Source organism: Rosa chinensis, chromosome 3, assembly GCF_002994745.2.
Source record: "Rosa chinensis cultivar Old Blush chromosome 3, RchiOBHm-V2, whole genome shotgun sequence".
Classification (NCBI taxonomy): domain Eukaryota; kingdom Viridiplantae; phylum Streptophyta; class Magnoliopsida; order Rosales; family Rosaceae; genus Rosa; species Rosa chinensis.
The window spans coordinates 38524813-38668991 of NC_037090.1; the positions used below are offsets into that span (position 1 = coordinate 38524813).

Below are 144179 nucleotides of genomic sequence, written 5' to 3' on the forward strand. Positions count from 1 at the left end.
ACCAAGTGGATCTTTCTTTGTTTATTTCATTCGCAAGATGAAAGTTGGTGTCTTCCTTATTTGCTTCGTTTGGAAGATGAAATTGAGGAAGGGGAAAGGGCGAGTACAAAACCAAGGCCAAAACCTGCAAACAAGAAGAGAACCAATTCGAATTCATCTAAGGGGAGTGAAGTTGGCACCCGTTTTTAGAAACCGCACTTCATCTCCATGCACATATTCATTGAAAAATTACTAATGGAGGGCTGTGGTTTGTGAAAAGTTGGATGTTTATTTGGACTTTCACTACTGATTTCCTACTACGAGAAGCATAATTCGAGTCTGCAATTTGTAAACAACCTGATTTTTTATTTTATTTTTATTTTTTATCTTTGAGAAAACATAAATACTTAGAGAAAGGGGCTGCAAAATCCAAGAAATCGAAAATTAAAGCAGAAGCACACTTGCCGGCTAACAAACTGACTTGAACATGAGTTCTGGATATAAATAACAGTAGCATTTTTCTTAGGGTTTAAGGTAGTTCCACTAAAACTCTTGTGCTCCATACTATGAAATTACTTCAGAGATGACAGTGCTTGTGCCACATTGCGAGATATTCGATCCTCCAATCCAAATGAGCTGAGACATTATAGACCATTAGGAAGCGTTAGCAATATTTCGTGCAACTGAAACTTGAAGTACAAGAAATAAAATAAAATGCAAAATGCCAGTTATCATCCTCGGAAACACCTTAATACGCAATCATTCCTCACTCCGGTTAATGTACAGGATCAACCACCAATTTGGAGAGTCAAAGAGTGCTTAAGGTCAAGAAATTTGTATTGACAGAGAGTTTGAAACAGACCATAGAAATTATAAGGCATAGATGATGGTCTATATTTCTACACAGCTCAAGTTTACCATAAAATAGCTACACCCTGTAGTTAATTAATTACAGAATTTTTTTTACTTATATCAACAATAATGCATGCATCAATTACTCATCTGGAATGAGAAATCATCCCCGGTATTTGTAATGTCTATCAGATCAATACCCTTTCCTTGCATGAATGTAAAATTCATTTAAATAAAACTATAGATATAAATACATCATACCTGCCCATTTGCTTGTTGATCCAACTAAGCAGCCGGTCAGCTGTATGCCCATTATCAATGACTTGTATATCACTCTTCTCTTGTTTAGGCTCCCAACCAGCAGATACAAATTTAGATGGAGGGCCCCAAAAGAGCATAGGATAATGACTTACAGAGAAGTTATCACAGAGTTTGGTATTTATCTGTGCTGCCAAACAAGTTTAAGGATAGGGTCTAACAACCAAGCCATGTTTTTTGATAAAAACTTAATCAAACATAAAGGAAGCAGTAAGTGAATATGCTAATTCAGAAGACACTACTGACTACTGTCAAACTCAGCACGATGACAGAATAATGGTCTAGAAAATTAACACGATAAAGCTCAAGAATGCAGATACAGGTTTAACATCAACCATCTTTTTTAATGAATTCAATATTCATATTACTAGATGCTCCACTAGAATCTATTTACTTTTCTCTTAACCTGGAATTCTAACAGCCGTTACAAACAGAACAGTATCAATTATCAATCATGTCTGCCACAACCCATCCTACAAAAAGGGTACCGCAGCCTTCACAAGTGATCATAAATAGGTAGAAAACTTAGTATTAAAAACAACTTATGGACAGCTCAAGACATACCAAGAGATAATGACTCCATAATACAAAAATCCTAGTTTGAACAGTTTACCACTGTGAAGTAGCAAATGAAACACTTAACTGGGGGCAAGGTTAACTATAACATTCTATCAGTGAGTCAACAGTAGATTAGGCTCACTTATAAAGAAAAATGTGTTTGGCTAGAATCTATGCAGGAATGATGACTTGATGAGTGGTATGTCAAGATTAACAAAGATACACACTAACAGACGCTTCAGATCCTTGCCAGGTGTACAACATCTAAAATTTTATGCATGACATTGTAGCAAAAAAAAAAATGGAGACTTTTTCAACGAGAAGAAAAACTCATCTCAGACAATAGGTTATCCTCACAGCAAGGAAACGAAACAGACACACACAAAACAGATTCATACCTTTGATGCACAGTCAACCCTTGTCATCAATAACATCCCCGGATACACAGCATCAGGCCCATTGAACAGCCTCGCAACCTTTTCATAATGCGGCTGCAAATTTAAACTTAACAATAAGACAACAATCACACTACATATTGTTAAACACAAAACTCTGATGCGATGTAACATTTTACCTTAAAATTTCGGCATGCCGGACACCTGCAAGGTCAACATTAACAAAAAATCAGTCAAACTTGTATATAAACTCTAAATGCCTTGAACAATTGCAATACCAAAACGAAAAAAACAGGATTAAGTAGTCAAATTAAGTAGAAAGACTCAAAATTTAAGATCATCCAACCAACAGAATACTTTGTCTACTGAGCCAGAGTCCAAATTAGCTCTCAGAAATTTTCACGAGAGCTGAAAACGGAAAAGAATCAATATTGAAGAGACGAAAACGAAAATGAGTGGTGGTGAGAATTGGGAATAGCTGACCAGTGAGCGAAGAATTCAACTAGTGCGTAGGTGGCCGGAGTTTCACGGAGCACCGCATCGAAATTGGTGACGTTCAAATCGACGGTGCCGTTGTTGACGGCGCGGAGGATCAACGGCGATCCCGGCGACGAGATTGTGACGGTGAGCAGGCTCAGAATCAGAAGAAGGCAGAGCGTAGAAGACGTGAAATTGGATTTTGAGGTAACTTGGAAAAAAGGTGGGGCTTTGTTTTTTTTATGGAAACCGGGAATTGCCGTAACGACTTTCAGGTCGACGGGAAAGGGCTTTTGTTCGTTGAAGGGTTTGTTTTGGGGATCCGGCTTCTCTACTAGAAAAAGTATTGCTAGGATCTGCTTGGAAAACCATGTGAGCCCGCCACGTCAGCCCAATGCAATCTAATGGCTGTCAAACTGACAGCAAATGTGGGATAAGAAAAAAGCAAACGGCCCACTAACGTTAGTGTTTTTTTCAAGTTCCCCCCCTAACAATTTTCACTCTTCCCTCCACGTAGGCTTCCTCTTCCTCACGGCTGAAACGTTTCTCACTCTTCCTCACGGCTGAAACGTTTCTCACTCCACGTCAGCCCAATGCAATCTAATACCTAATTGATCTTAGCCCATTTAGATTTTTAGTTCTGGGTTTTGGTTCTTTGAAATCTCAGCTTTGTAGTCTTGAGTAAGATAAGTTTACTTTGCGTTAGGGATTTAAGTTGATGAGGGATTAATAAGTTTAATGAGATTCTGGGTAATTTTGATTTAAGGTAAGTTCGTACCCAACTGTTAGAGGATTCACTGCGATTGGAAGCGGAGGGGATGATTTTGTGCAGGCTATGGTTGTTGCTGTTGAATCCGTAATTCAACAACCCGTCCTTGAGGTATACGTTTTCCTATTTCCGGCTGCCAATAATTTTCGATCTTTCGATAGAATATTGATGGACTGTTATGATGCATGTGTGTTTGCAAGCTTCTGGTTGAAATTTTTGTACATAATAAGGATTGCATTGAATATATTGATCTCCGTGGGTTGCACAGTAGAGTAGTTTGATTGAGACTAGACATGAATTGGCCATCAACAATTTGTTTTAGGGTTCAATTCTCAAGTATGTGAATGCACGGACGGATATAAGTGAATCGGGGTAGCCGTTTAGAGATGCTTCTTGTCACTTGTACCTAGAGAAAGAGTATTACAATGCTAATCTAATGCCGGATAATAAGTGAATGTGTTGCAATGAGGAGTATCTTCTTGCAAGGTTAAAGTTGAAAAATGGCAACATGAAGGTGTATAACAGCATGACTCGTGTTAGAAATGATGTTGAACTTATGCTATGCTGGGTTTTAAGTTGCGTTAGAACTGCAAGGAATGGGGTAGGCTGCATGTGTTTTGCAAGGAACTGACTAGCCCTGTTACTCCTTTGTCCAATCATTCATTAAGTAAGGTGGATAGCCCTGTTGGCCATAATGCAGTATGGAGGCTTTTCCCTGAGCTCATAACCCTAGTCGGCTCTCTTGATGTGAACTGAACAATGTTAACCAATAGTTCAGGGTATAAGGAACAAGACAGCCAAGTGGGTATACTCTCTCTAGGCTATAGCCAAATTGAGAATGCATTAAGAAGTTTAGTCACTGGAACTTAATATGATGGTGAAAAAAAACAGACTAGTTTCCTGCCGAAATTATTATCTTTGCTTCCATGCTCTCTCATACAGCCAACTATATTTTCGATTGACATGATTTTCGATGGGATTATTATCTTGAAGTTCATGAAATCTTCGTCCTCTTGGCTCAGTCATCATTCTCGGAATCATAGGTTGATATTTATCTGTAAACAGATAATATTATGATATACTTTATAAAAGCCAATGCCTGCTTTAGAAAGTAGCAAGATGATGCAACATCTTACTGCAATCTGTGGGGTTTTAACACTTTTGTTGCCTATTTTGAATCAACAACAGGTTTGAATTTCTGATTATGTTTTCATAGATTTGTTTGTCAAGTGGATAAGTTGAATTCCCAGCAAATGATGCATGCAAATGTGTTATGACAGGGTCGTGTCAAGCAGAAGCTATCATCAGGAGGCAAATATGTGTCTGTAAACATTGGTCCTGTTCAAGTCATTTCTAGTGAACATGTCTTCCCCTCCCTCGCTCCCTGCCTCACACTTTTAATTGTCAATATTATTGCCATGTATCTATGATGGATGGAATATATCTTCATAGATTTGTGTTTGAATCGATTGACATCTGACCAACATAACTGTGTTGCCATTTTATTGTTATGTCCAGGTCCAAGCTGTATACAATGCAATGAGAAGAGATGACCGGATGAAATACTTTTTGTAGATCGATACTCCTCTTCATGGGTACAGAGCACCAATTTTCTAGGGCATCCCTTGTCTCGTCGCTGTTGCCCTCCGACTAGTCTGCTTTGTGCTCTTTTGGATTTTGGTGTATTTGTCAGTTAGAGAGCCGAGTACCAGTGGTTCAAATTCAATCCATCTGCTTGCTCATGATGTATTTAAATTGAAGTTTAATCAGAAAGTAGGCAGTAATGAATCTGTATGTATTAACTATTTTCCTTTTCCTTTAATATACTAGAAAATATTTCCGCGCTTTGCCGCGGAATTTATAGTTATGCATGAAATCATGTTTTTATTGGCATTATATTGTATAAGTTGAATTCAAGTATGTTGCTGAGATAGTTATTGGGTTGAATAATTATTAGAAGCTAGAAGTTATCTTCATGATAATACAAACTGAAATCAAATAGAGTTTTACTCATGAAGCTAGAAGTTATCTTCATGTGCTTTAAAGAAGAGTGAAAGGATAATCAATGATCAATGAGAAATCACAATAACCATAAACATCTATAATCAATGATCAGTGAGTAATGACAATAATTATAAAGAATAAGAACAGAGAGCAGAGTATATAATCCGAGATTATAATTTGATATGATTAGATATTACATATTACTAACAGAAGATAATGTTTTAACTTTTTACATTCTGGTTGCACACTACTCATCAGTGGAGCAAAACTTAATTGCAGTACACCGCCAAAAAAAAAACTTAATTGCAGTAGTGTTTCAAAAAATTAATTGCTCCAATTGCTTGGCTGTCAAATCAACTATAAGTAACTAATCAAAAATGCAGCAGAATTTCTTCAAAAAAAAAAAAATTAATTGTTCCAGCTGCTTTCCAGTTGATTCGCTGACTACAATTGTACACAAAAAAGTAGTCTAAATAACTTGATGTACTATATATCTTACCCAAGACTACAAAGCTGAGATTTCAAAGAACCAAAACCCAGAACTAAAAATCTAAATGGGCTAAGATCAATATAAAGGAAATTAACATAAATAAAATTAAAAATAAAAATGTGAAGGCATAGAGCTAGATACACATACCTAAATGATGAAAGTTCAAAGCACCAGCACCCAAAGATGAATGAAGTTAGGGATTGAGACCAAAGGGTAAATAGGAAGAGTGAGAAACGTTTCAGCCGTGAGGAAGAGGAAGCCTAAGTGGAGGGAAGAGTGAAAATTGTTAGGGGGGAACTTGAAAAAAACACCAACGTTAGTGGGCCGTTTGCTTTTTTCTTATCCCACATTTGCTGTCAGTTTGATAGCCATTAGATTGCATTGGGCTGACGTGGCGGGCTCACATGGTTTTCCAAGCAAATCCTAGCAATATTTTTTCTAGTAGAGAAGCCGGATCCTTGTTTTGGTTGCATTGCAAAAGTGAAGGATGGTTATTGCCAATGACTAAAATATCGAAATTATCGCCGAATTATGTTTTGGTTTGGTTTATGGGTCAGGCCTGTTGCTTTCCAGTTCCCTTTCTTCTCGGTTTTTAAAGAGTTGTTTTTTTTTCTTTCTTTTTTGTTATTAAAAACAAAAAAGGTCGTTTTTGTTAAAAAGCCGGAAGAAGATGAAGAGAGAATAGTTTGGAGAAAGTAGAAGTGTTCTTATTCAGTCTCATTAGCTTCCTTTATATAGAGGTAGGGTTTACATCAAAGTACATAACTAATGAGTATTTACGTGGACATCCACATAGATAATAATATTTACAACACTCCCCCTTGGATGTCCACCAATGAATGATGGTATTGGACGCGCTTATTGTTGCCTCGTTAAAAACTTTGCCATGTAACAAAAACCCAGTGGGACAAAAATAACTCTGGTCGAAGGACAAAAGAGCACAACGCTCATATGTCCTAGGTAGCATACTTCCGGATGCTCTTCCTGATGAGAGTCCCCCCCCCCCCCCCCGATTGTTGCAAGCCTCGATTATGTATGTGATAAGCTATATGTACCATGTATAGTGGTTTAATGTGTCTATCACTGAAGTGAGACCATGTGTGCTTTGCATATAGGGGCTCATCACAAAATTTCATACCTGCAAAGTTAAAGCAATACTAACAAAGCTAGACGATTTTCAATAAGCCTTACCTCATATGATAAGGTTAGAAAACAATCTCATATGCTCAAAATCATACACAAAGTAATAGTTAAACAATATAAAGAAATTGACACATTTAACTTTGTATAGTTTAAAACATTGAAAAATCATCATGGCATACCTAGCCATACACATCAATATCTTTGTGTATTGATATATCTCATATAAGCTCTTCAAGAGCTCTAAGTAATTCAATACTTTGCAAAAGTTAGATTAGACTATGTTGCAACATTATAATCATAATTCGAATTCGATTTTGTAGTCTTGTCATAGTACTCATTGAGGCAATTTATGTCATGTTAACTATATCGGAATGCATATATATGAGCTAGCTTTAGACTCTTTGATTCCATGAGTGAGCTTCAGGCTCTTTCAATCATTTATGGACTTGCATTTGAATCCCTCAAGGGTTTGATAAGCAATACGCTTATAATGACACTTTACTTTTGAGATTTTGCTTTTAGCATGTCTCTTTAAGATCTTCATAATATACGGTGACAACATGCCATAAATCTCTCATCAATATAACAGCTATATGTAACACTGTACTTATAAAAAATTGTCATTCATATAAGGGAAGATACTCATAATCTCGTGTCTCTATAAATAGACATTGTGTAATAGTGATTTATCTTCACTTTAATAAATACCCTTTTGTAACTTGTAGGGTTAAAGGTCTAAGTATTTGATCACGTTTCAAATATTCAATTTCATTGGATTGCCTCTTTCCAATTTGGCCAGTAATATACTTTGTCGACATTCATAATGAAATGTGGTATATATCTATACAACCCTTAAAGATTTTTAGTAGCTACCAAATGTAAATTATCATCGATGATCAGCAATCATAGATCCCACACATTCTTATATGCATGCATTAGTGTTGATGTCTAAAAGTTCAGTGGTAGCTGAACCTTGGTTAACGCTGATCCGATGGACGAACCGCTACTTGTGATATTCAGAGCTTCCGTTACCTGTCAAGTAAAACACAGAGGGCGTTAGAGGGAGACCGCGTTGGGCGGTCTTCTCTTCTCCGATACCTAAGTTAGTCAATGTATTTATGTTGACAAATTAACAGTAGGTAAGTAGTAAATGCGTAATTAATGAGGAGAGAGGAGATAACGTTTTATGCGTGAGGAGGGAGCTTATCTTCTCTATGTTTTCGATGTGGGACTGACATGCTTCAGTTCCCAGCTTCTGGAGCTTCTGATGCTATCTTGGTGCGGCGTGTGATCTGGGGGTACACTGGGGCCCAGGCGGTAGCCTGCTTGGCTGTGTTCCCATAGGTCACCCCTTTGGTGGGTTTTGGTACCGCTGGTGGTAGCATGAGCATGGCTCATTATAGCTAATTATGCTTGCAAATGCCTATGTAAGTACAATTAGCTATAATAAGCTTATTGATATTGGGCACCCATGCCACTTCTGAGGCATACATTGTCGCTTCTAAGACAATCATTTCTCATAGATGAGTCATGTAGCGAATGTGGATCTTTTTACTTATAATCTTGTGTATGAGCATTTATAGAGATTGTATAATTTTCCCTATTTTGGGAGCTTAAAACTTTAGACTTGGTGGATATAATCCACACAAACTCACGCTGTTATTCAAATGACAGTAGTCTTTCCTCCCCCTAATGGCTGGAAGACTGTCTTATTTTGACCATGCTCAAAAGATGCATTCAAAAATCTATCACTTTCTTTGGAGTGAAGATGTTTATTGGCTGGTGGCGAACCCAAACCAAGTTTTAGGTAAAAAATGTTTTGCTCATTAGCATCAACCATATTGATTTATTATTGTATCACTAAGACATCATTTCATAATGGCATACTTACACCCTTTGTATGTGTAGCCATATTAGGAGTTGTGATATTGTTTAATGACATTCTCTTCAGGAGAACTATGTCAATTGGATACACTTGTGATAGGTTCATAATTTCATATATTTTTATATCCTTAAATGTAGGATTCTAGGCTTAGAACTTGTCATCTTTGAGTCATTTACTTTGTTTTTGTGTTTTGTAGGTTAAATTGGGGAAAAGAAGGATTTGGAGCTTAAGTCAAACGCAGGATTGAAAGGATGCTGGCCATTCTGATCTTCCAGAATTGTCTCGGTTTTGCGTCAACTTCAAAGATTAAACTGTACCTTCTCAGAAGGAATTAGCAGGCAAGCCTTATACCATTGGAAAGATACGGATGTTAGCTTTCTGAGGAATTTTACGGAAGTGGATTCGCATTCTTGTGGAGGAAGTTATGATGATTTAAGTGAACCTAGTTCGGGAAGGCAGATTCTGACGGATTTTGCATATATTTTCGGAATCTGACTTGTGAGGCCCAAGTCCGTTGATCTTAGCACCCGAATAGATAAGACTGAACGTGTTTGACATACTTGGAGTAATTACTTGCATTGACTATAGTAACCTTGAGTTTTCTTTGGAGAGAAGAAAGCAATTCCAAGTTGGACTAGAAGACCCAAGAAGCCCAAGTCAAATAGGAATTAAAAAGAGATATACAAGGAGAAACCTAGGACGTTTTTGGAGACACAAGGTGTGGCTTGGAGAGCAGATTGAGAGGCAACAAGAGCAAGAGGAGTCACCTCCATCTTTATTCCTCCTTCACTATATTTTTCTTAGTTATTGTTATCGTTTCTTTTTGCTAAACTTCTAAGCTAGGGCTGAGATGAAGCCCCTAGTATGACTATTCTATTTGTTTAGTTGGTTTGCTATTGAATTTCTGGATTTCTATGTTAAACTCTTAATCACCGTTTCAATAGAACTTTTATTCAAAATCTTTGCTCGGGATCAATAAGACCTAGGTTTTGTTTATGAGTTATTTGGTTGGAGAACATGATGCTTGATCAAAGAGTAGATGTTTTCTAGGGTGCCTAAAGATAATTCAATCTTGTGATTAAAGAGTTGTGAATTGAGAATACAAGTGCTTGATCATAGTCGATATTCTTGTTTGCATGATTTCCTAGTTCTTTTGTGCCTAATGGAGTTGAACATGTTTGCTTGAACCTGATCATTAAGTGAAGTAAATTATAGTTTGGCTACTTGAGTTCTATATGGGATCAATAAGTTAGAATTCATAAGTTAGAAGAACTTTGGCATATGTCCGGGATCAATAAGGCTTATGTACGGGAATCATTAGCATAAAATCTAGGGAATTCAATGGTTGTCAGCTAGCAATAGAGTAGAAGTACTAGGTGGTGGATTCAAAGTCTTAGCATTCAACTCTCATATTCATCTCTTAATTCTTTTGTTTCTATTCTTAGTTGTTTAGTTATAATTTCAATCATCACAATCTTCCCAAATGTTTGTTTATTTTTGTGTTCAATTGGTTATTTGAGTTAGAATCAATTTGAGTTTCAATCCTTGTTGGAACGACCTCGTGCTTGCACTAACTATACTACAATCGATTCGTGCACTTGCGAGTAATCATTTAAAACACAACAAAGGCCCTATTTTGGGAGCTTAAAACTTTAGACTTGGTGGATATAATCCACACAAATTCACGCTGTTATTCAAATGACAGTAGTCTTTGCTCCCCCTAATGGCTGGAAGACTGTCTTATTTTGACCATGCTCAAAAGATGCATTCAAAAATATATCACTTTCTTTGGAGTGAAGATGTTTATTGGCTGGTGGCGAACCCAAACCAAGTTTTAGGTAAAAAATGTTTTGCCCATTAGCATCAACCATATTGATTTATTATTGTATCACTAAGACATCATTTCATAATGGCATACTTACACCCTTTGTATGTGTAGCCATATTAGGAGCTGTGATATTGTTTAATGACATTCTCTTCAGGAGAACTATGTCAATTGGATACACTTGCATCCCACAAATCAAATGGAGTCTACATTATTTGTATTAATATGGTCGGTCTCAAGAACTTTAACCCAAGTAGATGCCTTTGCATTTAGCATATAATTTTGTCACTTTGTTTTATCAATTCACTAGTTTTGATATTTCTTGAAGTCAAAATGATACGGTGGATAAATATCTCACACCAATTCACATCGTTCTTCTAGAACAATCTTTCTCCCCCTCATGGAAGGAGGATTGTCTTATTAAAGTGACAACTCGCAAATATGCGGTAAATAAATAATTTGCTTGTATATAAGGTTAGCAGTCATCAAAACTTGTAAGTGATTCCATGCAACATGGTAGACAAAAGATGACGTAACCAATCATGCCAAAATAGTGTATTTGGTTCAAGGAACTTCCGGTTCATGACATCATATGCCTTAGTTTACTGCAAAAAATTTGATACAGTATAAATCTGATGGCATAAAGTCTTCTCCAACCATGTAGGAGGTAATCAATGCAACATTATTTCAAATTTGATAATATGATAGTAGCTCATTCGGAACCATAGATCAAGATCTACAACTCTTGATATGGGTGTTACCTTATCTTCAGTAACCATCAATTGTGAAATATTGACATTTGGAATGGACCAAATTCCTTTTGAACTGTTGGCCAGAATGATATACTCAAAATTTCGAGTAAGACTACAATCCATAAGAACAAGGAACTTTATCATGTGGAGAACCTCAAGTTCTGTGTCACATGTAAATGTGTAGTCATAAAGAGGAGGGACTTCAAGCCGTCATATAATTGGAGATCCAAGAAACTTGAGGTTTCAATTTTTTTTCAATTTATAACAACCTCTTAAGGAACATCAGGTTCCTAGATAATTAGAATAAGAAACATTTAGTTTCAATGGGGACTCAAGAGGTTACAATAAATCTGAGGAAACATAATAGTGCTTTCAACTTTGCTTATTATAAGCAAAAGACGTCAATCATGTGAGATGAATCTCAATGTTCTTATTAATCAACGCAATTTAATTTGACCAGTGCCCTTTCGAAAGTGGCTTGATAATCCTCACATATGTGGATGTTAGGACAGTATTTACATTGACTCCTGATTTTTCTCTTGCCATGATCCACTTCTGGTAGCATTTCATGGTATAACCATGTCAATCAACTTTCTTATCAATGAGATCGATGAGAGGGAGAGGTTATATGTCTCTAGTAATATTTGAGGCACAGGATGCAAAGAGACAATAATATGTGCTCAATCAGATATGTAAGATCTGAGATGTTGTTATATTAGCCTCATAAGCATAAGTCTTAATAATGTTTTCTGAACACCATGGATAAAATTGCATTGCCTAAAAGTCACTCAAAACATAAGTTTGAAGATGACACAAATCAAATTTGTAAGAATTGAACGGTGGATCTCATAGGATATACACGAAGATTCTAGTTCGTGTTATACAGTTAAAACATGACGTTCAATTATTGTATTGTTATTTGATGTAGATTAACATCAAATGCATTTTGAACTTCTGGTTCAAAAAGTGTACACTCGAAATTTGGAGGTTTGAGATATCAGACTGCTAGTCTATATAAAAAACTAATTACTTTAATGAAAATAAGAAAATTAATAGAATGCGAGCAAATAAATAAAATTATGTGATAAAATGAACTGGGAACTTCTGGTTCCATAAATGAAGGAAATGCACAGAACTTATGGTCTGGTTAACTTCACAATATATGATAATCTTGTATCTCATCTCACAAAAGACAATAGGAGAACCAAGTTCTCTGATCTAAATGCTAGTTAGAAGCTTCTGGCTTCGATTGATTGTCCAACTTTGAACTGCAGGTTCTAAAGGTGGTTTGAATTCCAAATTCAAAAATAGTCATAAGGAGGAAGGAACCCCGACATTAAAACATAATTGGAGGAACTTCAGGCCCTCTTATAATTGGGGATTAAGAAATATTTGAGTTCATATACTTGATTACATAGCTTTAAGGATCTTCTGGCCCTCGTAATTGCATAGGTTCTGAAGAGCTTTAGGTCACAATTTTTCAATTTACATTTCATGACCCTAGAGGAACTTCAGGTCCCCATATGATTAGGGATCAAGCAACATGCGATTTTGATCATTGTATAATTCTGAGGAACGTTTGGCCCTCGTCAATTGTATAAGCTTTGAGAAACTTGATAGGAGCATAAAGTGTGACGTTTTTAATATGTATTTTCCCTCTTTTGGCTAAGTTGTTCTCTTAAAATTACTAATTATGATATAGTTTCTATTTTTAGGTACTTCAAGGTCGGAAGTGGTGAAAAGAGGTGAAAAAGAGCCGAAATGAGCGTAAATGAAGGATAAGTCATTTTAGAAATTTTCCTATTCCATTTTAGGAAATATTTCCTATTTTGTTTTAGGGAACTTTCTTCATTTGAACTTTCCTATTTATGATTTTCTTGACTTTAAGAGAGTCCATCAAATTAAGAACTCTTGAGTGATGAATTCAAGGAAAACTTTAAAGAAAAGAAGACTTACATAAATCAGGAAGAATTCAAGGAGATAAAAGGGGAGTGTTTATAGTCAATATTTATTCTTGATTATCTTATTTTCTATTGATTATAGACACCAATTAATTTCTGATTTATCTTGATTATAGGAGTTCATTGTGTGCACAATTCTTGGAAGAAGAAATTAGTGCAATTCAAAGGAGAAGAATAAGGGATGTATTTGGTCACTATTCAAGGGAAAGAGAATGAGCATTTTAAGGGGAAAAGAGATCAGAAAAATCAAGACTCTGTTAGGAGAAAATCAAGGGAATTTGGAGGAGAAATCACCTCTAAATGATTGGCCATGATTGCATCACAAGAGAGGAGGATTCCACTATAAATAGCAGCCATTCTCTACTCCAAGATCATCACTTGTTCACGCAAAATTTAGCTCATTAGCCTAACTCTCTTCTCTCCAGAACCTTCTCCAAAATTCAGAAAAAGCCTGTTCTCGTGAAGAGCTTTAGGACTTCTAGCTCCAAGGCTGTTCGTGTTCTTGAAGGCCTGGCCGTGTGTTCTCTTGACATTCTCCAAGCTTCCTTGAAGATCAAAAAGTGTAATCCATGGCTCTTATTTCTGTTTTCGTACTCTTTAGTATTGAATTTCAAATTTCGTTTATGAGCTTTATTATTGGAGTTGGATTTTTGTTAAGAATGAGTTTATGTTAATAATTTTCATATTTGTTTCTTTATGTTCTTGAGTTGTTTATGATATCTCTACAATCTGATTTTGTGCCATCCTTTTATATCTTTAAGCATATGATTTTGGTTGAATATCTATGTTAATATGTAGGTTAATAAAGCCAAATTTGTGTTCTAATTCACCTAATCGTTTAAGGGCATAAATTGAAGTGGTAATGGCTATGCACAATGGTCGAGATTATATGCACTACACCAAAAACGTTAACACACAACACTTTTTGCACAACGGAAAAAAAAAAGTGTTGTGTGATGAAGAAAAGTGAATCACACAACATGTTTAGTAAACTTACGTTGTATAAGGTGGTTAAAATTCTAAAGTTTTGTTTAGAAGGTCATTGCACAAAGGTAACAAGAATAATCTGTTGTGTGAATAAAAAAAAATTGCGGGAGATTTCCCTCCTAGATGGACTCAAATTTTGCTCCAAATTATACCCTAGATACCACTAAATTGTACAACAGTTTAGTTAATTGTGTTGTAGGAGTATGCTTGCAAATCATCATACAATGGTTTTTAACGTTCCGTTGTGCAAGTGACTGGCAAATTTGGAGAAGTCTCCAAAATGACATTCATTCTCCCCCCAAAACGAGCAAATTTGGCTTCAATGGTTTAAAAAACTATTCTTTCAAGTTCCTACAACGTAATAAACTATTTCTGTTGTGTGATTGAAAAATGCTTAACCTCAGCGCCAAAACTGAAATTTTGATTGCACAGGCGGGAAATGTCCATCTTTGTTCCCTCAGCTTTGCTACACTTCAGACAACATATAGAACTCTATATGTTGTCTGAGTAATTAAAAAAAAAAAATTAATGCGTGGTGCCTTATACGACTCGAGGGCACCATTACACACACTTAACCATATTAGCCATTTTTCAAGTCTAAGCGCAAAACCCCGGAGCCTCTCTTCACTTCGAGCAAAATCCCAATCCTTCCATCTCTCACTCCCACTTTGGCCTTAGAGAGTTTTCAGCTAAAGAACTTCCACACTTTCCCTCTCTCATTTCACTTCCCTCTCTGCGATTGTCTGAGTTGCAAACCCTAACCCTCTCTTTTCTTCCATTTCCGATTTTCGAACTTCAAGAGGCGTGTAATTCTCCTTTCTCCACTATCTCGACTTGAGATTACGGTTCCTCATACTGGAAGAAAAAAAAAGAGGTTCTTTGATGTGCTAGTTCTGGGTATTGGGAAGAAGAAGTTCATCAAGGAATGTGAAGACTGGGTCTTTGAAACCTCCAATAGATCTCACGAGTTAGTGGCGGAGGCACTGAAGAGTATCAAACACCATCGCTAAAAAAAAAAAAAAAGTCATTCGCTTCGGGAAAAGAAGCAGACCAGATCTCTCTCCCTCTCGCTTTACCATCTACCGTTCTTTTCATCTCATCGACGACTAACCAAGTATGTGAAGAATCTGTCGTCATCGATTGTTGTTTCTGTCCGATAAACACCTCTCCATCTTCATCTCTTTTCTATTTATGTGACTCGAGTGATTCTAGGACTAAGGTCGTGAAGTTACAGTTACAATAGGGAGCTTTGGATAATTGATTTATGTTGCTTTGATTCAATTATAGGGTTTAGGCTTCTGGGTAAGTGGGTATTAAGGCTTTGGAGTAGATTAATTTCTGTTTGCTTGATAGATTTATATGGTTAATTAGGTTATTTGGCTATTACCTAGTCGTGACCGTGTCTCCAAGCAGCGAAGAGAAGCGGCTTTTTGGGCTATGGAGCCTTGGGTAGGGGGACGATTCCTAGTCGGCCGGAAGAACAATAGTAGACCTTTGGAGAGATCTACTTAGGTGCGTTGCTCACTTCTTCTTTTTGCTTTGCTTGCTTTTCATTATTGCTAACTCATGTTCTGTTTTGGTATCTTGATCGATCTGTTTTATTTCAACACCTACACTAGTGAAATTTTATTTCAATAGATGATAAACACAAGCAAGCTTGCAGCCCCAAAATTTCTCACTCTCCAAATCACCATCACTATGCTAACACGCGCAATTTCCTTTACCCAACAAATTTTCAATCTTTTTCACTTTGTTACTGTATTTAGACACTTCTTGTTTTAATTCTTCCATCTGGGTTTTTGACAGGAGTGCCTAACACATGGAATGTGATCACCAATTTCCCATTCTTGGTTGTTGGGGTTCTGGGTTTTGTTCTCTGTGTCCAAGGACGCTTTTTCAATATCAGGTTCAGTAACTGTGCACTATCTGTCTCTTTATTCATGTCTTATAGTGATGTGATTGGTTGGTTGCAGATTGGTAATGGATTTGGTTTAGTTTGCCAGGTGAAGTTTGGGGTTGAGCTGGTTCAAATTTGATTCATTTTAACCATTCGCTTTATGGTTCCTGATTCATTTTAAGATCGTTACCTACTTAAACCCAGTTTATTGGTTTACTTTGTGAAGCAGAGAGCCTAAGTATGTAAATTCGATTGAGCTAGTTGAAATTCGATTCATTCTAGTTTGTGCTTTTTCAGTTCTCGGTTCAGATTTTGCTTACCAATTGGAAATAAGATGATATCTTTTACTATAGGTTTGATTGGGTTTGAAGCAAAATTGAAAGAAATTCCAGATTTATGTTCTCAGCTTCTAATTTTTTTTGTTTCTCTGACTTACTGATCAGATAGTTCTATGGTCATCGTGTTGTTGCTGTCCATGGTCATTGTGTTGTTGCTGTCCGTTTTGTGTTGATGGACTGCTTATCAATTTTACCATATTAGTTCATTTGTGAATGCATCTTAATGAGTTTCTGATGGTTTCATTTAATTTGTTTCTTCATATGAGTTTGAGCAAATTTTTGCAGGACATTTTCATATTTCACCTTTGAAGGCATTTGCACAGGTAATGCCCTAGTACATGCCTATATGAACTTGTAAAATGCTACTATATGTGCCAATATCCTCATTACTGACCTGTGTGTATATGTGCTTGTGTCCTCTTGTACACTTGGTGTGTAGCCAAACCATCATTAGGTTATGATACTCTGGTAAACATGGAAAGCTATGCATGCAATTACGTTGTTGATGGATTTCAATGCAACAAGAATACCTCGTTACAATTCTAAAAATGGCGGAAGTGGTCAATTAGGACAAACTGGTGAGTCAGGCACTCTTTCTTCTTTTCTTTGTGTTCTGATTATTCATTGATCTTATTGATTTTCATACCTTTTCTCTCTTTTATGGTGGGTTGAAAATGGTGATATGTTCTTGAAAGTAGTTTAGTAGTAGAAGTTATAAGTTTGCAAGCTTAATATTAGGCATAAGAATTATCTACAGCACTGCTGCAAATTCAAGCTTTGCAATATAATTAATTCATAGCTAAAACCAGCCAGGATTGGGAATGTAGGATTGATTAAGATGTTGAGAAATTGTTGAGAATCCCTTGCAAGGGTTCATGGATTGAATTGAACCACGTTTGATACATATGTTAGTTATATGATTTAACTCAGAACCATAATTATAATACCACATATGTTCAGCCCAGTAACATTGTTTACCCAAACTTAAATGAAGCAAGGGTTTATTGTTGAGCTTTGCCATATTGCTCGTTTGAACAAGTTATTATGGGTTTTGTTAGCCCGAGTTTGGTTATCTTATATGATTCTGTATTTGGAATAGCGTGGTTGACTGAATAGTTGGTTTCAGTGAAGAGTGAAGACTGAAGACACAGTTTAGCCTCTGTATTTTCCACTCCTGTGAGTCTAGCTTCTTTTACTAAACTAGGAAGAGAATGTAGTAGTTTCAAAGTTTACAAATCAGATAGTTTGATTGTTTTCGACAATTCAACTGGTCTGATGGCCCTATGTGTACAAACTATTCCTCTTGTCTATTTTCATTCCTTTCACACATATGATCATCTTCATCTCATAAATTCAATGACCTGTGGTTTTTCCAGGGAATACCAGCAGCAAGTAAAACATTGGATAGTTCTGATGCATGTGTGACTGTTCTTTGTATTAAACTTGTTACGTGGTGGCCATGGGTGAGTCCTTTTTGCTTGATATTCCTTTTACTGCCTTTTGTATGGAAAATGCAAGACTTACTAAATTTGTCAAATTTGCTCAGTTTGGCCATAACATATGCAGTTTCAAATAAGTGAGGTTTATTGTAGCCAAATTGTTTTCCTTTTTTTTTCCCTGATAATTAGCCGCTTGGGTGAAATCCATCATTAACTATTCCTTGCTATAATGACAGGATGAACTCTCATCAAGCAAAGTTGTTGGAGAACGTGATGCACTTTCTCGATTGCTTGAAAGGAAGCACATTTTGTGTGTCTGAAGCCAAGTCATCAGAAAATGAAATTTGAAGAATACAACTTGATTGATGTGAGATTATCAAGTAGCCCTAATCAATCAAGTTTGCAGAGTCGCAGAAAAAGAGCTGTATCATAGCCATATGAAGTAGCACACTTGTTGCTGGTACATTTTGATAAGGAAAGCATCTTTTTTGTGCTTCTCTACTGGTAGATTGTCATGCACCATATACGGCATGTTTTGGAACAATATATGTGTGTGTCAGCTTTTTGATGTCCCAAGTAGATGGGCATGCACTAGAATGCTTTTCTTATGTAAAATGTTGGTTTCAATGATTGGGAAATGCACCCTTTTTGCTTTTGAAGTTTAAAGTATTGGTTATATGAATCATTTGATGGTTTGCAATGTTTGTATTTGATAGAGTACTGTTCATTTGGTAAATGGACCAAATGAATGCACAATCTAATTAAGGAATGGGATGTTTAAATGATCACACAATAGATTAGATATAATGATCACTGCCTGTTGTCTGAATGGTTAAAAATGGGAAAAAAATACATTGTAATCAATCATATCACACATCGGTTTTTAACGAATCAGTGTCTTCTGATTTACACTCAGACAACAGAATTAATTGAACTCTATTGTCCTACAAGTTAATCGCACAATAGAAGCAATTGAACTCTGTTGTCCTAAAGTTAATCACACAACAGATATAGTCTAAGAACTGAAGTTTGAAGAGCAATTAGACAACAGACAAAACAAAAAAATGTTGTCTGATATGCTTAACATACAACGGTTGCAAACTGGCACTGTTGTCTGAAGACGCCCCTCAACTGCTGCATAGCTGTGCGCTTGGCATCTGCCGAGCCATCTACCGAGCTATCACACAACAGTTATAACACATACCTGTTGTCTGTGTGTTTATCACACAACTGTGTTCCACCGTTGTCTGATGAAAGCTCACTCTACAATGGTGGGTCTTCAAATCACACAACGGTTTTCTGCCGTTGTCTGATAACAAAATTGGTGTAGTGATGCTATATGTTTGTGCATTTGTAACTTCTTATGGATGCATACATGTTTGGATTCAGAATTTTAATTGCACTTAATGATTCATATTTAATGTTGACGGATGCTCTTCAGTAGTAACATAATGTTTTATATGAAATATTTTAAGTTATGGACTTTTCCTAACTTAGGAGATTAAAAAGAAGAATTAAAGTGGTACTCGATCTCTTCAGACTTGTACTTTGAATTCATTTATGATATTTAGTGTTGGCACGATTTAGGTTGTATAGATTGAAACAATTCATTGCATGTTGACATGGTTTGAAAATTCTGATTTGAGTGTGAAGAAGTTGATCATTGTAGGTGGTTTTATTTGTTTTGTTTTTATTTTAAGTAGATTAGGAACCAAATATCAAAACCCCAATTTTATTCTTTTATTTATTAATTGACCTTTTTGTGTAAGTGTACCCTACAATCCTCGGACTGAACGACCCTTGCTTATCCTATACTGACAACTACATTTTGCAGGGTTAAATTGTGAGGCTATTTCAGCCGCATCAAAACTTCATGTTGCAATTTTATCATTATGCAACTCTCGAGGAACTTCAGGCCCTCGGTAATTAGATTAAGAGACTTTAGGTCTCAATCAGTTTTTATTATAAAAATTCAAATTACATGTAAATATGGATTAATTATATTCAATTGTCCAATAGATGTGGGTAAGAAGAGAAAACTCCAGAACTTAAACGTAAGAAAAAAACTGAAAAACACATACCCTGATTTCATTTTACAATGAGGTATTGGGTTCTATCCATTGTGCCATGAGAGCTTCTGACAAAGGCACTTTTTCATTTAAGAGAACATCCGATCTTTTCTCCTGTGTTAGAGAAGTAGGGAACTCAACGAGGAACATTACTTTCATATTTCCTCTCTTCCCTTCCTCCTTATTGACATACCTTGGTCTGGAATGGTCTTACCGTAGTCCGAGTATATGATATATGCAGTGTTAATGTCATATTTTCTCCACCCAGAAGAGGAATTGAGATTGTGCAACCACTAAGGGCTGTGGCCATATAAAGGCTGTGATTCCTTCTATATGTAGAACTAAACTCATGCCATAATTATCCAATATGAAAGGAACAAAAAATCAGAGATTTTATTTCATATTGAATGGCCCAGTAAAATAAATAATTAGAGAACGAAATAGGCAAAAGAAAACTGTTGCATCCTTATGTAACCAATTAATATGAGTTAGAGACATTATGAAGGTCAACAAACAGAATCCTAATGGTATCAAACATCCCAAGTCCTAATCATAATCATTAACCAGTGCGAAAGAAAGAAAGATAATGATCATATGGGTAACAAAAACAAAAAATCCGTTCTACCGATTATAGCAATAGAACAATCAACATCGATCATCTGAATTAAAAATAAGCAAAAGAAACTCATAGATCAAGAACACCGGTGAAAAGCAACAAATTGCATTGTATGACTTTTAGATCATCATTGAGTTTAGAGAGAAAAAAAAAAAAAAAAAGCAAAGCGTGCTGATAACGTGTTATAAAGTAGGAAGAAGATGAAGAGAGAATAGTTTGGAGGAAGTAGAAGTGTTCTCATTCAGTCTCATTAGCCTCCCTTATATAGAGGTAGGGTTTACATCAAAGTACATAACTAATTAGTATTTACGTGGACATCCACATAGATAATAATATTTACAACATTTTTTGTGTTCATAATAGTTTTTTATTCTTTACATCTCTGTATTATAATCATCGATTGATAATGACTCGATGAAAATATAACGGTTGAATGGATTTTATGGTGAAGATTCATTTTACACTTATAGTTGTAAAAACCGTCGATAATGCATACGATCAAATAAGTTATTTTAAGGAAAATTTTTAACAACAGTACACAACAAATAGGTGACTCCGAACTTCACTACATTAGGTTTCAAAACAATCATTTCGGTACATGAACTTGAAATCTCGACCCAAAATATATACATGCCGTTACATTCTACGTTAGACAATGTGATTTCCGTCAAACTTTAAGGGGCAAATCAATCACTTCTTAATTTAGTATTAATTGATTATTATTGTTCTCTCTCTTTCGTCCCGTTCAAACCCAGCAAACTCATGTTCTCTCTCTCTCTCTCCCCCCCCACCACAAAATTCAAACCCAGCAAATCCGGCCAAGGAGTAAACTCCTTCTCCCCATTAAAAACTGTTAAAGGTCAGAAACTTTGATAGTTTGATAGATAAAAAGCTCCAAAACATAAGAACCCAGAACTTGTGGCTCAGCTCCGTCTCTTTTTGCATTTCCAGACTTCTCTCTCCAATTTTCTCCGGTCATTTTCAGTCAATGGCTTCCTGGTGGTTGAGGCCTGAGGTTTACCCGCGCTATTTTTGTCGTCGGAGCTGCAGTCCGATATTATTATTATTTTTTTTAAGAGAATGGGTATTGGTTTTAGAATGGGTTTTAGATCGGAGAGGGATCGGATCATACTCGGGTCTGGGCAAGGATATGTCGCCGTTAGGGGGAGAGGGGACGAGATTAATGGATCGATTGGTTGGTGGTTGGCGGCGATTTGGCATATGGTTTGAGTTCTGGTGTTGACCATGGTGGATTTGTGGCTGGCTGTGGGTGGAGTGCATTATGGATAAGGACCCCGGTAGGGCGGAGCAGCGGCGGTGCTGTTTGGTGCTGCCGGCCAATGGGTCGATGCTAGGTTGGGAAGATGAAAAGTGCTAGGCTGCTAGTTAGTTTGTTTCTATTTAAGATCCTCTGGTGGATGATTTGATCAATTCAAGAGGCCTTTTAGTATATTTCTTTGATTGGGTCTGCTCTCTTTTTGTTTCATCTTGAAGCTTGCACAATTAGATGAGATAAAGGTATATTCAATCATGCTTTGGGTTCTCCAAAGTTTCAAACTACTCCCCTTTTGTTGTCTTCGGCTTACATAGCAATGTCCACTATTCTCAAGTGATCCATGTTGTTGAGTAGTAAAATTTGATTCTTACCTTCATTTTTCAGGTGCTTTACAAAGATCTGGGGCTTTCGAAATGTATAGATCTTGTTGACACTTGCATATGATCTAAAATCATTGTTCTTATCAGAGAACAAAGGAAGGTGGAGAGAGAGAGAGAAGAAAATACTGAATTACCTTTGAAAAATGAATAATTACATAAGATTAACGGTGTTAGTAACACAATGTACTAAAAGTGTGTCATGTACCAAAATTATTGTTTTGAAACTTAATGTACCAAAGTTCGGAGTCACCTATTTGTCGTGTACTGTTGTTAAAAAATTCCCTTATTTTAAAATTACCACTGGGTTAAATTTTTTTAATGAGTGAAATAATGAATCGATTTAAAGAGTATAAAGGGAGCAAAAATATCATTTTGATCATCTAATTATGAGTCAGTCGACATATTAGTCACTATACTTTTAAAAATTTCACTTTAGTCATTGAACTTAGACACTGTCTATCACTTTGGTCAATGCGGTCAACTTTCCTATTAAATTCTAGTGAATAACTCATATTTTCACAGCATTTTAGTCAAACTGAGTACTAAATTTCTCTTTTTTCCTTTTTATTTTCAAGATAGTTAGGCTAAAAAAAGAAAAAACACTGAACTTTTCTTGGACATTCTTTTACTCTTCTAGTCTTCTCAAAGAGACACTAAGGCCCGGTTTGGGATTGATTTTGAAGCTGCTTTTGGGCTTACGGGATGGTGTTTGGTAAAGTTCTCTAGAAGTTCCTTTTGGGCCAAACAGCTTCTCCTAGAAGCTGATATTGAGAAGCCACAAATCCTAGGCTTTGGAGCTGCTTATGTGAAAAACACGGAGCAACAGTAAGGTCTCAACTAGAGAAAAAACCCTAGAGAGGAAAAAAATCTTGGGAGCCGCGTGGTCCTTCTTGCCTGTCCGGCTGTGCCTCGGCGCTGGCTCTGGCCTCTGGCCTTGCCGATGCACGGTGCGTGGGACCGAACGGGTGGTCTGGTTCGTTGGCATGCTTATGGCTCAGTGGCTGGGGTTGGGAAGATGCTTTTCTCGTCGTGCTCATGTGCAGGAAGCGGTTGAACGTGGATCGGGTTGGTGGCTGCTGGGTGGGATCGATGTTGTTTGGCTCTATGGTGCTGCAGTGGGATTGACGGCGACGCTACCATGGATAGGTGGGAGATCGGAGATGGGAGGCGGAAGGACAGGCTGGCTGGGACCGGTTGGGATCGAAGGTCGGTCCGGTTTGGTTCTGATATCCGGAGTGAGGCCTTGTGGGGCTGGGGTGGTGGAGTGGGTGGGTAGTCTTGGCGGGTGGTTCCACGGCGGAGATGGCTCGCAGATGGTTGAGGTCCGACATCGGTGGTGGAGCGGCGCGTATGGTGGTGTGTTGGTTCAGGTGCCTTCCTGGACTGGGCTAACGAGGTAGGGCTTGGCTGCCTTAGCTCTATGGGCCTGGGCTTGTTATTTACTTATAGTTGGTGGTTTGTGGTTAGGTTTTTTCCGTTTTGGTTTTTGTTTAGGTATAATAAATCCCTCCTCAATTGAGCGAGGTTAGTTTGTTTTGGGTTCATGGTGTGTCGTGGTCTGGATTTTTGTCGGTGCTTTTTGGTTATCAACGTGATGGTGAATCACCCTTACACGTGGTCTGGCAGTTTTGGATTGCGGTGTCCGAATGGGTGGAAACAGTTCACCGTAATGTTGGCGACTGGGTTGTATCGGTATATGTTTGGTGGTTACTCATTGTAGCTCGAGGGTATGAGTGTAAAATATGGTTAGGGGTTGAGCCTTTTTGGCTCATGGAAGTCACTCCTGTTGACGGTCCTGTAACTATGGATCTAATGTTATGTAATCTGTTTGGTTATTAATGGAATTATTTATTCTAAAAAAAAAACACGGAACAACAGTACAAGATTAATAAATTATACCAAATTTCCAATTATGTCCCCATCCTTTTCTGAAAATTACATCGAGAATGTAGGGTTAGCTTTAGCGACAGACGCATTCCCAGCCTCAGCCTCTACCAAATTCTAAAGGTAAAAACTCAATCTGTTTGGTAGATTTTGCGCAAGATTCACAAAGGGGTTTGATTGATAGAAAATTCATGCCTAATGATGGGTCTGCAATTCAATTTAGTTATGCGTTTATATTCATCTTTGATAGCATCACCGAAATCCCGGTACTAATTTGGTCAATTTGTCAAAACACTTCTAGATATCCCAGTGTCCCTAGTTCTTTCTTCTTTCTTTCTTGTTTATGTTTTCACTCTCCTCGCATCTTTGCAGTCTTTGTGTGCTTCTGCATCTTGGCTCTGATATTTACCACTTTTTAATATTGCATGTTGATTTGCCTTGCAGGGTATAATGCTCCAAACTTGAGGTATGAAGAAAATGTATGTTTCAAATGCTAATTTGTTTTCTTTGATCTGGTTCATTACGAGTACTAATGGTGCTCTTGTGCTTCATCAGGGTTCACCGTAACAGTTAAGTGGCAGAGAAGTGGATAGAAGTGAAATTATTGAAGCAGAGGACAATCTCACATTGCAGATACCATCGACTCTGTCGATTGTTTCAATTGCTATCAATGGCAAAAGAAAAAGAAAATACACTGTGAAGTAGGCATTGGAGAAATTGATTCCTGAAGGAAACATCTTTTTCAAGTTGATACATGTCCAAGCAAGAATAGCTGAAATTTCAATCCCCAAGTAAGCTTATGCTTCTACAACTATGTTGGAGCCAAGCTGCGTGTATCTTATGGAACTTTTTTTTTTCTTTTAAAAATGTATACTGTATAAAAAATTGAGCTCGACTGACTGATACCTTCTTCATTTTGAGATTATAGTAGGGAATCTGATTCCTAATTCAGAAGTACAAGAAGATGTAGTAGCTGCATATAGAAAGGACATGGAGTGGCAGACAAGTGAGCTGCTTCTTTCGCACAAGAAAATTTGTGCTTTTGAGAAGGTATGACTTTCTTGATTGTTGAAATTTGATATAAAGAAGTCTAGGGAACAAGAGCGTAATTGGCTTTATTTTGAATGTAGGTGCAAGTTGATGTTGTAGACATTGAGTCAGATAATGTGGCAAATGCAATAGCAAGGAGTTTCTAAGTCTGCTATAAGCAATCTTGTAATAGGTGCCCCATCTCGTGGCTTGTTTACAAGGTATCTATCCAACTTGGGTTATGTTTGCAATTCTTTTCACTGTGATTGGTTAGTATGCAAAGACATATATCAGGTTACTCTTCTTATAGTTCACGTTTCACTACTAGAATTATGCCATCAGACATCACCACTATTAAATCGGTCGGAATTGCACGCGATGTAAAAAATACATCCTAACATCAGTTTGTGAAAAATCGATTTCTATTGTGATTATAAACATCGGTCGTTAAATTAACTGATGTGTAAAGTCTTGTTCAAAAATTTTGAAAAAACGCGGAGGGACTAACTTAAAACATTTGAGAGGCGCGGGGACTAAATTTTCATTCCCCCCAACACTTAGTATTTTCAGACAAAAAACTCTCCAACCCTAGCTAAAGCGACTCCCACTTTCACTTCGCGCAGTTCCTTCACCTTGGCCGACCTCGTTCTCCCCGACCTCGTTCTACGACCTGAGCTCGTTCTCCAACCAGACCTCGTCCTTCAACGACCCGAGCCACCTTCATCTCCTTCACCGACCCAGAACTGCCTCGATCGACCACGACCACGATCTCCTTCAGCGAGCTCCTCCGACCTCTTTCTACGACCTGAGCTCGTTCTTCGACCCGACCTCATCCTTCAACGATCCGAGCCACCTTCAGCTCCTTCATCGACCCAGAACAGCCTCGATCGACCACGACCACTAACTCCTTCAGCGAGCTCCTTCAATGACCTGACCACGAACTCATTCTCCCACCTGAGCTCGTCATTGTCCGACTTGAGCCGACTCGAGGTAGTTCTCCGATCGCCACCATCGTAGGTCCGCTCTCTCTCTCTTCTCTTCACCACCAGTGCTGGTTTTCTGGCCGGTTTTGATCTAAAGTTTGGGTCTTTTTTGTTTAATTCTTATGTATTTCAATTGGGTTTGTTTTTGAATGGCTTAAAGCTCTAAATGCTTTGAATGTTTTTGTTTTTGATCTTTTGAGTTGTTCATGTCGATTATATTTTATTTTTGAAACTTTTAGTTCTTAGTTTGGTCTCATGAATTGAAGAGTTTTGCTGTTGAAACTATGGTGCTTAGATTGCTTGGTTTGGTCTCATGAATTTGGCTTATCTGTTGAAACTATGGTGCTTAGATTGCTTGGTTTGGTCTCATGAATTTGGGTTTTCTGTTGAAACTATGGTGCTTAGATTCGTTAATTTGGTCTCATGAATTTGGGTTCTGTTGGAACTATGGTGCTTAGATTAATCTCAGTTAATCAGTTTAATAAAGGGCTTTGCTTTTGCCAGATCGACATCATGAAATGTCTTTGATTGTTCAAGTTTTGTGGTTTCTTTGTATTTGTTTCATTATCCAAGCTACTGTCCTTATCTGTGTTATATATTCTGCTAGCTGACTTGAGATGTAAATGGTTTATAAGGTTTGATTAACTTTGTTTTCGTCCTTTGTTTTTGTTGTTAGTGGAGAGTTTGAAGGCTAGGACCTATTAATTTGGAATCAAAAAAGTAAAATCAAAATGCCGTGAAACAGGAACTATGTTGTTTGGTGGTGTTGCTCCGCGCCATACCGTAATTGTATTCACTCGGTGAGACTACACCTTCTCTGTTGTATAGTATGTTTAATGAGTTGGCCATGCCTTTGTCAATTCAGATTATAAGGTGTAGAAATTGATGTAAATATTGAAACTGGGATACCCATTTAGCTCCTGCATCTCATTTTCCATTTATATGCTCTGCAATATTGTTAACAGCACTGTAACTATATTTTTTTTCTTTTGGTGTTTATGAAAAGTTTCTTTTGTTACGAATCAAACAAAAACTTCTCTTAAGTGAAATGGTTCCTTTTAAATAAATAACCTGTTAAGTATCTTTTTTCCCCACAGTTGAGCTATTAATAAACAACACTCTATCTTCACAGAGACAGCACTCTATGAACATTGTGTAACATTAATAGACAGCAATAATTTGAGGGGAAAAAAGACGGCACTCGATAAACTTTGATTAATAGACAGCACTCTATCTTCACTGAGACAGCACTCTATGAACCTTCTTACAATAATTTGCTAATGCTTGATTTTATTGTGTAACATTAATAGATAGCACTGTAACTATATTTTTTTTCTTTTGGTGTTTATGAAAAGTTTTTCCCCACAGCTGAGCTATTAATGATTTTATTGCTGACTCTATATTATGTGGAACTACTTTGATTTTCGGTTCTCAAGCATGAATTCCATTGTTTACATTGTGTAATGGAATTATGGATGGACACAGTGGCTTACGATGAGTCAAGTGAGTTGAAAGTACATGATATGATTTAAGTGGTAGATGGTCTGTCTTTACTTCTAAAGTTTGCATTTGGAAAATTGTATTTGTTTTCTGCTACACTGCTGTAGTATAGTTGTCTGGTTATGATTGTAGTGATTGGTGTGTGTGTGTGTGTGTATCATATGGTATCATCATCTATTATTTCCTGGGCTAACCTGTGGTCATTGCTTGAGGAGATAATGATTTCTACGGCCTCAAAAGTAATGCTACGTGGTAGGCTGCTGTGTATCTCTCTGATTGATAGTATATGTATTTGCTTCATGGGGTTTGCTTCTGCCTTTACTTTGGTACCCAGTTAGGATTTTCATGCCAAGTTCACCTCTCTTTTTTTTGGTTGGTTTGCACTAAATTTCTGCTGCTCTCGCAATGGATTGTGTTTACTAGAAAAGATTGAATCTTTCTTATGAGGAAGGAAATGGGTTCTTCCTTTTTCCTTTGTAATTGTGAATCTCTGTTCCTTTTGTCTTCTAAAATTAATGAGGTGTCCTATAACCAAGTTGAGGAAAATTACATGAATTTCTATATGAATGTGAATCTCAATTTTAGAATGGAAGTTGGTTTGGTATATATTTTTACATTGTTTGCTGTTAGAATTATAATTCAATCTTATAGGTCTATAGAAAAAGTAAGAAACTTGATTTGTAGTCTAGAGCTTCATTTTACAGTGGGGTTGGCTTAGTTATCTTCTTAAGTTGATCATTTACCGTTCCTATTATGGGTGAGATTCTCACACTTGAATGTATATAGGGAGAAGTCATGCAGGATTTGGGTATGGTACTGGTAGGGGAAGTAGGACATCAAAAAAGAATTCGCCAAGTTGTAAAGCTTTGTTGCTTGATTGTTTTGGAGTGGATAGGTTGTCTCTAACTTATTTATTTTGATTGTTTTCTCAAAACCAAAAACCCCAAAATCATTTTGTTGTTTATTTCTTTAGTTTCTGTTTTTGCAGGTTTCTGCCCTCTGTTTTCTTTTAATTAAATACCATAGCAAATGATCTCCAAAATCCCTAAAAATTTACGAGTATCTAGTTTAGTATGTTAGCTTAATGCGTATAAAATTTCATTGATATCTGAGCAGTTTAGGTTAGGTTTTATTTTCGTTTCAGTTTCTGGTCAGAGTAGTTAATCTGTTTAATTTGTGTTCATTAGTTTAGTTGTTATTCAATCTTCTGTGGTAATGACCCCTACTTCCCTGTCTACAAGCAACTGATTCATTGTTAGCAGGGTAAGTTTGTGTGAGCTTTAAGTTTCACGAAAGAATGTACCTAATGGTTTGAAACTATATATTTATATGAGCAGGCGGACGGGCTGAATGGTTTGGTTTATGAACTTCTTGTGCAGTGCAAGAGAAAGCCACACTTGAAGAATGTGAAGCATTGCTGGCTTCAGTAGTCAGCTATGCAGGTATAATAATGTGGCCATTTGATGCTTATCTTGCTTTAGATAATGGTGTTTGTCATTCAGCACTCTGTTACTCGTAAATTTCATATAATTCCACCCTAAAAGGATTGGTTACTGTTTTTGGCTTGTTGGGTGGATGTAACTGTGATTTTTAAATTAGTGATCAAGCTTTTTGACCAAATGTGTATTCCCTCATAACCGAATTGTTTATGCAGAGGGGAAAAGAGGCATTAAAGTTTTTTTACTGACGTTTACTAAGATGTTATCATAGGTACGGATTACAACTTACAGCTTCTTTTCAATAGGTCCTGTTGCTGAGGATATGTTCCATTAGCAAGCAACAATTATGGGTCCAGCCGACAGCCCATTTATTGGAGGTGTTTTCCTTGTATCCATTCACTTCCCACTCAATTACCATTTCAAGCCATTTAAGGTACATATAGCCTTGCCATGAAAAATTTCATTTCTTGGTACCATTTAGAAGAATAGAATAGAATAGAATCATTTTGATGACCTATGGTTCGATGATCCAAGATTAGCAAATAATAAGCAGAATTCAGCCGGGTCATCCAATTAGGAGTGTATATAAGAGATACACCCTAGTCCTTGTCTGGCATCCTTGAAATCTGGAAATTAAAAATTAAGCTTTGTTAGATCTAGCTATTCTACCATAGAAGAGAGGTCTGGAACTGAATCCATCTTTAATTACTAGGATTACTTATTGTTTTCTATGCAGGGAAGTCATGAATTGGGTTGAACTGGATGAGGAGACTTAAAGTAGCCCTTGGCGCAGCAAGAGGACATCTTCGAAGAGCTAATATAGCTCTTGATTTACAATGCTGCAATAGTAATTGCTGGGCTAGCCTTGTAATAGGTTGATTGGGGTTTTATTTTGCTTATTTTGTGAACTGTCAGAGATAATGATTTTGAATAGAAATTTGAAGAATACCCAATATTCAAATTACTCTTGTCAAATGTGGATTGCATTTTATAGTAGCAACTACATATTTTGTGGACATCATCCTTATCTAAAGACCATGATGTATATACATTAAGTTAAAATCAGTATATAACTATAAAAATGAAGTCCATTATGAGAGAATACATCAGTTTTAAAACAAAACTCGATGTCTCATCAACAAATGGAAATCAAATTATTATATTAGAATCGATGTGTCACAAACTGGTGCAGATCGAATTTTAGATAGAGATCGATGTCTAGTTTAAGTATGGTAATCGATGCAGACTAAAAAACTGATGTTTCATAGTGGCATGGACATCGCTCTTTTTTAGAAATCGATGTTTAACAAGATAATGAACATCGTTCTTTTCTGAGAATTGATGTGTGAAACAGTATCAGTCATCGTTTTTAAATGAATAACGATGTTAAAATGCATAGTTGTGCTGTAGGTTCTATATTTCTTTAAGCACTAAAGGCAATAATATGAGGGTTTAATAATAGTTAAACATACAAGTTTGTTATCATTTAAACGTATTTACATCGATTTATAATGAGGAACCGATGTGTATAATAATACTAGATATCGGCTAAAAACCGATGTCTGGATTTTCCGGACTTTTCTCATCACCCACTAAGACATCGGTCGAGATTCTTTTCTCATCGGTTTTTGGCCGATGTCTAAGGGCATTTTTCTAGTAGTGTTTTCTCACATTATTGCTTGTTCTGGGGGATATTGTTCCTGCTATTAGAGACTAGAGGAGCCTCACGTTAACTTCCTTGTTCTAATTAATGTTTTGGGAGTGGATAATTATGTATGCTGTTGTCATCAATCAAATAAAATGCCTATGATTAAATGGTTGTCTATGTCTTCATTGATGCTAGTTAAACACCAGAATATTTACAAACAAAATTTCAATATGCACAATGCACCCTTGGAAATGTTCTGGAATGCAACTGCTTTAGTTACATTGCGTGGGCAAGGGTCTTTATGACACAATCAACAATTCGATTCATTTTCAATTAGGCCTTGCTGTAGCCTCTTTGGGGGTTATTACGTCCTTGGTCGCTCAACACATGTACTCTTTACCTGCTTATGCGTTCATAGCGCAAGACTTTACTACTCAAGTTACGTTATATACTCATCACCAATACATCACAGGATTCATTATGACAGGGGCTTTTGCTCACGGAGCTATATTTTTTATTAGAGATTACAACCCGGAACAAAATGAAGATAATGTAATGGCAAGAATGTTAGACCACAAAGAAGCTATCATATCCCATTTAAGTTGGGCCAGTCTCTTTTTAGGGTTCCATACTTTGGGCCTTTATGTTCATAATGATGTCATGCTTGCTTTTGGTACTCCGGAGAAACAAATCTTGATCGAACCTATATTTGCTCAATGGATACAATCTGCTCATGGTAAAACTGCATATGGGTTCGATGTACTTTTATCTTCAACAAATGGTCCAGCGTTCAATGCTGGTCAAAGCATATGGTTACCTGGTTGGTTAAATGCTGTTAATGAGAATAGTAATTCACTATTCTTAACAATAGGACCGGGAGACTTCTTGGTTCATCATGCTATTGCTCTAGGTTTACATATCAATGTAGTTGATCTTAGTAAAGGGTGCTTTAGATGCACGTGGTTCCAAGTTAATGCCAGATAAAAAATATTTTGGTTATAGTTTTCCCTGCGATGGTCTGGGACGGGGCGGTACTTGTGATATTTCGGCTTGGGACGCATTTTATTTGGCAGTTTTCTGGATGTTAAATACCATTGGATGGGTTACTTTTTATTGGCATTGGAAGCACATCACATTATGCAGGGTAACGTTTCACAGTTTAATGAGTCTTCCACTTATTTGATGGGATGATTAAGAGATTATCTATGGTTAAACTCTTCCCAACTTATTAATGGATATAACCCTTTTGGAATGAATAGTTTATCGGTCTGGGCGTGGATGTTCTTATTTGGACATCTTGTTTGGGCTATTGGATTTATGTTCTTAATTTCCTGGCGGGGGTATTGGCAAGAATTGATTGAAACTTTAGCCTGGGCTCATGAACGCACACCTTTAGCTAATTTGATTCAATGGAGAGATAAACCGGTCACTCTTTCTATTGTACAAGCGAGATTAGTTGGATTAGCCCACCTTTCTGTCGGTTATATATTTACTTATGCAGCTTTCTTGATTGCCTCTACATCGGGCAAGTTTGGTTAATTCTTTATTTTAGGGGGTGTATCCGAGAGAATATCATTTCTTTCAATAGAGAAGGGATCTACCTTCTTATATTTCTACATCTAGGATCTAACTTGTATTATTGATACTAATAGGAATTGAACCATTATGGCAAGAAAAAGTTTGATTCAGAGGGAGAAGAAGAGACAAAAATTGGAAAAAAAATATCATTTGATTCGTCGATCCTCAAAAAAAGAAATAAGCAAAGTTCCGTCGTTGAGCGAGAAATGGGAAATTCATGGAAAGTTACGATCTCCACCACGTAATAGTGCACCTACACGCCTTCATCGACGTTGTTTTTCGACCGGAAGACCGAGAGCTAATTATCGAGACTTTGGGTTATCCGGACACGTACTTCGCGAAATGGTTCATGCATGTTTGTTGCCCGGGGCAACAAGATCAAGTTGGTAAGGATAAAAATGTCCTTTCATTTTTCTATTAATTTCTATGATCATCGATCATAGAGGGTCCTCTTTACCATTCTGTATAAATGGACTATTCTATTTGTACAGATATGGTAGAGGGGCGCATTCAATCCCTGTTTGTCTATTAATTCTCAGTTCGTCTCTTTGTCGCGGGGTAGAGCAGCGTGGTAGCTCGCAAGGCTCATAACCTTGAGGTCACGGGTTCAAATCCCATCTCCGCAATATTTTTTTCGACAAAAAAACCGAATAATTAATTACCCTTTTTTTTTGTTGGGGGGGGGGGGAAGAAAGGGAAGAGTAGAACCACTAGACTACTGCGGTCAACTATACTTATATACTTAACTATACTTAAACTTAATTAATGCTTCATCTATTAAATATAAATAAAATAGATTGAATTTAATATATTTACCCATTATCCTGGGCGGATAGCGGGAATCGAACTCGCATCTTCTCCTTGGCAAAGAGAAATTTTACCATTCGACCATATCCGCATTATATATAATTATATATATATATATATTTATAAATTATATATATATTTATATTATTTATTTATATAATTTCGAGTTTATATAATATTTAGATAATTCTTATTTCAAAACGTCTTATAATAAATACTTAATAACTAAATATGTATTTAGTATATTTTTTATTTCAATTTTATTATTTTCCGTTTTTACATATTTTTACAATACAAATACACAAAAGTTTGTCCCCTCCCTCTATTTTTAATTTTTCTAATTTTTTCTTTTTCGTTATTTGCATTTTTGGGACTTATATTGAATTTTAATGTGTCTCACATCCTGAAGGAATTCGGAGGGAGGGGTCATTTCATTTTTGGATCTAGAACGAATAGGTTCAAGAGATGAGAGAATTAAGGATACCCACCAGAAAGACTAATCCAATCCACAATGATGTACCGGAAAATACAACATTTTTGTTACCCGACCAACCCTCAGGAGAAGCAAATACAACAGGTACACTAATTAGTAAGATTAATGAAGTAGCAATTAATGCAAAAACAGCCAACTGGAAAGCAATAGTCATGTTTCTAATCCTCCAATCTACCAACAAAAGAATTATACGATTTGATATCTTTATCATTATCAGCCAAAAAAAAAAAAGCATCATGGAGAGATTTTACCATGAATCCATTATTGATTCTATATGACTTATTACCACCCCTTGTCACTTTATTTGGGCACGGAACTGAGGGTCATTTTTTTTTATTTTACAAAACAGGGGCATGCTTGCTGGATCATGCATCTGTATTATATATATACAGATAGATAGACCTATAGATTTACACCCGATATCTTTCTATAGATAGTAATAGTATCAACTCATATGTCCATGTTTGGGTTCTATTGGGTGGAATAATAATCAAATACGGGATAAAAAGAAAATAGAAATTTTCTTTCGGAGAGATGGCCGAGTGGTTGATAGCCCCGGTCTTGAAAACCGATATAGTTCGAAACAAAGAACTATCGAGGGTTCGAATCCCTCTCTCTCCTTTTCTCGGCGAATAGATTTGTTGCGTTTCTTTTTTTTATTGGTTTTGCCCGGCTGAGTAGCATAAAAGGAAATGGCTCGGCTAAATGGGATAGCCGAGCCAGAAAAGAAATAGATTAGAAGAGAGAAATGGGTTGAAAAGAAAGGAAGAAGGAATCCTTTTTAAATAGGACTTGATCCACCTTACATATTAGGTTTGGTGGAATCAAATTGATTCCTACTTCAAGCATTGGATCTCTATCTCAGTTAAGAGGAGTCATGGAAAGAACAGGTTCAAAATCACGATCAATTCCTTTTTCAAATCCGGCAGCAGCTGCACAAGCCCTTCCTGCATGCCATAAATGACCTACGAATAGGAAGAATCCTAGAACAAAATGAGAAGTAGATAACCAACTTCTAGGAGAGACATAATTGATTGCATTGATCTCGGTAGCTATGCCACCCACGAAATTTAAAGAACCTAAAGGAGCATGAGTCATATATTCCGCAGAACGCCGCTCTTGCCAAGACTGTATGTCTTTTTTCAGCCTACTCAAGTCCAAACCATTAGGACCCCTTAGAGGTTCTAACCAGGGGGCACGCAGATCCCAGAAACGCATAGTTTCTCCTCCAAAAATAACTTCCCCAGTTGGAGAGCGCATTAGATATTTACCTAAACCGGTAGGTCCTTGAGCAGATCCTACGTTAGCCCCAAGACGTTGGTCTCTAACCAAAAAAGTAAATGCTTGAGCTAATCCAAGGAAGTGAGCTGCTTGTCATAGGGGAAAAACCCCCCATGTAGTGAAGGCTTTCCCTAAAAAGGACCCATCTAAGCCCTGCAAGCTGACTGTTTCCCATATATGAAACTATTGTTACATTTATACAAGTCCAAATGTTGTTCATTATAGTTGGAAGACAATGAACATGAAGGAGATGGTCCGAGAAGACAAGAAATTGAGGTGTTAAGAAATACAATTGCACAAAGTCTAATGAATGCATCTACTTAGCATTTAGTTGCAAAATTCAAGTAACTTTAATATATTTTGTGTAACGGTTCCTGTTGAACTATGGTCGGGAAATTAATCTAAATATTTTAGACTTATTTTGTGTAATAGTAGAACACAATATGCATATTTAAGAGTATAAAGTAAATCTTTTATTCAGTCCAAGCAAGAGTACAAGGATAATACATGAGCAATTCTTTGATTTGATATGGTTACATAATCAAAAAACAATATTATCTATCTTAATAACATATCTTAGCATGTATGACCATTTCGGTAATTATACTCAGTTAAAGCACTTTTGCATTCCAACTTACCAAACACTCAGAAATTGCTTTTCGTTCTCACAGCACTTTCAAAATCAGTTTACCAAATACTCAGCTACTTCTCACAGCAAGTTCAAAAGTGTTTCCTCTCACAGCAAGTTCGGAAGTGCTTCTTCTCACAGCACAGCAATCCCAAACTAAGGCTAAGTTTGATCCTTCTAGCTTATTCAATAAAAGTTGCGAATTTTAACAGTGTATTTTTTTTATAAATCATTCCTAATTATAATATTTTTAGTAATTGGACCAAAATGTCCTTAGTTTTAATAGTGTGTAATGGGGTATTTAACGGCAATTATTAAAGTGAAAAATAAATCTAAATTTGAGTGAGTGAAGTGATATTTTAAAAATAAAGTGATTAAAGTGTCGATTAAGTCATAGTTGAATGACTAAAGCCATAATTTTTCCTAGTATAAATGGAAAACTTCGCTTCGAAATGAATTTTTGTTAAAGCGGTTAGAAATAAACACCCACCAAACACTCTAGTCATCTAGTGTTTGTATTTTGTAGGCTTTCATGTCTATGTACTAGTTGGAGTTAAACAGTTATGCGAATTACATTTACTATTAGCAATCAAACTACTTCTGCTATTATTCTCAAAAAAAAAAAAAAAAAAAAAACTATTTTGCTGTTTGTTCCCATTTGTTAGATATAAATCAGTGCATAATGATTCTCATGACAACTTTTCATAGGACTAACCCAAAGTTTTTAGATTTGTATCTATTTGCTTATTTGGGCAATGAAAACGAAAGGCAAATTTCAATTAGATTTCTCAAAAGTATTTGTAAGCTATTGCCCTTGCAAATCCAAACAGGTTGATTCAAAATAAGCCAAGTGCATGTTTCTTGAAAACTCGAACTGCCAAGTGGATGTTTGTTGGATTATAATTCATATACATATTTGTGGCATAAAACATGGAAATTACTTGTTCTAAAGTCTAATTTAATGTTGACTAATCCAATTCCATTATTCTCCTAATTTTGTACTTTTGCTTAACTTTTGTGTTTATTTATATAAATTTATTATATTTTCCTTATCATGCTAGGAAATGATGGAGAAACATGGAAATACACTAAAAAGTCAACCTCAGCACATTTTCCTACTCCGGCTAGAAGAAAGCAAGCTAGACAAGGAAGGAGGGACTTCAAACTGACCAAATGAACTCCAAATGAGTTGAAACTTTCCAGATCCGTTCTAGACGTCCTAAGGATCATTTCTTATGAAGAGTACAAGAGCTATTTCGGAGTAGAAAACCTTCAAAAGATTGGTCCAAGTTTCTGACTAAAAGACGAAAACGGCACAACCTGACCGGTATGGATTCCGGCAGCATTTTCGGCCAAAATAGGGTGAACTAAGCTCTGAAATTTTACCATGATGATCTACACTTATCAAGGAACATTTGGTATGAAGAAGTTGAAGACCAATTCCGAAGTCTCGATGGAGATTCAATTGAATGAAGCTTCAAAAGCAGAAAACAAAGTCAAAACATGGCAGTTTGGCCTAGGACCTTCTTTGGACGAATTTCTTGTGCATTTTTGGAAGGTCTATGATACTGAAATTATCAAGGAGATCCCTAGAAGAATCCTACAAGACTATGGCAAGATTAATTCATCATATTATCTTGTGGATAATAGGCATCCCTTGCACACTTTCTCTCCCATGCTTGTCACCTTGACTTTGGTGAGCCAAAACCATTCCAACACTCTTCATTTTCATGGTTCTCATGGACAACAAAGAGAGCAGCTGCTCATCTCTTCTCCCTTAGCCATATTTCTCTACTTTACTCTCTTTAATAGCTCATCATTACTTCCCTCTTCTTACTCCATCTCTTCCATACCTTTTTCCCTTATTTTTAGGATCTATTACCACTCTCATACTCCACCTCCATGCTTCTTACAGTGCTTGAGCTGATCTCTTTTGCTTCCATTCATCATTTTACTCCTCTCTCTCTTCTCTATATAAGTATCCCTTCATCACACTCTTAAGACATCACCCATTCCACCCCATTACATCTTATTTGTCTCTTCATCTCTTTCATAAAACCTCCATCTCACCTCCCAAAATCCAAACTCATAATATCCATACTCCCCTTACTACTCCATCTACTCCATCACCACCACCATAAACTCTATCACCACCACTCAAAATTAGCCAAAGAAGCATCATATCTTCATCACCATTCCATTCATCATCAACATCAACAAGTTCATAATCCATTCATTCCACCATCAAGGAGGATCTAAGAGCATTGAAGGAGAAAAACCATGGAGGAGCTAGTCATCAATTTGTCAAGCTCCAACTTGTTCACTCTTTCTTTAAACTCCTTAATTTTCCTTGATGTATTTTAGATTTGGTGTTAATTTGTATGAAAATGAGTGAGTAGTTACTTTGTTGGAACTAGGGTTGAAAGCCCTAGCCAATCTTGTATGGATTGATGCTATAATTTGATGTTATGCAATTTTCTTTAACATGCCTACATGCTAGTTCAAGAGTTGAATGCATATGCTTAGACTTTACCACTTTGAGTATGTGTGTTTGCTATGTTATGATATAATGTTTAGAGATTGGTAACCTTTGAATGTTAAAGTATGAAATGTAGGGGTTGTGAATTACAATCACTTAGAGATAAGCTTGGTTGGTTTGCATGATTTCTTCATCTCCAAACTTTATGCACTTAGGGTAATGCACTAGATACCTAACCAGATTGAAATGCATGACTTAAGTAGTTAAGTACTACACCCGATAGGGGTTGCTTGATATCACAAAAGGAGCATGTCCCTTGTCATACCCGAGAGGGATGCAAGGAGAGAAATTGGTTAATTAATTCTCATATTGAAATGCATCAATACTTGCAAGGGAGGTTAGTGGTAGATAATCTAAATCCTAACTTTCATCTATTTGATCACTAGTTTAGTTTAGAGTAATTTAGTTTACATTTGAGCATCTAGTTATTTTCAATTCAAAAATATCTTCAAAAACCAAAATCAAATCACTACTCCATCTTGCACATACTCACCATGAACCTAGATTTCCTTGTGAATTTAGGTTTGTGATTGTACATTTGCATATTCTAGCTCTCCTTAGGTTAACACCCTAGCTAGTGAAACGAATCCAATCCTCGTGGGTTCAACAACTTTTTTTAAATCCCTATACTATTACTTGTACACCCCTTATACTTGGGGGTGGCTATTTGACTAACAATCTTTCTTTGTTTATTTCATGCGCAAGATGAAAGTTGGTGTCTTCCTTGTTTGCTTCATTTGGAAGATGAAATTGAGCAAGGGAAAAGGGCAAGTACAAAACCAAGGCCAAAACAGGGGATACCTGCAAACAAGAAGAGAAAACCGATTTTAGAGATTGGAATACCCCAATTCGAATTCATCTAAGGGGGTGAAATTGGCACCCGTTTTTAGAAACCGCACTTCATCTTCGTGCATATATTCGTTTAAAACTTACTCACGGAGGGCTGTGGTTTGTAAAAAGTTGGACTTCACTACTGATTTCCTACTAAATGCTTCTTGGCTCTGTTCTTTTGATGGCACTGTAAAAGTATAATTCGAGTCTGCAATTTGTAAACAACCTGAAAATTTTTTTCTTTGAAAAAGCATAAATACTTATAGAAGCCTCTAGGGCTGCAAAATCCAAGAAATGGAAATTAAAAGCAGGAGCACACTTGCCGATCAACAAACTGACTTGAACTTGAGTTCTGGATATAAATAACGGTATTATTTTTCTTAGGGTTTAAGGTAGTTTCACTAAAACTCTTGTGCTCTATACTATGAAATTACTTCAGAGATGACAGTGCTTGTGCCACATTGCGAGATATTCGATCGTGTATTTGCTCCTGAATGGACGAAGCTCGGATTATGTCAGTATTATTTGTATACAAAAAATAGAATGTCAATCAAAACAAGGTCTTTACCTCTGTTGAAGGCATCTTGAATTTCGATTATTTGATTGTCTCGTACAAGAAAATATATCTGCCATTGTAAACGAAAAAACAGCAAATTACACGAGTAACTAAAACCTATACCGGTTGATACAAAATATTGAAACTTGCACACACTTTTATGGTGTTGATCAGACCAATAGCTCAATTACACATCAGAAGAGAAGAGGAAGAGGGGATAACAAAAAACGAGGCTTAATGAGCATTTTATCAAGTTTAAATGGACTTCCTATGGACAATCAGAATCATGATAATCAACCTTTACCAAAAAATATGACTAGTATTGTAATGGCAGACATGCAGAACCAGTGAAAGAGACTATTGATATGCCCGTGAAACTTTCTTAAGGCCACAATGTTGGCAGATGAATGGAAAAATAAAATAAACAACATATCCCGCAGTGGTACCTCAGTATCCCGTACTATGATTTATTCAAAAAGGATGGCCTAACAAACACCTCATCACACGAGACGGGGAGAACTGTGTGGATGGGCATTATATCTTACAATTCAGTTGGTTTGCCATTAAAAATGGATTATCAAGTACAGCTTCTTGCAAGTCAATTAGAAGTTTTCTATCAACTAAGGAAGAGTTTTGAAACTAATCACCTGTGACACATGCATTGTCACTTCGTACCTGATTATAGATAATCAACATATATCCGACACAGGCGTACACTACACTACCCAACACATAATCAACATATTGCTGCAACTGTGGATGAAATCTCAGCAATACTATTTAGTTGTTTGGCATGATCTTGTTGAAAGAAGCATTGACAAAAAGCTTTGGTTATTGTTAACAAAAAGGAAAAAAAAATATTTATTTTATATAATAGAACCAAAATCTGCACTATGCTTAAATGGACCTCTAAGACCAAAACCTATAAAATTTAGTACATATACTTTGATGAGCAAATCATTTTCTATGCTTACTGCTGACCTACCTAGCTACATGTAAACGTCCACAGAGCAACCACAAGTGCAATCATAATTAGATCAGAGTTAGTTTAAGGAAAAGCAATATATCATCCAAACCCAACCTCAATAAAGCATGTAGAAGAAATTATTACACGGTTTAAATAGTGGCAAAGCACAACAGACAATTGACATACCGCCAAAATAGTTCATGAACGAGTTCTTCAGAGGCTTCAGGGATGACCTAAATTTGTGTATAATCGAAGTGAGATTTGATTTTTTACATTCTCAAACAGATCGACAAAGATGTCAGTTACCTCATCTTCATATGGATTGCAATGATCTTTAAACCACAAGATCAAGAACTCCTAAGAATCAATGCTCAAATATCAGCAATAAGCTGATAAAATGTAATAATCTCACAAGTGCAAAAAAACACGTCATACATGATAGTATGAAATACAGTACACACCTTACCAACATTTTCAGGTTCAAGACCATTTTGAAAATGTTCCTCATAAGTATGTGCAATCCAATATCTGCTTGAATCGGGTGTATGCACCTAGGATAGGAATGAAACACAAAAATCACCTCCAATGTCATTATTTAAACTGAAATGTGTATCATGAGTGAGGAAGCATGATAAATACTTTACAAGACAACATAATACCTCATCAATCAAATTTATGGAACCATCGTGTCCCTTTCCAAATTCATACTTTGTGTCTACCAATATCAACCCATGCTCCAAAGCCACACACTGCACCAATAGAGAAATGATAAAATTAGTTACCTTGGCTGCGTTTATTATTCATAGAAGCTGATAGATCAATATAAATTCAACTATGATAGCTGCCTACATGTGTGTATGATTAATTCAGCTAGTATTATTATTCGAATTTGATCATATATGAACTATAACAAAACTATACCACAAAGCCAAAACAGTTTAGTCCACATGTCTAGGTATAAATGAAGCAGTGCATTTGACACCACAATGCATGTAATTTTTACAGTCCAACATCAAATCATATGACATACTTCTGAGAAAAAATAAACACACAAAAAAAGAACAAAAAGCTGTAGAACTACTCAAAAGATGTTTTGTTCATGCTTCATCTTCTGACTATTCCTCTTTGTAGCCTTTATTCTACTCCATGTTTTCTGCTACATACCAAGTCTATACGATTCCATCTAGATCCGGTTTGGTTTTATTGAGCTAGTTTTATTGTGTTTTCAGATAACTTCATTTTCAGAGGCCCATAACTCAAGAAGATATCAAGAAAAGAAAATTACCTGTCATACTCAAACAAGCTTAATGCTTTCCTACTTACTTCACCATAGTCCGCTTGATTCATCAGTCCACGTTCAATTATCTGCAAGAAAATTGCACCACACATATTAAGTAATCTGAATGTATAGAGGAGAGAAAAACATGGCACATGTCATACTTCCCAATTGGATAGAAAATCTACCACTCCATGCTAACTTGGTTTCATCTCTAGCATGAACTTCTCTCCCTTTTTCAATTCACTTAACATCTTCATTAACAAGCTTGTCAGCCTAATGGCCCTAACTAACATGCGTCTCTCTTCTTCTTCCCTTTCCCCTTAAAGTGACAAAAAATTATTAAAGAGACCAACCTCATCTGGAGTAATAGGAATGTCATGATCTGCAGCCTTAGTTGTTATTAGCAGGAAGTTTTTGGCTCTTTACCAAGCCTATAACATCAATAGACCATCAAACAAAAACTTTAGGAGTAGAAAGATAACAAGAGATTATTTACAAAGCGCACCGTCTGGAAGTACATCGCCATAGTAATTTCGACTGCCACTTCTATAGACTGTCCATAATGATGCATCAATACTTCCAGTCACAAAACCTCTGACTACAAATTAAAAGCAAAATTATTTTAAAGACTTATGTAGTAATGAATTTACAAAGACTGCAAGTACCCTCATCTTCGAATAAGCCAAAACGGCAAAACCTCTTACATGGATATCATTTTTTTTTTTTTTTTGACATTAAAAGTAATATTACAAAGAAACAGAAAAAACAGAAAGGCAAAACCCATGAAACAGGCTCTCATGGGGGAGCAGAAAATGCATCAGATTGTAAGATGCAACAGAAACTGCATCTGACATGGATATCATTGACTATGCAAAATGTGGATTCAATAACAATTAATATCCACTGACATTATATATGCAATAAGCTTATAATGGGAATTCCATGGCTATTTGAAATATGTGGTTTATTATAAGATCTCTTCACGATTTGTTTTCAAGTACCTTAAACTACCGCTATAATAATCTCTTTACTATTGTTTCCTGTCAAAACTCGCACTTTCATTCTTATATGGTAATTTATGAAAAATTGAAACAATGTATTTATGAAAACTATTGATTTTACTACGAGTTAGCGTCTTACTGTACTCACAATTTTATTTTCAACATATTATGATAATAATATCGTACCCACAACCTCCACCGGAAAAACAGAACATTTCTTTGCACAGTTACATTTTCGTCTAGGACTGATACAACTGCATTTGATGTTATATGTCGAGTTTTGTCAAACCCCCATAAACTTGTTTTATTAAGGACCTAAAAAGATAGAACCAAAGAAATTCAAATGTCGATACTAATTATCTAAAACCAATGTAGTGAGTATATTAATAAGACAAGCTTTGTGACCATTCCTTTTTCTTTTTTCATAACAAATCAAACTAAATCCAATAATGAAAACTAACATTTATTCATTTCTTTGAGATCGTAACTGAGAACTGACCTGGCCTTTAAAGGGAATGGAAGCAAGAATTCTATCAAATGAACTTTGCCTGTCTGTGGTGACCATAACTGTAACGTCCCGAACCTAAATTTACCAGTTTACGAGTCTTTCGATGGGTAAATGACATTTACATTTACTTTTTGGCTCCGTTTCAATATTTTAGTGGGGGCCCTAAAAGTTGACTTTTTGTTTGGGTCAAAATTTGAGAAAATTTCCTTCATGAAAGTAGTAGAGGACGTTAAACCGAGAGCGTACATATATGGTACGTAAAAATCGAAATTCGTATGCGAAAATTATAAGCGAAAAGGTAAAGTTACTGTTCATGGTAGAAATTTGTATAAATAATGAAAATTTACTGTGGTAGGTTTCCAAATCCGGAAACCCACCTTTCTCTCTCCTCTCCCCCGATCTCTCCCCTTTCCTTTTCGTGCGATTCCTTCTCCCCTTCAATTCGCCGCCGTTCGGCCATTAACTAGTGGGCAACCGGGCGCCACGTGATCGCCTCTTCCTCCTCTTGACGCTAGTGCCCTTGAGTTTCGGCGACTTAGCCGGAAAACCCCGAATCGAAGCAAGGAACCTCACGAGGGCAGTTTGAGCTTTTCCGGCGATTCAGCCATTTCCAGCCATTTCTGACCTCCAAATTGGGACCATAGGGGCACCTCAAGCCGGTGATCATTTCCCCTAAGGCCATTCACTTCAATTTGCAGTGTGGAGGTCGAATCAACGATTTCAATTCTAGAGTTCAGAGGTTTTTTCTGGGTTTTCTTCGCCGGTCAATTTCGAGTGCTTTAAGGTAAAATTGGAATGTGTTGTTGTTGAGGAAATTGTTGGGTCTGTTGTGTTGTTGTTGCTGCCAAAATTTGGTGGCCATAGGTGGTGGTGACCGCCGACGCGTGGGCCCCACGTGCCGCCACTGTAGGTTGCGTGTGGAGGCGCATAGGGCAACTTTCTAATTTCGATTTTTAGCCTATTAAATCCTATAATTGTTGTAGAGGTTGAATATGTGATTTTTGGTGAATTTTGGAGGAGTTTGACATTGATTATGAATTTTCGAAGTTTGGAGTTTCAGATGTCGATTTGTGGGAATCCGACCTTCGGATTTCCCTTATTCCGCTATGGAATGCTTTAATCGACGGATTGATATTAGTGTTGAAGTTGGGTTGAATTCAAGAAGTATTAGAGATGATTTATGAGGATTTGATTTTGGGAGTCATATTTAATTGTTGAATAGTTTATTCACGGAATATAATTGTTTACAGGGTGACGTGCCGAGCTATTGCTCAACGTAGGAAACTGGTAGCGTGGTAGCCTAAATAGTACAGTGAGTGGACATTTATTTTAAATTAAATGTGCATGCAGTATATTATTATTTTCTAATTGAGGTTTAATTTATTATTTGAATTATTGAGTGTTATGATTTTCTGGGCTTGATTTCTTGAGATTTATTATGCTCTATGAGTTACGGGATTTTTAGTGGATTTCCTTCCCGAGGGCTTTCAATAGATTTTTAAGCTATTTATTTATGAGTTATTGAGTTGGGAAATGATTTTCGGGAAGTGACTGATTAAGAAAATATTCTGAGAATTATTGATTTCGAATAGCGGTTTATATGAGGATTTACGAGTACGAATGTTTCATCGAAAAATTGAGTATGATTGAATTATTGAGATTTCTTGAGTTTTGAGCTCCGCACCTATCAGCTTTGAAGTTAGGGTGAGATTTCTTTCCGGAAGCATTTATTGATTTACTGAGTATTTGAATTATGTTTTCGAGGATTTATTGAGATATTGAGGTTTGAGTCAGCAAGATAATCTTGAGCAATGCTTTTGGTGAATTATTAATGATTAAGTATATGAGGGATTGGAGATTTTAAGAGATTGCAAAATGTTCTATTTTACGTGATTAAGATTGCAGTAAAGATGATGATTAAGAGTAGGATTAATTTCAGTTTAGTACCTTGTGGTTTGGGGGTAACATCATGTCAGTCCCTGCTCTTTCAATTTGATCAGCAACACCCCTGTGCTTTCAATTTCAATCAGCCGTGCCCAAATTTTATTGTTCCGTCCAAATTTTACTTTGTCAATCCAGTCAAAGTTAACGTTCAAATTAGACGGAACAGTAAAATTTGGGCACGGTTGATTGAAATTAAAAGCACAGGGGTGTTGCTGATCAAATTGAAAGAGCAGGGACTGACATGATGTTACCCTTAAACCACAGGGTACTAAACTGAAATTCATCCTTAAGAGTATTTCCAAGATTGTTATTGCATGTGAGTTTTTAGAGAATAACTTGGGAAGCATTACGTTTTACTTATACATTCGAAATTACTTATTTTCGTCCACTCACTCTAACGGTTTTTAAATGTTTTCCCCTAGGCCCTTCGGTTTCAAATGCCCAGTTTGCAAGTCAGTTTAGCTTGAGGTCGAGCGTACATGGGGTTGAGGCATAGCTGTCATAGCTTCCGCATGATAAAAATATCGCTCCTTTATCTTGTATTCTATTCTCTTCTACGCCTGTACATTAGATTTCTCTGAAAACCTATGAGATTAATTTTTTTAAGTTCAGAATTGTTTTGTGATGTGGGAGATGTTATGTTTTAGGGAGCAGGGTGGCTCCAGAAGATTAAGGGAGGATTATTTTAGAAGTGTAAATGTTTTTCTACATGTTTTGGGTAGTCCACTTTTAGATGAAGTTCCCCCAAATTTTTTGATAGAATTTCTTCTAAGGTGGACCCCTCAGGGCCACTTTGGATTTCAAGGTGAAATCCGGGGCGGGTTCTGTCAATAACTAGATAATCACCACAGTCATAAACATCCCTAACCTGGAAAGCAGAAAATTAAGAGCCTTTCTCTAATTAAATAAATGCATTACAAATTCATAACAACCAAAGATTGTAGTGTGATCAAGGAAAGCAACATCTATAACCTGGAAAACATAGAAGTAAGAGTCTCACTAAATAAAGAGAATTACAAACCCATAAATGGATTGCCCGAATGAGAACTCTTGACAGGACCCGCCCAGGATTTCACCCTGAAATCCGAGATGGCCATGTGGGGCCCACCTTAGAGATAACTCTACCGAGAACCGAGTCACCCCTAAAGTGGACTACCCAAAACATTAACCCACAATAGATAAGAGCCAAATGAAGAAGTGTGGAAGTTATTCGTCAACTATGCATCGAACCATGTACGCCCGACCTAACTAATAACGCCTGCAAACTGGGCATTAGAAATCGAAAGGCCCAGAGGAAAGTAGACAAAAAACGTTAGCGTGAGTGGACAAAAATAAACAATTTAAAAGAAAAAGGATTTCATACCTTTCCACATTTATTATCTTAAAAATCTGATGCATGCACAATAAGAAAACACATTTAGCTTTAAATCCAAGGATTTCAAAACGATAGACTGACTAGCCTCGCTAGTCACAACATTCGAAAAATATATCGTAAAACCGAAAGCTGGTTTCTGAAGAAGATAAGATCAGCCCCGCTGGCTACAGTGAAAATCGGACTAGCCCCGCTAGTCAAGCAATGATAAGATATGGGGAAGAAGTATCACCATACGAAAGAAGGGAGCCTCCCAGGCTCGGGTCGGAGTGTCCCACACTCTGGAGCATCCCATGCTCTGCTCTACTCACCCAGAACACATAGTAAGCAGGGAGGAGTACTAATAGGCTAGCTAGCAATAAAATATAGCGACCCAGGTATGGTGGCTAAAAACCATTCAAATCCAGTAAATCTATAAGGCTTCCCCATAAGTCCCGAGAAAAAAGAAAACATGTGTACAATTCCCAACCATACTCGGAAATTCTCGTAGTAAGTCACAAAAATCAACAGCGTGTCCCTCACGCTAAAAGAATAATTAAATCAATCGTTTCCTCGACAAAAATTCCATTTAAAATCTGAAAACAATTCGTTCCCGAAATCACTTTATAATATTTCATAAATCTCAAAACCCAATCAAATCCAAAATCACTTTATAATCCGAAAACCAAAATCACTATCGATAGCAAATCATCATATGCTCAAAATATAAAAGATTATAATTAAATAATGCATTACTTTAGAGAAATAAATGCATGCATCAATATTCAAAATCAAACGTCCACTCACAGTACTGGTTGGTGACCACGGAAACAAGTTCCTTCGTCAAGCGGTAGCTCGATATATCGTCCTGTACACAAGTACACTTCCATAAACGACAATTTGAATAAATAATTACGAACCTAAACGAAACCTAAAAATCCCTATCTCCATTACTTCTCAAATTCAACCCAAATCACACCCACAACACCAATTCCTTGATTTACATATTATACAATGAAAATAAGGGAAATCCGACGGCCGGATTTCCCACAATTCAATCACAAAACTTCAGAACTTCAGAAAATCACAAACAATTCCAAACTCCTCCAAAATTCACCAAACTTCACATACAAGCTCTACAACATTTATAGGATTTAATGGGCTAAAAACTAGAATCAAAACACTGCCCTACACGCTGCAGCCGCCGCCCATAGTGGCGGCGGCGCCGCCACCGCAGCCAGCTCCGATGGCCACAAAACTTTGGTAGCAGCACCTACTCAATAGACCCAACAACTTTCTCAACTGAGACAAAGTTAGAAAATGAGTAGAAGTACCTCAACAATTAAGGATAAGTGAATAGTAACCCAGAAATTCATCTATTCGATTCTTCCTCCACGCTGCAAATCGTGGCTCAAGGCTAGGGGCAAAATGATCCTTGGCAAAAACCGAACCTTCGACGCAGGTTTGGTGGCCGGAGACGGCAGGAATCGGAAAATATCGGCGCTGACCTCAATCTGCTACAGTGACCGTCCTCTTCTTCTCATTGCCGCATCTTCCACAGTTCAAATTAAGCTACCAAAACAACCTAGAAATGAAGAGAAGGAAGAGAGCTTTCCAACGACATCTTATACGTCAAAATCCGTCGCCGGATGAAGGAGTTATGGCCGGAAGATGGTGAAGAGGTCGGAGAGGAAGAGAGAATCGGGGAGAGAGGAGAGAGAGCTCGGTAAGTTTCCGAAAATGGAAACTTACCACAGTAACTCGGCTATTTATAGACAAATTACCATGAACAGTAATTTTACCTTTTCGCTTATAACTTTCGTACATGAACTCTGAATTTTACGTACCGCATATGCACGTGCTCGGTTTAACGTCCTCTACAACTTTCATGAAGGAAATTTCCTCAAATTCTGACCTGAACAAAAAGTCAACTTTTAAGGCCACTAAAAGTATCGAAACAAAGTAAAAAGTGAAAGTAGTTGTCGTTTACCGTCCAAATGACTAGTAAAATAGTAAATTGAGGTACGGGACGTTACAACTCTAGCTAAACTATATAAAACCCAAGTTGTTTATTAACTATATGCATTGAAAAATCATAACAAGAATGAACAGAAAGAAAGCTTTAGATATATACTTTGCCTCTGGTTTTGGATTTGAGGCCACCAACTGGAGGTGGAGATTGGTTTCAGAAAGACAGTTTGACAAGGAACTCCCAATGGCGCCAAACACCTCTTGTTTGCGAGAACCAATGAGCAGGGCATCCAGGGGTCGTTGATTTTGGCCTGAGACAGAGAGTGTTGGGAAGCTTTTGGATTTGGGTTTTGTGATTTTGAAGGAGGAGAAAGAGGGGTTGGGATTTGGGAGCTTGGGGATGAGGATTTTGGGAGGGTTTAATACTGAGCCATTTGGTTTTGGAGTTTCACTAAAAAGTACTATACTTGCGACTACTGAACCAGTAACCAAAGAAAGTAAATGTCAAATAGACAAGAAAAGTACAGTTTATTAAACTATAACCATGACTACCAACCAAACCAAGAACATAAACAATTAACTAAAGTGAGGTGATCTTCTATTAAAGTTTTTTTTTTTTTGAGTTGAATGGTGTTACACTTTATTGATAACTAATAAACAGATCAAGGAATACATTTCTCAGATTCTATTACATCTTGAATGAAGGAAGGAATATTAGACCAAAAGAAAGCTTGATCAAGATCTACAGCATGAGCTGCCAATTTGTGCGCAGCCATGTTTGCCTCTCTTCTAGCATGAATAATTCTGACTTGGTTCACCTCTTTCAAATCTTGTCTGAGGTCCTCATATAACCTTCCAAGAATAGAATAATTTTGCAGCTCCTCCTGACACACTTGTTGCTTCAAAACCAAACAATCATTCTCCAAAATTACTGGACATAGACCATGTTCCATCACATAACCAAATGCTGCCTTACAAGCCAAGAGCTCGACATGTTCAGCAGACTGAACTCGAGTAAGTCACGCCCATAATTTTGAATAAATAAATTCAAAATCCAAAACGCGATAAATTAACAATCCAAAAAGAACACTCAGAAAATTTTCAATTAAATTAAGCAATAAAACCAACTGAGCTCACCAACATCAATACAGACTCGTTCTTTAGAGTCACATATTAATGTACAAGAGTTTACAAATTAAACTGAATGACAATTCAATAAGTAAACGCACTCACTATACAGCAGAAAAATAAAAATAACGTACACTTCTGTCCAAGCTACAACAGCAACCAACCCTTGCTTCGATGACTGTTACTTCGACCTGCACAATAACCCTACACCGTGAAATAGTGCCCCGGGTTGAAACGACAAACCCAGTAAGCTTTTGCAAGCTCATGTGAGTAAACTTTAATAACCACAAAAACGTCTTTCCAACTAAATCAACACAATGATTAATTCTAACAACAAATCCTTTTCTTTTTCTTTTTAAGGAACACACATGTCACACCCGTGACGAATCAAATCATACTAAATGAAAATCGGTAATCCCAGCATAGAATTTTAGTTCAGGAAATCACCAAAAGTATACAACCAAAACCATAGTAATCCCTGCATATAGTTTAGTTCAGGAGATTACACTTAAAATAGACAATTAGAATGAAAAGGACAATTGATAAAAAAGTCAAAACAACTCACACTAAAGTCGATGATCACCCATCAACTCCAAATTAAAGTCGATAGTCGATGATCACCCATCAACTTCGACTAAAGTAGATGATCACCCATCAACTCCCAATAAATCATTAAGTGATAAAATCATATTAATCCAACTCACAACATAATATGAAACTCATATCCCTCTCGGACAACAAAAGAAAGCAACCACCCGAAACTCTCTTTCAAAAACACGTGTACTCATGGGCCTCAAGTAACCCCACGCGTCATCCCCATGCATTACAATGGCAGACAGACTAGAGCTCTAACTGAATCGTAACCTGTCACCTCGGCCAAGGTTCAGCCTTACGATAATAATTGCCTCTGTCATTATTGTGACACCAGATTCGTAGATCAGAAACTGTCACCACTGTGACACCAGATCCGTAGATCAGAAAACATTTGAACAAAATCCCACGACTCACAAATGTCACACCACAACTTCAAATCACTTTTTCAACAATATAAATCATTAAAAGTCTATATATCACAATGCCACACTATCCAAATATATATATTTCAAGTAAATATATATATATATATATATATATATTTCACGTACATATATATATACGTAGTCATCCACTCAGGAATGCATACTAATACCAACTATAGTTCATACGTATTAAAACCAAGAAATTCATTTTATACTTAAATTCATTTTTTTATCTGTGAACCGTAGCCTTATGAACCGTAGTCGATCGAGTTCATATTATTTCAAACAAATCTTTATTTGCATAAAACGATTTCACAATTTAGTAATAAAATGTACGAAAAGTAATTCGGTTCGTAAATGAACCACCTGAGATTTACTCACTCCAAAATCCCGCTGCGTCTTCTCTTACAGCAAGGATAAGGTATTGAATAGTCTCCGTCAATCACCTAAGGAATGTACTACACAACTTAGTACACGAATCGAAAACAATTAATTGTCGAACCCCCATTTGCACTAAAATCTCGAAAGTAATGCCAATAGAGGTGAAACTTCATCCGAGAGCACCCGAGGTCTCCGGAATACTTATACGTTCAATCTATCAAAATTACAAATCGATCGGACGGTCGAATCCTCTAGGATAGAAAACCGATCGAACCGAAAACCCTTAAACTTTGAAAATTCATAACTTGCTCATACGATTTCCAAAAATTACAAACTATATATTGAAATGATTGTATCGATGTGTAGAATAAAAAGAGAAACAAAAAACTATACCTGGGGTGGCTGGAAATGGCTGCCACAGACGGTGGCAGAGCCGCCGTCAAACTCAAAATTTGGCCACACTTCCTAAACCAAAAATCTTCTTCTCAACAAGCCCAATTGGTACGCTCAAAGCAAGCATATAATTTAACCCTGAAAAAGTCATCGTTAGTATATAGTAAATAGGGATCGTTCTATTCTGGGGATTGAGGGTACACCTGTCATTGTAAAACAATTAAATAATTAAAATAAAAACAAAGTATAATATTTACACAAATATATACAACTTACGAAATTAAGGGGGGTTTTAGGTTTTCGAAATTTAAAAGAAAGAAATAAAATTAAGTAAATACAAAAACACAAATACAAGAATGAAACATAAGAAACAAAGATCAAAACCAATTCCATAATCAAATTTGAATCAACCCTACAATTGTTCTTCCAAGTCATGAGAAAGAAGTTGATCATGTGAAACATTCAAAGCAAACAATTTCCCATATTTTACTTTCCTTTACTAATTAATCTAAGTGAAAGCACAAAGATCAATCCTATCAAACATGCAATCAAGGTCTAGAAAGCTAGCAAATCAAGACATGTTCAACGCAATAAACAAGAGAAAAGTTATCAACTTAAGTGCACAACTTAGTATGAATAAGTTCATCTAATTGCAATCATTTTCAATTAAATTCGATTCTTGTCCAAAACCTTTACTACTTTTGATCTAAGTTCACAAAACTATTAGGTGAATCATAAACTTAAATCTAGCACCAATTATATGCAAACCCTAAATGTTTCAAACCATTTAAGACAAACATATAAAAGATATCAATCAAGCAAATTTAATTGAACAATCTCATAAAAGCAACTACAGAATCACAATCATAGGAATCGAAATCTCCATTCAATCATAAAATTTCAGTTTCAAACTTTGTTCAAACATTGTTGTTAAATAGAACAACTTCATACGAATCAAACAAGGAAAATCAATTACGATTACAAGAAAGAAGGTTGAATTACACCGTGAATGGAGATGGTGATGAAGAACTTGAACGATGAACTATTGAATCTTGAAAGCAAGCTTCAAAACTCATGGCTTCAAGGTGGATTATGGAGGGTGCTCACGGCTTCTTCTTCCTTCTTCCTCCCTTGCTTGGAATCGCAGAAGATGAACTAGAGAATGGAGAGAGAGCTTCACGTTTTAGAGAGTAATTTTCTGAATTGTAGGATATCTAAAACGTATGGAATGAGGGAGTATATATAGGGGCACGACAAAGGCTCTCCAAGCTTCTTGATTCTTCTATTATTTTCCAAGAAATTATAATAAGATGCCACATAACTTCAACCAATAATAATTCGCCAAGTAAGCCCTATTGTGTTGTCCAACCAATCATAAAACTCCAAAATGATTCCCTAATATATAGTTGCCGAAATTCCATGAATATATTCTAATTTTCTGTTTTATTTCGGCCAAAATACCTTTAGGGAATGTAGGAATGAACCTAGACGCATTTTGAGCTTTTTCTTGTTGTCCACACTTCTTCTTTCCTTAAAACTCTCCCTAGAAAATCTCTTGCGTAATCTTTTTATTCTCCCTTTGATTTTCACGCCAACTCTCTCTCTCTCTCTCTCTTGGTATTTCACGGCAAACACTCCAAGGGTATCTCTTTGCGTCACAAACCCTAAATCCAATGGGCTTTTATGCATTTTGCCGAAAATCCAAATTAATCTAGAGAGTTCTTGGGCCTTGCGTCATCTTCAAGCCTTGATGATCTCCAACGCTATTTCCATCATTATTTCGATCAAGTTTCTTGGTTAGCTTTGGAATCTTGCTTGGTACACTTTCCTCTTTTGAATATGGTTTCCTGGTTGGAACAGGAAAGCTTCATTTCTGCTCATTTGTGTAGCCCTTTGTGTCTTATCCTCACTCCTCTTAACGTTTGCTAGCTCCTCTTTCCTTTCGTGAGTTCATTTCCACTTTTGAGCTCCGAGGACCTGAAAATAGAAACTATTACTAAAAGTAGAAACTTTCCTAAAACGAAAAATAGAAACTTTCTAAAAATGAAAAATACAAACTTTCTAAAAGTGAGAAATGAAAACTTTCCTAAACTAAAATCGAAACTTGCTAAAAACAGGAAATAGAAACTTTCCTAAACTAAAAGGATTCATTTAAGGAAATAACTAAGTAAATATGAGGAAATAACCGTTAAAACGTCGCATTAAAATGCTCCTATCACCAATAACATTCATAACTAGCACAAAGTCAGAATCAAAGCCATTTGGCCGGAATTTACCTCGCAAGGTTTGAAAACAAATGAACCCTAGATTCCCAATATTCCAAATTCGAGCTCCACAGGTTGAATCGTTGCAAGCCACCTTGGGAGAAAGCTTCTACATCCTCTGGGCTTCAAAAACCCCCAAGAATCACCGACTTAGGTGGCCGGAATCATGAGCTCCGATCTGGGCGATTTGCAGGGCCGCTGCCATTCTTTCCATCCTTGTAGCGCCATCCACAGCTCAACCCAGGTTGAAATCTTCTACAGAACTAGAGAGGGGAACGAGGCGAAGTGAATGGAACTTGTGGTGTGGCCAACGGTTGCTGGACAGCGGAGAAAGAAGCGGGCCAAGTCGGCTGGACGGAAACTGGGTCGGGCTGAAAAGAGAGAAAAAGTTTCCCGATTTGGAAACTTCTGAATTTTTTTTCCTATTTAACCAAAATGGGAACTTTTTCCAAAGGTCATAACTTCTTCATACGAACTCCGATTTTCACGTTCCACATGTCCATGAACTCGTATTGACGCACTCTACAATTTTTATGAAGGAAGTTTTTATAGAATCCTAACGTATAAAAAGTCAACCTTCGCACCCCCCCTTAAACCATACATTTCGAATAATTAATCGTCCGAAATACTTCCACTCGATTTACGATCCTCTAAATCATACCAATGAACACTTTAATAATTGCCGAAGCATTTAGGAATTAATAACAAATTTTCGGGGTATTACAACTACCTTCCCCACTGCTCCCGAAAAATTCCCTTGAGAGTCACGGACTAAGAAACCAATCGCTGCTTTGCCAGAGCTCGGACTAAAAGCTCCATCAAAATTCACCTTCAACCAATCCATAGGAGGGCACTGCCACTTCAAAATTTTCCTAGTTCCCTGAGAACCATGTAATTTTGTATTGTGGAAAATTAAATTACCCAATCTGACATAAGACATGAGAGCTATATCACGAGCTAAAGTGATTTTGTTTTCCCATACCCTATCATTCCTTTCTTTCTATTAAACTTAATACAGCTAAAAAATTCCAGTTGTGTGGTGTATTGGTTAGTACGTGTGGGTACTTATTCGTTGGTTAGCAACATTATCTGCTTTTGCCAATATTATTTTCTTGAGTTTTTATAGGTCTTATGGGTACTTATGTACTGAGAAAAGGTCATTTCTTCATGATTGATATTAGTTAATTGTTATTTCATGTTACACTAGGCTTACTGATCGATGATTCCTGTACAGCACAGCGTGACATGAGGCATCTGGAACTGTCAACATGAATGGATGTTTAATCTTAGCTACAGAAGATGGGTCTACAGCTGAAATTATTGAAGAAATGGGGCATAGAACTTGGTAAGTATTGTCTAAGGTTATACTCAAGGGTGCAATTATGCATGCATTGGTTTTTCCTCAATGATCAGATGACCTGTGGTTGAATACATTGAGATTTTGTGAAAAACAGAATGGCCTAGCAAGGTTTTCTATCATGTTATGTAAGATAAGAAATCATAGTCTGATCTTATTCTTACATTGATTCTCTTATATGTATTCACTCCAGTGAAAAGCTCATGTAGAACAAATTTACACTTCTTCCTTTGTTTGCCAGTAACATTGCAGGGGTTATGGAAGATAAATTTAAGCTATCTCAAGACAACATAGAACTCGATTTAGCAACTAACAATTTAGGTCTGTTACCTACAAATTTTTGCAAGGTTGTTTTCTAGAAGCTGTTATTATGAATCTATACATTTGTTACTTGAACCATCCAATTGCAATATGCAAGCTAGGTCATTTTCTTCTCACATATCTTTTGTTGGAGAAAGCGGCATAGAGGGGAGAATTATTAATATATCATCACTTAGCCATACATATATACACTACAAAGGAATTCATTTTGATAGTATTAATGACGAACATGAATCATACCAGCAGTAGTGGAGAAAGCCATCGATTTTGTAGCAAGCTCTTTTGTGATCCTCTCAACTTAGAAGCTATTATCTATGGGGTTGGAACTATATGCTTGTGTGTCTAGGAGAGGTCACATGGACCTTGTATTTATATTGTACAGAACAATGAATACCTGCCCATAACAGGTTGCTTAATATCATTATTATTGTATCTAACAAAATATATCTGATATATTCTTGCTTGGTTACCAAGCCATTTAGATTCCCAATTGTAAATATTAGATTCACAAATAAATACAAAATCATGGAATAGGTTTTCTCATATTATCTCAGATTACTCACTTTATGTTACGTCCCGAACTTAGAATTAACGATTTACTCACTATTTAGACGATAAATGTCGACTACTATCAATTTTTACTTTTTATCGATACTTTAGTGGCCCTAAAAGGTTGACTTTTTTTCGGGGCCGTTTATGAGAAAATTTCCTTCATGAAAGTTGTAGAGGACTTTAAACCGAGCACGTGCATATGTGGTGCGTAAAAATTGGACTTAGTATGTGAAAGTTATGGAAGAAAATGTAAAAGTTACTGTTCATGGTAATTAATATATATATGGAAGTTACTGTTGGTAGATTTCCATTTTCGGAAATTCTACCTAGCCAGCTCGGTAACTCTCTCCTCTTCTTCCCCGATTCTTCCTCCCCTTCGGCCCTGTTTTTCTTCCTTCGATTTCTTCCCCCTCCGGCCTATCCACGACGAAATTCAGGCATCCCCAAGCTCGTCTCCTCCCCCTGCATACGTGGTGGTGTTTTGCAGAGTTTTGGCCGGAGGAGCTCGATTTTGAGCTGGGAAGATTACTGTAGCAATTTGTGGTTTTTTCCGATTTCCGGCGATTCCGGCCATCTCCAGTCACCAAACCGGCGTAGAAGGTTCGGCTTTTGACGGAGATCATTTTGCCCCTAGCCTCGAGCCAAGATTTGCCATGTCTTGCCGTGTAGAGGTCGAATCGACAATTTCAATCCCTAGGGTTCTTGAGTTTTCTGGGTGGGTTTTCTTCACCGGCCGGATTCGACTATTTCAAGGTAAAATTTGGATGTGTTTTAGTTGAGAAAAATGATCAGTGTGTTGAGTTGTTGCTGTACATGGAATTTGGCAGCCGGTTGTGGAGGTTGGTACCAGCGCGTGAGAAGGTGTTTGGCATGTCTTTAACTTCTGTTGTTGAGCTAAATAATCAATTATACATTTAGTTTTCATAATTACATCTTTGGGATAGAATTGGAGAAGAGTGAGTATGGATTTCGATGTTTGTTCAAGGGTAGAAATTGTTAATTGAATTACGAGGAATCCATCCATCGGATTTCCTTGATTCTGCCCTAAAGCCCATACATTAAGGGAATGACATTAGTGAAGAAGAGTAGGAGGTTTTGGGCATATAAAGACAATGTTAGGGTTTGGTTTTATTTATATTGTAATTTAATTTTCCATCCAGAAATTATGGGTTCACGAACGTTATATTGTACAGGACGTGAGGAGGATTCCCTGGAGGAGGGTTCGGATCGGCGGCAGGCTTAGCCGTACACTGTGAGTGGACGCTTGATTTTAAAATAATGCATGCAATTAATTTTCTTAAGCGAGGCAGTTTATTTTGGTCTTGATTAATTACTCGATATAATTGACTTGGACTTTTGAATCGAGAAATTTGATGCTTGATTTGAGACTCATAATTTATGCTGAAACTTTTGGTTGAGTTATTATGCCTTGGTATTTTTCGAAAATGTATTAGATTTGAATATCAATTCTTGAGCTTTTAAGAGAAATCCGGAAATGGAGTTTCCTTCAAGAGATTTACGTCTATTTATTATTTCCGCTTAATTTACTTATCGATTGAGAATATTCTTGGGTGTGCGGGGTCACACCATTAGCTCTTATATTCTCCTTGCGAAGTATTGGGGAAGCCCTTCTATTCTAGATTTTTTAGTGATTTTAATCCACCATACCTGGGTCGCTATATTATATTGCTAGCTAGCCTATTAGTACTCCTCCCCACTTACTATGTGTTTGTGGGTGAGTAGAGCAGAGCATGGGATGCTCAAGAGTGTGGGACACTCCGACCTGAGCCTGGGAGGCTCCCTTTTTATTTGTATGGTGAAAACGCTTTCCCCATACTCTTTATTGATTTTTGACTAGCGGGGCTAGTCCAGTTTCCACTTATACCAGCGGGGCTGGCTTGGTTTTACGAAATACTTGTTTCTAAAGATAATTGTCTTTATTCATATTGCATGCATCGGATTTTATTGAAATAAATGTGGGAAAGTATAAACTCTTTTTCCGTTGTGCTTATTTATTTTGTCCACTCACGCTAACGTTTTTATGTACTTTCCCCTGGGCCCTTTGGTTTCAATTGCCCAGATTGCAGCGTTGCTGACCGGCTTAGGAGTTGAGGCTAGCACCAACATTGCCATCTATCCTCAGTAGGTTATTTATTAACCTACTTTACGTATCATGCTTAAATTGTGTTCTTTAGATTGCTCTGATTACCTTGGAAGGATGGATTTATACATTTGTATAATTATGAGTGTATGGGGATTGTATAATATTGGAGAAAGTAAAAAGATTTGACTTGCTGGATTGTATTTTATATAAGTGGTTATGTTTGTGTAGTACGGTGTTTATACTTGGAAATTTGCAGATTGTTGCTAGGAAGCAGGGTGGCTTCAAGCATTGAATTTTATTTATACCTAGAAGTGTTTTTCAACAGGTTTGGATTGTCCACTTTTAAGGGAAGTTCTGTCGAATTTTCTCGAAAAGTGGGCCCCGCAGGTCCATCTTGGAGTTAGGGGGGTAATTCCGGGGTGGGTCCTAACACTTTAGGTAACGATAGTTATTACACTTGATATGAATTCATTAGATGTTCGTATCAAGTCTTACACAAGACTCCATTCGTATCGGATTCAAAGTCATAGTCCTCCTCATCTCCTTCCTCTTCCGTGTCCTCATCCGATACAAAATCTTCATCATGAAGCTCTCTAACCTTGACATTTCTAGAACTTCTCTTAGACCTACTACCCACTCTCGAAGCCTCTTCAACTTCACAAGTGACATCCGACCATGTTCTACATCACCACCATCAATAATCCACTTTTGAGGCTTACTAGCTTCATTATCAAGTAACACATCTAATCCCAACTCTTTCTCCCTTTTTCTTTTTGTTGATGAGCTTGGCATTGCATTGGACATAGACTAAATTGTTCAACCTTGAAGCATGTAGTCTATTCTTTTTCTTTGTGTGAACATAATAAATATCATGCCTAGTAATTTCACAAAATATTTTTAATTTCTTACCCAGATCATACTTGTTATCATTGTTAGCACATCCTAATGTAGCCAAAGCTCTTCCAAATCCACCATCTTTGTTCTTATATGATAGGAGCATTTTAATGCAACGTTTTAACTGTTATTTCCTCATATTTACTTAGTTATTTCCTTAAATGAATCCTTTTAATTTAGGAAAGTTTCCATTTCTTACTTATAGGAAGTTTCCATTTTTCATTTTTGGAAAGTTTCTATTTTTAGTAATAGTTTCTATTTTCAGTCCTTGGAGCAAACAAGTGGAAATGAACTCAAGAAAGGAAAGAGGAGCTAGCCAACGTTGAGAGGAGTTAAGACAAGAGGCAAAGGGCTGCAGAAATGAAGAAATGAAGTTTCCCTGTTCCAACCAGGAAACCCTGTTCAAAAGAAGAAAGTGTATCAAGCAAGATTTCGGAGCCAACCAAGAAACTTGATCGAAATAATGAAGGAATGACGTTGGTGACAACATGGCTTGAAGATGACGCAACTGGTCTAAAAACTCTATGGATTAAATTGGATTTTCGGCAAAATGGATAAAACCCCATGGAAATTAGGGTTTTGTGACGTCAAGAGATATTTTTTGGGATGACTTTTGTGTTTTTCAATGAAAGAGAGATAGAGATGGCGTGAAAATCAAGAAGAGAATAAAGAGATTACGTTGGAGAAGATTTAGGGAGAGTTTTAAGGTAAGAAGAAGTGTGTGCAACAAGAAAAAGGTCCAAAACAAGTCTAGGTTCATCCCTAAATTCCCTAAAGGAATTTTGGCTGAAATTCATGAAGAAAATCAGAAAATCCTTATATAATTTCGGCAATAATATATAATGAAGGGATTTAGACTTATTTTGGAGAGTTTTGATTGGTTGGACAACACAATAGGGCTTACATGGAAATTTTTGATTGGTTGGAGTTATGTGGCATTTTATTATAAATCCTTGGAAAATCATAGAAGAATCAAGAAGCTTGGAGATCCCTTACCGTTCCCCTATATATACCCCCTCATATGTTGACGTTTGATGCACCTCATAATTCAGAAATTTCTCTCCATAACGTCAAGACTCTCTCCATCCTCTAGTTCACTTTCAACGTTTCAAGCAAGGAAGAAGAAGAGAAGAAGAAGCCGTGAACATCATCATCCATCATCCACCTTGAAGACTTGCTTCCAAGATTCAAGACTCCATAACGTCAACTTCTCCATCCCCATCTCCATCTCACGGTGTAATTCGTCCTCTTTCTTTGTAACCTTGTTTGATTTTCTTTGGAATTGTTTCTAGTTGACAATAATGTTTGAACAAAGTTTAAATCCGAATTCTTATGATTGAATGAAAATTTTGATTCCTATGATTGTGATTCTATAGTTGCTTTTGTGAGATTGTTCAATTAAATTTACTTGATTGATATCTTTTATATGTTTGTTTTAATTGGTTCGAAACTTTTAGGGTTTGCATATAATTGATGCTAGATTTAAGTTTATGATTCACCTAATAGTTTTGTGAACTTGAGTCAAAAGTAGTAAAGGCTTTGGACAAAAGTCAAATTTAATTGAAAAGGATTGCAAATAGATGAACTTTTTCATACTAGGTTGTGCACTTAAGTTGATAACCTTTCTCTATGTGTTTTGCGTTGAACATGTTTTGATTAGCTAGCTTTCTAGAATTTGATTGCATGTTTGATAGGATTGATCTATGTGCTTTCTCTTAGATTAGTTAGTGAAGGAAAGTAAAATATGGAAAATCATTGGCTTCAAATGTTTTAGATGATCAACATGTTTCTCATGACTTAGAAGAACAATTGTAGGGTTTGAATCGAATTTGATGTTTGGAATGGGTTTGATCTTTGTTTCTTGCATTTTCACCTTTGTATATGTGTTTTTGTATTTTCTTAATTTTATTTCTTTTAATTTTCGAAACCTAAAACCTAAATCCCCCTTAATTTCGTAATTAGTATATATTCTTGTAAATATTATACTTTGTGTTGTGTGAAGAAGTTAGTTTCACTTTTTTTTTTTCCAAGTCGTTTTTGGCATTTGTACACATTTACTCCTTCCTATCTCGGCTCACTCTTTCAGCCACATAAAATCCCCATTTTCTCTCTCCACCTCTCGTTTGCTTCCCCGAAACCCAAAATCCCTAGAATCTCTCAATTCGGAAATTTTGTTCAGCTCCAGTCCCCGAAACTGTGAAATCAGTTGGAATAACACCATTAGTGAAATCAGAGGACTGAAAAGGAGCGTGAGATTGGCCTGTGAAATCAGTTCTCTGTATTCGTGTCTATCTCTTAGAAGCCAATCTTTTCTTCTCTCATCTCCCCTCTCTCTTCCGCTCCCTCACTTCTCCCCCACTCCCCACCACTGATTCTCCCCACCCATCATCTCCACTGTCCAATTCCGCCACCCTCATGCCCTCCCCGCCGTCTAATTTGAGGGGGACGAATGTTGAAAAGGTTTTGTTGTGAGTTATGGCTTAGGAGTGAGTGGATTGAGTTTTGAGGGAGTGAGTGAATTGCAAATAATGTTTAGTGGTGGTGGCTCTTGTGTCTCGAATCACCTACGGCTGCGAGACCGCGACCTCCGCCGCCGCCACCAACCCCAACTTTGTTTTGGGTTCGTCTTTGGCTTTGGACTGGGTACTCGAATCGCTGGGCTACAAGTACGACGCTCTCTCAAATCCTTGTCTGCTCGTAGAATCTCGTCCTTTCGCTCTATCATTCATTCCAAGTCTCTTCCCGACATTCCTACACTCTCCCACTATTTCAGGTACTTAAGTACTCCTCCATCCCTTTCCACTATTTCTGTTCCCATTCAACCTTTGCTATTATTTATTCTGATCTTTCTTCGATATATATAGTCTATCAAATAATGAAATTGACAACTTGTTTAGAGGTCAGACTAATATTTGTTAAGACTTATGGGGCAGCAAGTAACCCAGAATGGATTATCATCTTTCTAGTCTTATTGATTCAATGGAGAGATACAATGTAGGGATCAGTGTTAATCAATTGATTCAGTTGTGCTTATCATGGTTTGGTTTTGATTTTTAATCCTTCAGATACACACACATGCAATGTATGTAAATATTTTGTATGTGGTCAAACCTCTGATTCCTTTTCTTTTGCAAAGCCAACGAGAAGATGAATGCGAGCTTCCCTCCGACGTATTGTCCTCAGTGGCAGGTTTCTTTCTTTCCACCTGTTTCCCTGTTTCATTTGTTCACCAGCATGTTCGTCACATTATATAAAGAAACTTGTTGCTAAGTCGTGCAAGTACAGGACTAGTGTATCTGTAAGAACCCTTTTTGTGTGTTGCAGCCGGTGAAATTACTCCTAGCTGATTCATCAAGTACTCTATCACACTTCTTTTAGTAGCTTCATGACTAGATAACTTAGAGACACCACTTTCAAAGTACTCTACTAAGCTCAAATTTAAAATCAATTAACCAACTGCTGAGCAGTAGAAACTAATACAAAATCAGTGTAATACGACAAGCTTTCTCATACCCAAGTAATTGCAATACAAATCCTTTTTATTGACATAGAACACTCTCGAGTATTGTGAAATTGAGAGAACTTCTAAATTTCTCCTTTCGATTCATTTGCACCATTCTGATATTGCCAAGTTTTTTCGGTCACTTAGCAAGTTGTATCACTGCACTCCTAACATTCTTTCACTAAGTTTTCTTTATAGATGTATAGGCTTTGCATATGTGCTTTCTGTACTGAAAATTTATAATTGGTATAACCATCTGCTTTGTTAAGCATACTTATCTTAAGCCATGCACTTATTATTTCTTTTATTTTGGTATTGTACCTAGGAGGAATAGTTGCACTGGGAAAATTTGATGCCCTTCATATTGGTCATCGAGAGCTTGCTAGTTGAGCCTCAAAGGTCGGACCTCCATTTGTTTTTATCATTTGTTGGAATGGCAGAAGTACTGGGTTGGGAACCTAGGTATTGTAGTTGTGCACCCTCCTTCTTTGTTTATTATTTGTTTGAACTGCCTTCCTTTTTTCCAGTTTGTATTTTCTGTTGCTATTGTCCTTAGAATCCTGTTATATTTAATCACTTTATAATGATGATGAAGATTAAGAAGGTTGTTAAGACTCCTTGCCATCTCTATTGAACATCTGTCTCTTTCCTCTTAACAGAATTTGTTTCTAAGTCTTTTTATCTGATTTCTTCTATGCAGTAGAAATATATTAATAATAAACTGCATTGTAAGGAGGTGAAGAAGATGTTATTAATATGGGTTCCAATAGGGGGAGAAATTCTAGGTTCAGGCTTTAAGATGGAGAATGTCTTAGTGATTTACTTCAATTTTCAAAGATTTGAGAACAAATGTAAGTATGAAGGCTCTCATGTTTTTACATGTATTTCTTTGTCGTTGTATCTACCTGTGGAAAAGTGTAAAGAAGCCGAAGGGCTATGGATAGGAAAAAGAATGGTAGAACATAAATGCATAGCTAGTATTAACACATTCCTAGGGATCCTTGTACATATTAATTTTTACTGAATTCTATTAATCGTATATGTAATATGACTCTTAACAATCTGCCTTGGTAAATGTAGAGGTCAGCCAGATAGTATTGTGCAGGACATTTGAAATATGGTTCGCTCCTACATTGAGAAGGTAAAGTCCATTGAAATTTTGATCTGCTTTCTTCTTCTTCTTCTTTGTTTTTATTTATTATTTTTTATAATTCTCTTTTTTCCCCTGAAGTTGTTTCTATGTTTAATCATCTTATTTGTTCAACATTTTATGCAGCCCAACAGTATAATTTTAGCAATTTCACCTGCTAATCAAGATCTTGTTACATCTGTTGCAATTAAAATCTCTCGTGAAGTGGATCCAACAGGTGCATCTAAAAATTCACATCCAATTTTCTTATCTGTTGCTTCCCAAAAAAGATTCATCTGGTGCTTCTAAATCAAAGTAATATCAAGTCAATCTACTGAAATGTGAATCTTGCAGCTGATATAAACCCGTATGTTGCATGAGAACATGGTTCTAGATGTTTAGTGTTTAGTCTAATGTTATTTTTTCACAGGGGAGAGGACAGTTATATTTATGTTTAGTGTTTAGTGTTTGTTGATTTTTCTTGCGCTGTTATATTTATTTATTAGGTGATACCCTACATAGCAAGTGAGTACCAGAAAGATAAAATATGGCCAAGACGGACCCGGCCTAACAAACGTGATTATCAAGTTGTTATTGCTGTTGATGTTCAGTATGTCTAAGAGTTGCTGTGGGGATGTTGCCATTGAAGCTCTAGTGACAGTGTGTCGTGCAATGTCAGAACTGGAAAATACTAGCAACCTTACTGTTGCAAGCTTTGGAAAGAAAGGCAAAACATAAGGTTGCTCCATGACTTTGATCAGCCCTTTACTGGAGACGCTGGAGTTAAGGTCAGGATTGACTAGTGTCAAGACAACAATAGTACAATTGATTTGTCTGCACATAATTGTACCTACAAGGTATTTCCTCTCCCCCCTCCCTCCCCTTTAGTCATTTTTTTCTTTTTATACTTCTGCTCATGGAAAACAAGAGAACTTTGAATACATCACTACCCAATGACAACTAGTTTAAAATGTTACACTATTTGAAATACAGTGAACTTTAACTCGAAACTTTAATTTTCAAGGCAGGAGCTGCCTCTAATGAACCTTAAGCTCTTCCTTACAGTGGGCATCAATCCACCCCAGGCATGTTCTATATTCCTTACAGTTTGCTGACTTCATACTATTAGTGACATGTTCAATAATTTTATCATGCTTACCCTAGTAATGTTATCATGCTAAGAAGTTTTCTTTCTTATTTTATTGAATTGTTCTAGGGTGTTCTTCTCTATAGACCCCCAGGAACAGGGAAGACATTGCTAGCCAGAGCAATTGCAAGCAACATAGATGCTAACTTTCTAAAGGTTAGTTATTCATGTCTGTGGCTTTTATACTAAGGTTTTACTTTTTATGCAATAGAGTGCTTACTATTTTTGTATATTGCCCTGTTGGGAAGAGTAATAAAAGGAGAATTTGATTTAAATGTTGCTCTTAAGACCCTCGATCTTTTCTCCAAGTAATTTCCTTCACTCTCAAATGTTGCTGTTCAATTCAGTAGTCATACAGACTAATAAGATTTCTTTCACTGTTCATTGCGGTGTTAAACTCTTTCTAACCTTGTTTTGTCATCTAGATACTTCTCAATGCCTTACTCACTCCCCAAACTTGATATGGTTGCGGTTCCTAAATTTTCTGGTGGGGCCATGGAGAATTATGGTTTAATCACATACCGAGAAAATGAACTGCTTTTTGTTTCCTGAGTGGAAAGTTTGGTCTCAATTTAGGTACAATTATGGCCACCGATATTTTGTTTCCTGAGTGGAAAGTTTGGACTCAATTTCTTCAACAAACTACTGATGGACTAATTATGGATGCGCTGGAACATTCACATTTAATTCAGGTAACAATCAAATACTAATGTTAATATTTGCAAAAAATATGTTCTGGAATTCATAAAAGATAGACTGTCTGTCTGTTCATATGCTGCAAGGAAAAAATATATATTTTCACTTGAATTATAACACTGCTTATCACTCCTATATATTTCAAATCCTGTAAATAGATAATTTTGATCCATCATCTATTAATATACTGTTCTACATGATGTCAGGTCTACACCACGCACGTTCAGTTCTTGAAATATTCGATGCTATCAACTATAAAAAGGGATCTGCTGTTATATGAATGTTGTAGGCTTATCTTGGTGATGATGTGTTCCAGGTACAAAATTAACGTCCTTAAGTTACAGAAACTTTTGCACAATAACTTCATGTTTTCATAGTGAATATCATATATGGAAATGCTCTTCTAATCACTTAGCGTGTTATGAAGTCATTCTAGGTTGCTGGCGATGTTACAAAGATTGATATTCTGAAAGTCACCCTCATGTTGAGAAATGGCAGACCAAGAACCGAGGCAAACTGAAAGAGCAAAAGAAGCCTAAACTTAGCCTAGAGTGTACAAACGGGCAGTCCATTTCTACTATTAAATTTTCAAGCTTCAGTACTCCACCTAGAAGCTATGGAAACTATAACCATGGTACTTGTCACGCTCCAAACTCTACCCATGTGCTAAATAAGGTATCCTCACAGTAGTGTCACGCTGCTACTGTTTTGCTTCAGTTCAGGGTCAAAGTTTTCCCATTTACCCAAGTTCAAGATCAATAAAACCTTGGGGTCAAACTTACAGTCATGCTAGCTATTTTGCTATGTTGTTTACTTGGTTGCTCGGATTGTGTAGTGCTTCTAGTTTATTAGCTGTAGTACTGCATGCATATATTTTGCTGGCTGCCCAGATTAGTAGATATGGGCCATTTTGGGCTGATGCTCATGATTAGGTTTGTGTACATGAGACAATCATGGATTCATGAAAATTACAATAAATGATTTTGGATGTGGATTTTATGGTTTCATGAATATGCAATTTTAATTTCCAAATGCATGCATACCAATTGCAATAGGGGACAACTAATATGTGTTATTTCAAATTGCAAGTTGCAACAAAAGCACACCAAAATGTGTGGTTGCAGCTGCACAAAAACAACACAAAAATCAATTAGAAGTTTATTGTCTTTCTGGCATTTGGACAACAGAAAATTGTAGTCTAAATGGAAAAACGACGACATAAATTAGATGAAAGTGTTGGCTAAAGCGTATAACAACAAATAAGTGTGGTTGGACTTGATCACAGACAATATAAAAGACCTAATATTTGTTGTCTAAATAATCTCAAACGACAGTAAATTGTCGTCGTAATGAGACTGACATAACAGAAAGAATATGATATCTATTGTCTAAACCATTTCCCAACATCACATACGTATAATTTCAAAGCCTTTCACACAACACTTAAATGTCATACAAGCCTACTCTAGAACAACACTTAATTGTCCTCTGATGCTCTTTACGACCACATATAATTGTCGTTTAAAGTAAATTAGCACAACCTTTAATTGTTGTTGCATGAGAGAAGACACTACATACGAGTCTTCATATTTCTTATTTAAGGGCATTCAGACCACACAAATAAGTCTTGCAAATATGCTTCACACAATAGTATTTAAAAAAGACTGTGTTTGTTTTGTTTATCAGACAATACAAAACTGTTGTTTGAATGCTTTTAAAGATACAGATCACAATGTTCCCAAAATACAAAACTCATCAGACAACACAAGGCTTTTATTTTTTTATGTCGTCTGATGACCCCAAGAGACGACACTGTACTAGACGACATATTTTAGTTCGTTCAGACGACAGAACAGTTCTGTCGTCTGAAGGCCTTTTTGGCATAGTGGGGAGTAGCTCATGCCAAAATGGATTCTGCCTCTTGTGGTCACCCTCCCCTACCTGGCCATTTCAGTAAGGTTGCCCAAAGGATGTAAGAGGGACTTTGTGTCTAGACGACTATACTTGGGCCGCATGTCCACTTGATTTACCGCTTGGAATTGAATTCGATATCAATGATATTTATAACAAAAGAAAGTGTTGTAATACACTAAAGTATATTGGATAAAACATAGTCTTGAAAAAGGGTAGTTGTTTCAGTCCCATTGCACATCAAGACTCCCTGTTCTCGTACCTAATTGTTGGAGTAAAATTGTAAAAAGAAAAAGAAAAACTTGTTAATATTTGAGTTCACGTGTAAATTGTTGTTTTGTGATAATAATGGTTGATGAGAGTAAGAGCTTTATTATGAGTTTTTGACCATAGCGAAATAGGTGAAGGACTTTATCTTTAACGTTAGTCGTCCACCCTTCTCTTTCGTCTGGCGCACCTTAGTAGCACAGGGTGTCTAGGTTGATTGGATATGAGAAGTGCTAGCAAAGGGTCTCGTCCCCTGCTAAACAAGTGAGCTGAGTTCTGCCAAAATCGTTCTTCTACTACCTGGCTCTATGTCAAAACAGTTACCAAAAGATTAAGGAGGGCGACTAGTGTTAAGGGTAGAACCCTTGGGCCGTATGTCTAAACCTTGGTTAAGGGCTTTTAATAGAATTCAAGCTTTTATTAACTGTTTGTTTCACACCATATACTTGTAAATGTAAGTGTAACGTTTTGGACTTGTACTCTGTGTGAAATTTTGTACAGATTACTTCTAATACTACGTGTAAAGATTGTGACATTTTCTTGTATAAAATATTAATTTGTATTTATTTTATTGTATAGTTTACTAATTTATTTACCTCTTAATGTTGTTCAGGATTGCCATGAATGACCGAGCCTTCTAAAATCCCTAGTGCACGGGAGATTGAAGAAAGAATTGCTCGTTTGCATAATCCTCCACAACTTGAATATCGAAGATCTTCCCCTTTGAAGTTCAAAGAATACACATTTAACGAGCAATGGAAGAGGATTTTCCCTTCTGAGGAATACACATCACCTACACCAACTCCATCTCCACCCTCACGCACTCCATTTCCTTTGGTTTCATTCAACTCACTCTCACCTCAGATCACACCACTTCTTTCACCACCCCCTGAAAAAGAAGAAGAGGACGAGGAAATGGCATCTATTAGGGAACTTTCTTCATCTGTGGTTCAAGGAGGACTCCCTTTGAGCATTGTATACCTAGCTGCTGTTGAAGGAAGGACTGCAAACTTTGAGCTTAAGAGTGGATTATAGCATAGGCTACCAATGTTCCATGGCCTAAGTGTGGAGGACGCTAACAAGCATCTCAGGGAATTCCAGACTGTATGTACAACCATGCAACCACAAGGAGCTGACGAGAATATCCTACTGTCGAAGGCATTCCCTTTCTCCCTAGCTAACAGAGCCAAAGATTGGCTATATGAGCTTCCTGCTGGACATATTACATCATGGGAAGCCATGATGAAGGCCTTCTTAGAGAAATACTTTCCAGCTTCCAAGGTCATTAAGCTCAGAAAAAAGATTAGTGGAATTGCGTAAGCCCCAGATGAGTCATACGCAGCCTATTATGAGAGGTTCAAGTCCTTACTTGCCCAATGTCCTCAACATCAGATGAAGGATGAGAACCTTCTCACATGTTTTTACGAAGGACTCTTGCCCCTAGAAAGGCAAATGCTTGATGCTTCAGCTGGAGGAGCTTTTGTGGATAAATCACCTGCTGCTGGGAAAGAGTTGATTGCTAATCGTGTCTTGAATGCCCAACAGTATGAAGGTGTAGGACATACTACTCGAAGGGTGAATGAAGTGAGTACTAATGGATCCATTGAGGACAAACTAAATAAGCTCACTCTCCTTGTGAACCAAGTTGTAAGTACGAAAGGACCTGTTAATGTTTGAATCCGTGGGGATCTAATTAACGATAAATAAAGAGAAAGAGAGAGACACACGAGAAATATAGCGGTTCGTCTCCGCCTTAGCGGGAGACTATGTCCACTTGAATATTATACTATGTGTGTTTGGGCATTGTGGCCCAAGGGGATTACAAAGTGTGTAATGGGAAGGAGTTTAAGTGGGAGGAGGCATTCCTTTTATATGTGAAGGAAGCCATCTCCTTTACATTTTCTTAGATGTAGGATGTAGAAATCACTATTCTAGTATAGAAAGCATGTTTGTGAAGGCAACTTTGCAAGGCCGGGAAGGTGGCTTCCCAGCGACGTATTTGCCACTTCCGGATACCGTAGCATAGCTTGAACATAGGGCTACGGGATGCATGTCTCGGTTGGGCCTCACCATGGCTTGTGGTGTCCCAAAGAGGGTGCTACTTATGCTTGGTAATGTAGCAAAGTAGCTTGCTAATAGAGGTATCTACAAGTCCCCGAAGTCCCGGAGTAAGAGGAGCTTCTTGGTTGGGGAGTTATAATCATGAAGTCATCAAGCATAAGTAATCGGGCAGCACGGCGTCCCTACAAGTCCCCGAACTCCATAAGCAAGAAGGGACTCGTTAACCTGCACAACAAAGACAAAAACACGCATATGTAGAATGCCCGTTGCATTGGGCAACAAATGTGATTTGCATTGATATGGGTTGGCATATATGAATGTAGGAGGAGAGTGATACATGTTGATGTATACATGTGAATGGTGCCGAGTACGATCGGTTATGACATAGAAACTCGAGAACGCATATGGTTGTGTGAGCAAACGGGTTGTATATGATAAATGCGTGATGCGCGCAAGAAAACGAACGAGGTCTAGTTTGACGAGTTTACGCTTGGTGTAAGTTGCATAAGTGCCATGAAGGCAAGAGTTTGTAATTCTTGAATGATGAGTATGCAAACGCTTGTGTTTGTTTGGTTGTCGCTCGTATTAATGGAACACAAAAAGAATTCGATTTGTCGCAATCGGTAAATGACAAATGGTAGAAAAATTCAGTGTTCCATTAACGTGTACTGTGTCGAGGAGACATGAGTATAAAGCTTGGGAATACCGGAAGGCAAAAGTGTGAAAGCTCAGGGGTGCCGGGAAGGCGTGAGCAGAAAATTCGGGGTTGCCGGGAAGGCATGAACGGAAAGCTCGGGGGTGCCGGGAAGGCATGAGCAGAAGCTCGGGGTTGCCGCGAAGGAGTGAGCGGAAGCTCGTGACCGGGAAGCTTGAGGGTTGCAAGGAAGGCATAAGCATAAAGCTCGAGGGTTACCGGGAAAGCATGAGCAGAAGCTAGTGAGCGTAAAGCTCGGGGTTGCCACGAAGGCGTGAGCGGAAACTAGTGAGCGGGAAGCTCGTGAGTGGAAGCTCGTGAACGAGAAGCTGGAGGGTTACCGGGAAGGCTTGAGTGAGAAGCTCATGGATTGTCGTGGAGGCATGAGCAGAGAGCTCGTGAGTGGGAAGCTCGGGGATGCCGTGAAGGCATGAGCGCGAAGCTCAAGTGTTACCGGGAAGGCATGAGCGTAAAGTTCGGGGGTGAGAGGAAGCCCGGGGTTGCTGTGAAGGCGTGAGTAGAAGCTCGTGAGCGGGAAGCTCGAGGGTTGCCGGGAAGGCATGAGAGGGAAGCTCAAGGGTTGTCAGGAAGGCGTGAGTGGGCAGCTCGTGGGTTGCCGGGGAGGCATGAGTGGAGAGCTCGTGAGCAGGAAGCTCAGGGATGCCGTGAAGGCATGAGCGCGAAGCTTGGGGTTGCCGCAAAGGCGTGAGCTGAAGCTCGAGGTTCCGTGAAGGCGTGAGTGCGAAGCTCGTGAACGGAAGCTTGAGAGTGCCTCGAAGGCATGAGCGCGGAGCTCGTGACCGAAATCTCGGGGGTGCCGCGAAGGCATGAGGTCGGAGCTCGTGAGCGGTAAGCTCGGGGTGCCGCGAAGGCATGAGCACTGAAGCTCGTGAGCGGAAGCTCGGGAGTGCTGCGAAGGCTTGAGCACGAAAGCTCGTGAGCTGAAGCTTAAGGGTGTCGTGAAGGCGTGAGTGCGAAGCTCGTGATCAGAAGCTCGAGAGTGCCTCGAAGGCTTGAGCACGGAAGCACGTGAGAGGAAGCTCAAGGGTGCCATGAAGGCCTGAGCGCGAAGCTCGTGAGCGGAAGCTAGAGAGTGCCTCGGAGGCATGAGTACTGAAGCTCGGGAGTGCCGCGAAGGCTTGAGCACAGAAGCTCGTGAGCGGAAGCTCGAGGGTACCGTGAAATGCGTGAGCGCGAAGCTCGTGATCGGAAGCTCGAGAGTGCCTCGAAGGCTTGAGTACGGAAGCTCGAGGGTGCCGTGATGGAATGAGCGCGAAGCTCGAGAGTGCCTCGAAGGCATGAGTGCGGAGCTCGTGAGCGGAAGCTCGGGGGTGCCGTGAAGGCATGAGCGCGGAGCTCGTGAGCGGAAGCTCGGGGGTGCCGTGAAGGCATGAGCGCGGAGCTCATGGGAGGAGACTCACGGTGCCGCGAAGGTGTGAGCGGTACGCTCGTGAGCGGAAGCTAGGGGTACCGCGAAGGCTTGAGAGTGAAAGCTCGGCGGTGCCTCTGAGGCGTGAGCGTTAGAGCTTGTGAGCGGGAAGCTCGAATGTGATGCCCTGAGGCGTAAACGTAAACGTTGCTAATTATGCTGGGCTGTATGTACAAGTCCCCGAAGTCCCCAGTGAAGGAGGGTTTTCTTGCGGGATTGATACCAAAGTGTGGCTTTGTGCCGTATAATGAGCATAATTAGTGCAAGTGCGTTGTCCATCTTGTATTGGTCGGAGCGAACGCTTTTGCCCTTTCGGGTAGGCTCCTGCTAGGCCCTCTGAGGAGTCCCCCACTCCTGGCTATAGACCTCCGAATGGTCGGAAAATTATTTGATGAGGGGAGCTGCGTTTAAGCAACCTAATATTTCATACCCAAGCATCGGGGTTAACTGCCGGATCAATGGCTGCCGTGGGCTGCGTTAACCGGTCCCTTTTCTCTTTCCCGGAGGAGAAAAGATTGATTGCAATGCTGCGTAGCGGTCATTGTCGTTATGAGGCATTGCCTTACCGCATGGCGGTTGGTCGTAGACCATAGACTCATAGAGTCTAGATTCGTTTGGGTCTCTTTCCCGTGCACTACTACAAAACCATGATATAAGGACACCCATCAAGGACACATATTTATCGTAGTGTCCTAATAACCTTATAAGGACGGGAAAAAAAAAACAGGACCAAACTTATGCTGGCCCGCCGAAATATTTTTGCCAAAAGTTAAACTTCCCACTTCTTTTTCCCGCATAAAATCATTCTGTATATAAACCTAAATTCTGCTGAAAACCCACAAGCTCTATCAGAGCCTCCAATCTACCGCCGCGTCTGAGCCTTAGCTAGAGTAGAGATGAAGGTTGTTGCCGCATATTTGCTCACTATTTTGGGCGGCAACGCCAGCCTCTCCGCCAAGGACTTGAAGACCGTTTTCGCCTCCGGTAACTTTCGATCTTAGTTTCTTCAATTTCATTCCAGATCTGTACAACTAATTGTTCTTGCTTTGGCTAGGTCTAATAGTTCATTTCGTACTGTTTCTGATTTCAGTTGAATTAACTGAACGAAAAATTTGAACTGATTCAATTGGAATTGTAATTGCATAGCCATATTAGTTATCGTTGGATCTATCACTCGGTGATGGCTGATCTCCGGGCACTTCCTAGCCAGAAACCAACATCGGTTTCTGTCCCCGTATTATGTACGACCGGTTAATTTGCTTAAGGTTTGTAACTTGTTAGATCTTGCCTCTGTTGATATACCTATTTAGTATTCAAATCCAGAAATGTTTTGAATTTCTGATCTGGCATTTTGGATTTAGATAAGGATATGCTATTGTTTTTCTCTGTGGCTTTTATTTGTTGATTTTTGTTTTCCAATTTGTAGTCAGATTTCTTCTTTAATAATGAGCGGTTGGTTACAGAAGCAACATAAACCAGGTCATTAGACATACTGTTGATACTATCTGTAATGTACCATGAGACTATCTGAAGATATTTACTTTTTCTCAAATGCTAGTGTTATTACTAATATGTTTGTCTTGTTTACAGTGATCTCACGAGGAATTTTCTTAGTGGTAATATACTGAGTGAATGGGCTTCTGCAAAGTTGGAATATATGTAAATTCAATTCTTAACTCCATATTCTTTGTTGTCCAATAATGACTTATAATGATTGAACTAAGACTTTGAGTAAACTGCAGGTCCTTTTATGTGAACAACTTAACCGGACCAATCTCTGCCTTCTTGGGATACATCAGCACTCTAAAATACTTGTATGCTCTGCCTCTCTCTCCATCTAATTATTCATTGTGTTTGTTAAATCAAAGTTTAATTTTTGTTTGATGTAGCCTGCTTTGATGAAAAGGAGAATATGTTTTCAGGAACCTTGAGACTAACATGTTTTCTGGAACTGTTCCTCCTGAGCTTGGGAAGTTGGTTAACTTGCAGAATCTGTAAGCTCCTTTTCAACCCCAGTTTGTTTTACATTTTTTTGTTTTTGTTTTAAGTATTAACTAGTTGAATAAGCAAGTACCAACTGGTAAGTTGGCTCTGGTGTCAAAACTTAATGGCATGTCAACCAGGAACTGCATGAGAGAATATTAGTATGAAGGCTTGAATGTGCAATATTGAAACATTACTCATATTTGGATAAGAGAATGTACAGTATACTATGACACTATCTTAAATGGTAACTTGTTATATGGACAATGTAAATGTACGTTTTGGAATGAGCATGTGTTCCACCTCTTTGTTTATGTTTTCTATGAACTTTAGCCCAAACCTTTTGACTACACTGCCTTGATCTCATCTATTAGTCATTTTGAAGTTCCTTTTATGCAACTCTTATGCTGCGTCCACATGTTAGATTTCCCAATGTACTGCTAGTAAACTTAAAACTGGAGATATAAACAAAAGTAAGACTCTATTTGTCCACATAAAGGTAGAGGAATATACCAGCTATATATATATATATATATATATATATATATATCAGGTGAAGGTTAAAATTTGTGTATCAAATTTGAAGGAAACCACAGTTATTCTTGATTTTGGCAGCTACCCCATTTCCATTTGCTGGTTGTTTTGTTCTCATTGCTTTTGAATTAACACTTTATGATGACATTTTTTAGGGATTTTTTTTTATCTAAGTTAAATGGTATTATTGAGTTTTCATATGTTATGTGATGGTTAAATGATGATTAAATTTTTTTAACCATATACCATATTTACTTGTCAGCATAAATGATTGGTCAAATTGCTTTGTTATAATTGCTAGTTCAATGCACGACATGATCAGTGACTATATTGCCCAGTACTTTATTCTATCAGCATGAACTTTTGGTTATCATGGCTTTGTTTAGCCTAAACCTGAAAGTTGAAACCCAGGGTCCTTGCCAACTTCCCCTTCACTCTATGTCGTGATTAGTTCATGAAAACAATTTCCAGTGGTCGGTTTCCTTTCCATGACATATTCAATCAAATCCTTGGCCTGCACTTTCGGGTGTCATAGTTTCAGTAGATATTCTAAGTTTACAATGAGATAGGATTTTGGCAGGCAATTTTTCACCATGGTATGATATTCTTAGATATATGGGCATAAAACCACCAGAACAGGTTGAGATCCTGCCTTAAACTTAAGCAAATTTTTAAGCCAGTATATTGAGCCGTACAGAGTGCGCCACAGCAGATCTTAATCTTACTCTGCCACTGTAGGGGAATTGTATGTTTTGAACCTTTTTTGTCTTCAAGTTTGTGCTTGAACTTTACTCCACATTTAATCCAAGTTGGGTATTGTTTAGTTTCTTTTTTCCTTGGCTCTAGTTGAGTACACTGACATAACTGATGTTGGTCTAACTTCAAGGCCCAAAATCTTCTTTATGGTATTACTAGAAAAGAAACCAATTTTGGCTCCCTGATCTTCTCCTTGGCATGAATAAATATAGAAAATGCTATTCTGATGTAAGTATCTTTGGATTTTGTTGGACTTTTTTTGTGCTCGTCCAATTCCTGTTATTGTGGTGGGTGAACAAACCATGGATCATTCATTCCTCTGGAACTTTAATTTACTGACATTGCAGTCATGTGCCAAATTTTCTGTTGATTCTCTTTTTGTGGTGCATATTTTGAGGTGGTTATGTAGTCCAGTTTCATTTGATATTGCAGTTTATCACAGCTTGCTTGAAGTGAATGCCCTCTTTATAATATTTACTTTTGGAGTTTCTCACTACAAGAGTTGTTGCTTGCAATTAATTCTGCATTGTTTTGAGGAAGTTGATATATCTCGAACAGAAAATGCTCATGGTTTGCTCCTTGAATTTGTTTCAGACTGTTCATGAAGGATGCATATATCAACTAAAACTGTTTTGTGACAAAGATTATCCAGAGAAGCCACCAAGTGTACGATTTCATACACGCATCAACTACTGCACTGTTTTTAACTGTTCTTTTATTTTAATATATGCGGGGACATGCTGGTGCAGCTATAGCATATGGGTCTATTCTTCTTCAAGGTCTCTTCTTCCCCACCATGCTTCTTTTATGTTATTGCAGAATAGTCGTCAAGATTCCCAACGAATAACTGCAATGTGTTAAGTTCTTGCCAGAAATGGATCTATATGTAGGGTGATTCTTCAAATAGAAATAATGGTCTGTTGCAGCCAGAACTTATATTTCCGTCCCATGTCATGAACTTTCAGTCTTAATAACATGTTTTCATGTCTTAGATGTTGAAGTCCCAGAATCTGTGATGAACTTGACTTCGAAAAGGGGTTCTTTAGCAAGAAAGAATGCAGAAAGCATTGTAAGAGACCAGGCAGGAATGGCAAGAGAGTGGTTTCAGATCGCTGCAAAAGCAGGATGTGATCTTGGACAGAAATGGTTGGAAAGACTTGAAGAGGAAGAGAATCATCTATTGACCGAAGATTAGAAGATTAGTAGAGTATTCATTAAGTTATTTTTCTAGTTCATTTTGTAGTCACTTCAGACTTATTTTGTATGTATATTACTGTATTTTAGTAAGTAATATAGTCATTTTGGTGGTTTTCAGATGCTTTGGATAATTTTTTTTTGGATAGTTTTCAACTTTTAAGGACACAGATTATGAGTCCTTACAAGCAAAGGATGACACTTTCATTTTGTTTTGAGGACACAAGAAATGTGTCCTAGTAGGGAAAAGAGGACACATTTCTATTGATATGAGAACACGTTTTATTGTCCTCTAAAGGATACAAGGACACTTATTTTGCACCTTTGAGGACACAGTTTATGTGTCATAGTAGGGAAAAGAGGACACATTTCTATTGATGTGAGAACACATTTTATGTGTGCTCTATTAGATACGAGGACACATTACTTTGTTCTTTAAGGACACAGTTTAAGTGTCCTTGTAAGGAAAAGAGGACACTTTTTCAGTGTCCTTGTATGTGACTTATAATGACACCCGGATAGAGGACACATTTTTTAGGTGTCCTTAAATGTAATAGAAGACTCATTTCCCGTGTCCTTAAATCATGTTATTGTAGTAGTGGTGGGGAGGGTTTGACAAAATATGGTGGCCAAGAGGGCAGACAAAATATTTACATAGAGTGTACATGTAAATATTGATTAATTGTACGAATATCAAATAAGCATGACATAGTTTGTTTAAGTGTCACATGTTTATTTAATTGAGTTGCAATTAAATAGAATCATAGCATGTGTAGCATGTACTTGTAGCGTAGTTGCCAATAACATTGTTGCATTTTGTAAACATGCGTAGGGATCATTGAGATCGGTATGTAAAGCATGGCATAGCTAGCATGTGAGGCCTAGCAAGTGTCGCTAAATCTACGAAATGTTGTAGGCATGCTCAAAAGTTATGAAAGCATGTCATGGCAATAGCTCAAATTGAAATACCGCAAAAGATAAGATATAGTTACTTATCTTATGCCGATTTGGAGCAAGTTAGAGTTGGAATCACCGTATGTACCCAAAGCATGTTGGAGTTGCCCAAGCATGACGCTCCATTGCTTTGCCGGATAAAGTGTTGCGATAATGTACGTCAACTCTTAGTTGCGGTTGCACTACTAAAAAAAATTGCTTTTGCGACGCCTATTTTGCGACGGCAAAATGGGCTTTTGCGACGGAAAAAACTTTTCGCGACGGAAAATTGAGCCTTTTGCGACGGAAATGTTGGCGTTGCAATAGGTGGCGTCACAAAATCCATTTGCGACGGTAAAATGCCGTCGCAAAAAGTATTTGCGACGGAAAACTGTTGCCGTCGCAATGGCTAAACTATTTGCGACGGATACTTTGCCGTCGCAAAAGAATATTTCATTTATAAAAAAAAATGGTTTTGCGACGGAAAACTGTTGCCGTCGCAAAAGAATATTTCATTTATAAAAAAAAAATGGTGTGAATTGCACACCAAAGCTAGTACCATCTGCAGCAAATATCATAAATTGAAAAATATTATGAAACCCATCACATCTATAACCAACCAACAATCACAATTCTCAGACCAACCAAAGGTTGTTAAAAACAAAGATCAGCCAAAGCTTTCTCAACTTTCTTTCAACTTCTAGCTCATCTTGCTTCATCAAGTCATCCATTCCTTGCCTATCCAATTGCTTTTCATACACCGACTCTTTAATTATAGCCTGAGAATGATCCATTTGTACTTGCTCAGCTCTTTAAATAGATACTCATAAGAGTCCTGCACACAAAAGCCACAACCAAAAATTTAACAATTTGGGTTAAAATCAAGGGGTTTCCATCTTGCACAAAGAATTATGCGAGCATATAGAAATATAGAGCATATTCGAAGTAGTCTAGAACTATAGAAAAAGACTAAACCTTTAGCAAAGAGCTTGCATCACAAAAAGTAACAGAAATATAGAGCATATTAAAATATAAGTTTTGCAGAAAACACTATCAATCAAAACCAATATCCTACTATCATGTAGAGGAAAAAACTTATAAAGCTGAAACCCTTATAATTAATTCCTTGTCTTATATTTTAAGGAAGCATGAAATAATTTAAGAAGATAAAATCTATTGTAAAATGTGGTGTTAATGTTGAAAATCGTAAAAGTGGAAGGAAACAAACACAATAAGTTGATAACAGCAAAGGAAATAAAGAGGATGCAGAAACATGGAAGTTAGTAAACTGCCATAAATAGGTGAAATTAAAAACAGGAGAAAGCCGCACAAATGAATCCTCTCTCAAAATGGAAGTTAGTAAACTGCCATGTAAGCTAGAAGCTACCTCAGCACAAATGAATCCTCTCTCAAAATCAGTATGGATGGTCCCTGCAGCTTGAGGAGCCTTTGAAAGCCGCCTAATTTGCCAGCATTTCACCTGCCAAAGGTAATAGTATTTTAGACTCACATGAAGGTCATGGAAAGGAGCTCATGTAAACAGAGCAAGCCTAGATATGTGAATTCAAACACAATTATTAAATAAAACTCTTAACATACTTGAAGACTTAATACTCTAAACTTATTAAAGAGAGAAGGCAAAAGAAAAAAAAAGGACGAATGAAAAAGAGATTCATAGTATAAGGGTCCTACATACTAGCAGTCAAGCCTTAGGGATTTTGGTGAATATAATTCTGTACAAGTTTCATCACATTTTCTTTCTACAAGTATAGCAATGATTGTCTGTTCGAATTCCATGCAAGAGTTAAACTTACCAAGTAAACAACAGGCTTAGCTGTTAGCAATTGAAAGGTATTCAGGATCTCGACATCAGCAGCTTTCCAGTCCCCTAGACGGATATCTTTTCCATCCTCAAGCCATGCCTTGAGCTGTAGATCCAAGATCATTGTTCAACATTATAAAGGAAAAGGAAAAGTAAGATGACATTTAAAACAACTTGTAAGAATTTGGATTTCTGTTAAATCAACCAAAGGTGGCTACAGCCCTTATAAGTCATGTTTGACACATAACGACCAGCAGCTATAGAGGCTGTGTGGCTGCCATGACCGGCACTGTCCCTTGGAGAACTGAATGCCACTGTGTCCGCTGAATCTTCCTCGGCTTCATAACCGGACTTATAGTAGCCCCAATCACTTTTCTATTGAAAAAAGTTATAATCAGTTTGAGATTACCAGTCAATAATTTTTGTTCAAACAATCTACACACTCAATACAAAGCCATGATGGGAACCTGTTGCAAGTTGAAGCATTGAATGCCTCTCCTGATTGACAAACCCCCTTCGATCTAGCTGGCACTGGAGGCATGTTGTCATCATTAAAACTTGGAGATTCAGGCTAAATTCCTGCATTCACTACAAGAAAAAGTTATATTTATAGCACTTCACTATAGCGTTTTTTCAGCAAATGCTATGGATTGTATTATCTGTACTATTTGGTAGCGTTTATACTTTTTAAACGCTGTTAAATTAAAACCGTACATTGAAAATTGGTTTCTGATAGGGGATACAAGTTAGGTTGAATGGCTTCCTGTAAATACAATTTCAAAAGAGTATCAATTTTTAGGTGACTCTTTATAGCTAATTAGCTTACTTGCATCTTTTGATGTTTGTAGGAGAAAGATATTGAGGTTGAGGTTACTGACCATACTATGCCTGAGTCATTCATACTTGATGAGGTAAGGTATTAGTTTGTCTAGTTCATAGCTAGTATCTGCTATTTGTTTTCTTGTTTTTTTTCTTTTTCTCTTTCTTTATCTTTATCTATATCTTTGTCTGGTCATGCAACTGTTTTGATTTCTCTCGCTTTAGGAACAGGGAAGGTAAATTTAACAAGGTTCTCACAACCTCTGCAATCCACAGTTCCTAATTGCAGGAGAGGATTATTTATGTTGATCTAAGTAAGTTTATTTCTTTACATGCTTTTATTTTTATTTTTTCTTTTTCATTTTTTACAGTTGGTTCAGCACTAATCACAAATATTAAGAATCTTCAAACTTTCTTATGCTTTTTGCTTTGGTAGATTATTTAAGTAGTGGCATGTCAATTTTGCATTCACGTAAACAATTTCATGTTTAATCTAACGCGAAGAATAGTTTGATAATACATCATAAAGAGTTCGGATGTGTTTTTATGTAGGTGTGTATCTGATGCCAACTTCTATGATTGTGCTCATGAAAAAGTTAACACTATACTTGTAGGTAAGAATATATTTTAAGGTCAATAAGATGTGATACTTTGTTTGAAATATATATTTTCTGCTAATTGTGTCAGTTTATTATAATATTTGAATAAGCTTTCAATATCATGTTTTTGCAGTTTAGAGACACGTAAGTTTTGGATGCTGCTATGGAGGAGAAGTTATAGATCAGTTTTGTTCTGTTGAGGACTTTTTTCATTTATAAAGGAAAAGAATGAGAAAATGTAATGCTTGTGTATTTCAATGAATGTTACATTATGTTTTGATCACTTCTGAGATTGTTTAATAAAAATATGCATACTTTTATGGTGTAGTGATTGATTAGGCGGTCAACACAATTGAGAAAGCAATATCTTTTTCCCTTTAATCATTAATGTAATAAACAGTCCATAACAAAAAAACCAGAGGCAAGCACATGTTCAAGCATACATAAAGCAACAAATTATGGCATGTTCATGTGAATACAGATAACAACAACTCGTGGCATGTTTTATACCTTAATAGTATAATACAAATCCCCCAAAGAAAGAGCAAAGTACAGTTTGAGTGATTAGTGCTTACCAGTATCAATGAAACCGACAATGACATTTACTTAATTCTTGATGTTAAAGCCGGAAACCTCCAAGGTCTGTTCACCCAAAAGACCCATGAAATCCCAAGAATGAGTGGTGTGCAAACTCCTTTTCGAGTTGGGAAAAACCGAAACAACTCCAGGCATCTCTGTCAAAGTTCAATGGTTATTCACAAATCCATGGACCTGTTTAAATTATAATTCCCTGAAATGAATTGAGGAACTTACTTGAAATTTGGAAAGCTTGCTGATCAGTCAACCTGGCAGCAAAAACTTGTAAGCCATTGAAACCAATAGTGTAAAACTCTGTATAACAAAACTACTAATCAACTGAAAATTACATACTTCCTCCTTGTAGGATCCTATACAACTTGGATTCATACAGCAATTGAGGATTTGTCTTCACATTTTCCTAAAAAGATTTGCTCAGTTCATAAACATACAATACATCTGGGGTTGGAAGAAAATATTGTGCAAATTTAAGCATCTCAAGAATATGTGATGCAGCAACCATATCTTACCTTTACTGTGCCGATTAAAAACTGACTCCCATTAGTACCAGGGCCTGCATTAGCCATGCTCAATACACCAGGCCCAACATGCTTCACTGCAAACAACACATACAAGCAAAAACGACTTTCAGTTGAGATCAGATAATCACATATCTGATATAAACTTCAAATTTAAAACAAAACCAAGATACAAGGACATACAAGCAAAGCTCTCATCATCAAATTTGGAACCATAGATACTAATCCCTCCAGTTCCCTGCAGCCAATAAAACCATTCAATTTAGATTCTTTGAGCAAGAAAACCCGCTATTGATCAGAAGAAGAAGAAATCAAAACGAAAAGGAGACTCACATCTCCTTCAGTGAAATCCCCTCCTTGGATCATAAAATCCTTAATGATGCGGTGGAACGAGCATCTTTTATAACCATATCCTTTCTCTCCTGCAAATAATTGATAACACTAACACAATCAATTTCAACCTACAGCAAATGACCACAACAAGAGCAGCAATAGAAAAGCAGACAAGGATGGGTTTTCTTGCCTGTGCACAGAGCTCGGAAATTCTCTACTGTTTTAGGAACAACCTCACCAAAAAGACCAATCACAACTCGACCAACAGCTTCACCGCCAATGTCTATATCAAAAAAACACTTTGTTGTGACTTTGGATTGCAGCTGCTCCTCTACCTCCTAAAACCAAACCACCACAGAAAAATGAACCATTAATCAATCCTGGTTTCTCAAACTAGGATTTGTCTCAACTGAGGATTTTTTTTTTTTTTTGGGGTTAAATTTACAGAGAAGGAGAAAAGGCAAAGGGGCTTATTGATAACGTATAGTATCTTCCTCCTCACCCTCCTCATCTGAATCGACCACCGCTTCGAGATCAAGAAAATCCACCGAAGGGCCTCTTCTTGCTCCGCTTACGACTCCCGCCGCCGCCGCCACGATAGGGGCCGTATTCATCATCGTCGTCGTCCTCCTCTTCCTCCTCCTCGTCCTCCTCGGTCATGTCGTCAATGAAGCTCGATCTGCTCCGCTTCTCACCAAATCTCTTGCTTCAAAGGAGGCCAGGGATCGCTAGGTTAAGTTTATGGATCGGTGAATAAAGCGTGAGAGAGAGAGAGAGGAGGAAGTGGCATGCGAAAGAAAATCAGTTTTGGTCTAGATCTGATCTAAAGGATTGAATAGTCTTGTTTTCTGATTTTTTTTTTTAATTATACAAGCGACGGCGTGACCATACCGTCGCAATAGATGTATAATTATGCGACGGTAAGGTTATTTCCGTTGCAAAAATTCTTCGAGATGCGACGGTAAAATAGTCGTAGCACATGTCGTCGCAAAAGTTGACTTTTCGCGACGGAAAACGTTTCCGTCGCAAATTTCCGAAGCAATTGCAATTGTTTTTAGTAGTGTTGAATGCTCGATAGAAATAGTTGAATTTCCTTGAAACAAAATAGATTATTAATATGTGGATTTGTAAAATCAACATCAATAATATGCATATGTATTTTGATAAAATTATAAACAAAGTGTATACGCAAATGTGGTGGTTGATGACAAATAAGTTGCGTATATATCTATTTTGAATGTCGAATTTGCAGGGAACATACAAACTCTCAATGTGTGACGACCATTGAAACATGGTGGTGATGGCAAAAATGCATCATTTACGTGTAAGTATATTAATCATATGGCATAAGTGAAATAACCATTTGATATACATAGATACACAGCGGCAATTTTGATGTGTAATTTAAGTAGCTGTAAATGCTTATTTTTGCACAAGTTGGTGTGTGAATCAGTAGCTCCAAGAGTTCATATATAGCATGGTATATCGAGTTGAAGCAAAAGTCCACTAACGTGATAGTGGGAGTACAACCCACTGTATCATCACATTGCCGGTGAAGCTGTACATAACTGGAATTGACAGCTAGCGTCGCCAATATGAGTACGTGTCTGTGATCATGTAAAGATGGAGCATGCTTTCTATATAAAATTTTCAATTGAACATATAGGCAAGCTAATGTTTTGTATCGATGATGCCATGTGCAAAAGATGTATAGCTGGAAGCATATGGTTGAAGTCAACCAATATAAATAACCTTTGAGATAAGGACTTTAATCAAGCACCAGCATGTTTTCTATATATATGGACAAGCATGCATGGTTTTGATAGTTGGTTTTAGTGACACATGTAACATAATTATCAACATACAATTAACAAAGCATGAAAAGCATGTTGCTGATATAGGCATGAGGTGAGAGCATCATACTCTTGATGTATGACCATGCTTAGTTGATTACATAGGAAACACACACATGTCTCTATAGTTACATGCTACCGTGGGCTTGTAAGTGTTGTGCACTTGGAGCCATGCAGGGATAAACTATAGGATATAATGCATCGTGTGTATATTATAATCAACCAGATAATGATTTAAAGAAAACTCATCTGGGTGGTTAGAGCATTGCCAGAGTTTAATCAGTTGAGAGCTAGTGGACTGACCAAAGTCAAGCGTCCATCTCAGATGAGTTGATGGGGGTCGAGTCAAGTTTCGAGTTTTGCTTGTCAAGCGTCATCTTGGCTGGCTGCTGGGACCTTTGTCCACATATGTTTGCACTTAGTAGGGATAGGGGAAGTTTGGGTAGAGTGCAGCTTGGCCAGCGGAGCTGAGTTTGTCCAACGGGAGTGAAGGTTGGACTGTGGCGCTCTTGGCCAGTGGTAGCTTGAACATGGGTTCTTGGCGGAGCGGAGTTTTTGGCCGATGGAGCTTTGGCCAGGTTTGAAGCTCGGCAGAGGGAGCATTTGCTTAGCGATAGTCTTGTCCAGCGGTGGTGCTTGTTGGCGGTGCGACGAGGAGAAGCAGAGCTGCAGTTCTTCTTGGTGGTGCGTAGAATGGTGCAGATTCCATGTGAACCCATATCTTGGCAGTGTGACAAGACAAGAAGCAGAGCTGGACAAATTTTGTTGGAGTTTGGCGGAGGTTTGCACGACGACACAAAGGTGGAGGCTTGACGCTGACCAAACCAAACTGGGTGTTGGAGCTTGGCGGCGGTCAAATGATGTTGACGGAGTGCGACACCAGTACTGCCGCTCCGCTATGGAGGAGTACACTTATGCCAGACAAACTCCCTAAGTGTCTATAGCAAAATTTTTTTTTTTCTTCACTTGCATTAAGCGAACTTGATGCTGGTGTTACGCCGCTGGGTTGTGCATTTACTAGTTGCTTAGAGCAAGGCCTAGCGGACTGGACCTTCGCTGGCGGATTGATCCAAGGCTTGACGACCCCATTGAGATGGCCCATGGCAGTGCCTTGCTCGGCGGAGGCCCCTAGTGGTGGTGTGCTCCGCGGTGGTACCCAGCGGCGTTGTACGTTGCTGCCAAGGATGGGATGATGCTAGCAGATGATGCCTGGCGGAGTGCATGCTTCTGCTGACGGTGGTGTTGGCTTGGGCTAGCGTTAGATTTGCTAGCAGACCGATACGCTGGCAAAAGAATGGCCTGGGCTAGCAGACTTGTGCAATGGCATTGGCGTTGGCGGAAGACCGTGATGGAAGTCTTTAATTTGTTTAAGTTGCCGTCATGAGTGCCAAAAGTGATTTTGTGGGTGTCCAGAGAACATTGGCACCTTAAAATTTGTTTTGTTTTGGCACTAGGATGGGATGCCGCCAGACATGCCACTAGACATTAATGAGGACGGCTAGCACCTAGATGTAGATGAGATGACTCAATTTATATATATATATGTATGTATTTTTTTTGTGTTACTGCCAAGGATTGGGCAAATACATTTGTGTTGCCGCCAAATATGTTATCGCTAAGTATGGGATTACATTATTTGCTGTAACCAAAAATAAAACCACTAGGAGTAGGAGCGGATGAGAATCCAAGAAGATGATGCCCAGTGAGCAACTTTGATAATTCAAAGGAAGAGAATAAATTCTTTCAGCTCGTTAGGCTGACTTAACGCATGGTAAGTGACGAAGTCATTGTATCGGCTTCCCACAGACGGCACCAATGTTAATGTTTGAATCCGTGGGGATCTAATAAATGATAAATAAAGAGAAAGAGAGAGACGCACGAGAAGTATAGTGGTTCGTCTCCGCCTTAGCTGGAGACTACGTCCACTTGAATATTGTACTATGTGTGTTTGGGCCTTGCGGCCCAAGGGGATTACAAAGTGTGTAATGGGATGGAGTTTAAGTGGGCGGAGGCATTCCTTTTATATGTGAAGGAAGTCATCTCCTTTACATTTTCTTAGATGTGAGATGTAGAAATCACTATTCTAGTCTAGAAAGCATGTTTGTGAAGGCAACTTTGCAAGACCAGGAAGGTGGCTTCCCGGCGATGTATTTGCCACTTGCGGATACAGTGGCGTAGCTTGAACATAGGGCTACGGGATGCATGTCTCAGTTGGGCCTCACCATGGCTTGTGGGTGTCTCAAAGAGGGTGTTACTTATACTTGGTAATGTAGCAAAGTAGCTTGCTAATAGAGGTATCTACAGGACCCATGCAAGCTTGTGGGGTGTGCTCTATGCAAGGGCACTTGACTTATCAATGCCCCCAACTTATTGATAATGGAGGATGGGAGTCTCTGAATGCTATTGGAGGATATCAAGGAGGGCCCCAACGTCCAAGGTATGATCCTTATTCAAATACCTATAGCCCTGGATGGAGGGATCACCCCAACTTCAAGTGGACCAACAATGATAACGTTCAGAATCCTCTTGGTGGAAATTTTCAACGTCCTCAAGGGCCATCCTTTCAAAGGCCCTATCTACCTCCTCCACAAGCCTCAGGTAATGCAAATTCTAATTATGATAAAATGTTTGAGGCTTTAACAAATTCCACGCAGGCTTTGATCCAAGGGCAACAAACCCATACAAAGATAGTGCGGATCTTAAGAAGCAAATGGGCCAGGCTGTGGACTTCATGGGAAAAATTCATGAGACTGGGAAGCTCCCTAGTAACACAATACCCAATCCAAAAGGTAATGTGGAAAACGCATCTGTTGTGACTACTAGGAGTGGAAGAGTGTTTGTGGATCAACCAAAGAGATCAAAGGACACCCAAGTAATTATTGAAGTTGAGGAAGAGCAAGAGCCCACCAAGTTGGGACTTGAAAAGGACCCTGCAACGTCCAGGGTAGAAGCAAGGACGTCTCCACTTCCTAAAGAAAATCAGGAGAATAAAGGTAACAACTCTGACTTATCAAATTCGGTTATTGCTTACCCTTCTTCTTCTTGCATGCCCTTTCCACGCAGATTTGCTAAATCCAAGAAGGATGAGAATGACCAAGCCATCTTGGAAACTTTCAATAAGGTGCAAGTGAACCTACCCCTCCTTGAGGCCATCAAGCAAGTGCCTAAATATGCTAAGTTCCTGAAAGAGCTTTATACCACAAGGAGGATAAATCGTGAGAAGGAAGTGGTTAAGGTAAGTAAGAACGTCTCTGCCCTAATTCAGAGGAAGCTGCACCCCGAATTCAAGGATCCTGGAAGTTTCACCATTCCATGCACTATTGGTCACTCAAGATTTAAGAATGCCATGTTAGACCTAGGAGCATCTGTTAACGTTATGCCCTATTCTGTTTATGAAACCATAGGTCTAGGAGAACTTAAATCTGACAATGTTATCATTCAGTTAGCTGACAGGTCAAATGCATGCCCTAGAGGTCTTTTGGAAGATGTGCTTGTGCAGGTCAACCATCTTATCTTTCCAGCTGACTTCTACGTGTTGGAAATGGAGGACTCTCCTGTGAGTTCCACGCCATTACTTTTGGGTCGCCCTTTCTTAAGGACAGCTAGGACAAAGATAGACGTGTACGCTGGATCTCTCACCATGGAATTTGATGATGACGTTATTGGCTTCAACATCTTTGAAGCCATGAGGTATCCTCTTGATGTTCATGATTGTTTTTCCATTGATATTCTGGATGATCTTGCGTAGAAAATGTTTGATATCATGAATGAGGACACCTTAGTCACTACATTTGAACAAGGAGTAGGGTACACCAACAATGGCGTCACAATTCCAGAGGATGAGTTGAAGGACACTTGTGAGGACAAGATCATTGCGAATGTGTCCTTCCTGGAGGCATCACCCTTCGTAGGTAAGTCTATTCAACCCTTGTCCATTCAGTTATCTGCTAACAAGACTCTACCTTCAGTGGTCCAGGCCCCAGAACTTAAGCTAAAACTTCTTCCAGACCACTTGAATTATGTCTATTTAGGGGACAAGGAGACCTTACCAGTGATTGTGTCCTCATTGGCTATGACCAGATGCTTGAGCGACTAGTTGGACATGATTACTACTACTTCTCGGATGGCTACTCAGGCTACAACCAGATTGCCATAGCCAATGAGGATTAAGAGAAGACGACGTTCACTTGCCCCTTTGGAACATTTGCATATCGTCGCATGCCCTTTGGACTCTGCAACGCACCAGGTACCCTTCAGAGGTGTATGGTAAGTATTTTTTCAGATTATATTGAGAAAATCATAGAGGTATTCATGGATGATTTTTCTGTTTTTGGAAAAAGTTTTGATGATTTTCTTAATAATCTGGAAATAATCTTAAAACGTTGCATGAAACTAACCTTGTATTAAACTGGGAAAAATGCCATTTTATGGTTAGGCAAGGGATAGTCCTAGGACATATTGTCTCTTCTAGGGGTATAGAGCTTAACAAAGCTAAGGTAGACCTTGTGCGCTACTTACCCTCTCCCACTTCTGTGAGAGAGATTTGATCTTTCCTTAGTCATGCAGGGTTCTACAGGAGGTTTATCAAGGACTTTTCCAAGATATCAAGACCTTTTTGCCACCTACTCCAGAAGGATGTGACGTTTACCTTTGACAAGGAGTGCCAAGAAGCTTTTGACAAGCTTAAGGAGCTTTTGATGTCTGCTCCCATCATGTTACCTCCAGATTGGTCCTTGCCCTTTGAGTTGATGTGTGATGCCTCTGACTACGCAGTTGGAGCTATTTTGGGGCAACGAAAGGACAAAAGACCCTATGCCATCTATTACGCCTCAAGAACTCTTAATGATGCACAAATGAATTACTCAACTACTGAAAAAGAGCTTCTTGCAGTTGTTTTTGCACTTGAAAATTTTCATTCTTACTTACTTGGTACTAAAGTTGTTATCTATACTGATCATGCAACTCTCCAATACTTAATGACCAAGAAGGAGGCGAAACCAAGGCTCATTAGATGGGTCCTCCTCCTCCAAGAATTTGATGTGGAGATTAAGGACAAGAAGGGTAGTGAGAACATGGTAGCTGACCACTTGAGTCGTTTGGTGCACGCAGAAGACCGTCTCCCTTTGGTGGAGACTTTTCCAGATGAGCAGCTCTTTGGAATCCAGGTAAGTGAACCATGGTATGCAGATATTGTGAATTATATTGTTTCTAAAAAGATTCCTGATACCTTGTCACGTGCTCATAAGGATAGGTTTAAGAAAAATGTTAAACAATATGTTTGGGATGAACCTTATCTTTGGAAATATTGCTCTGATCTGTTGATTAAGAGGTGCATACCTGAACATGAGCAAAATGCCATACTTTCTTTTTGCCATTCTAAAGCATGTGGGGGTCACTTTGGGTCTAAGAAAACTGTGTTTAAGGTGTTGAAATCTGGGTTCTTTTGGCCAACGTTATTTAGGGATGCATATGCCTTTTGTTTAACTAGTGATAGATGCCAGAGAACCGGAAATCTAGGTCCTAGAGATCAAATGCCATTGTCTAATATCATAACTGTTGAAATATTTGATGTCTGGGGTATAGATTTTATGGGACCTTTTCCTTTATCTTTTGGATTTCTCTATATCTTGCTTGTTGTGGACTATGTTTCGAAATGGGTGGAAGCAAAGGCCACTTGAACTAATGACTCTAAGGTTGTTGCAGATTTTATCAAATCTAACATCTTTAGCAGGTTTGGAATGCCTAGAGTCCTTATTAGTGATGGTGTATCCCACTTCTGCAATCGAACAATTGAGGCGTTGTTGAAGAAATATGATGTTACACATAAGGTTTCTACACTTTATCACCCCCAGACTAGTGGGCAGGCTGAAGTCTCTAATCGTGAGATCAAGAGGATATTGGAGAAAACTGTGAACCCTAATAGGAAGGATTGGTCCCTACGTTTGGAGGATGCTTTGTGGGCCTATAGGACTACGTACAAAACTCCCATTGGAATGTCACCATATCGGATAGTGTATGGCAAACCTTGCCATTTGCCTGTGGAGCTAGAACACAAAGCCTGGTAGGCAGTGAAGTAGTTTAGCATGGACCTTGATAAGGTTGGGCTTCATAGGAAGCTATAATTGCAAGAGTTGGAGGAGATAAGGAATGATGCTTTCGAAAGTGCAAGGATCTATAAAGAAAAGACAAAAGCCTTCCATGATAAGATGATTGGTGGAAAGACTTTTGTTGTGGGCCAGAAAGTTCTTTTATTCCATTCTCGTCTTAAACTCTTCCCAGGTAAGCTTCGTTCTCGTTGGATTGGGCCTTTCACTATTACTAATGTGTTTCCTCATGGAGCAGTGCAGATAAAGAGTGAACAGACTGGCAACGAGTTCAAAGTCAATGGTCACCGCCTAAAGCCTTATTATGAAGCGTTCGTGGAGCATGAAGTGGAGGCTGTACCCCTCCAAAGTGCCCCACAACCTGAGGATTAAATGGAGGTACAAGTCTAGGCTGAAAGACTATAAACATTAAGCGCTGCTTGGGAGGCAACCTAATTCAGAAGTAGCTGTGAAGGAGTCTACACATGCAGATTTGCTTTCTCTTTCCCTATTTCTTTCACTTTTCAATTTTCATCTTTGCTTTAGTAGTTCTTTTAGTAAATTTCATCCCTATATACTTATTTGTTTCATTGCATACTTATGATTGATTACATTAAGGACAATGCAATATTTAAGTGTGGGGGAAGGGATTTATACTTTTGTCTTGAGTCATATATATTGAAAAAAAATAAAAAATAAAAAAAATCTAAAAATGTCAAAAATTTTAAAAAAATTTCGTTGCTTTTATTTATTGAGTAATTGAGTCATTTTTGGGTGAAATACTTTCTTCAAACTAGGCGCATCTATTAAGGTGTGATGTCTAAGGTCTGGTTTGGATTCTAGAAGTGCTAGCAAAGGGTCTCGTCCCCTGCTAAACAAGTGAGCTGAGCTCCGCCAAAATCGGTCCCCTCCTTACCTAGTCACATCCCAAAGGAGTTACAGAAAAGAGAAAGGAAATAACCTTAGTCCTTTGTTTTTATTTTCGAGTCATAGGATGCCCTTTCAACTGTCTAGGATGATTCTATATCTCTGAAATTATGGCTAAAAGAGAATCACAATATTGAGATGATTTTAAATAGTATTCTTTGGTTAATTGAGATATATGAAAAATGTGTGCCTGTGTAGTGGATATGGATTTCGTGACCTTGGTACAAAATATGAGCATGTTAAGTTGAGTGTTGATTCATAAAAGCCCATATGAGATATTCGAGCCCATGTCCCTTTTTCTTAGAGTGAAATGAAAAATAAACTCTTATTTTCTTGGCGATGTTTTGATGATCTCATTATTCTTTCATTTGATTGATTGCTTGCCATAAATTAAGTTTGATGGACTAGAGAATGCTAGAATTCACTTTTGTGCTTGTTGAGACTTTTATCAATACATGTTCCTGATTCTGGAAAGGATAGAGGCACCCTAGGAGTGACCACCATTGCCAAATAAGCCTGTTACCCCATTTGTGCCCGTCGTGAGACTCCCCTGGATAAACCCCTTTGAACCTACATTAAACCTTTTCTTTCATCACTTTTAAAATCCTTAATCCCTGAACCTTAGTATAGTTACAACCCTACCCTTTGTTCTAAGAACTTAGTGGAGCTATCTTTTGAGACTTTACTTGAGGATTTGGCGTCAATGATGAAGGATGAGAAGAGGTGAAAGTTCAAGTGTGGGGGTAGACTTGTCCATAAGAAAAAAAAATGTATGTGAAAGTCGTGAAAGAGAAAGTTGAAAAGAAAAACAAATGTGTACGACTAAGAAAAGAAAAAGAAAAATATGTTTATGGATTTTAGTCCCCCATACTTGGTGAGTTGGAATTTGTTTGAATTGAAGGCCCACTATCGAAAAATTTGGCCTTTGTCCAATCCACTAGAATTCAAAGGAAGTTTAGAATGAAGATTGGGTCCAACATGAAAACATTAGGCCCATTTATAAAGCCTCTATAGGATGTGACATTTTGCATGCTTTGGTGGAGAAGTCTTTACATCAACATGAGCTCTACTAGGTTTTTAGGATACTTTGTTAAATTCCTTACATTTCGTTTCTTTAAACCTTGAGCTTGGCCCCATTACAACCTTTAATAAGACCTTTTTGATCCTTAAGATGGGACAGCCTTTGATCTGTGGAAATGAGTTACAAGAGTTGAACCCATGGCTTGGGTCCATCTGTGCAAGTAGTTGATATCTTTCATGAGATCTTTGAAAAATTATAGTCACAAAGTGCTTTTCGTTTCTTATATATATGTGAGCTATTTGATTGCCTTAAAATATGTTCTCTCACATATAATTGAGTGATTATAAGCTTTTAAGCATTACCTTGAATTCTGAGAGAAGAAAGAGTTGATATACCTTGTGAGGATATGAATCATACTTGTCTGAAATATGCTGAGCTCCACCCCATCACCATTATTACAACCAAGTCCTACTTGCATATGTGTAGATCATGTGTTTTAATTAACTCTCGAATGCCTAAACATTGATTCTTGGTTGAGCGCTAATTTTGATGTTGTGAAAGTAGGAGATTTCTGAGACAAAATGTTGAAGGGCAACAGAGTTTTCATTTGTTGTGTCTATGTTGTGATTTTGCTAAGGGACTAGCAAAAGCTAAGTGTGGGGGAATTTGATAAGAGCATTTTAATGCGACGTTTTAACTGTTATTTCCTCATATTTACTTAGTTATTTCCTTAAATGAATCCGTTAAGTTTAGGAAAGTTTCCATTTCTTACTTTTAGAAAGTTTCCATTTTTCATTTTTGGAAAGTTTCTATTTTCTTTTTAGGAAAGTTTCTATTTTTAGTAATAGTTTCTATTTTCAGGTCCTTGGAGCAAACAAGTGGAAATGAACTCAAGAAAGGAAAGAGGAGCTAGCCAACGTTGAGAGGTGTTAAGACAAGAGGCAATGGGCTGCACAAATGAGCAGAAATGAAGTTTCCCTGTTCCAACCAAGAAACCCTGTTCAAAAGAGGAAAGTGTATCAAGCAAGATTCCGAAGCCAACCAAGAAACTTGATCTAAATAATGAAGGAATGACGTTGGAGACAACATGGCTTGAAGATGACGCAACATGGTCCAAAAACTCTATGGATTAAATTGGATTTTCGGCAAAATAGATAAAACCCCATGGAAATTAGGGTTTTGCGATGTCAAGAGAATTTTTTTGGGATGACTTTTGTGTTTTTCCATGAAAGAGAGAGAGAGAGAGAGAGAGAGAGAGAGAGAGAGAGAGAGAGATGGCGTGAAAATCAAGAAGAGAATAAAGAGATTACGTTGGAGAAGATTTAGGGAGAGTTTTAAGGAAAGAAGAAGTGTGTGCAACAAGAAAAAGGTCCAAAACAAGTCTAGGTTCATCCCCAAATTTCCTAAAGGAATTTTGGCCGAAATTCATGAAGAAAATTAGAAAATCCTTATATACTTTCGGCAATAATATATAATGAAGGGATTTAGACTTATTTTGGAGAGTTTTGATTGGTTGGACAACACAATAGGGCTTACATGGAAATTTTCGATTGGTTAGAGTTATGTGGCATTTTATTATAATTCCTTGGAAAATCATAGAAGAATCAAGAAGCTTGGAGATCCCTTACCGTTCCCCTATATATACCCCCTCATATGTTGACGTTTGACGCACCTCATAATTCAGAAATTTCTCTCCATAACGTCAAGACTCTTTCCATCCTCTAGTTCACTTTCAACGTTTCAAGCAAGGAAGAAGAAGAGAAGAAGAAGCCGTGAGCATCATCATCCATCATCCACCTTGAAGACTTGCTTCCAAGATTCAAGACTCCATAACGTCAACTTCTCCATCCCCATCTCCATCTCACGGTGTAATTTGTCCTCTTTCTTTGTAACCTTGTTTGATTTTTGTTGGAATTGTTTCTAGTTGACAACAATGTTTGAACAAAGTTTAAATCCGAATTCTTATGATTAAATGAAATTTTTGATTCCTATGATTGTGATTCTATAGTTGCTTTTGTGAGATTGTTCAATTAAATTTGCTTGATCGATATCTTTTATATGTTTGTCTTAATTGGTTCGAAACTTTTAGGGTTTGCATATAATTGATGCTAGATTTAAGTTTATGATTCACCTAATAGTTTTGTGAACTTGAGTCAAAAGTAGTAAAGGCTTTGGACAAAAGTCGAATTTAATTGAAAATGAATGCAAATAGATGAACTTTTTCATACTAGGTTGTGCACTTAAGTTGATAACCTTTCTCTATGTGTTTTGCGTTGAACATGTTTTGATTAGCTGGCTTTCTAGACTTTGATTGCATGTTTGATAGGATTGATCTATGTGCTTTCTCTTAGATTAATTAGTGAAGGAAAGTAAAATATGGAAAATCATTGGCTTCAAATGTTTTAGATGATCAACTTCTTTCTCATGACTTAGAAGAACAATTGTAGGGTTTGAATCGAATTTGATGTTTGGAATGGGTTTTATCTTTGTTTTTTGCGTTTCACCTTTGTATATGTGTTTTTGTATTTTCTGAATTTTATTTCTTTTAATTTTCGAAATCTAAAACCTAAATCCCCCTTAATTTCGTAATTAGTATATATTCTTGTAAATATTATACTTTGTGTTTATTTTAATTCTTTAATTGTTTTACAATGACAGGTGTATCCTCAATCCCCGGAATAGAACGATCCCTATTTACTATATACTAACGATGACATTTTGTATGGTTAAATTATATGCTTGCTTTGAGCGTATCATTATACTTCAACAACTCTTCATTTTCTACAACACTTTGGGTCTCAAGGCCATCAAGAAAGAACTTCTCAACACAAACAAAGAATCCATCCATAACAACTTGATCATATTGTATAACTTTATCCTTGTAGAAGTAATAAGGATTTAAGATGTAAGCCTCCAAATGTAATGGACTATCAAGATGACCATGAGCATTGTTATTAATAATTTCTAAGATCGGACGATAGTTGGCCTCTTGATGTTTGAATGTCTTTTTAATCTCTTCCTTTACCTGAAGTAATTCTCCATACAGAAAACCCATTGATGGATTTTTATCCCCATCCACAAGGCGAAGCACCTTAATTAAAGAAGCAAACACTTTCAAGTAAAGTGTTACCCTATTCCAAAAAGAGGCACTCAATACGGTATTATATGCCACTTTCCCCTTTGCACTTTTAGAATATTTGCAAGCGGTCCATTCATCACAAGTAACCATACACCTCAACTCACTCTTCTTCTCCATCAAGCTTTGTAAAGTTAGGAAAGAAGTTGCAAGTCTAGTGTGACTTTCAGCCTCACTATGTCACTTTTCTTTGTAAACTTCTTCATCACTGCCAATGTCTTGTGATGTGCATAAACAAAGATAGTGAATGTCTTTGCCTTCTCAATTACTCCTTTGAATCTAGGTTGGTTACCAATTTCTTGAAGCATAAGATTCAATGTATGAGTGGCACATGAAGTCCAAAAGATATTTGACCTTTTCAACTTCAACAAATTCCCTGCCGTCATATTGTTAGTAGCATTATCTGTCACTACTAGAAATACATTTTGTGGCCTAAGTTGCCCAACTTCTTCAATGCACTTGTTAACATATTCAAAGATATAGGCCTCGGTGTGTGATTGTGTCGAGTCTTCCCTTGAAGAAATAAAAGTGGTGTCTTCCTTGCAATTGACACATAAGTTCATAATGCTTCTTCTTTTTCGGTCACTCCAAGCATTGGTCATGATTAAGCAATCATTCTTTGCCCACTCATCTTCTTGCTTCTTAAGTGAGTTTTTAGTCCTCTCAAACTCTTACTTCAATAATGGTTCCCTTAGTTGGTATTGGATTGGTGGTTGGTAACCCGAGCCAAATTGATCGATCAACTGCTTCCACAAATCTCTTAAAGCTATCATCATCAATGGCATGAAAAGGAATGCCGGTTTCATAAATCCACTGATCCAACCATTGATGCACACTATATGTTCTTCCTTTCCAAATGGCATCACTAATGTTTTGCTGTCGCATCCTCTTGCTTTCATCTAATGAAGAATCAGGATTGATTGTGGATGCATACTTATCAATAGGGCCAAGAAAGTGTGGTCGTTTTCTTGGCCCTTCAATTTTTTCATCTTCTTCTTTATCATGTGAAACTTCAACTGCTTCTCTCACTTCCTTCTCATACACATCATTTTGTTTCGTCTTAGATTTTGCTCATTCTATTATGGCTATACATTTGGTTTTATCAGCATCCGTAGAATTCTTGCATGAGGCTACATTTCCCTTGACGTTAGCAATGTGTTGCTTCATTCTATGTATTCCACCACTTACTACTTCTCCACACAACTTACATTTCAACTTATCCAAGTTGTGTAAGTTGTGTGATCCACCAACAGCGCAAACTCCCATCCAACATCGATCATTTGATGAACGCCTCAATGATTTATCAATTTCACTCATAGCATTAGATTCTCCGAAATATGCCATCAAGCTAAACAAACAATAAAACATACACAATTTAGTAGTTTACAAAGGATCTCTAGATGAGCTATAGGATACAATGATTAACAAAATGCATCTCAAACTAGCATTAACTGATGCTATAGCAATCTGACATTAACATAATAATCTGACCTACGGCCATTATTAAAACAGAACAAGTCCAAAATTTTCATATTCAACAATCGAAAAAGTCAACAACAGAAACGATAGCATTCAACAACAGAAAGTCAGATCGAAAATGACCAAATTTTCAGTAGAAATAGAAGTTTACAGCTTTACAAATTTCCAATTCAACTCAATGATTATTATAAGTAATAAATTGATTATCGGTATAACTAATGAACAAGAAGATTGATTATTAGTATTTAGTAATAAATTGATGGACTAAATTCAATTTAGCCCCCTGAGGTTTAGGTCCAACTTCATGTTAGTTCCTGTGGTTTCAATTTAATTAAAAACACCCCTAATTTTTCTAATTTCATCAACCGTCTCCGATGTTATTCAATTGTCGAAATTGGATGTTAACTATTGCGATAATTCGTTAGAGACTAAAATGGTCATTTCACTCACATTTTCCACTCCACCTATATCTATTCTCTTCTCTCCTCTTCCTCCTCAACACATTGCTGCTCTTCGAATCAGTAGTGCAACCAATTTTAGAATTGGTTTAGTTCCTAGTTCATTTTAGGGATCGAATTTGCTCAAGTTAGTTTGTAAAAAATTATGGGCACTACTTTCTTATATTGTTTGGTGTGCGTATATGAATGCTTTGATTATGACGTTCTTCTTTTTTTTTGAATCTTTAGCCTTTTGTTAATTAAGTTCATTTCTTTACATAATATCTACTTCATCAAAATGAGGAATCAGTTGATGTTGAATTAGCTTATTCAAGTATCCATGATTGCTCATTTGTCTATTTTCATGTCATAATGCTCAAAGCTTGAACCAGCCAGAATCATGAATCAATGATTAAATAGTATAATTTGTTTTCTAGGGTAGTGGCGGAGGAAGAGCTCGGCGGCAGGTCTGATTATTTCTCGTCGGAGAATCGAGGGAGGCATGGGTATGCTAAGAGTGAAAAGGGTTCAGTTGAGTCCGAGAAACTGAGGAGGCATGGGTGACTCTTTATAAGGAATCAGGTGTGTTCTGGTCTGATTTAGCCAGTGATTGATGATGACCCGGAAAAGTAATGATTTTGAGGTGAGAAGCAAGCCCTGTTCCATCGGAGCCTATCATTTTACTTGTAGTCCCACAAACATATAGTGTTACCCATTTGCCCCAAATCTGAATAAATTGTTATCTTTCCATAAAAAAACAACTACCCAATTACCCATCACTCTTCTCTTGCTTAATTTGCAATGGAGAAATATAGGTATGACCATGATGGAGTTTTAAGGTCACTCAAACCACCTCTGGTATTACCTAGAGACCCAAATCTCACCATGGTCTCTTTCCTCTTCAGAAACTATTCTTCTTATCCATACAAACTTGCCCTCATTGATGCCGAGTCCTCTAAAACCATATCCTTCTCCCATCTCAAGTCCATGGTCATCAAGATTGCGCATGGCTTAGTCCATCTGAGTAAGTGTAACATGAACGAATCAGGAAAGCAAAATATTATCAAGTGAAAACAGATAAAAAGTTATTATATTGAACGCTTGTTATCAACTTAACTGGCCCTGAAGCTGTCAATGATATATAAGTGAATTTAGAAATATACCTCTGGTAAGTCATCGATTCTATTGGTTATAGTACCCACAGTCGATCTGGCACTTTGATAACATCATTTTCCTCCTCTTCTAGGCCTTCAGTAGCCTTAGACACCATTGCCATCCTCTCTATGAAGAAGGAACCTATTCTATAACTATAGTATTGAGCAAATTTTTGCAGATGATAATTTTATTAGATTTGGGTCTTTTGATAATAGAGGTAGAGGGTAATGGTTTTCACAAAACAATGGCTTGGCTGGTGGTATTAAGTTGGTAGGTCAAAACTGATATGTTTTCTTCCTAAGAAGCATAAGCAATTGGCGATGCATGCATGCACTAACATAATTGTCACCTCTCATATTTACCTTCTTGAAGAAACTGAACTCAATAATTCTCTTAAAATATTAAACACAAGAAATCTCGATAAATCGTTTATACTCAAATATTAAACTCATGAAATCTTGATAATTATCATCTCCATTTTTTTCTCAATAACTCAATATTCAAAATACTCGATTGAAAGCATTACAAAATCTCAATAATAAAAGCATAAACCAGATACTTAGATATTATCACCATGCTATTGAAAATATAATTTATAAAGTTTTGATAAATTATCAATTTAAAGAATCTCTAAATTGTAAAGTCATATATTAAATCTCAATAGGGAAATAAGAATAATGTTGCATATATGCACATTTAATTTAAAAACAAATGTCCACTCACTAGTTTGCGGATATGATGGCCATCCGACAAATTTCTCCTCAAGCTCGATCTACGTGTCGTCTTGACTCTTGAGCAATATGATAATTTATAACCATTAATTTGAGTATCGAAAGCTAAATTTGAAAATAAAATGATATCGAAACTTCTCAACAATAATCGCCAAATGCCCAAATTTTCATCAAAAACAATCTCAAATTCCAAAGATTACGTTAACTTGATAACTATAACTACCTATTGAAAATTGGAATCGATCCAACGGTCGGATCTTCCTGAATAGAAATTTGAATTTCACGAAGTTTCGGAAATTCCTAATTGCTCACCAAAAATACTCCAATGGCTATGAAAATCATACCAACCTGTTCCTAACATAGAACTCTACCTAACAACCCAATAAATATGGCCAGAACCGCCGGCAAGAGCTCCTACGCACCATCAGCAATGGCGACGCGTGGGCCCCACATCCACCATTCCGACCCCCAAATTGGGCTACAAAACCCGGTGCCAAAAGATTCCTAACACCTTTCATAACTACAACAAACCTCAACCACACCTCCATTAAGTGTGGTTGCAGCGCCTCTATTTGCTGTGCTGTACCCCTTGTTGGGAACTTCTAACCTTGCAGGCACATTTGCAGCTAATATATGTGATCTCGTCACTTTTGCGATATCAGTAAACGCATCAGGTATCAAATCTGCTATGTTCTGAAGATCGATTATTCTTTTTACTTCACTTTCACATTGTGAAGTGTAGGGATCAAAATGAGACAGAGTGGGGACAAACCACGAAAATTCCTGTCCTTCCCTTGGAAAGTCCTTTTTCCTATCTCCCGTTAATGACGGGAAGACTGTTTCATCAAAGTGACAATCCGCAAATCTAGCGATAAAGAGATAGCCTGTCAAGGGTTCCAAGTAGCGGATAATTGTTGGAGATTCGTATCCAACATAAATACTTAATTATCTCTAAGGACCCATTTTGGTGCGCTGTGGGGGTGCAATAGGCACATATATTGCACAACCAAATATGCGCAAGTGTAAAATGTCAGGCTCATATCCAGTTACCAACTGGTACGCAGAAAATGGTTGGCTAGCAGTGGGTCTGAAATGAATAAGTAAAGCTACGTGCAATACTGCACAACCCCAGGCAGATATAGGCAGGTTGGTGCACATAACTAGTGCCCTAGCCACCATCTGTAGCCTTTTGATGGTGGTTTCTGCGAGACCATTTTGTGTGTGCACATGGGGTATAAGATGCTCTACGTCGATCCTAATAGACATACGATAATCATCAAATGCTTTTGATGTAAACTCTCCAGCGTTATCAAGCCTAATAGACTTGATAGGGTGATCAGGGTGGTGAGCCCTTAAGCGTATAATCTGTGCTAGGAGTTTTGCAAATGCAGCATTTCTTATGGACAATAAAACGACATGTGACCAGCGTGTCGAAGCATCCACCAGAACCATAAAGTACTTGAATGGTCCGCATTCTGGATAGATAGGTCCACAGATATCTCCTTGTATCCTATGTAAGAATGGAATGTTTTGTTTTGTATCTTTAGCATAGGAAGGTCTCGATCCTGTTTTTGCTAAAGAGTAGGCTTTGCAAAACGAGTGATGTGCCTTTTAAATAGTCAATGAGACATAATGGGAGGGAGGTAGTGCTTCTAGTATTTCAAAAGGCAATGGCTGCATTTGAGCAATACTAGAACCGACACCTTGCAGTGTGGCGGATTTTTGTCCCATTTTATTTTTAACTCGTAAGAAGGGATGTCTGTGTGAGTTTTTTAAAATACGGATCATCATGTCACAACTGAGGTGCCCTAGGTGGTCATGCCAAAGCCTGTATAAGTCAGTGTCCCACATTTGATTGTTGGTGACAGCATAGGATCCAATGATCTGAATAGTAGTGAGGTACAGTCTACTAGATTGACTCATTAATTTCTCTAAAATGCGTTTCCTTCCACCATTCTCACAGTGTGTTTCTACATGATAACCGTTGGCATAAATATCTCTGAAACTTAACAAGGTTCGATTAGCTCTTGGTGCATACAGAGCGTCTGTGACTTTAAATGTTGTGCCGTTAGGCAGCAAAAATTTGGTTGTTCCTCACCCTTTTATTACTTGTAATGATCCAATCATCGTAGTCACATAGGAAATATAGGCTATTAATTCAATGAATAATTGCCTATTCCTTAATATGGTGTGGGTAGTCCCACTATCAACTAAGCACTCAAGTTCTCCTCGATTCATTCCTACAAATAAATGGGAGGTATTGTTAATCAATTTGAAAAAAAAAATCTCATATTCTTTAGAGTATTTCTATTTTAGGTAGAATGATAATCTTTTCATTCTAATAATTTTTTCTCTAGATGTATTGATTTACATCTTTATAGTGCTATTTCGAACCATGTAAATATGTATTGTAAATAAAATCAAATAAATTCAGTGCTTCAGAATAAAATCCGGAATTTATTGTTAAGCCAACGGTAATTAAATCAAGGTCTTGTTCAGAAATCTAATTCATCAAACCATTATTTAAATAAACTTTAAGACCACACAATAGTCTAATTAAAAATGAGGCATTATGCCTTCACAACTATCTTTAGAAAATAAAATAAAGCAGATCTGTTAAAATCTAGTGCATCCATTGACTGAGCAAGATCCTCGTTGCCATTGAAGTCTGGAATTGTGTGAGGTTGATGTCTAGGTCATGGCCTCCTTCTTCCATATAGTGAGTCTCTTGTTCTTTAGACTCCCTATACCTCTTGTAATTGGCTGCTACTCTGTTGCTCGCTTGGCAATTCTTGTACCAATGCCCAATGACCCCACACCTATAGCATGGTTCATTGCCAACTCTTTCCTATTTGACTGAAGGGTTCTTAGGTGCCTTTTGCACCTTGTTTCCATGACCACTAGGGCCAACACTACCATCTCTGCACCATACATTGGAAGGGCCTCCATGGCCCATACCACGACCCCCACGTCCTGTCACACCCTTGATTTTTAACACAAATACAAATCGATATACAATCCCATAATTATATATGCGTGAACGTTCAGCCATCAATATAAAATACCCATAAACTTTTTCCCTTTTAACCCAAGTACATATTGATGCCCTAAACCCACTATGTCAATATTGACCCACTCCACAGAGTCATATATTACAATGCTTACGAATTAAATTGTCAACAACAAAATAAAACGTAAATGCTCCAAAGATTTACTACAACGGAAGTCCTTATCAACGGTAAAGTTACAAAACTGGCTTCCTACCATAAAGCTGCAAAGACGCTACCTCAGCTTCAGCCCCGATTATCCTAACCTGCAGGATTAACCCCTACACCATTTGAATAGTGTACCGGGTTGTCACACAACAAACCCGGTAAGCTTTTGCAAGCCCGTATGAGTAACTCAAAACAGTTAACACAACTCACACCAGAAATAAAGAAAACAACTCACGCTTTGATTCCTTAAAACACGAAATAAAGGAGAATAACTCACACTTTAATTTCCTTTCAAATTGAAATAAAAGAAAGCAACTCACACCCAAGGTTTTAAATCTCTGCGATATTTCCGATATATCCCCCGATATCTCCTTTTTTCGACGGACCGATATATCTAGGGGGTAAATATCTTATCTTTTACCGTTTCTGCGAAATTTCTCCGACATTGTCAAATATCCCCGATATATTAGATATTTGTGATATATCCCCGATAAAGTGAAGAAATATTAGTAAAATTTGAGGTAAAAATAAATAAAAAACTCGGTAATTCTCTAAATGAAAATATGTGTGAAGAGAGATCTCCTAAAGGCAAATCTGACTATCTGAGTGAGGAGAAATCCCCTCAAGGTGAATTTAGGTGAGTAGAAAATCCCCTCAAGGTGAATCTAGGTGAGAAAAAAAATCCCCTCAAGGCGAATCTTTACCTCGGAGAAATACCCTCAAGGCTATTTTGGGTGAGAAGTAATTCTCTAAAAGTCTAAATGCAAATCTGTGTGAGGAGAGATTTGGTACTATGTAGTCTATGACTATGTATGTAACTCTGTATGTAGTTTGTAACTCTGTAGTTGAATTATAGAAAGAAGATAAAGCCATAAAGGTTCAATTATTCAAATGAGGCTAAATGACATTGCAGAAGGAAGTCAAGGAACCATATATGGATGACATGATGAGAAGAGAGTGCAGAGTACGGAGTATTAAATTTTGGCTATGCATCTTGAAAAAGTGAGGAATAATGAAGCTACTATGTAGTTTGTGAGTGTATAGTCTGTAGTTGAATAGTATAAAGAAGCTAAAAGTTCAAATGCTAAAGTAACTATCAAATGGAATAGGTGTTATGTGTAGTCTGTGAGTGTATAGTCTGTAGTTGAATAGGTGTTATGTGCAACTAATGCTGGAATCAACGTAGAGAGAGTCTTATCTAAAGAAGTTATTAAAAACCCAGATGATAATTCAGATAGTGATGATGCGTGGGGTGGTACAACAACTCCAGATAGTTCTGATGATGGTGGAGAGGGTGGAAGCGGAACAGGTGGTGGAGGTGAAAGATATGAATATGGACAATCTTCTATGGATGGAGGATTCCAATTTACCTGTGAAGGTAATTTTGATCATGCCACCCAAGATGAAGACCACGGAGTGAGAACAACTGGTCATGGTGCTCAAGAGAAGACCAGATATGGGAGGAGGACTAGAGGTGCAACTGATGATCAAAGTATCCCATCTGATGTTTCTTCAATTGCCTTAAGTTTTGACTCTATCAGTTTAGGCACAGAGCGCAATGAGATCTCAAATGAATCTCATGAAGGCAACAATCAATTTGGTTATAATGCTTATGGATATAATCAATATAGAGAAGTATATGATCAGTCATCTAGTTGGGTTCATCATTATTATCTCCTTATAGGGGAAACAGTCGGCAGCTCTAAAGAGATCTATAATTATCATGTTCATCACTACAATTCGCACTATATGAGTCATATGTTTTGGTCTGATTATTGCATTTTCGTAGACCAGCTAACGGCTTTTCAACCGCCTAGAGTCTCTTTTTGGATGTAGGTGAAGTTGACATTCATATGTATTTATATGCAGTTCTAAATTTCTAATAAATTGACTTTTTTCAAAAACGATATTTTCGTACCCTGTATCCCCGATATTTCTGATATCTCCATTTTTCAAAGTACAGATAGATATGAAGATACCGATATAGAAAACAACTCACACCATGTTTCCTTTTAAAACAAAACATAGAAAACAACTCACTCTTGGATTCATATCAATTGTACCAAAATCGTACCATAGAAAACAATGCACACTTGAATTCTATCAATATAACATAGAATGCAACTCACACCTTGATTTCTATCAATAAAACATAGAAAGCAACTCACTCCTTGATTTCTATCAATTGTACTAAAATCGTACCATAGAAAAAAACTCACACCTTGAATACTATCAATAAAACATAGAAAGCAACTCACCCCTTGATTTCTATCAATTGTACCAAAATTGTACCACAGAAAGTAACTCACACCTTTTCCTTATTAACGATTTCTATCAAATCGTTAATAAGGAAAACAACTTGCACCTTGTCCCCTTAAAAACCGTTAATAAGGAAGCAACTCACACCTTGTTCCCTAAAAACACGTAATGTCATGAGTTATCAATAACCAGTTCCCGTTACCCAAATCCATGCATATTGTTTTCGTACACAAATCTCAACGCTTTTCCCAAATCCCAACACTTTTCAAAACAAATCGAAATCAACATTTCCATAATCATTTGTTTTCCAAAAGCCACAACCCAAAACAATAAAAAACATCATTTCATGCATATTGTTTTCATAAATCCGCAAACCACCAAAACATATATATTTCACGTAAATATATATATACGTAGTCATCCGCTCAGCAATGCCTACTAATACCAACTATAGTTTGCCGTTTCTAAATAACTCTAAAAAATAAAGGTATTTCGTTCATTAATGAACCTTGTGAGATTACTCACCTCGAAACTCCCGTTGCGTCTTCAATACAGAACAAAACAGCCTAACCACCAACTAACCGTCCAAGAATACTTCATCAAGTACCTAAACAAAATACAGCCTCGATTCAGTCAATGAAACACAAGGAATAACATTCGGAATCCTAAATCAAACCAAAATTCCCAAAGTGATGCCAATTGAGGCGAAACCACATCCGAGACCACCCAATGTCTCCGAAATACTTCTACCATCGATATGTCCAAACCACAAGTCGATGGAACGCTAGTGTAACGTCCCGTACCTCAATTTACCAGTTTACTAGTCATTTGGACAGTAAACGACAATTACTTTCACTTTTTACTTTGTTTCGATACTTTTAGTGGCCCTAAAAGTTGACTTTTTGTTCGGGTCAAAATTTGAGAAAATGTTCTTCATGAAAGTTGTAGAGAACGTTAAACCGAGCGCGTGCATATGTGGTACGTAAAAATGGGAGCTCGTATGCGAAAGTTATAAGCGAAAATGTGAATGTTACTGTTCATGGTAACTTTCTATATATATAGAAAGTTACTGTGGTAGATTTCCATTTCCGGAAATCTACCTTCTCTCTCCTCTCCCCCGACCTCTCTTCTTTCCTTTTTGGATTCTTCTTCTTCCCTTCGATTGGCCGCCGTCCGGCCATCACCCGGCAGAAAGCCGGCCACCACAGGGTCGCCTCCTCCCCCTGGTCACGCTGGTGCCCTTAGTTTTCGACGATTTGGCCGGAAAAGCTCGGATCGAAGCAAGGTTTGCTCCGGTTGCAGTTTTGGGGTTTCGCCGATTTCCGGCCATTCCGGCCACCTCCGGCCACCAGGTTAGCATCGAAGGTTCGGTTTTTTATGGTGATCATTTCCCCTTAGGTGGTTCATTCCAATTTGTATTGTAGAAGTCAAATTGACAATTTTTCATTTCTAGGGTTCTTGGAGCTTCGGGGCTTTCCTTCACCGGCTTGATTCGGCCACTTCGAGGTAAAATTGGATGATGTTGTAGTTTGGAAGTTGGTTGGGCTTGTTGTGTTGATGCTAGTGCCAGAGTTTGGTGGCCATCGGAGGTGGTAGCCGCCGGCGCGTGGGGCCCATGCGCTGCCACTGTTGGTGGCGCGTGGAGGCTTATATGGCAGTGTTTTAATTTCAGTTTTTAGCCCATTAAATTGTATATTGTTGTAGAGCTTGTATGTGAAGTTTGGTGAATTTTGGAGGAGTTTGGAATTGTTTGTGAATTTCCGAAGTTGGAGTTTTGTGATGGAATTGTGGGAAATCCGGCCGTCGGATTTCCCTCGTTTTCATTGTGGAATATGTAAATTGAGGAAGTAGTGTTGTGGAAGAGATTTGGGTGGAATTTGAGAAGTAATGGAGATAGGGATTTTCTAGTTTCGTTTAGGTTCGTATTTATTTTATCGGATTGCCGTTTACGGAAAAATAATTGTGTACAGGACGACGTACCGAGCTATTGCTCGATGAAGGAACCCGTTTGCGTGGTTGCCCAATAGTACTGTGAGTGGACTTTTGTTTTTTTTAAATAAGTGATGCATGCATTTACTAAAGTACGTTCTATTTAATTAACCTATCACTTTCTGAGCATATGAATTGATTTTTGGAATTTAATTATGATTTATTTCGGTATGACTTTCGGAATTGGTTTTGGAATATATGATTATTATTTGGAAATATGATTTACGAGATTTTTCGACGACTTCTTTTACCGAGATGATTTTTTGGATTACATATTATATTTAGTAGTCAAGTTAGAGATATTCTGGAATATTATTGGAAATGAGATTTTTCCGAAGGAATTTGGGCTCGTACTAATTTCCGGGTTTTGTTCTGAATTTGATAGTATTTGGCGTGCGGGGTCACGTCATTGGAATATTTATTTGTTTTCTCGTGAGATATTGGGAAAGCCTTTCGGATTTTATGGATTTTGAATGATTTCCTCACCATACTCGGGTCATTCGATTAGGTCTCCTCCTCACTTACTTTGCGTTTGTGAGTGACAGTTGAGGTAGCTTATTCTCCTCCTCACTTACTTTGTGTTTGTGAGTGGCAGTCGAGGTGATTTATTCTCCTCCTCACGTGGGTGGCAGTCGAGGTTATTAGTTTTCCTCCTCACACAATCTATGTGTGAGTGGTAGTCGAGGGTAGGTTGAGCCTAAGGGGCTCCTTTACCCGTATGGTGACGTCCCTTCCCCATATTCTACTATTTGTTACTTGACTAGCGGGGCTAGTCTGATTCTTTTAGCCAGCGGGGACTGGTATGTTTTCACGAGACTCCGAGTTTTAAAGACATACATTTTATAAATGTTGCATGCATCGGGAATTTTTTTTAAGAAATAAATGTGGGAAAGTATGAAATCTTTTTCTTGTTAATTTGTTTATTTTTGTCCACTCACGCTAACGTTTTTCATCTACTTTCCCCTGGGCCTTTCGGTTTCTAATGCCCAGTTTGCAGGCGTTATTAGTTGAGGTCGTGCGTACGTGGTTCGAGGCATAGTTGACGAATAGCTTCTGCACTTCTTTGTTTGGCTCTGATCTATTGTGGGTTACTGTTTTGGGTAGTCCACTTTAGGGGTGACTCGACCAGTTCTCGGTAGAGTTATCACTAAGGTGGGCCCCGCAGGGCCACTCCAGATTTCGGGGTGAAATCCGGGGCGGGTCTTGTCAGTTGGTATCAAAGCATTAGGTTGTCAGATTCTGTAGACTTGTTTCTATCCTGTTACCTTACCCGCTTGATGTTACACAGTACCTCCCGAGTGATGGCCCGACTGCAGCGGTTCCCCATCGTTTGCTCTTCGGTGCTGATGTATTCATTAAGCGTGTAAGGTACGCATGTCTAGATGAGGTTCCTTTAGGTACTATGCCTCTTGTACGCCGACCTCCTAGAGTTCTCGTTGCGTGACGGATTATTCACATATTTTGTACATTTCCCTACTGATGGTAGAGTAAGACTACTCTACAATATCGAATTGTGCTATGATGTGATTCGAGGAAATGTTGGGGTTATTTCTTCCTCGATGCCAGTAAGTTTGTTGGAGCTAGGTTTAAGGTGCGAGAACAGAGTTTGATTTCATGTTCGAGTATCTGAGACGAGCGATATAGCTTTGGGCTGTCTCTGAATACTTGGAGTCAGAATTGTGGTTTGATGTGAGACTAATGGTAATAGTGGTTCTAACCTTGAACCGAGTTACGGAGGATGTGTCATGTAGACGTGGTTGGTGTTGTGAGAGTCATTTTGGAATGATACTTTGCAATTCACAAAGAAAACCGGATTGGAATTTTCCTTTATTTGGACACCTTGGTCTGTTGACCTGATCATAACTTGTGGACATAGTTTTGTCCAAGTGAAGGAGATTGTCCGAGATTGTGTGTTTTTGGTTATTGATTTCGGTGAAATGGTTTATCGCGACTTCGGGGATTGATGGTAGTGATACTGTTGGGTATCCATAGTGGTTCTAGCGAATTACTATATGATACGGAGTTTGATTCGGTTTCTGAAACATGAAGTCATAGGAATTGAAATGTAGTAAGTTCTTGAAGGAGCAAGTGTCAGAGTGATGGGTTGAGATGTTATAAGAGTAGTAAGTAGAGTAACTCTAAGGACATGGGTTTTCCCAGTTGACTCATGGAGTATTCTAGGTCATAGTCTGACCGGAGTTCTAAGTTATATTTTGAGTAAAGCTTCTTATGGGTTGAACTTGAGAATTTGATCGTAATGTGGTGGGACCACTGTCGGATCCTGGTATCGCTGGGTGTGATACATGATGTAGACGGGTGTCCTTCATCCTAAAACCGGTGATGTGGTCAGGGGGAATGGCCCCGTGTAGCAATAATTTGGAATTTGAAACCAATTACAAGCATAAAAGTGAGAATTGAGGTTTTGAAAGGTTCTGGAAATCAAGGACATTCGGATCATCTTACAACGGTTGCGATCACTTTTATCGCGCATGGGGGTACTATTAGGTGTCATTGGATATCCATTTGGGCGAAATTGTTGAACTTGGAATCAAGAATTGGTCGTTGTGACCCCACGGGGTGTCCATAGTAATTCAAGTGGAAGTGATAGGCGATGTAGTTATGATCTTAATTTAAAATCTTTGAGTTATGGCGAAGGTTTGGAGGCAATTTTCCTTGCGGGGCGACGATAGTCAACGAGTTTCGATTTGTCTTCTGGGGACTATTCTATCAGGGATTTCTCGATTAGTCTTTTGGGGACTATGAAAGAATTTCTTTCCTGCTTATGGATTACGTTGTTACTTCAATACCTCTTTTCCTAAATTCGTGAGTCGATTTTCTTCTCGGTAGTATTTGAGGTGCTTTACTCTCGCGTAACACGATGCACTTTTGCTTACTTACCGAGCCGTTTACAGGTTGCTTTGAACATAAGGTTTTGTCAGACAGTTGGTTAGAGATGTTTCTATTTGGGGGCAATAGAGATTAACGAGAACGACATGGATCCAATCAGATTTCAGATCTATGACTATTAAAGAAGTGTAACCTCAGCTAAGAACAGCTTTAATGTGTTGCATCCTCTCCTGAATTTGAATCTTTGGGTTCGTTCGAGGATTTCCTTTATGAGTTGACAACTATGGGACCTTTAAGTGAACGACCTTCGATCAGGAATTTAAGCACAAACAATTAAGGAAGTCATTTGTTTTGGAATTGTTGACTAGCAACGACCATCTTGTGGTTATCACAATATTGATGGTGAATGGGTTGGTTTTTCACTAGGCGATTGAGGAAGTTTTGAATGCTATAATTTTTTAATAGGGTGGTTGGTGACGCCATTACCATGTGTTATCTGAGCTAACCATTGAAATGAATTTTCTTTTACACTGGAATTCATGTACTTGCGAGTTTATGGTGCTACATGGTTCAATGAGACGAGTGATTCGATTTTGGACATTGATAATTTTGGATTATAAGCATATTTTCATTGCTTTTGTAGTGGGGATCATAAAAGTTTCTGTTGGTTGTTGATTTGAGGTAACGAAAAGAAAAGCTTAATCTATGGAAGAGTTTGATGAGTTTTGAGATTGTGGTATTTTGAATCAATTGGTGTCCCTTTTCTTTTCTAACCGGCATGAAATTTCGAGGACGAAATTTTTTTTAAGGAGGGGAGAATGTAACGTCCCATACCTCAATTTACCAGTTTACTAGTCATTTGGACGGTAAACGACAATTACTTTCACTATTTACTTTGTTTCGATACTTTTAGTGACCCTAAAAGTTGACTTTTTGTTTGGGTCAAAATTTGAGAAAATGTTCTTCATGAAAGTTGTAGAGAACGTTAAACCGAGCGCGTGCATATGTGGTACGTAAAAATCGGAGCTCGTATGCGAAAGTTATAAGCGAAAATGTGAATGTTACTGTTCATGGTAACTTTCTATATATATAGAAAGTTACTGTGGTAGATTTCCATTTCCGGAAATCTACCTTCTCTCTCCTCTCCCCCGACCTCTCTTCTTTCCTTTTCGGATTCTTCTTCTTCCCTTCGATTGGCCGCCGTCTGGCCATCACCCGGCAGAAAGCCGGCCACCACAGGGTCGCCTCCTCCCCCCGGTCACGCTGGTGCCCTTAGTTTTCGACGATTTGGCCGGAAAAGCTCGGATCGAAGCAAGGTTTGCTCCGGTTGCAGTTTTGGGGTTTCGCCGATTTCCGGCCACCTCCGGCCACCAGGTTAGCATCGAAGGTTCGGTTTTTGATGGTGATCATTTCCCCTAAGGTGGTTCATTCCAATTTGTATTGTAGAAGTCGAATTGACAATTTTTCATTTCTAGGGTTCTTGGAGCTTCGGGGCTTTCCTTCACCGGCTTGATTCGGCCACTTCGAGGTAAAATTGGATGATGTTGTAGTTTGGAAGTTGGTTGGGCTTGTTGTGTTGATGCTAGTGCCGGAGTTTGGTGGCCATCGGAGGTGGTGGCCGCCGGCGCGTGGGGCCCACGCGCTGCCACTGTTGTTGGCGCGTGGAGGCTTATATGGCAGTGTTTTAATTTCAGTTTTTAGCCCATTAAATTGTATATTGTTGTAGAGCTTGTATGTGAAGTTTGGTGAATTTTGGAGGAGTTTGGAATTGTTTGTGAATTTCCGAAGTTGGAGTTTTGTGATGGAATTGTGGGAAATCCGGCCGTCGGATTTCCCTCGTTTTCATTGTGGAATATGTAAATTGAGGAAGTAGTGTTGTGGAAGAGATTTGGGTGGAATTTGAGAAGTAATGGAGATAGGGATTTTCGAGTTTCGTTTAGGTTCGTATTTATTTTATAGGATTGCCGTTTACGGAAATATAATTGTGTACAGGACGACGTACCGAGCTATTGCTCGATGAAGGAACTCGTTTGCGTGGTCACCCAATAGTACTGTGAGTGGACTTTTGTTTTTTTTAAAATGCATGCATTTACTGAAGTACGTTCTATTTAATTAACCTATCACTTTCCGAGCATATGAATTGATTTTTGGAATTTAATTATGATTTATTTCGGTATGACTTTCGGAATTGGTTTTGGAATATATGATTATTATTTGGAAATATGATTTACGAGATTTTTCGACGACTTATTTTACCGAGATGATTTTTGGATTACATATTATATTTAGTAGTCAAGTTAGAGATATTCTGGAATATTATTGGAAATGAGATTTTTCCGAAGGAATTTGGGCTCGTACCAATTTCCGGGTTTTGTTCTGAATTTGATAGTATTTGGTGTGCGGGGTCACGTCATTGGAATATTTATTTGTTTTCTCGTGAGATATTGGGAAAGCCTTTCGGATTTTATGGATTTTGAATGATTTCCTCACCATACTCGGGTCATTCGATTAGGTCTCCTCCTCACTTACTTTGCGTTTGTGAGTGGCAGTTGAGGTAGCTTATTCTCCTCCTCACTTACTTTGTGTTTGTGAGTGGCAGTCGAGGTGATTTATTCTCCTCCTCACGTAGGTGGCAGTCGAGGTTATTAGTTCTCCTCACACAATCTATGTGTGAGTGGTAGTCGAGGGTAGGTTGAGCCTAAGGGGCTCCTTTACCCGTATGGTGACGTCCCTTCCCCATATTCTACTATTTGTTACTTGACTAGCGGGGCTAGTCTGATTCTTTTAGCCAGCGGGGACTGGTATGTTTTCACGAGACTCCGAGTTTTAAAGACATACGTTTTATAAATGTTGCATGCATCGAGAATTTTTTTTAAGAAATAAATGTGGGAAAGTATGAAATCTTTTTCTTGTTAATTTGTTTATTTTTGTCCACTCACGCTAACGTTTTTCATCTTCTTTCCCCTGGGCCTTTCGGTTTCTAATGCCCAGTTTGCAGGCGTTATTAGTTGAGGTCGTGCGTACGTGGTTCGAGGCATAGTTGACGAATAGATTCCACACTTCTTTGTTTGGCTCTGATCTATTGTGGGTTACTGTTTTGGGTAGTCCACTTTAGGGGTGACTCGACCAGTTCTTGGTAGAGTTATCACTAAGGTGGGCCCCGCAGGGCCACTCCGGATTTCGGGGTGAAATCCGGGGCGGGTCCTGTCAGCTAGGATCCTCACGGATTGAATAAATTCACTGATATGAAACGGTAAAAATCATAACAAATCCATACGAACTCCAAAATTTGCATATTATATATAGAAACGCTTAAATCGACGAGTAGAAAATATATCATACTAGAAACAGTTCCTAATATGGTCGGAACGCCGCCAGAACACCACCACAGGCGGTGGCTCACCGCCGCAGGCCAAAACTTATTATGTCCCAAAACTCCCAACATAAAAAATGTTCATCTAAGCATGCCTGTGAATTTTCATAACTAGCTCGAAGTCAGAAAACAAGCATAAAGGATCTAAAACTACCTCACAAGCTTTGAATTTTTGCTCAATCTGAGTTGAAATCGATCCAAACAAACACCATAGATCGATCTAGAAAGCTTCCACGAACCCAAAGAAGGAAACTTGAAGCCGTGCCGTCGCCGGAGCTAGGATTCTCAGTTGGGTCCGAAATCACCTAACTTTGTCGACTTGCAACACCGCCATAGAGGAGGATCGCTGCTAGAGGACACCACAGAGACAACCAGACAGAGGAGACGAACTAGTTGACCAAGTTTCACGGTCAGAGACCGCCGGATTTCGCCCTGAAAATCAGTGTCGGATCTCCCGGATTCGGGTCGGGTCAGTCGAATATTTTCGTTTCTGAAGGTGTCGACCGAGAGAAAAGAGAGATGAAAAGAGTTTTCAGAATGGAAACTTGGAATTATGAAAATATTTCCGGAAAACCTCTATTTATACTAAAATGGAAACTTCTTCCAATGATCATAACTTCCTCATACGGACTCCGATTGACTCGTTTCGCATGTCCACGAACTTGTATCGACATGCTCTACAACTTTCATGAAGGAAGTTTTCGGAGAATCTCAACATATCAAAAGTCAACCTTTGCGCCACCCCTAAAGTCATATTTTCCAAATAAAAATTCATCCGAAACACTTCCGCTCCATCCACGAGCCATGAAACCGTCCAATAACCACAAATTAGATTCCGGAAAATCCTCGAAAAATAAATACGAATTTCTGGGGCATCACACGTCCCTTGCCACGTGGGTAGGGATCAACATTTCCAACCCCTTTTGCTTTGGGGTTCTTTCCACCTTTTTATTTGCCATAATTAGCCTCGGGAATTTTCTCTGTCCCAAAGGGCCTAGCGTTGTTGTTCAAAAGAACCTCATTATGTCTCTCAGCCACTTGCAGTAGGTTGATCAGTTTATTGAAGGTTGTGATTATTTTGTTGTCATACTCCAGCCTATACTAATTCGCTAGTATAAGTGCTGAAGTAGGAAAAGTGGAAAGAGTCTTCTGGATCATATCATCTTCTGTGAGTTCCTTTCCACAGAACTTTAGACGTGTCTTTAGGCGCAACATGTCTTTATTGAAGTTATTGACCCTTTTGTAGTCAAGCAAGCGGATTTCATTCCACTGAACGGTCAGTTCTAGGAGCAAAGTATCATGAATGTTCCCAAAACGTCCCTTAAGGGCATCCCACATTTCTTTGGGTGTCTTCAGCTGAAGGTACTCCCAGCGTAGGCTAGGATCAATATGTCACCTCAGAAACATTAAGACATTTGCTTTCACCTTATTAGACGGTTCATCGTCTTTGGGGTCGGTAATGGTGGCAGTGTAGTCTTTTGCCACAAAGGCAGTTTCCACATCAGAAACCCAACGATGGTGCTCAAGTCCTTTTGAGTCCAAGATGTCAAATTCAGGTCAAGTTGGATCAGCCATCAACATAAACAAGAGAGAAGATATAAATTACGCAGTCATAAAGACATCCACGTGAATTATTTTCCAAAAAATATGAATTAGATTTCATGACCAAGATTCGTAATGGTCACATTTTTCGATGCCTATGTGAAAATGCTTTATCACGGCAAGTGTGTATGTATAATGCGCATGAATTTTCATTATCATGGTAAAACTGAATTTATATGTTGCATTCTAAAAATAACCATAGCACGTTTAATAATAAATAAAACATAGAATATATAACGGCATGCATAGGAAAATTAGATCAGCGTAAATGAAATAAAACGTGCTCAAAATTTCATAAATAATATTATCACAAATAAAAATAATATATAAACAATAGCATAATTAAAACATGCTTAAACATAATTATGTAAAAATCACAAGGCATGCTTGAAAGTTTACAAAAAAAAAAAATGTAAACAATAAAATATATAAATCATGCTTAAAGATGACATAAATTAAAATAACAAGGCATGCTTAAAAAGATTAATATTATCTAACCAAACATGCTCAAAAATTCTAATGATAAATAATTAAATATAACGGAGTATGAAAATAAGTAAATAAGAGAACATACTTGGTTTTGGGAAAAACAAAACGATCCTAGTGCACGCACGTGTTGATGTAGGAGTGCGTAGAGATGTTTTTGAGCTTGAGAAAAACTAGACTGCTTCCTCTCTCTTTTCAGCAGTGGGCTTTGTTTTTTTTTTCCCTTTTTTTTGGCTCTTTATTTATTTATTTTTTTTTGGGTTGGGTCCCCCTTTTTTTTTCTCTGGGCCGCAGGGCCTGTTTCTTTTTTTTTCTTCTTTTCCTTTTTTTTTTTGGGCCGCCCTTTTTCTTTTCTAGGCCGGGTCACGCACCCACCCTTTTTTTTTCCTCTTCTTCTTCCTTCTAGTTTGTGTCTCTCTTTTTTTTCTTTTTCTTCTAGTTTGCAGACCACCCCAGTTGATATCGGGGCAGTGGCTGCTGGCGCGTGGGCTCTGCAGGTGGGTGGAGGCGAGCGACTGGGCTGGTGACGCAAGTATCGGTGAAGGGAAGCAGGTGAGGCTCCGAACTGGGCAGTGGGCTAGAGGCTAGAGGCTGCCAAGTGCTTGATGAGGCCCGTCTGGGCTGGCTGGGCAACGCTGCAGGTCTGCTAGGCGTGAGGCAGGCTGGGCAGCTAGGTAGCGAGCAGAGGGAGGAAGCGCGAGGCGGGTGGGCTGTGTTGGGCTAGGCGAGGTTGGGGCTGGCGGCAGGGGAGAAAAAGTTTTTAAAAAAAAATTTTTTTTTTAGGGGGGCGCCAGATAAGAAGAAAAAGTTTTTTTTTCTTCTAGGTTTTGAGGTTTTTTTTTTCTTTTTTTTTTAAGCTAGGGGTTATTTTCTTTTTCTCTTGGCTATTAGCTCTGAGTAGGGCTATCAATGGGGTCGTGTCGGGTTAAGGTATCTGTCATATCGCAAGATACAAACCCAAACCCAACTCATTTAATAATCGTGTCAAAAATTTAAACTTAAACCCAACCTATATATTAAACGGGTTACCCGTTTCCAACCGCTTAACCCATTTAATAAATAGGTTGTGTCTTATTTGATAAAATGATCTATTTAAGGGTTAATAATGCGACCCATTTAACTAAAAAAATGCATAAATTGATTAAATTCACTAAAAACTCCACAAGGCGAAGAATATAAATAATTATATATAATTCATAAATAATGAAAGCCAATAATTATGAAGTAAAATATTTCAAATTGTCTAATCTTATGATCAAATACTCCCAACGTCTAATATTTCAAGAAGAAGTATAGCATAATCGGGTTATACGGGTTCACTTCGTGTTGGCGGGTTGACCCATGGCCGACCCGCTTTTTAATCGTGCGGGTTGTTTATTTCGTGCGGGTTTCGAGTCGTGTCGGAATTGACAGCCCTAACTCTGAGCGTGCTGATAACGTGTGAAAGTAAATTGGAATCGGTCTACTCATTTCATTTTATAGCTCCTTTATATAGGGATAGAAATCATAGAATTACAATGAAAACATCGATTAACATAAATTACAATAATAATAGTAAATGTTGATTGTGATGTGATTGCAATTCCTTAATTCCCTATTTCGTCAGTTTCTTTGACGAAGACACATATTGTACTTTTCCTTAAACAATTACTACAATATATTTGTAAATAAGTCTACAACTATGATTCCCTCGTCCCCTTGATTTCCTTGATTCCCTCGTTCTGTGACTGTCTCCTTCTGTAATTTCGCACTCGTCCGGTGGCGCATGATGTCGAGCGGGCCTCTGTGCTCTGCAGGCTTCTTTGTGCGGCTGCCGGACGGGTAATCTAAAGGTGGGCTCCAAGGTAGCGGTTTTTGGATGGTGTGCTCGCAGTTCTGGCAGCTTTTGTCTCGTCGACGGTCTGGGGCGGCATCTCTGCATTCATGGCGGTGCAGTATGGCATCTTCGTTCTATGGGTTGATTGTTGCTGTGAATCGGGGATCGGTGACGGTGATGGAGGCTCTCAGTGAACTGTAGTGGTCTGGTACCTCGGGCAATCTTAGGGAGTGGTCTCGGTTTGCTCAGTTTTCAGGCGTTTTGGAGTTTCACGAGGTGGTCGACATTGGAGTGAAGGGGCTTCGGGTGGCAGCGGTGACGACGGCGCCGGAAGGGATGGTGCGGGGCGGCGGCACGTTCAGTAGATGACGTCTTAGGCTGGTTTGCTAGGGCTTGGGTGATGGTGTCCTTGGGCTGTTCCTTTTTGGGCCTGTATAAATTGGGCCTGGTTGTTTTAGGCTTGCATTATGTTAGTAGCTTTGTTTACTTCCAATAATCCCCTAAGTCTTTTTTAGGGACCCATGCACTTTTTTGTGCTTCTAGCGAATCTTTTGGAGTAGTACCGAAGGAAGATTCATGCTATTTCGAATGTATTTAAAGTCAAATGAGTGCCCTACTTTCTACGTACCACTGTGGATACTAGCACAACTTCTTGCCTACCCCTAATTGGTAGCGGAAGGGTATGTAATGGTCATTCTGGTTTGTGATCAATATAATGGCTTTTTGCCTTGATTCAAAAAAATAAAAAACAAAGTATCATTCATTTGTGTTAAATGCATACGCCTAACTAATTAATACACATGTCATACTCAATACACCAAACATTTAATTTTTCATTCTAATATTTTACAAAATACACAACTCAAAATATCTAAAATACTCTTAATTAATCTCCCATTAATGATCGTAGTATTTTTTTGACTATATGAAATTATTTAGTATTTAATAGTATTAATTATTTGATATAATAACCAAATATTTTCTTCACGCAGATTCCATTCAAAGATCATTTAGGAATTCAAATCCAAATATTAACAAACTATGATGACCTATATTTAAGAAGATGATCACTTTGCCTAATGTGCCTAATATGTTAATCTCATTCTATACACGTGTATGTATTGAATTAAGAAATGGACTAACCAATGATAATTAAGACAAAAAATAGCATTGAACTAAGAAATCTTCTATTTTGTTACAAACAATTTCTCTAAAAGTATGTATATTATATTTTTAAAATTCATTTATAGCTCAATGTTCCAACTACAACACAACAACATGAGAATGAGAAACAACATGAAGAACACACATCTCAATTGAAGATTGTTGATCAACATCCTGAGAATTCATGTCAATCGTTGAAATTAAGATGAAGTGTAGAGAAGAAAAGATGTTTCGTAGCGTTTAAGATTTAGTCATTTAGAAGAAGAGACCAAATGCCCATTTCAAATTTTTTTTATTCTTCTAATAAATAAGGGGAGAATTTCACAAATGATCACTCAACTATGAATTATTCAACACTTTAGTCACTTAATTTTCAAATATATCACTTTGGTCACTCAACAATTATTCTGTGAATCATTTTAGTCACCGAATGGGCATTTTGTCTCACTTTAATCACTTCACCCAATCATTTCAATTCAGACTTCTCAATTTTTCACAATTAGTCTAATGAAAATATCATTGATATGGTCGCAAATAAAGTTTTTTTTTTAATGAAAAAAATTAACAGAATGACTACAGTGAATAACAGAGTTAAAGTTGAGTGACCAAAGTGATATATTTAAAAATGAGTGGCCAAAGTGTCAAACATGTAAAAGTTGAGTGACCATTTGTGATATTATCACATAAATAAATGTCTATTTTGGTCATTTAACCTACCTGCAAAATAATTGGGATGTTTATTAAATAGTTTTTTTTTTTTTAGTTAAAGAAATAGTATATTCATCACAAGTCAGAATATGCCGTTACATACCATTTTGCTGTCATTTAAGGGCATAGACAAACAAGAAGCTAGTGGTAGTACCAACAAGTGGTACATACATATAGTCCTACTCATTATACATTCAAATACGTAGAGATAGCGGATATAAGAAATTTATTGTAAAAGACAAGCTAAAACATAGCAAAGACCTAGGGCAAAAACCCCAGCCCAAAATAGTAGGCCCAAGAGCATCCAAAGAAATAGTCCAACTCCAGAGTCCATCAAGCTGGCTTGGCCCCAACCCATCATCCACGACAACATGCCATACGCCATAAGCCCAGTGCTCCTGACGACATGTCGTACGCCACAAGCCCAGCCGCACTGCTCGATCCGCGCTGCCACTACCTATGCCGCTCCTATCTACGCCTCCACTACCACTCACCGCTTCGACCCAAACCGCCGCGCCCCACACCGCCACAGCTCACGTCGTCTGGAATCCCACCAGTCTTGATCAGCACAACCACATCGCCAGTTGAGATGCAGCTAGAAAACACAAGCCCAAGTATTTTAGAAACCATCCGGAGCGCAACCACCCATCAACGATCCTCAAACTGAATCGGATCGAATACCCGTCCGGCAGCAAACCCCAAGATGACAGCGAGGCCGGAGGCCAGCACCGATCGTGGCGCCACCGGAGGAGATCGAATACTCAAGCGGAAAAAACCAGACTTAGGGTTTTAGGGTTTCTCAAAGGAAAAGAGGAATCTTATCTTTTTTTATATTTATTAAGTAGTTATATAAAATTTCTCAGGAATTAATCTCCTATAATACAAATATAAATATATCAATTCGATTCGGTTTTTATTAGTTTATCATAAACATAAACCGAAACCCACACTGCAAGTGTCGGTTTGATTAGATTTCGACAATTTTTTGTCGGTTTTAATTTTCTTTATTAAATAAATAACTCGTATGTAATGTAATAATTAATTTTTTTTATGAATCAACCTCATGGGAAAAAAAAAATAGACCAAATGATTCTGAACTTGTCGTTTTTAATTTGATTGGCAGCAGTTTTGGGCTTCAAAAAGACCACCACATATTATAATGTTGCGAGAAGATCCGTGTCGCACTTTGGAACTTGGAAGGCATAATTTCCGAGATGAGTAGGAAGTGGAGTTGGGGGGTCAAAAAGGAAAACGGAAAGAAGAAAGTGGAGTTGGGGGAGTTCATCTTCATCTCGCAATCTCTCACTTTGGTAATCTTTCAATTCCAATTTCAGATTCGTATCTGGGTAATTCTATTTATTTGCCTTGTGTGTGTGATTTGCTTTTTAGCTCCAAATGCAGTTAGTTCTTAGTTAACTTCTTTTGCTTGGGGTTTCTTCTTTGCTTTACTTTTCTGTCTTGGACTTGTTCTGATTGGATGCCTTGTGCATTTCCTTTTTAAGTTTTCCTCTGTGCCTTATCAAAGAAGAAAAGTGTTGGGAGTAGTGAGATTTTAGGAAGAATTTTGGTTCAGGATAAACCTTCGAGTTGAGCTTTCTCAACACTATATAGATTATCAAAGGTTCCATAACCTTCGAATTGGAGACTAGAAATTTTCTCTTAGCAAATGGTTCTCATCAGTTCATATGCCTTCAAGCACTTATATGTATTTATATACATGACCAGATAATCTCCCTTTAGACTAGCATTAAAAGTTACCAACTACAAAGAAGAAATTCCAACTTTTTAAAATGTACATGTGCATGAATAACCGAATAATGATTAATTGACATAATTAAGCATGTTAGGAATTGTCCTGGGAGATGTATTTTTGTAATGCTAGTTTTCTTCTGTTTAGTCAAACCCAGTAGAAGTCCAGCCTCCAGAGTAGATTTCATCATATCCTCTGTCAACATAATTAGTTTAAGTCTCGCAGCTAAATTCTTAGATATAAGCACACAGAGCCTTGTCCACACAGAATAATTGTCATGTTCTTAAACTTCTACCAAAATATTATATCTTTAATACACGTATGGTACAATTGTGGTTTGATGGTTTTAAGCTCATTTTTAATGCGTTCCCCTCCATTTGCCTTGTTTCTTTTTTGGACCTGACATTAGGAGAAATCATTATTGGAAAGCATGGTAAGTAGATATTTACTTCTTTTTTTAGCTACATTATAACAGTCAGTATTGATGGACATAAGATGTTCCCTTGATATTCATCTTTCCTTGGAGGTGGTTTTGTTTTCATTTTATTATCAAGTGATCTCCATAAAAATCACTAGTGTTGCTAGAGTTTGGATAGTTAAACTACAATATCGTCCTGCACACCTAGGAAGCTAGATCACTTTCCAGCCCCTACCCCATTTCCTATGACAAAGTCACTGCTGCTTGTTCATCTCAGGTCAGGGACGAACTGCTGCTTGTTCATCTCAGGTCAGGGACGAACAACTAGTTCATTGAAAATTTGTGGTGAGAAGGTAAAGTAAAGCTTAGTTTGGCCCGTTTGTTTTTCCTTACTAAATTTGTGGTTCATTGAAAATTTGTAGCCTTTTTTTATTTTTTTTATTTTTTTTTGTTTGCTAAATTCTGGCCACTGATTTCAATTTGCAATGATGCTCCAATTATTTTTCCTCTAATTCCTTAATGAGAAAAGAAGAAGAGTGGAGAGAATGAGGACACAAGGGGGGAAGGGTTGGATTATTTGTGGGAAATGGTTCAGTTCTGGGAAGCTGTTCTTTAGCCATACAGGTCTGGAAATTATTCTTTACAATTTTTCTTCCGGTATAAGACAGTTTGGGCATCGTAGGAGTAGTCATGGGAGCTGTAACTTTGTAATGATTGTTTTCTTCAAACCCATTACAAGTTCAGAGTAGGATTTACCATATCCTCGTTATGCTGTCAACTAATTAGTTTGAACTCTTGCTTGTAGCTGAGTTCTTAGGTATGAACACTGCATCTTATATATGCAAAGTAATTGTTTTATAAGTTGGATTTCCTGTTGTACCTTTCATGTAGAATTTCTTCTCCACCATGCTGAAGGAATAAAATAAGAACCATGTGTCCTGTTCTTGTTGTCTATAGAAGTTTCTTGATTGGATGTTAGATACATACATTCATCCTGGACCCAGGCTTTCACAATTTGAGTGACCTCATTTAGAGAAACTTGTAGTACGGTTAGTTTTCAATAGTAATAGTGCAGATCTTTGTATTCTATAATCTCTGCGCCAAGGTTTTTGGATATATTTCTTTTTGTATGCAACTATGCATATTTCGAATTACTCATTTACTAAGTGAAGAATAGGGTAATTTGTTTACCTTCCTGTGGTCTGTCATAGAAATATTATATCTCAAAGTATTACAGCTATCTATAGGTACTATTGCCTCAAAGCATGTATATTATCTCCATTGGCTAGAAAGGTGTAGTATTGTGTTTTGTTTATCTGTTATGGATCCATTTTATTACTTTTATGTATTCAGTATCAACAGTCTTCTGTTTCTGAATGGAAATGGAGGATACTAAGGAAATTGCAAATACAGATCCAGATTCCATTCAAAGCAAAGTCTTATGCTATGCTGCTTATTTATTCGCAGGGGAAGCAAACTGCATACTGTGTGCATTAGCACAGTTGAAGAATTATAATCATAAGCATGGAGTCTGAGATGACAGTACATGATGGTGGGTGCCACTGCAAGAATGTAAGATGGCGAGTGCAAGCGCCTACTAAGGTTGTGGCTTGGAGTTGCAACTGTTCGAATTGCTCTATGAGGGGTAACACACATTTCATTGTCCCTTCTGAAAGATTTGAACTCTTGGGTAATTCTGAACAGTTTCTCACAACTTATAGCTTTGGGTCTCACACGGCAAAGCATACTTTCTGTAAGGTCTGTGGGATAACTTCGTTTTTTTATCCACGCTCAAACCCTGATGGGGTTGCCATCACATATAGGTGTGTTGATCCTGGAACACTAACCTATGTTGAGGTCAACTATTTTGATGGCCAAAATTGGGAAAACTCCTACAACCAGTCGAACATTGCTTCGCAGTCAAAGGTGGACTCTGGAAACTAGAGGGCTGAAGAATGATATATGTTGAAATCTTTTCATTTCAACAAATAATATTGCCAGCAAATATGCATAAAACTTGTATATATTGCTTGGAGTTTGGAGGTTGAAGTACATCATTGTCTTGGCCTTTGAGAAATTAATAATCTTCATCCGGAATGTATGATGATTCCTATGTAACAGTAGTGCTTTTCCTCTTGTTTCGTTTTGTTCTATTTGTTTTTGTTACTCTGCCTTTGGCATTGCAGCGGTGACAATGCAGAAGCTCTGGATACTGTTAATCTGTATTTTTCTTTGGTAATTAGTGGTCAAATGCTCTCAACCACTAGAGTTGGTTCTTTACAAAATTACTGTTTCCCAGATCATTGACTCAGCTCACGGTTTTTGAAGCAAATTGTAATCCTCTGCACTGAAATAATAATAAAAAAAAAGGGGCTGTGACCACTTACCCAATTTTAATCTAAAAATTGCCCACTTACTCTACTAAGAGTTTTTTAACTCCATTTACACGATCTAACATCCATTGACAGTTTTACCCCTATTTTAATCAATAAATTACATCTCTCTCTCTCTCTCTCTCTCTCTCTCTCTCGCTCCCCCGTCCTTGTTCACTCAGGCATCAATGATGCACCGGATCGTGTCGACGCTTAATCGCCGGGGCAGGGAGGGGGACGCTACAGATCGCAACTCTCACCGCTCCTGCGCCTGCGTCGTCACCTCGCTGCCTTCTAACTGAAGCCCTGCCGAAGCTTGGTCTAGGGAATGCAAGTTCGCAGCCAACGAACGAAAATCATGGTGTTAGATTGGTTCGCGGTAGTCGCGTCATCCGACGGGGCTTCCAGTGTCTGCTTAAAGATCTGTGCTTCTCGAAAGCGGTCGATGGCGGATCTGCGGCGGAGGTCCTGATTTGCAGTTGGGGTGTAGAGGAGTTGCAAGGACTTTTTGTGTTTCAGGTCGGGTCAAGGGCTTTTCTCCAGGCCACAAGAAATGGTGGAGAGCCGAGGCTGGCCACCGGAGGATTGACGGAGAACCAAAGGACCAGTCTCTGGTGGCTCTAATCTGATCAGTCTGAAGGAAGAGGGGAAGGGATGTGTTTTAGACCTTGGGCCTCAGTTTGGCTGGGTTGTAGCCTTGTAGCATGGCTAGGCTAATAACCTTTTTCCTTTTCTCCCAAATTCTCTGAAATTCTATTGCAGCAGCAGTGGGTGGAGGGGGGGTGGGATGCTGCTGTGCCCACAGGCGGCAAGGCTGGGATGCAGGCTGCTGCAGGTTGCTGCAGGTGAGGAGGAATTTTTTTTTTTTGTATCTGTAATGTATTCATTTTGGTTCACTTGAGGGCAATAATATGATTATTAGAGGGTAATAATATGATTATTCGGAGGTAATAATATGATTATTGGGAGGCAATAATATGATTATTGGAAGACAATAATATGATTATAAATTGATCAATTGTGCTTGTAAGTGTATTCATTTTGGTTTTGGGAGTTCATACAATTCACTGGACGGCAATAATGTGATTTTTAGGAGGCAATAATATGATTATTGGGGGGTAATAACAATATCAAAACTGATGCAGAACGTTATAGCCAAATTATTGGTTATTCAATGGAGAAGATTGATTGTCTTTAATGGGAATTAACAACATTATCATAGCATAATTATGATGTTAGACAAGCATGGTGTCTTACTCTCATATCCAAGTTGAGAGTGACGCAAAAGTCTTAATTGACAGTATTAAAGGAAATATTAGTATTCCTTGGCGCATTAAGGTGCTGCCGTGCTGGTAGATGATATTCATTGGATGGCGTCCAAGTTCGTGCAAGTTTGTTTCCGATATGTTCTACGTGAAGCAAATTTTGTGACAGATGCAATTGCGAACATTTGTCATTCTCTTCAACTGATCATGAATAGTGGTTGTATTAGAAATTACCAGTTGTAGCGTTTCATTTGCAGATTTTAAATCAAACAGAGACTTCTTGTATATTGCAACAACAACAACAGAGGAAACACATGCAAATAGATGATATAGATATACAATATTTTTGACATTTCCCACATCAATAATTAAACAACTTCAACTCAATAATTTATTCTGCACTTGCAGTGCTGCTAACATTATTTTGGTATTGGATTCAGAGCCAGGGAGAGTTATAAATGGGAGTGACCACAGATTTAGTATGCAGATACTTGTGGAGGCCCTGCATACCATAGTCTTTTCCAAAGCCGCTCATCTTGTATCCTCCAAAAGGGACATCGATGCTTAAGGCGAAGTAGCAGTTGATCCATATAGTGCCCGCACGGATAGATCTTGAGACGGTGTTGGCCACATCGATGTTCTTGGTTACAATGCCGGCTGCTAGGCCATATTTGGTTTTGTTGGCTCTCTCTATTCCCTCCTCAATTGTCCTGCAAAATTGCTCGTAGTTGTAAGCAAACTTATATCTATTTTGTGATTATCGATCAAAAGAGCTAAATGGAAGAATAGGAATCACGGTTGTCCTTACTTGAACTTCATTAGCGACATGACAGGTCCGAATATTTCATCCGTCGCTATAAGCATGTCATCCTGAGGAAGTTGTTATAACATTAATGAAATGAACATGCAAGATTCAACAAAATTAACATTAACCATATCAAATTTTTTATCTGAAGACGAAACATGAAAGTATACCTTGACATCAGTGAATACTGTTGGCTCAATGAAATAACCCTTCTTCCCCACAGGCTTGCCCCCTATTAACAAAGTTGCTCCTTGTCTTTTGCCATGCTCAATGTAGGTCAAGATTTTCTCATACTGCGTTTTATCTACCTGTAATTTTAGTGAATGTCATGGATCCAAAATTATAGATTATATTATATCAGAGACAAGCTATGGTACTGTGATGTTTATCATACACTCATTTTACATCTATTTGAACAAAAATTACAATTATTTGGATCAAAATTACAACATTGAGAACAAGCTAGTTACCATATTCATTTACACTATTTACATATAGTTAAACAAAAATTACAATATTGACAACGAATTTGTTCAAAAGCCTGTAACAATGTCATAGTAGGTGTAATTACCATTATTAGAACTAAGATTACACAAAATAAAACTCAACATTACCACTCTGACAACAAATTTGTTGTCACATTTATAAATGTGTGTATGAGATACGGGTATGTATTATAGAATTTTCCATTATGTCATCTTTATAACTTTATGAATTTGCTATGATTGTACATATAGTCGATAAATCAAATCTGGCTTGTCAATGGCTATATATATATATATATATATGAATTTTCTCAGGTGCGGACGTCCGTACTGAAAATTCGATACTGATTTCCTGTTTTTGACCACTTTCCGGCCACATTTTTACATCTTAACCGTTCCGTTTTTAGGTCCTAGTGTATAGATCATCTCTACAAAATTTCAGCCAATTTCGTGATTGTTAAGGCATCCAAAACTGCATTTTACACGAACGGACCGAATCTGTCGAATCGGAACCGTTCGTATTTGTAATGGTAAATTGCAGTTTTGGATGCCTTAACGATCACCAAATTGGCTGAAATTTTGCAGAGGTGATCTATACACTGGGACCTAAAAACTGAACGGTTAAGATGTAAAAATGTGGCCGGAAAGTGGTCGAAAACAGGAAATCCGTACCGTCCGCTCGGTACGGACGTCCGCACCTGAGACGGACTATATATATATATCGAGAAAAAATCTACAAGGCAGTATGATCAACATCATTTACTAGTTTCAATTGCGCTTGTGTTACCTGGGGTCCTTGACGAACATTAGGATCAAAAGGATCTCCAACAACCCAATCTTTTGCCTTCTCTGTCAACTTCTTGACAAGTTCATCATAAATCCCTTCTTGAACAAAAACACGAGAACTTGCCATGCAAATTTCTCCCTAAAAATGTGAACGACCCAAAGTTAGCCCTGCTACATATAGAGCTATCAACGAAACTCCTGAGTTTAAAAATTATGAAAATTAGAAATCACAAAATCTGACTTTGTTGAAGAGAATCCCCAGGAGAGCAAGGTCAGCAGCCATGTCTACATCAGCATCATCAAAAATCAATAGGGGTGACTTGCCCCCTAGTTCAAGTGAAACTTCTTTTAAATTACTCTTTGCTGCAGCCTGCATTACTTCACGGCCAACCTCTGAGGAACCAGTAAAACTGACCTAAAATGTTACAAAATTAACCAAGTATCGGTTTGTATCACAGGTAAGCTATTAAACTATCCTGCTGAAAGTTTAATGACCAAAGCTTCTAGGAAAAGAGCGGGCTAGAATTTACTTTGTCAATGTCCATATGATGGGTGATGGCAGCACCAGCAGTCTCTCCATACCCAGTGATGACATTGAGCACTCCATCAGGAACACCAGCCTTCATAAATAACTCACAATCAGCCAAATCTCCACTAGCAATACTACTGTACATATACATAAAAGCTAATTCCCCTCTTAAATATGCGTGCTATCAGGGGCGGAGGGAGGCAGGGGCCCACTGGGTCCTGTGCCCCACTCAGCTTTTCAGAAAAAAAAAACTAATATTATATATATATATATATATATAACACATATACATATTAATATTAATATCAGGTTTATACTATATATTTTTATATTATTTTCTCAACCTGATGAATGTACTCTTTCAATCATCTTCACGTGCTCCTTTTTTTATTTTTTAATTATTTTTTTTATGGGCTTTACCCGTCCCATGTTTGACCTTCTATTAATATCATATAATATTTTTTTTATATGAATCATATAATATTTTTCTTTCCTATATCCTTTTACGTTTAATGATTTCTATTTCTTTATTACTTTCAGATTTTCAAGTCCAATAGAAAAACAATTAACAAAATATTCTATTACATCAATATATATATATATATATAAATATATCTCATCAAGTCTCAATCAATTCTTTTGTGAAGAGTATTGATGTAGTCATTTCTTTTAGTTCCCACTACTTCTCTATTCTTCATTCAAATATGTTAAGATACTTTAAAAGAAAAGAAAATCTTGGTGCAGAGGAGTCGTCGAGTATAAATACCTCATTGGAGTCATCTCCCGTAAAAAAAATAAAGAAAAATGATAGTAATTCTGAAAAGCCTTGTCCCAACGTTAATGAAAAATATCCTTCTAATCCTGGAAATCATCCTCCAATTTCAAGATGTCATCCTAATGTAATATGAAATCTAGTCGAGGACAATTACCATTGTAATAGATAGAAATTACATTTAAAGATTTTGTATGTTTTTATATTTATATTTTTTTTGTGCCCCAATAAACTTAAATTCCTGGCTCCGCCACTGCGTGCTATGCAGTACATTCAAATGGAGATTTCACGTAATCAATGATCAAAATTGTCAGAATGACAACGCAACATGTCCATAGGCTGCATAACATAACATATCAACTTTCTGGTCAACACATATAACATTTTAAGCAACTGTGAAAAGGATTTTCCAAGTTTACCAACTTAGCTAGATGAGCATAATACAGAGCCGAAAGAGGTGATTGCTCAGCAGGTTTGACAACCATTGTGCAACCAGCTGCAAAGGAAGGAGCAATCTTAGCAAATAACACGGTGCTGGGAAAATTCCATGGAATGATGTGTCCGACAACTCCAATGGGTTCAAGTAATGTATAAGCTTGAAGCTCGCGCGACATTTTGAGCACCTCTCCGTGAATTTTATCAGCTGCACCAGCATAGTAACGTAGAGTTTGTGCTACCTGAGGTATGTCTACGGCTTTGCCACAACTGAACAACTTCCCAGCATCAACTGTATCCAACTTGGCCAGTTCTTCGGTGTGTTCATCAATCAAGTCTGCAAACTTCAACATAATCGCTCCCCTCTCCTGAACAAAATTCAAGGCATTACATCGATTTCAGACTCTTAAATATTCACGCTAAAGTAAAGTAATTAATTCGAAGTTTACTAAATGTAAAAGCTAACTTAATTAATAATTAGATGACAATTTTTCGCTATGGTACTCGGTCATTATAACCATGATTTTCATTCACTAATTTAGTTGTCGTCCAGGCAAGGACTAGAGAAGTTATCAAGGACTCGTCAATGGTAAAATGAAAAAAAATCATATAGTTGACCAGAAGAACAATGGTCTGTACCAAATTATAAAACAAACGAGATAAGATTTTATTTGGTCTGCTAAATATAGGAATATAAGATACATAGCTTGAAATTGAACGGTTTCTTTTCTAAACTAATGAACGTAGTTGTGCATACTACGTATGACACAAGCAACTAATTAAAAATAGAAAGTCTTACTTTGAAATTTTCACACTATGAACCTCATCTATTATTTGTTTTTTGGGACCTCGTTTATTATTGGAACATTGTCGATATATAGAATGAAAAAATGGAAGCAAACTTGATAAGTCAACTTCAGTACTAGCTTTAGTCACGATTAATCAAGGCTGCTATGCGTTTAATATGTACCATGTTTATCATCATAATGCTAGCCAGTGGCGGATGCAGGATTATATTTATATGGGGGCGAAATTTTTTTGAAAGAAACAGAATGAACCTCAACGAAGGAGCTAGGTTAATATTTGCTATTAATACTTTCACAACTTCACAGGAAGGGAAAAAAAAATTCTAATTCATAAATTTTTCTGTAAGAAAGAAAGAAGGAAATCAAAAATGTATTTCTGAGCAAAACATAACAATTATCAACCAATACAACTCTAATTATATACCAGAGAAAACAAGAAGAAGAAATGACAATCAACAACTCGCAAAGCACATGCATTAACAATACATCTATAAAAACAAGAAAGATTTTTTTACCCATTTCTTTTATGTTTGTGGGCCAGCGACACAGTTTTTTACTAATAATACATGTAAAAGATCTTGTATTGCTCTAGAGTGGAGACTTCTATTGCTTTTCAATGGGGGCAGCCTTGCTGAAACAGTTCCATTGTGTAAAAACTTTGAAGCAAATCAAACAAAATAAAAAAAATGACTGGGGCCAGCTGCGTCCGGCTTAAAAATGACTGGCTGCTAAAAGCACTATCGGTTGGACCGACTGCCAATGGTCAATCACTGTCATAATGATTCATATTATTAGTTGACTAATCGAAATAATAGGGACCAGAAGACAATCTCATCCAAGAGAAGCAATTAATAAGATCGATGAAAACAATAATAGGGACCAGAAGATAATCTCATCCAAGAGAAGCAATCAATAAGATGGACGAAGATGAAAACGAAGAAGCTAGACCACCTAGCTAGCTCAGTAATCTCTTTATAGAGTGGTTCATTTTGTCTTCGAAATAATACTAACACATGCAATCAGGATAGTCAAAATTCAAGAAAACATTGTAGAAAATAAAAAGATAAAGTTAGATATCATGAATTAAACCGCGAAAATTAACCTTCTATTAGAGAAAAGTCGTACATATTTTTCTTTTAATTTACACCCAAGTCACATTAATAAACCTTCCGTATAGAGCATATGCCTATAATCAATATTTTTTCTTATTTTCATATATGTCTAATTTGCCCTTTTACATTCTCTCAAGTAATACATGTCTAATGTACCTACTAAATATGTATATGTAGGTAGGGCTTAAATAAAAGAAATGTTCAAGCTTAATAGAGGTCGACACGAGAGCTTCAATCAAGGGTTTAGTTCATCAAATGTATTTATTTAGAGCTTGTGGCATATTCAGTCATTTTTGACAAAAGCATGTTTTATTTTCTATGTCAATTAATGAGAATTTATTTATGTAATCAACTTAATCAACAGATTTGGGTGTATATTAAAAAAAATCATGAATGGATTTAATCTAATAGGTGTAATGAAATGTCCCAAAAAAAAAAAATGGCCGATCAAACTTTTATGAGAATCGGAGTCATCAGACCATGACAAATTAAGGACTGAACTGTAAGACCGAAGAACAAAGTGGAGTAAGAAATATATTAAGTACAGCGCCGGGTAAGCGAGGCCAGGGGCCATGGTCAAAGGCGGCGCGTGCAGCTTTCACGGCCAAATCCACGTCTTCCTTATCTCCTTCTGCCACTCTGGTTATCACCTCCCCTGTTCTTGGATCTATCGTCTCGAATGTTTTTCCTTGCAAAAGGAAAACATCAATATATAAATCAGAATGCATAGATGAAGTGTACGTTGTCCTTTCGGAAATCTTAGATGATGACACGTAAAAAGATGACATGCATAAGTCAAGAATTCGTAGCTAAAATAAATGTTTGAGAAAGAGTTTGGATCTCTGAACGATATAGAAACTAAACATCATCAGCAAGCTAGCTAGCTGGCAGTAGCTTGTGATGACTTGTGAGACATGTTAATAATCAAGGGAGAACGTCCATACCTGAAACGGAATCGATGAATTCTCCATTGATGAAGAGCTTGGTGAACTTTATCGTTGGCATCTTCACAAAAGACTCCTCGGAACATGTAGAGCTTCCCTCACTTTGGCCACCCATTATCGATCTCTGTTTCTTTGTCAAGAGGCTTGTTCTTGCTTGGTTTCGTGTAGCATGAATCTGTATATATAGAGAGGGCAAAAGGCAAAAGGTTAACTGTTTTATTTTTTATTTTTAATAAAAAGCTAGTGCAGCTGCGCGCATGGCAGTGGAACTACACGGGCACGTGCTGATAAGGATGCCGTTAGTGCTTATGAGGTTAGTCAATTTTTTTGAGATCAACAAGACCAAAAAAGGTGAAATGTAGTCAAACTAAAATTTACCAGAACCAAAACGAAACAAAACGAGCAGAAATATGACCTAACAAAACAAATCTTGCAGTCGCTGGTCCAGGAGCTGACCTCCTTCTCGCCGAATTATTGAAGAAGGCACCGCCGGTAATTTGAAGGAAGGTATCTTTAACTTAATGAAGCAAAAACTTTCGTATACAAATTGAATGAAAAGCTTTGGTTATGGCGTGGGTTAACCAAACCATCTTCAAAATTTCCCCTCTTTATTTTTGATTCCCTGCAATCTCATTTAGTTTCACATTCTCGTGGATTTTTTTCACTTGCAATTCAACAGTAAGGGCCCTTCTCAGGAATATAGATAGATAAGCAAAATGTGAGAATATATGCTTATCTGTTTCACCTGAGTTTTGTACCAATTCTCGAATCAATCAAACTAATTGTAAATGTGAGAAGAAACCATGAAACATCAATTATAACATATTCTCATCCCTTGTGGCCACAACTTTGGTGAGAGCTCCTTGACTCATTCCTTTGCTGTTGATTGCTACACAAAAAGCCATCTCGAAATACTTCTCATGAGCGATCAAACACTTGATTGTGGATCGTAGTATTATATAATCACATTTTTGCAAGACAGAAAAAAAAAAATCAAACAATCATCAAGGCCAACCTGAGAAAAATATTTTACAGGCAGTGTGCAATGAGTGCGCTAATTAAATATCTGAGGCAAGAAATGATGTAGAGGTCATCATTTTGGTCAACTGTTCGTGATTCTACTAATACCAAGTACACAACGACGTACGTCTGAGCCTTCTGTCTAGAGGTCATCAACGCCATTATATATTCTCTAATTTTGCAAGACTCTTGGTTCAGCTTACGTACGTCTGAGCCTTCTGTCTAGGGGAGACGACAACGACGCCGTTTCGTCCGCCAGGATATCCATGGCTACCCCATCTGTCTAATATATATTCTCTCTATGACTCTCATCTGTTCGAGTATATCTAATTTTGAATCAGAAAGTTGAAACGGTTTTGGAGAAGATAGGGGAAATTAAGCTTGCGAGTTGCGACCTCAGCCTTTGGTTGTGTCTGTTTCTTTTTTTTTTTTTGAGAATGTTGGTTGTGTCTGCTTTGGTGAGACGGGAAAATTGAAAATTTTTAAGTTTTGGTTTAAATCTTCGGCGGCCTCTTCTTCAATTTTGGCGGTCTTCTTTTAGCGATGGAGGCGGGGCTTCACTCCTTTAAATTTTCAGCTTCATTACAATAACTAAAATACCTAATACCTCTATATAAATGTCGCTATAATTGTGAAAAATTTTGACTATTTTGATCGATGACGAAACTCTTCATGGACCAAGTATTAAGCACTAAATAAATGTGCAATGTGAAATTTATCAATTTTTAATTTTGATTTTTTTAATTACACTAAATATACCTTTTATAAGCTACGTGGAGGAAATAGATTTTATCAAAATCGACGGTTGGATGTTATCATGATAAAAACAAATAGATTAACCATAAACCCTAAATACCACATAAAACTAATATGCCCATAACAGCTCATTTGCAACTTCTTTTTTTATCTGTCAGCTCTCACACTCTAGTGGGCATGAGCTATATCAACAAATGTAAAAATTTCCGAAAATTTATATCCTCATGGTTTAGCTCCCCTTAGGGAAGTATAAGTGTGTAAGGGTTTGACCACTTTGTTTGATGTCGAAATGGCAGCGGATCGGGTTATTTTTTTATATAATACCTATTAATACACTATAAATAGATGGGTAATGTCAAATTTATCGATTTCCAGTTTCAATTTTTTGGATCGCACAAAATCCTTACATGCCTACTAGTGGTGGTCTAACTTGTTTATTAGTTGTATAAAAAAATATACCTTCCATAAGCAACAAGGTGGAGGAAATAATAGATTTTATCAAAATCGACTGTTAGATGTTATCATGATAAGAAGAAGTGGTAATGGTCAAAATTTCAGTAGTTTTCGTCATCGTTTTGGTCTCGATTTACTAGGTCAACCCTAAACCCTAAAATACCACATAAAACTAATATGTTCATAACCGCTTATTCGCACCTTCTTTTTTCGATCTGTCAACTCTCACACTCTCGTGAGCATGAGCTATATCAACCAATGTAAAAATTTCCATAAATTTATCTTCTTGTGGTTCAGCTCCCCTTAGGGAAGTATAAGTGTATAAATGTTTGATCACTTTGTTTGATGTCGAAATAAGGGCGGATCGGGTTAATTTTTTTTATATAGTACCTATTAAATTGCAATAAATAGATGGGTAGTGTCAAATTTATTAATTTTCAGTTTTTATTTTTTGGATTGCACAAAATCCTTCTCTGCCTTTTTTTTTTAATCGGCCCGTGGGGCAATAATATTATTGATCAAAGCCAGAATAGGTCATTACATATCCTTCCGCTGCCATTTAAGGACATAGGCAGATAAGAAGATAGTGGTAGTACCCACAGTGATACATACAAATAGACCTACCCATTAGACAATCAAATATGTAGAGGTAGCAGAGATCCTCTATTGGTACTACGTCGGAGGCGCTAGAGATCTAGGTTCCTAATATAAGAAACACTATTGTAATTAGACATAAGCTAAAAACATACCTTCTATAAGCAACAAGGTGGAGGAAATAGATTTTACCAAAATCGACCGTTAGATGTTATCATGATAAGAATAAATGTTTATGGTAAAAATTTCGGCGATTTTCGTCGTCGTTTGGGTCTTGATCTACTAGGTCAACCCTAAACCTTAAGTACCACATAAAACTAAATATGCTCTTAATCGTTCATTCGCAACTTCTTTTTTCGATCTGTCAGCTCTCACACTCTCGTGGGCATGAACTAGATCAACCAATGTAAAAATTTCTAGATGGTCTCATTTCAGGATGTTCTCTAGATGCTTATTCTAATTAGCTGTTTAGGCTTAATGCTCCCCCCTGTATTCAACAGTTTTATTAATCAAGGTTTGAGAGTACCCGCACCAGTCCTTTATTCAAAAAAAAAAAAAAAAATTCTAAAAGTTATCTCCTCATGGTTCAGCTCCCTTTAGGGAAATAAAAGCGTACAAAAACTGCTTTGTTTGATGTCAACATGATAGCAGATCGGGTTAATTTCTTTACACAATATATATGAATACGCTATGAATAGATGGTTAATGTCAAATTTATCTATTTTCAATTTCAAATTTTTTAAAATCACAAAATCCATACATGTCTACTAATGCGGTTTAACTTGTTTATTAGTTGTATTGAAAAGTATTCATTTCATGAGCAAATATGTGGATGAAATAGACTTATATCAAAATCGACTATTGGATGTTACTGTCACGCCCTGAATTTTGAATAACAAATTCAAAATCCGAAACATGAATAACAACTAAACCCAACAAATGTCCAGAATTTTTTTCTTTAAGACTAACATCCCATAAAACAAATTACAAACCTTGATTCAAACTATCTCTCGAGTCTATTATTACAAACCAATATAAATAAAATGCTAAGTCTGAAAGAGTCTACAACACACCAAAATAGGTTAAGGGCAGCACTTAACACCGATGTCCTACTCCGCTCGATCTCCACCCTGATACTCCTGACCTATAGGGTTATCCGCTACACCGTTTAAATAATGTACCAAAATTGCAAACACAAAAGCCGATAAGCTTTTTGCAAAGCTCATGAGTAAATTTAAACAAACCACAAAGACACAACTTAATCACAACATTTTCAACACAAATCAAACATTCATTATCAATTTCAAAACCATTTCAAATAAAGTCTCACCACTCGACACCTCATAACCTCCAGCCCGTGTTCATGATCACGAGTAACCCAACTCCCTACTTCCATGTCACACAATGGCAGACAACTCTCCAACCCGTGTTCAAGATCACGAGTAACCCAACTCGCTACTTTCATGTCACACAATGGCAGACAACTCTCCAACTCGTGTTCATGATCACGAGTAACCCAACTCGCTGCTTTCATGTCACACAATGGTAGACAAACTAGAGCTCTAGCTGAATCGTAACGTGTCACCTTGGCTTAGGTTCACCTTTACGATATAATCACCACATTCCCTATAGTGGCATGTGATCCATAGATCGAACATTTAAAGGTCCCTCAGACCCAAATGTTATAACTATTCTCACATACGCGTTCTCACAATCCAATAGCCAATTACCATATAAATTGTAATTCCAAAACCATCACGTGTTTTAAATAATAATCTAAAACAATCACCATCATTATTCTTTCATTCAATGTCATTTAACATAATATATCATGGAAAATCTCAAAACCAATAACATATCATAACCCAAGTTATCACACTTTCACACCTCAATGTCACACCATTTCATATAAAATCACGTAGAGAGAGAGATATATATATATATATATATATATATATATACACGTAATCATAATCATCCACTCAGGGATGACCACTAATACCAACTATAGTTCACACGTCATAAAACCGTGAAATTCATTTTTTATATATTTAAAACTCATTTTCTTAAAACCATTTTTCACACATAGCAATTAAATGAAAATAATGAAATTCGGTTCGTAAATGAGCCACGTGAGATTTAATCATCTCCAATCTCGCTGCGTCTTCTCAACAGCTTAAAATACGGTTCACAATTGTCCGCCAACTCAAACCGTCAATCACCTAACCAAATACGATAATTAACTTAGCGTACAATTCAAAAACGCACTTATATGAAGATCCAACGGTCGGATCTTCACCCGTGACCACACAAATTCATCGGGACAGTCTTACGATCATCATATCAAACTACAAGTCTAACAGATGGTCCGATCTTCACAGATCACAAATCGAAAGATCGAAATCGATTGAAATTGTAAAATTCATAACTTAATCATACGATCTCCAAAATTCACATGCTATACATCAAAATGATCGTATCAACATGTAGAACATAAAAATTGGCAGAAACTGCCCTTGGGACCCCCGGAGGCTGCCAGAAAAGGCCACTGGATTTAGTGGCAGAGCCGGAGCCGGCCATCGCCAATGGCGTCGGGGCCAGGCTGCTCCCCTTCGTTTCATCATTTTGAGCAACTTTCATAACTAGCATGAAGTCAGAAAACGACGGAAAGATATCGAAAATACCTGAAATCAGTCAGTCGGTTTGGCCGGAATATTTCCAGTTTTTTGATGAGCCTCCGTTCAACGTGAAATTGATCGTTTCGGGTCCTGTTCTTCTTGGAGTGTGATCAGGAGCTTGAGCCAAGTTCAACAAGTCAAGAAACTCGAATTTTGGTGGCCGGAGCTAGGAGAAATCTAGATTGGAACCCAAATCGGCCTCTAACAGAAAACGTGCTCCCGCCGCCGCTACAGGCTGTGCGGCGGCGCAAGGCTGCCACTTTCAGCTGCGAAAGGACGAGACGAAGCTGTGGGAGGTGGTTTGGTGGCCGGAGGAGGGATAACAGAGCCGAAGACTCCTTGCTCTGTTTTCAGCTTGGGCTCGGGAGGGAGAGAGAGAGAGAGAGAGAAAACTGTGCGGCTGCCAAAACTGGAAACCCTAGCTATTTTCGGAAATTCCCAAAAATAGCTAGGTATATATACCCAAAATGGAAACTTTTCCAAAAGCGATAACTTCTTCGTATGAACTCCGATTCTTGTGTTCCACATATGCACGAACTGATATCGATGAGCTCTACAACTTTCGTGAAGGAAGTTTTCTAAAATTCCATATGTATAAAAAGTCGATTTTAATGACCCCCCCTAAATAACGTTTGTTTCGAAAATAAATCATTCGAAACCAAATTTCTCAAACAATGACATACGAATCATGCCCACAATTCATATTTCAAATAATTGAACAAATATCGAATTCCTAAATATTTAGGGTAATTATCACAAATGGTACCTGAACTTTTCCTCTATTTTATCGATGGTACCTGAACTTCAATTTTGATCACAACTAGTACCTGAACTTTTCGATTTTATTTTAAATGGTACCTAAAGCCACATTTGGTCACTATTCCGGCTAAAAAACCCAATCTAAAAAAATAAAAAATAAAAAAACAAGTTCAAGGCAAGTCTATTATAAAAAAATCATCACTATATATGATCACAACCCTTGAAATCATCAAAAATCATCACTTTGATTGCCTCCCATGCCGTTTTTAGTCAAAATAGTGACCGGAGGTGGCTCTAGGTACCATTTAAAATGAAATCGAAAAGTTTGGGTACTGGTTGTGATCAAAATTGAAGTTCAGGTTACCATCAATAAAATTGAGGTGTAGTTCAGGTACCATTTGTGATAATAACCCAAATATTTAACTAAGAATTTCGGGTCTTCATAGTTACCATGATAAGAAAAAATGGTTAGTGGTCAAAATTTTAGCTATTGTCGTTGTCATTTGGTCTCAATCTAGTAGGTCAATCCTAAACCTTAAATACCACATAAACCTAATATGCTCATAACCGCTCATTCACAAATTTCAATTCCTAGTTCTGCCCTTTTGTAGATAGTTTTTTCATTTTCATGGATTATATTTTCTTAGAACTTAATTATCAGAAAAGAGAAAATAAAATTTAATGACAGAAAATGCTTGTAACCACTCCTTCAAAACTTCTTTTGGCGATCGCTTTCCCGCAACAATCTTGTGGGGTCGAGCTTTGTTCACCATATTGGGGGGAGTAAATGTTTATGATTTGGTTACTCATTACTCTTAGGGAAATATAGTCTTAAGGTGGTCAACCATGATTGAGGCAGGAAGAATGACGTATGAGAACTAATTGTTTCACGTAATGTATGAGAATGTGGTGATTCCACGAGGTCAGGTCAAATCTATTTCTTTTTTTCCTCTTCAATTTGCTCAAATTTTTTATGTGCACTATTATGGTTTAACTTGTTAACCGGTCTTTTTTTTTTTTTTGAATCAAATTAAATATATAGATAAGAGTTACTGTGGAGGGCAATCTGACCCCAGCTTCTTACAATCATACTTTAGTACCTCTAGAATAGAGTCTGGAGGATGATCAAACCATGATTCACCTAGACTGGCCTCATAGGCAACATTGGTTAGACGGTGAGCTACTCGATTACATAATCTGGGGGTATGCTGCACAATGATATTGGACAGCAGGGCAAGGTTACTTCGAATTTCATCAATGAGACCTTCTGCATTAAGATGAGTAAAGTGCCTATCTGCAATATCAGAGACAGCTTCAAGGCAGTCCGTTTCAATCACCACATTACTAATCTGTAAGGCTTTCAACATTTCAAGGCCTGCCTTGATGGCACAAAGTTCTACCTGCTTTGCTGAGGCAACTGATTGAATAGGGAATGCGAAAGCAGCTTTGAACTTCCCTATATCATCTCTTAGTATGCCACCAACACCTCCATGAGGTATTTGGGGTACGAAGCTTCCATCAACATTAAGTTTCCATTGACCTTGAGCCGCCGGTTTCCAGCTAGGCCTACTCTTCGGTTGCTTTGAGTTTTCTGTTACATTACCTTTATCAAACTCTGCTAGCCATGCAAGAGAGCTAAACACCAAATTACTTGCAGGTTGGCTAGTATTACGCCAAAACATGTTATTTATGTTCGTCCATATGGCATGAAGTACCATCATGAGCTTTGTAAAAACCTCATTCTTGAGATGCAAGGCATGATCAAGCATCCCATTCCTTGAAGTCTATGGTAGGCAACAAACATCTGCCCAAGTTAAAAGGAGGTGCAGCTAAAATGGAAATGGCAGTGGGGCACTTACAGAAGATGTGTGCAGTGTCTTCATATGGATGTGGACATAAGAGACAGTTGGGGTCACCAGTATATCCTTTAGTGCTTATGGTTGCCCGAGTTGGTAACAGATTTGAGCAAGCCCTCCAGATGCATATTTTAACTTTGCCTGGCACCTTTGCACGCCAAATTCTTTTCCATAACTCCTGAAAAGGATTATCCTTGGAAGTGGAAGCAAGCACATTTCTAGCACTTTGGGTCTGGCAATCCGGTAGGCGGTTTTGACAGAGTAAAAACCCTTCTTTTCAGGGCTCCAACACAGTTTATCCTCCATATTTCTACTAATAAGAGGAATACATAGTACCTGTTGAGCAATTACAGGTGGGAAGATGGCATGGATGGCAGCGGGTAACCATTGTCTTGTGCTAGAGTCAATTAAATCAGATACAAGTTCAAAAACACAATCCGGTGGTTTATGAACTAGGAATTGTTGGCAGTTTGGGATCCACCTATCCTTCCAGATGTTGACTTGAGAACCATTACCAATGCTCCATTGTACTCCTTCCTTTAAGACTGGCCTTCCATTAAGGATGCTTCTCCAAGAGAAAGACGGAGAGTCTCCAAGTTCTGCTTCCCAAAAGGAGCTATTGGGGTGGTATCGGGCTTTAAACAGCTTGGCAATCAATGAGTGTGGGTTGGACACCAATCTCCATCCCTGTTTAGCAAGCATAGCAAGATTGTAGGCATATATATTTTTAAAACCCATTCCACCTTCAAGCTTTGTCAAACAGAGCTTTTCCTAGCTTCTCCAATGGATTTTCTTTTTCTCATCAGTGTTTCCCCAAAAGAACGAGGCACACAGTTGATGAATATCATCACAAAGGCTTTTACGTAACAAGTAACAGTTCATTGCATATAAGGGCATGGTTTGCGCTACTACTTTTATGAGGATCTCCTTACCTGCTGCACTTAGAATTTTCCCTTTCCAACTCACAAGTTTCGTAGTGAGCTTCTCCTTGATGTACTCAAATATAGCAGACTTGGACTTCCCTAGTCTCATAGGTAAGCCTAGGTATCTATCATGCTCTTTGACACATTTGACTTCTAGTAGAGCAGCCATTTCTCTTTGTCTGTCAACATGTTCAATATTACTGAAGACAACACTACTCTTCTGGAAGTTTACTTTCTGACCAGAGGCCTTCTCATAAATATTCAAATTTTTCCTTTATTGTAAGCACTCCTCATTTGTAGCTGAACCAAAAAGTAAACTGTCATTGGCAAAGAAAAGATGGTGCAATGTGGGAGCATGAGGGCACATGGTAAGACCCTAAATATTATGTTGATGTACTGCCTTTGAGATTAAAGCGGACAAACCTTCACTACATAAGATGAATAGATAGGGTGATAGTGGATCCCTCTGTCTAATGCCCCGGGTAGGTGTAATCAGAGGAGAAGGTTCCCCATGAAGCAATATAGAATAGCCCACCGATGTCACACACTTTATAATGATTTGTACCCATTGGGAGGCAAACCCTAGTTTCGTCAGAATAGCATCAATAAAGGTCCAATCAAGCCTATCATAGGCTTTACTTATATCAAGTTTTAGGGAGAAGAAACCTGATTCCTGGTGTCGCAGTTTGTGCATGAAGTGTGCTGCTTCAGTCACCACTAAAGTATATATTGTCCGAAATCAATCTACCTGGAACATAAGCACTTTGCAAAGGAGATACTATCTCAGGAAGCCACACCTTAAGTCGATTTGCCACAACTTTAGAACTAATTCTGCAAATCACATTACAGAGAGCTATAGGCCGAAAGTGCATTGCCTCTTGCGGGTCTTAAACTTTTGGGATTAAGCACAGATATGTATAGTTTGACGGCAGCCAGATTTCCCCTGTTTCAAGCAAGCCTCTAACTGCTGCACACACATCTTGACTGACAATATGCCAATACTTTTGGTAGAAAAATGGGGACATACCATCTGGCCCCTGGCTCTTTGACGGGTGCATCTGGAAAAAGGCTGTCTTAATTTCCTCATCTGTGTATGGGAGTAGTAGAGCCTCATTCATCTGTTGTGTCACTTTGCATGGAGTAGAGTCAATCACTACTTCAATAGCCTCTTCATCAAACTGTTCCGCTGAGAAAATATTCTGAAAATAAAGCATTAAAAGCCTCTGCACTTCACTTGGTTCAGTCTGCCAAACACCATTTTCATCCAAAAGACCCTTAATAGTGTTTCTAGATTTTCTATTACTTGCCTTTCGGTGGAAGTAGGCAGTGTTTCGGTCACCTTCTTTCAACCATAAGGCACGAGATCTTTGCCTCCAATACATTTCTTGGATGTTGAGTAACTGACTAAAATGAGCATGGAGCTTTCTTTGTTCTTCGTAAAGTTGCGAAGAATGAGGTTGTCTCATAAGGTCATGTAGCTTTTTCTGAATTTACCCCATCTCAGTGTGTTGTTTGTTGTACTCAGTACGGTGCCAGGTCATTAATTTGTCACCCAGAACCTTTGTCTTGCTTCCTAGTTTCTGTAACGCATTTCCAGTAGTAGACATTGCCCATTCTTGCTTAATAATGTTCACACAGTCTTCCCTGCTAAACCAACACTCTTCAAAACGAAACGGTTTCTTGACTTTCCGTCGAAATTGCTTTTCTCTATAGGCTTCAATAAGCAATGGACAGTGATCGAAATCAGAAGGACTCAAAGTGATAACCCTACTATGTGGAAATTTGTTGCGCCATTGGGTTGTTTGAAAGCCTCTGTCTAACCTTTCTTTTGTATGTCTATTGGACCATGTGAATCTGCTGCCTACAAAACCCATGTCAATGAGACCACAGGCCGTGATTGTCCTTCTGAACTTAGTCATTGCTGCCAGAACTCGAGGAGGTCCTCCTGACTTGTTTCTTCGTGACATCACCTCGTTAAAATCTCCAGCCATCAACCATGGCAAGGGACATCTTTGCTCAGCTAGGGTTTTGATTAATTGCCATGTGTGATCTCGTCCACCTCTGTTAGCAACCCCATAGATACCAGTAAATCGTCATAAATATGTACCAGGTTTACCAATAGTAGTATCAATATGGTTTGGAGAATGGCTCCGCACATCGACATGAGTTTCCTCACTCCATAAGATGGCAAGACCCTGCGATTCTTCTTTATGAGGCACACAGAAACTACCCTTGAATCCCAGTCTATGTGTTAATGAGTCAATGGTATTCTTTTGTGCAAGGGTTTCAGAAAGAAAGATTAGGCTGGGTTTCTTGGCGAGTACGATATCCACAAGAGCTCACTGGGTTTCATTGTTTACAATACCTCTGCAATTCCAGACAAGGATGCAACCTTGATGCATTGCTTGGCACTTTGGTCGCCGGCAAGATGGTGGCGTTTTGGGTGGCAGCGCACAGGATGGAGCGAGGCGGTGCCATAGGGTTTCTTTCTTTTTTATTCTCTTGTTAACCGGTCATGATGAAAAGTATCCCTTTGAAAACTAAAAGGTTGTGGACACTTAAATCTATCAGTCCGATAATTGAATGAGATAATTGGGAGGCAAACAGCTATATTAAAAATATTACCCATTTTCATCATCAACCACTTGGATTAAATTAAGGCCACACCTTACCCATCAACTCGGTAAGTTGATATTAGCCACCACTTAAGGCCACACCTTGACCTGTTGGTAAGTTGTAATTTCAATATTATAAAGGTATGAGTGTTAAAGGAAAAACATATTGTGTGCCTTCGTCAAAGTGATTGACGGAGAGGGAATCAAGCAATTACCGATTAACATCAATCAGCATGGATTACGAACCAATCAGTAGTTAATGTCATCATTGTAATTGTTCTTTCCATTGTAATTCTCTCCCTATATAAAGGGGTTATGAAATGAAATGAGTAGACCATTCCAATCTCCATTTACTTTTACACGTTATCAGCACGCTCAGAGCAAATAGCCAAGAAAAAAAAAACTCCAACCCTAAGAAAAAAAAGTTTTCTTCTTTTCTGCCGCCAATTCTCAAATAAAAAAATTAAAAAAAACCCCTAGCCGAGCATCAGCCCTTGCGCAACAGCAGCCATCAATCACAGCAGCTCACCGATTCTGCTTAGCTGCTACCTCACCCATCGCTGTCCTGCCCAGCCCAGTCCCCCCGCGCACGCTCCACTGCCTCCACCCCCCCCCCCCCCCCCCCGGCGCGCATCACCGATTCCTGCAGCACAGCCCCCTGCCCAGTCGCCTCCCTTGTCCAGCGCTGCGGACTCCAGCCAGCCCCCCCTCCGCCACGACAGCAGCCCCACAGATCGGCCTCTCCAGACCGGCTCTGTCCAGATCGAGGAACCTCAAGCCCACACCGGCTCACCACAAACCTGCAGCGCAGCCTCACCTCGCCTCGAGCGGCCTCCCACCTCGCCTAGCCGCCTCAGACGGAACAGAAACAGAAAAATAACGAAGAAGACGCGAGGAAGAATAAAAAAAAAAAAAACAAACAAACTGAACCGGCCCAAAGAAAGGGTCCGGCCCAGAGAAAAATAGAAACAAGAGAAGCCCAAAGAAAAGGGCGGCCCAGAGAAAAAAAAAACAGAAACAGGCCTTGCGGCCCAAAAAAAAAGAAAAAAAGAGAGGCCCTGCGGCCCAAACAAAAAAAAAAGAAAAAAGGCTTGCAGCCCAGAAAAAAAAAAAAAAAAAAGTAAAAGAAACAAAAAAACAAGGCCCACTGTTGAAAAAAAAAAAAAAGGAAGCAGCCTAGTTTTTTCTTAAGCACATCGCTACGCATGCCTGCATCAACACGCGCGTGCGCTAGGATTGTTTTCTCGCAACCAAATGGCTGATCCAACTCGACCTGAGTTTGACATCTTGGACTCAGAAGGACTTGAGTACCATCGTTGGGTTTCCGATATGGAAACTGCCTTTGTGGCAAAAGACTACACTGCCACCATTACTGATCCCAAAGACGATGAACTATCTAATAAGGTGAAAGCAGATGCCTTAATTTTTCTGAGGCGACATATTGATCCTAGCCTATGCTGGGAGTACCTTCAGTTGAAGACACCCAAAGCACTGTGGGATGCCCTTAAAGGACGTTTTGGGAACATTCACGATACTTTGCTCCCAGAACTAGCTATTCAGTGAAATGGAATCCGCTTGCTTGACTATAGAAAGGTCAATGACTTCAACAAGGACATGTTGCGCTTAAAAGCACGTCTCAATTTTTGTGGAAGGGAAATCACAGAAGATGATATGATCTACAAGACTCTTACCACCTTTCCTAATTCAGCTTTTATACTAGCGAACCAGTATCAGTTGGATTATGACAACAAAAGAATCACAACCTTCAATAAGTTGATAAGCCTACTGCAAGTGGCTGAGA

At 37.9% G+C, this 144179-nt stretch overlaps 5 protein-coding genes, 6 long non-coding RNA genes, 1 other non-coding gene and 1 pseudogene across 22 annotated transcripts; 8 read left to right on the forward strand and 5 right to left on the reverse strand.

Annotated features, from left to right (window-relative positions):
- Positions 1–551: 551 nt before the first annotated feature.
- Positions 552–2951, reverse strand: LOC112194550 (sulfhydryl oxidase 2). Its single transcript, XM_024334777.1, has 6 exons — positions 2830–2951; positions 2586–2735; positions 2282–2306; positions 2106–2198; positions 1093–1274; positions 552–615 (listed from the first exon to the last, which is right to left on the reverse strand). The coding sequence occupies exons 1-6, from the start codon at positions 2949–2951 to the stop codon at positions 552–554; spliced, it is 636 nt and encodes a 211-aa protein (XP_024190545.1).
- A 32-nt stretch (positions 2952–2983) lies between these two features.
- Positions 2984–5244, forward strand: LOC112194551. The gene is made up of 4 exons (XM_024334778.2): positions 2984–3007; positions 3346–3459; positions 4629–4712; positions 4867–5244. The coding sequence occupies exons 1-4, from the start codon at positions 2984–2986 to the stop codon at positions 4921–4923; spliced, it is 279 nt and encodes a 92-aa protein (XP_024190546.1). The 3' UTR covers positions 4924–5244.
- An 11645-nt stretch (positions 5245–16889) lies between these two features.
- LOC112191893 lies at positions 16890–18094 on the forward strand. Its single transcript, XR_002933180.2, has 3 exons — positions 16890–16953; positions 17085–17208; positions 18007–18094. It is a non-coding gene; the product is annotated as an uncharacterized LOC112191893 (long non-coding RNA).
- A 14929-nt stretch (positions 18095–33023) lies between these two features.
- Positions 33024–33097, forward strand: TRNAM-CAU. Its single transcript has one exon. It is a non-coding gene; the product is annotated as a tRNA-Met (tRNA).
- Positions 33098–38980: 5883 nt separating this feature from the next.
- Positions 38981–49403, reverse strand: LOC121052316 (annotated as a pseudogene).
- A 938-nt stretch (positions 49404–50341) lies between these two features.
- LOC121051993 lies at positions 50342–52741 on the reverse strand. Its single transcript, XR_005807722.1, has 3 exons — positions 52551–52741; positions 51549–51686; positions 50342–50708 (listed from the first exon to the last, which is right to left on the reverse strand). It is a non-coding gene; the product is annotated as an uncharacterized LOC121051993 (long non-coding RNA).
- Positions 52742–60651: 7910 nt separating this feature from the next.
- Positions 60652–64757, forward strand: LOC121052362. 4 transcript variants are annotated; one of them, XR_005808818.1, is made up of 8 exons: positions 60652–61813; positions 62106–62229; positions 62868–63004; positions 63243–63393; positions 63623–63683; positions 63819–63909; positions 64178–64528; positions 64696–64757. It is a non-coding gene; the product is annotated as an uncharacterized LOC121052362 (long non-coding RNA). The 4 variants fall into 4 exon arrangements; XR_005808816.1 differs by lacking the exon at positions 63243–63393 and having other exon boundaries at positions 64665–64757; XR_005808815.1 differs by lacking the exon at positions 63243–63393.
- Positions 64758–64888: 131 nt separating this feature from the next.
- Positions 64889–66455, forward strand: LOC121052363. Of its 2 annotated transcripts, none has more exons than XR_005808819.1 (4): positions 64889–64974; positions 65244–65510; positions 65721–65830; positions 65942–66455. It is a non-coding gene; the product is annotated as an uncharacterized LOC121052363 (long non-coding RNA). The 2 variants fall into 2 exon arrangements; XR_005808820.1 differs by having other exon boundaries at positions 65951–66455.
- Positions 66456–72630: 6175 nt separating this feature from the next.
- Positions 72631–73373, forward strand: LOC121052078. The gene is made up of 3 exons (XR_005807926.1): positions 72631–72860; positions 73023–73141; positions 73303–73373. It is a non-coding gene; the product is annotated as an uncharacterized LOC121052078 (long non-coding RNA).
- Positions 73374–79440: 6067 nt separating this feature from the next.
- On the reverse strand, positions 79441–82803 carry LOC112193158 (peptidyl-prolyl cis-trans isomerase CYP20-3, chloroplastic). 4 transcript variants are annotated; one of them, XM_024333216.2, is made up of 10 exons: positions 82467–82802; positions 82155–82302; positions 81965–82053; positions 81815–81869; positions 81623–81708; positions 81447–81513; positions 81330–81361; positions 81092–81250; positions 79566–79677; positions 79441–79473 (listed from the first exon to the last, which is right to left on the reverse strand). In XM_024333216.2, the coding sequence occupies exons 1-7, from the start codon at positions 82473–82475 to the stop codon at positions 81357–81359; spliced, it is 459 nt and encodes a 152-aa protein (XP_024188984.1). In that variant the 5' UTR covers positions 82476–82802; the 3' UTR covers positions 79441–79473; positions 79566–79677; positions 81092–81250; positions 81330–81356. The 4 variants fall into 4 exon arrangements, with proteins under 4 accessions (XP_024188984.1, XP_024188983.1, XP_024188986.1 ...); XM_024333215.2 differs by having other exon boundaries at positions 79566–79686; XM_024333218.2 differs by lacking the exon at positions 81447–81513 and having other exon boundaries at positions 79566–79686; positions 82467–82803.
- On the forward strand, positions 79947–80740 carry LOC121052233. Its single transcript, XR_005808603.1, has 3 exons — positions 79947–80009; positions 80143–80231; positions 80650–80740. It is a non-coding gene; the product is annotated as an uncharacterized LOC121052233 (long non-coding RNA).
- A 36596-nt stretch (positions 82804–119399) lies between the features above and the next one.
- LOC112194979 (centromere protein V-like) lies at positions 119400–122701 on the forward strand. Of its 4 annotated transcripts, none has more exons than XM_040517294.1 (3): positions 119400–119555; positions 120691–120766; positions 121881–122701. In XM_040517294.1, exon 3 carries the CDS (start codon positions 121938–121940, stop codon positions 122355–122357), a length of 420 nt encoding a protein of 139 aa, XP_040373228.1. In that variant the 5' UTR covers positions 119400–119555; positions 120691–120766; positions 121881–121937; the 3' UTR covers positions 122358–122701. The 4 variants fall into 4 exon arrangements, with proteins under 4 accessions (XP_040373228.1, XP_040373229.1, XP_040373231.1 ...); XM_040517296.1 differs by having other exon boundaries at positions 119403–119591; XM_040517295.1 differs by lacking the exon at positions 120691–120766.
- A 1710-nt stretch (positions 122702–124411) lies between these two features.
- LOC112192325 (aldehyde dehydrogenase family 2 member C4) lies at positions 124412–130863 on the reverse strand. Its single transcript, XM_024331987.2, has 9 exons — positions 130725–130863; positions 130326–130468; positions 127847–128230; positions 126657–126746; positions 126368–126541; positions 126128–126265; positions 125026–125163; positions 124859–124920; positions 124412–124760 (listed from the first exon to the last, which is right to left on the reverse strand). The coding sequence occupies exons 1-9, from the start codon at positions 130837–130839 to the stop codon at positions 124487–124489; spliced, it is 1518 nt and encodes a 505-aa protein (XP_024187755.1). The 5' UTR covers positions 130840–130863; the 3' UTR covers positions 124412–124486.
- Positions 130864–144179: the final 13316 nt, after the last annotated feature.

Bases quoted from the DNA above. Each gene is read 5' to 3' on its own strand.
- LOC112194550 (XM_024334777.1), bottom strand. From the start codon at position 2,951: ATGGTTTTCCAAGCAGATCCTAGCAATACTTTTTCTAGTAGAGAAGCC. The intron at 1,275-2,105 runs GTATGAATCTGT...TTGGCAGCACAG, and splicing joins GGGTTGACTGTGCATCAAAG to ATAAATACCAAACTCTGTGA. The intron at 616-1,092 runs GTATGATGTATT...ATAATGTCTCAG, and splicing joins ATCAACAAGCAAATGGGCAG to CTCATTTGGATTGGAGGATC.
- LOC112194551 (XM_024334778.2), top strand. From the start codon at position 2,984: ATGGCTGTCAAACTGACAGCAAAT. The intron at 3,008-3,345 runs GTGGGATAAGAA...TTTTGATTTAAG, and splicing joins CTGTCAAACTGACAGCAAAT to GTAAGTTCGTACCCAACTGT. The intron at 3,460-4,628 runs GTATACGTTTTC...GTGTTATGACAG, and splicing joins TTCAACAACCCGTCCTTGAG to GGTCGTGTCAAGCAGAAGCT.
- LOC112193158 (XM_024333216.2), bottom strand. The intron at 82,054-82,154 runs GCAAGAAAACCC...AATTATTTGCAG, and splicing joins TTTCCGAGCTCTGTGCACAG to GAGAGAAAGGATATGGTTAT. The intron at 81,514-81,622 runs GTAAGATATGGT...AAATCTTTTTAG, and splicing joins TTTTAATCGGCACAGTAAAG to GAAAATGTGAAGACAAATCC.
- LOC112194979 (XM_040517294.1), top strand. From the start codon at position 121,938: ATGGAGTCTGAGATGACAGTACATGATGGTGGGTGCCACTGCAAGAAT.
- LOC112192325 (XM_024331987.2), bottom strand. From the start codon at position 130,839: ATGGGTGGCCAAAGTGAGGGAAGCTCTACATGTTCCGAGGAGTCTTTT. The intron at 130,469-130,724 runs GTATGGACGTTC...TCCTTTTGCAAG, and splicing joins ATTCATCGATTCCGTTTCAG to GAAAAACATTCGAGACGATA. The intron at 124,921-125,025 runs GTATACTTTCAT...CAACTTCCTCAG, and splicing joins CAGTATTCACTGATGTCAAG to GATGACATGCTTATAGCGAC.